Source organism: Durio zibethinus, chromosome 17 (assembly GCF_047325235.1).
Source record: "Durio zibethinus cultivar Kanyao isolate XHJ-2024 chromosome 17, ASM4732523v1, whole genome shotgun sequence".
Lineage (NCBI taxonomy): Eukaryota > Viridiplantae > Streptophyta > Magnoliopsida > Malvales > Malvaceae > Durio > Durio zibethinus.
This window is the reverse complement of record NC_143178.1, coordinates 19,692,330-19,836,508: the sequence shown is the minus strand read 5'-3', so window position 1 is coordinate 19,836,508 and position 144,179 is coordinate 19,692,330. Positions and strand designations below refer to the sequence as shown.

At 30.4% G+C, this 144,179-nt stretch overlaps 4 protein-coding genes, 1 long non-coding RNA gene and 2 other non-coding genes across 12 annotated transcripts; all 7 read left to right on the top strand.

Annotated features, from left to right (window-relative positions):
• The first annotated feature begins 4,067 nt into the window (after positions 1–4,067).
• LOC149514092 (small nucleolar RNA R71) lies at positions 4,068–4,174 on the top strand. Its single transcript, XR_016329449.1, has one exon. It is a non-coding gene; the product is annotated as a small nucleolar RNA R71 (small nucleolar RNA).
• Positions 4,175–32,716: 28,542 nt separating this feature from the next.
• LOC149514091 (small nucleolar RNA R71) lies at positions 32,717–32,822 on the top strand. Its single transcript, XR_016329454.1, has one exon. It is a non-coding gene; the product is annotated as a small nucleolar RNA R71 (small nucleolar RNA).
• Positions 32,823–44,920: 12,098 nt separating this feature from the next.
• Positions 44,921–47,890, top strand: LOC149514090 (uncharacterized). 4 transcript variants are annotated; one of them, XR_016329286.1, is made up of 5 exons: positions 44,921–45,305; positions 45,697–45,812; positions 45,896–46,828; positions 47,249–47,354; positions 47,597–47,890. It is a non-coding gene; the product is annotated as an uncharacterized LOC149514090 (long non-coding RNA). The 4 variants fall into 4 exon arrangements; XR_016329285.1 differs by having other exon boundaries at positions 44,934–45,596; XR_016329287.1 differs by having other exon boundaries at positions 44,941–45,812; positions 45,896–45,978; positions 46,552–46,828.
• A 1,403-nt stretch (positions 47,891–49,293) lies between these two features.
• On the top strand, positions 49,294–52,047 carry LOC111289082 (Phosphoglycerate mutase family protein). Its single transcript, XM_022879940.2, has 5 exons — positions 49,294–49,673; positions 50,554–50,799; positions 51,123–51,204; positions 51,433–51,647; positions 51,799–52,047. The coding sequence occupies exons 1-5, from the start codon at positions 49,429–49,431 to the stop codon at positions 51,917–51,919; spliced, it is 909 nt and encodes a 302-aa protein (XP_022735675.2). The 5' UTR covers positions 49,294–49,428; the 3' UTR covers positions 51,920–52,047.
• Positions 52,048–53,212: 1,165 nt separating this feature from the next.
• Positions 53,213–57,824, top strand: LOC111282858 (E3 ubiquitin-protein ligase SIS3-like). Of its 3 annotated transcripts, none has more exons than XM_022871150.2 (10): positions 53,213–53,590; positions 53,676–53,714; positions 53,964–54,030; positions 54,148–54,221; positions 54,577–54,715; positions 54,802–54,894; positions 55,119–55,184; positions 56,028–56,147; positions 56,705–56,818; positions 57,250–57,824. In XM_022871150.2, exons 1-10 carry the CDS (start codon positions 53,562–53,564, stop codon positions 57,649–57,651), a joined length of 1,143 nt encoding a protein of 380 aa, XP_022726885.1. In that variant the 5' UTR covers positions 53,213–53,561; the 3' UTR covers positions 57,652–57,824. The 3 variants fall into 3 exon arrangements, with proteins under 3 accessions (XP_022726885.1, XP_089602677.1, XP_089602676.1); XM_089746551.1 differs by having other exon boundaries at positions 53,285–53,590; positions 53,676–53,710; XM_089746550.1 differs by lacking the exon at positions 53,964–54,030 and having other exon boundaries at positions 53,452–53,590; positions 53,676–53,710.
• A 20,783-nt stretch (positions 57,825–78,607) lies between these two features.
• LOC111274825 (protein EXECUTER 2, chloroplastic-like) lies at positions 78,608–84,858 on the top strand. The gene is made up of 12 exons (XM_022859752.2): positions 78,608–79,027; position 79,064; positions 79,789–79,904; positions 79,994–80,059; positions 80,890–80,969; positions 81,051–81,132; positions 82,155–82,847; positions 83,287–83,413; positions 83,493–83,656; positions 83,794–83,868; positions 84,448–84,540; positions 84,638–84,858. Exons 1-12 carry the CDS (start codon positions 78,695–78,697, stop codon positions 84,737–84,739), a joined length of 1,932 nt encoding a protein of 643 aa, XP_022715487.2. The 5' UTR covers positions 78,608–78,694; the 3' UTR covers positions 84,740–84,858.
• Positions 84,859–112,085: 27,227 nt separating this feature from the next.
• Positions 112,086–115,391, top strand: LOC111289072 (CASP-like protein 4A3). The gene is made up of 3 exons (XM_089746549.1): positions 112,086–112,780; positions 112,927–113,062; positions 115,036–115,391. Exons 1-3 carry the CDS (start codon positions 112,200–112,202, stop codon positions 115,228–115,230), a joined length of 912 nt encoding a protein of 303 aa, XP_089602675.1. The 5' UTR covers positions 112,086–112,199; the 3' UTR covers positions 115,231–115,391.
• The last annotated feature ends 28,788 nt before the right edge of the window (positions 115,392–144,179 follow it).

Genomic DNA, 144,179 nt, shown 5'->3' with positions numbered 1-144,179 from the left:
ATCTTGGTTGCTAATCTTTATAGAATTCAATCTTGATTCAAATTCTTTCATGTGATTGGCTAAGGTTTGGGATTTCAAGACTAATTTGATTTTTCATCAGTTATCCTGATAATTATTTTACACATCCCTTGTTTTATCAAAACTCTTCATTGGATGAGGTAAAGAGTCCATCATGAGTACAAATCACTCTTGGCCAAATAAAGGATAGTTCTTAGTGTCTTGAAATTTTTCAATGCTAAGCAAAAGAGTCTTCTTTAGATAAAATCTTCTTTGGCCGACTGGATTGAGCTTATAGAGTTTATGGTCTTACAACTTCTCCTTCTTTCTTGTATGGCTGAATATGATAGAGTCCAAGTGCAAGTCATTCTCTTTATGGCTAAACAAAACAAAGCATGCTAGTATCAAAATTCTACCTTGGCCAAATAGATTAGGAGCCAAATGGGCTTGTGTATTGAATTTAGACCAATGGTGAGTGACATTATGCTTGCATGGTTGGATCGAATGTGAGCATTGTATGATTACATGTATGGCTTGCATGAAAATGAATCTTGTACTTAAAAAACCTAAAGCCATGAAAATAGCATGAAAAGAACCAAAAATCATCCAAAATTTTAAATTTAGCATCGTTTTAACATGTAAAAACTATATATTTTTTGGTACTATCACACCCCCACACTTGAATCTTGGCTTGCCCTTAAACAAAATCTTAACCATCCTTAGAGTAGAAAATTGTACAAAACTCTTTAAAATGTTCTATTGCATAACACAAAGTTAAGAATAATTATAGAGTCACAAGAAAGTTTTTCAAAAGCAAACTTTCAATGATTTATGCTAATCATACATACAAATCTATTCTATCTTTAAATCATGAATATAACTCAAGCAAATAGAATTTAAACATATTTCAATTTAAAAGTAGAATAGGCTTCATATGTCCACTTTCCCTATCCCTCTCCACTAATGTTGACTTATATATTCAACTTAAGATCAAAAAGTCTTTTAGGCTTGTAATGGAAGGCTTAGGTCAAGGTAGGAAAAATGGAATTTTTAGGTTTAAAACCCTAAGCTTACTTTTTTTTTTTAAACTTCTTGGATTTTAAATTAATTGGAGCTCTTTTTAAGACTTTGACTTGTCAAGGCATTCTTTATTGCTTTTTATTTTGGCATTTTTTATTTGAATGATTGTTATTTTTGGCTTTATTAGGCTTTGCCTTTACTTTTGTTGATTGTCATGCTTTCCTTGCACCTCTCTCTCTCCCAAATATAAGAATATGTCTATGATAAACAAGTAAGCACAGTTGGTTAGGACAAAAAAAAAAGATAATAATCAAAGAAAAGGCTTATTTAGCTTGTAATGTGTTTAACTAAACAAAGAAAATGATTAATATAGAGACTCAAAATAAGGGTACTAGGGATGCATGATCAAAATGGGGCTTGAAAAAGGCTCAAATAGTATCAAAAACTATGTATCTTATTTCTTGAGTTAAATGTAGTCTATGATTTCGCCTTAAGGGTTGAGTAGGTGAATTCTAGAGTACTTATTCAAATATTAAATTTCATGCAAATCCATATTTCACAAACCTTTACAAAAATTATAGCATTTCATATAAAAAAAATAAAGATGCGTGCATAAGAATCATATTCAAAGTAAATACATGCTTAAGAATTTTTTCAAGTTTCACTATATCTATTCTTAAACTCCATATCATACTTTAGTTATTCAAGAGAATATATATAATTTCCAACTAAGTAAATATCATAACAAAGTTTAGCAAGTCAATTTGGTTTTGAAAGAATAGATGAGTTGAAATCAAAAGTTTTCTTTTTCCCCCACACTTAAATGGAACCATATATCGAGAAACTCAAAGGAAAAAGAAATACTCCCAATAATTCTTCAAGGTTGAATATGCATGTTTCTTTCTTTTCTTCATCCTTAAAAAAACTCAAACAAAAACATTAAAACATACATATCCTAAAGAAAATAAAAGAAGTCAAGAAATCACAACCATTAAAGTAGAACTTGGGTTACCTTCCAAGCAACACTAGTTTTGGTCAAGCTTGACCATCCCTAAATTTATACAAAATCCTTTCATATGTTAGGAGGGAGTTTTCCTTGTTGCTTTATTTTTTATGGTATAACATAAACAGACTTAGTGTGAAGAGATAGGTTAACTCTTTTAGCTGGGATTACATAAACTAAGCTTGAGTTTTCGAAAGGGTTGACAATATTGGAGCTTGGGTTTGCGAAGTTTTTCAGAGGGTCAAAAGGCTTTATTAATAGGTTTTTAGGGTTTCTTTAAATTCCCTAATTGCGCTAACACTTTCTTTATTTCTTATCACACTATACCTTACAAATACAAATTACATTGTCAAAGTGTTTGAACCTAAAAGTAATGCTAGCCTCAATACATCTTTCAGGGCTTTTACAATGAATAAAAAAGGTCAATCAAAAAGTAAGGGAGCTTCATCATCCTCCATGTCTAAAATAGAAAAATCCATAGAGAAAACATATTTTTTAATTTTCACAAAGACATTTTTTAGCATTCTTTATGGTAACTTAGCATATTGATTTGCAAACTTAATGTTGAATATAGGAGGTTTTAGCTTTCCATAACCTAGTTGCATAAAAATATTCATAGGTATTAAATTCATGCTAGAACTAAGATCACAAAGAACGTAAAAAATTTTCAATATTTCAATCATGTAAGGTATAGTAAAACTCTCAGGATCTTTTAACATTTTGGGTAAAAGTTGTTGAAGCTCAGGGCTACACTAATCTAAGAATGGGCTTCTTTTAGTTCTTTGAGCAAATTTTTTGAAATAGGCCTTGAGGCAGGTAGGTTAACATTGAAACATTACTTATACATTTTGCCAGTCATCCTTAGCCTTTGTTGAACTTCCTTTTGAGGATTTTCTTTTTAGGGTTGCTTCTTATGCATTACCTTTGCTCCTTGGTTATTTTTGGTAGATGCACCTTGAGCTATCTCCTCAGGCGAAATACTTTTTACTAATATTCTCCCTACTTGTAACTGTATTTTCCATTCTTCATGAGACCATTTAATGTATTCTTCTAGATCTTTCTCTAAGTCCATATCACCATTTTCTTCCTTAGGGCCCTTCTCATAGGTTCAATAGCTTTAGGGGCCTTTAATGCTATGGGGCTAAAACCCTCTAAGCTCTACCAAGTCTTAAAAGCTCTTCATCCTCAAAAATATCCTCCCTTCTAATAAAATTCACTTCAAGTTGTCTTTCAAAGCTGGGTACGTTGACAACTATAGGTTTATCATCTTCTTCTTTAGAATCATCTATCCTAACATCCCCTATAGAATATATTGCATTGCATCCCTATTTACCTTATCTTTTTGGGTTGGTTTTAATGTTATTAGATAGGGTACCTACTAGACGATTTGTTACGGCTTGGGCAAGTTAACTTATTTAATTTTTTAGGTTTTTTATGTATGCAGCTAGGCTTTGAATGTTGCATTGTTAGCTTGCATCACCTAGTCAACATGTCCTTAAGGGTAGATTTTTTTTCTTAGGGTGGGTTATAGTTTGGTGGATTACGGTAGTTATTGGTTTGGTTATTGATGGCTTGGTGGTTTGGATGATTCCAAGAAATGTTATGGTGGTTTCACTAGCTAGAATTGTAGGTATTGCTATAGGGATTATGGTTTGATTTATTTTTTTGGATATAGTGGATAGGTTCTACCCTATATTAGCATTTTTTTTAAGAATGAGGACCTTCACATATGTCAAAAGATATAAAAGGACTTTGTATAGCATTAATAGGGTTGGCTTGTATTTGGTTTCCTAGGGCTTCAATCTTTTTTGTAAGGGCATAAAAGTTAATGGAAGTAATAGTATCAACTTTAAATAAAGCAACAGATTTTTTATTGTTATTTCTTTCCATGCCTCATTAGTAATTATTGGCAGCCATTTCTTTTGTTATCTTATTAGCCTCTTCAAGAGTCTTGCTCATTATAGCCCTTCCAACAATTAAATCTAAAATGGTTCTCATAGTTGGTGTGAGACCATTGTAAAATATCTAAATTTGGAGCCACTTGGATAAAGCATGATGTGGGCATTTTCTAAGTAATTCTTTAAATCTCTTTCATTCATCATATAAGGTTTCACCATTAGCCTATAGAAAAGTGGTAATCTCATTCCTTAACTTTGTAGTATTTGTTGGTGGAAAAACTTTGCTAAAAATTTATAAACTAGATCATCACATGTTGTAATTGAGCCTAGTAATAAAGAAGACAACTAACTTTTCACTATTCTTGAGAAAAAAAAAGGAAATAATCTTAGTTTAATAGCCTTATCAGAAACACCATTGTAACGAAAAATATCATAAAGTTTAACAAAATTAGAAAAATGTATATTTGGATCATTGTTTGGTAGTCATCCAAACTGACAGAAGTTTGGATTATTTGTATAATTGAAGGCTTTATCTCAAAGTTATTGGCTTGAATGGCTGGCCTTCAGATGGATGGCTGAAAACCATCTACATTAGGAACTAATAGTCCCTCAAAATTCTTTGCCCTTCATTATTTGCATTCGCCATAGGAGTAGGTGTTGGTGGTGTTGGTGGTGTTGATTGCTTTTTTCTTTTTCTTCTAAAAGTTTTATTTATCGCTTGATCAATTGGAGCTTAGTCAACACATTTAAATCTGTGAATGCAAACAAGAAAAAATTAAAGAAAGTAAAAAAAAAAACAAAAATAAAAATAAGAGTTTAGATTATAGAAGCTTAAGAATTCCTTATTGATATTGCAAACACTGCTATAATCCTCAGCAATGATGCCAAAAACTTGATTGTTGCTTTTTATATAGAGCCTAAGAATTCTTTATTGATGTTGTGCACAGTTCAAGTAATAAAGTGGAGTATTCCAAGTATTATCCTTTCAGCGATTATAGAATGTAGTGTTGGTAGTTCATAAGTACCAAAGTTGAAAGACTTAGATTCTGTATCTAAACAAATAAAAGTTTAAAGTTTTAGGGTTACAGGGTTTCAATAAAGATTAAAAGCGATATGTAAGCAGGGTTTTAAACTTTACTAATTATCACTTGGGAAGCAAAGATTAATGTCAACAACTAATCCTAAAGGCTAAACTCAAAAGATTGCAAAGTAAAGATTTAAAAGATTGTAGACAAGATGGCGAAATGCTTTAAAAGTAAATAAATGTTGCATGAAAGAAATTAAAGATAAAAAATGAACATGTAGCAGAATCTTGCAAAGAAAATAAGAAAATTTGAAGATGTAACGCACATAATACTTATTTATTCTTCTATTAGTAGTTTATAACCACTTTTAGCACTATTATGGTCATGTGCTCATTCTATTCATAAACATTTACAAGAGAGACCTCAATTCTTCTTGTTGAAGCAGCACCACTTCTATGTTTATATAGGTAGAGTTTCTATTATATTTCCATTGCTTTAGACATTTAAATCTCCATTACGAGTATAAAAACCCATCCTCCCCATGCAATGGATCACACTAGTTTCTAAAATTTGAATGGATTTTACTAATGTTTAATAGACACATAACAACAACTTATTTTTTACCATTAAACTTTGTAATTAAAGGTTACTAAATCAAAGTTGGCTTCCCATTATTGGTGTCTAATAGAAAAGGTTTAAATCCATTTTATTTACAGTACTACTAACCAAATATCTTGGAATTCAATTTTTTTATGGTAATTAGCCCCACTTGACATTATTGCCTTATTCTTATCATTTTAAAAAATAGTTGGTTTTGGTTGTGGGCACAACTCTATACTCTTAACTTTCAACCATTTTATTTTCATACTTTTATACATCTTTAATACAATTATACTTCAGTACAATTGGAAAAACTAAATGAATAAACCAAACCATTTTAGTCCTTTTAATATTTTTAAAGACCTTTTTATGATTTTACTTTAATAAGTGCCTAAACTTATTAGCTTGTATAATTTGCTCATAAAATTATAAAAAAATGTTACAACGTTATGGTGGTAATTTTTTTCTTTTTTTAATTCTATCACCCTTACCATTTGCAAGTATGCATTCTTTTATTAAAGAATGTCTCATTCAATTGTTAAGATATCATATATACTTAATCAAGTTGCCAATCTTTTATCTTTTCACTATTTGGTGGGTTTTTTTTTTTTTTTTAAGTATGAGGCCTCTAAATCCACCATTAGTGAAAGATAACTAGCAAATATCTTAATATTTTTATAAAAGTTCCAAAACTTTTATATTTTAACTTAATATAAGAGTTTACATCAATAAGCAGATTTCAAATATAATCATGCTTCTATAGTCTCCTTTTAAGACTTTTTATATCAATTCATAAATACTTATATAAATTTATTTCATCATAGATACTATTAATAATTTTTATTACCATGAACAAAACCATTTCCATTACCCAAATGGATTAAAATAACATTCTTTTTGCTATATAAAAATTTTCATATTCACAAGATATTTGAATCATTCATGGCTTCTAAAGTAAATATACTTTGGAATTTTTACTATATCATACCATAGATAATAAATCATTTGTACAATCTATGAATTACACCATATACATAACAAAAAATTACCACAATGTGATCATGATTATGGCATAAATTTTGGCCTATGGCTATTTTAAGCCAACCATAATAATTCACATCATACCTACACATCATGTCGATTTGCTATTGAAGTTATCTTACTTTTAGTGATGGCTTTTAGTGAAAACCAACTATCTCAAAGGTTATCATAAGCTTCCAACTCATATATTAATTACCAATGGCCAATTCCAAGTTCATGACTATTGGAATTTCTAAACTTGATTTCAAAATTTTATGAGAAATTTATATTTCACACAATAAAGATACAAGGAAAAGAAATTGGCATGATTTGGAGATTAATATTAAAAGAGGCTCAATGTGTCAAAGGATTAATATTTTCATGGACCAAAATGTTAATTTTCATAAAGATCTTTGTTAAAGGTATGTATTTTATTATTTTAATAAAAATTCCAAAACTTTTATATTTGAACTTAATATAAAAGTTTACATGAATAAGTAGATTTTAAATATAATCATGCTTTCACAGTCTTCTTTTAAGACTTTTATGTCAATTCATAAATATTTTTATAAATCTATTCCATCATAGACACTATTAATAATTTTTTATTACCATGAGCAAAACCATTTTCATCACCTAAATGGATCAAATAGCATTCTTTTTGTTATTATAAATGTTTTCAAATTCACAACATCTTTGAATCATTCTTGGCTTCCTAAGTAAATATACTTTGAAAATTTCACTATATAAAACAATAGATGATAAAATCATTTGTACGATCCATGAATTAGATCATATACATAACAAAAAATTATCACAACATGATCAAGATTGTGGCATCAATTTTGGCTTATGATTATTCTAAGCCAACTATAATAATCTACTTCATACCTACAAATCATATAGATTTGGCTACTAAAGTTATCTCATTTATAATGATGGCTTTTAGTGAAAACTAACTATCTTAAATGTTATTATGAGTTTTCAATGCATATAGTAATTGCTCAATGGCCAATTCCAAGTTCATGATTATTGAAACGTCTAAACTTGATTTCAAATTTTATAAGAACTTTATTTCTCCACCATTGTGTAGCCTATATATCTCTGTTATTTACCACTTGTAATTGGTCATAACATTTTCGAATATATAATAAATTCAAACTTTACTTATAGGACCAATATGCCTATATACAATAAGAGTCCATAGTATATTTACCTCCAACTTAAAATACTTTCACAATTATTTTGTGACCAATATGTTCATATATATATCACCATATCAATGCAAGTATGAAACATGAATCCAAATAATCATTTTCATAAAATAGTATAAACAATAATTATAATATGAGTTCTACTCATATTTCATGCAAAAATTCATGATTAATTTGCATTAGTTAAATCATTGATTGACTAACTTTAAGGCTTATGACTTTCACAAACCAATATTATTATCTAAGCTTATATGTTAATATGGTATATAACTAGCCACATCCTTGCCATTATCGTGAAACTATTGAAAACCTCAAAAACTTGTTCACTTTTCATTTTAACAGAGCCTACGAAAGACCATTTTTCTGGGTACAAGAAGCAAAAATACCTTCATTTCCTTTAAAAAAGTATTTTTTTCATGCCTTAAAACTAAAATTCTTTTCTATTATATTACTAGTGTTTAACATACACATAATAATAACTTGTTTTTACCCATTAAACTTTGTAATTAGAGGTTACTAATTTAAAATTGGGTTTCCATTATTGGTGTCTAATGGTAAGGGTTTAAATCCATTTTACTTGTAGTACTACTAACCAAATATCTTGGAATTCAATTTTCTTTTATGGTAATTACCCTCATTTGAGATTGAATCTCTAATATAATCACATCAGGCTAATATATCCAAACTTTTCATTTTGCATATCATTTATATGCTCTAGACATTATAGTTTTATTCTTATCATTTTAAGATATAGTTAGTTTTGGTTGTGGCCACAACTCTATACTCGTAATTTTCAACCATTCTATTTTCATACTTTTATACATCTTTAATACAATTATACTTCTAGTACAATTGAAAAAAGTCAATGAATAAACTAAACCATTTTAGTCCTTTTAATATTTTTAAGGACCTTTTTATGGCTTTACTTTAATAAGTGTCTAAAGATATTAGCTTGTATAATTTGCTCATAAAATTATACTAAATCTTACAACACTATGGTGGTAATTTTTTATTTCTTTTGATTCTTATCACCCCTACCATTTGCAAGTAGGCATTCTTTTATTAAAGAATGTCTCATTCAATTGTCAAGATATCATAAATACTTTTATAAATCTATTTTATCATAGACACTATTAATAACTTTTACTATCATGAACAAAACCATTTCCATCACCCAAATGGATCAAATAGAATTCTTTTTGCTGTCATAAAAGTTTTCATATTCACAAGATTTTTGAATCATTCATGGCTTTCAAAGTAAATATACTTTGAAATTTTTACCATATAAAACCATAGATGATAAATCATTTCTACAATCCATAAATTAGACCATATACATAACAAAAAATTACCAAAATGTGAACAAGATTGTGGAATCAATTTTGGCTTATGGCTTTTCTAAACCAACTATAATAATATGCATCACACATTGGATAGAAAGATTTAATTATTGACGAATAAATTAATTTTCATATTAGTTTTATTCATATTTTAAATAATTATGTTTGAATAGAAACAATTATCATATGACAAATGGTCATAACTATTTGAATATAAATATGTTATTATTCATAATCGTCATGATTATACAGAAGGTCATAACTATCTAAATAAAAATTTATGTATGTTCATTCATTATAAATAAATCTTTCAATATAACCATTTTCACTATTTCTGATTGAAGAGTTCAAGGCTTTGTTGTATTCTAAAGGCATAATTGCCTTTAAGAAAGCATTCTTCATGCCTCAAAACCAAAATTCTTTTATATTATTTTTCTTCTCTTAGTTATTTTTTCTAACAATTTAAAGGACATCATGTAGATTTGCTATTAAAGTTATCTCACTTATAGTGATGGCTTTTAGTGAAAACCAGTTATCTCCAATGTTATCATGAGCTTCCAATGCATATATTAATTTTCCAATAGCCAATTCCAAGTTCATGACTATTGAAATCTCTAAACTTGATTTCAAAATTTTATGAGAACTTTGTTTTTGCAACATTGTGCAGTCTATATATGTTTGTTATTTACCACTTTTAATTGGTCATAACATTTTCAGATATATAATAAATTCAAACTTTACTCATAGGATCAATATGCCTATATATAATAAGAGTCCATAGAATATTTAACTCTAATTTCAAATACTTTCATAATCATTTTGTGATCAATATTTTCATATCTAGATCATCATATCAACGTAAGTCTTGAAACATGAATCCAAAGAATCATTTTCATAAAATAGTATAAATAATAATTATAATATAAGTTCTATTCATATTTCATGCAAAAACTTATGATGAATTTGCATTGGTTAAATCATTAATTGGCTAACTCTAAGGCTTATAGCCTTCACAAACTAATATTATTATCTAAGCTCATATGTTAATATGGTATATAAGCAGCCACATCCTTGCCATTGTCATGAAACTATTGAAAACCTCGAAAACTTGTTCACTTTTCATTTTAATTGCCTATAAAAGGCCATTTTTCTAAGTATAAGAAGCAAAAATACCTTCATTTTCTTTAACCGATAATGTATTAATTGGATGATGTCATTATATTTCCATAGTCCATATCTTTTTTATATGTATAAGAAAGAAAATTCCATCCCGTTCAGTTCATTTTCATAATGTATGGCAAATTATACCAATGATCTCCATGCCATCACAAAATGGAATTAAACACATGCATGTGTTCGTGCCTTTGGAACATTGAATTTGCATGTTCTTTTCTACTTTATAAACATGCCTAATTATATATTGATGAGCATCTTTCAAAATGCTAATATCCGACAAATGCTTCGATAATTTTTAATGACATACTTTTTCTTTTAATCAATCATCTAATTAGCCTAAGTTGTTGGCTAAATTTTAGTTAGTGATACTAATATAAATTTTACAAAATATAGGGATGTCATAAATATACATACTTAATGTATTTTACATTACCACCAGCCACAATTCTTCATGAAATTATAAATTCATTGCATATAATAAACTTGTATTAACTCATTATATTATAAATTCAAACAATTTATAAATGCTATCATTAACAGGAATAATATTTCAAAACCTAGACCTTTATAAACATCATAGTTATAATAATTTGATATTTTCTTTTTAAACAAGCATATTTTTAATCTCTTACCTTTTGTAAGCTAGTTTCAGCAATCATAGTTATACAATAAGCTTATTTATATTCCAAATTCTTAAGTTTATTTGTCTTACTTGTTTTAACCATCAAACACAAATTGAATTGTACTTTAAACTTTTCCTTTGTGATTGCTCACAATAAAAGTTTATTTTGTAAAATTACTTCTAGTGTAATACATCCAAAGGTAAAATACAATCACATTGCCGATGTTTTTGATAATAACAATTATTTAGTTTATTATCCACTAATTAATCCATGAAACACCATATCTTAATAATAATTATTCACATGCATCAATTTAATTTTAATTGGTTTTCATGAAAATTGAACACGAGTTAAAATTTGAACCAATAATAAATTTTAAAATATATATATATCAACCTTTGATTTATAAATGACCAATAATGATAGACCTAAACAAATAGCTTGACTCAACTTATTATCTCAATTTTAGTGCCATTATTTAAAAAATAAAACTAATCTTGCAACCAAATCTTATTTTTTACATATATTCTCCACTTATATCAAATTTTTCATGGTAAATTCCTTTACCCATTTCCAATTATTTTTTATAGAAACTATGGGACAATTTGCCTATTCTATATATAACCAATACATGACAATTAAACAATTAATCGATATTTTCATGAAGAGTCTATGCCATCAAGGTAATCGACTAGAGTTCCTTCAAGTTTAAGGGCTCTTCAACACCAACATGATCCTATTAAATAAAATGACATGGAATGCATGTTGCAAGATGCTTTCAACATTCATATATATTTTGTCTCCCTAAAATGATGAATTTAATAAGTCAAATATTGAAATGAATGATTTTGGTGATCATGAGATAGGTGTAGGTGACCAACAACCTAGTGCAGAGCACCAAATCTTTATAGGCTATTTAAGAATATGAATGAAGAACTTATGAATGATCTAGGCATTCAATGTTGTTTTTCTATATGTGTTTTTTTCACTTAAAATGCTTATGTGGATGGATGAAAAATTCTTTGACTTTATTATTGGAGTTTATGGAAGAAATATTTTTTTTTGCAAAAATATTTAAATCTTGTAAGGATTTAAAGAAGATGATCAAAGAGTTCTTGGGTATGAAAAAATTCATAGTTGTCTCAATAATTGTCTGTAGTATTTGGGTGATAGAAAAAATCAATAATCTTATCATGTGTATGGTAATTCTTGTTGGTTGGACACAAATTTGAAGAAAGGTAAAATGAAAATGATGATGAAATTCATGTTTAAAAAAAGTTTGTAAAAGTTTTACAATATTTTTAATTAATAATAAGACTTCAATAACTCTTCATATCTTTTAAAACTGCAAATTCTATGAGGTGGCATCATGACAAATGGACGAAAAATGGACCATTAAGGCATCTTACTGATTCTTTGGCATAGAAATCATTTTATTTTAGGTTTTAAACTTTGTTTTAGATCCTCAAAATGTTATACTTGGACTAGCATCTGATGGATTCAATCCATTTAAAATGATAAGTGCTTCTTATAATATTTGGCTAGTTGTACTGATTTCTTACAATTTATCATCATGGATTGCCATGAAGTAATAGTTATTTATCTTGTCTATGATAATTCCTAGAGAGAAAGGTCTAAAAAAAGATATAGATATCTACTTGTGACCTCTGATTGAATAGCTAAAGTAATTATGAGAATGAGTTAAGACTTATGATGCTTTAAAAAAATAAAAAATTAATATACGTGCTACCCTATTATAGACTATTAATGATTTTTTTTGCTTATATAAATTTATCTAGTTGGAGCACCAAAGGTCATTATACTTGTCCATGTTATGCTGTGCAAACATGTTTAAGTGGTTACATAATGATAGAAAGTTTAGTTATATCGTACATTATCGATGGTTAGATGATAATCATCAATTTAGATTCCACAAACATCTCTTTAATGAAAATGAAGAGTTGAGGAGAACGTCCTTACTAATTATTGGGTTTGACATCTTGTCAAAATTAAAATATATCAATTTCACATATAAAAAAATAACTCAATCAAGAAAAAGAGTGATCGAGATCTTTGAAGGTGTTTGGCTTCCTATTCTTTAAGTTAGTGATGTTGATACTCAAGTTGGTGATGTTGATGTTCTAAATGATGAGGAGAAAGATAAAAAATATGACCTAATGAGTTTGAGTTATGAAAAAAAAATATCTTTTTTTAGTTTCCTTATTGGAAATATAATTTGTTACATCATAACCTTGATGTGATGCATATAAAGAAGAATGTTTTTAAAAATTTTATCGGAACAATTCTCAATATGAATAAAATATCAAAGGATGACTTAAAAAGTCAACTTGACCTAGTTGACATGGGGATTCATCTTGACCTTCATCCAAAGTTACTTTCCATTGGCAAATCTCAATTGCTTTATGCTTATTTTGGGATGTCTAAGGGTGAAAAATATGTATTTTGCAAGGTTTTGAAAAATGTGAAATTCTCAAATGGTTATACATCAAATATATCAAGATGTTTGAATCTAAAGGAACGAAAGCTTTCTTCATTGAAGTCACATGATTATCACATCTTAATGCAAGATTTACTTCCCCTTACTTTACATTCATCAATGTCAAAGCAAGTCACTTCAATGGTAATTGAATTGAGTAACATATTTAAGGCTCTCTATGGGAAAGTTATGAGTATAGAAGAACTTGACAAACTTTAAGATTGAGCCACGATTACTTTATGCTATTTAGAGAAGATTTTCCTCCAAACTTCTTTACTATTATGATGCATTTGGTTATCCACCTTCCATATGAAGCAAAAGTCGGTAAACTAGTTTATTACCAATGAATGTATCCTATCGAAAGGTATTATTTGTTAATAGCTTGATTAAGTTGTTAGTGTTGATCATGCCATTCTATTTAAAAAGGTATATACAAATATTTTATACCTTAGGTTTTTGAGGAGGTTAAAGTCTTATTGTCGCAACAAATGCTATCCGAAAAGTTCTATTGTTAAAAGATATTTAGTAAATAGGTGTATGACATTTTGTTTTCGTTATTTGGAAAATGTTGAATGAGATTTAATAGACCATTAAGAAATCTTAGTATGCAGCATACTAACTTTGCCTACACTTATCTTTTTGAATGTTTTGGACAACCAATAGGCAAAACTGAAGTGATAGAATAGATGATAAATCCTAGGCACAAGCATATTGACATGTTTTTTTCTATTATGACTCAATTGAATGGTTTCACACATAAGTTTTTGTGTGAGAAAATCATTCTATTAAGCATACTTTATTGCTAATACTTTATCTTGATGCATATGGTGAGTATAGAAACAATTTGAAAGCTCATGCACATTGTTATCAATCAAACCCTTAATAGCTTGATAAGTTGTTTACCAAAAATTTTCATGAATGGTTAGGAGAAACTGTAAGTAATGCCGTACTTTCCATTATGAAAATTGTACATAGAATGCTTGGGGCATAAATAAAATTAATAACATATATTTCATTCCACCTTTATAGGTTTGGAGTGGAAGGTTTGTTACTGAAGAGTTGAAGTGTCTTTCGCAAGGTTTGAAAAGGATTGTGAAAAGATTCAAAGGTTTCATCATTAATGGATTTAGATTTCACACTAAATCCCATGAGAAATTTAGAATAACTTAAAATTCAGAAGTTGTTATTTCATTAACTACTAGCTATGCTAGTGCTAGGGACACAAACCTTTTGGAGGTAAATGTTGACTATTATGGCATGATTAATGACATTATTGAGTTAGATTATTATGGAAAGTGGAAGGTTTTCTTATTTTGATGTGATTGGACTTATGTGAATAGTGCAATGAGTATTTAAAAATATCAATTTGGATTTACAATCATGAATTTTTTTTTTATTAATTTACATCGGATAATAACTCATGGATGAACCTTATGTCTTTTCCTCTCAAGTCAAATAGGTCTTTTATTTTGAAGACCCCAAAAAATTGGATTGGTTTATTTTTTTTTAAAACACATCTAGGGACTTATTTGATAGGGGGTCATATACCAAAGATAATGTTGAACATGAAACTCAATGCTTTCCTTTTGCTGAACAAAACTTGGATGGTAATATCTATAATACCTTTACTCAGTGGGCTTGCGAAGATGTTGATGAATACATTTATGAACCATGAAGAATCATCTATATATTTCAATTAGAATGTTCAAAACATTATGTAATAAATACTTTTATGTAATTTATATGGAATTTGCTTTTGTAAATTTATTGTGTTGTAAATTATACATTATCTTTTAATTTAATTAAATTGATATGTTCTTTATATATCATTGGTTATCATTTCTTAACTTTTCAATGTCTTTATATATGTTCTTTAGATATGTTTTTTTATATATCATGGTTATATTTACAATGTCTTAACTTCTCAACTTCTAATGATTCCCTTTTATGATACAACTAAGTTATAATGTCGAGGAGTAGATTGAAGGGAGTACATATCGAAGATATTCATTCAAAACCATTTACAACACTTGTTGATCTTGGCCATGGAATGAATCCTTTGAAAGGGAATTTGCCTACCTTCAGTTTCAACTTAGTCATTTCTAACCCTTCAATTGATACTAGATCTGGCAATATGGAAGGTCCAAGTTTAAATAATATCTCATCAATTGATTATGCTTTTAATTTGAATGTAGGTATCGTAAATCTCATATTTAGATTTTGATTATAATCATTAAAGTATTAGTAATTTACTAATTGATTTTTTATTTTTTGAAGTTGACAACAATAGTGAATGGAAGATCAGAGGCTAAACAACTTTGAAAGAGTTGTGAAGACTACCTCCAAACGAGCATATTATAGTGTCTGCAAACTCTAATAGGCAAGCCATTAGTGAAGAGTGTCAACTATTGGCTGGATTGTTAAGAATGATTGCCCATAATAGAATGAAATTGCCTATTCATTACGAAACATGGCATAAAGTTCTAGTAGAAGTTAAGACCAATGCTTTAAACTTTATTAAGATATTAGTATAATTAGTTATATATTAGAAATATTAATTATTTTAAAGTTGGTTTATCGATTGTAACTTTTCTTTTACAGTTAAGATCTTTATTTGAAATATCTACTTTATTTGTGCTTAAGTCATTGGGAAAGAAATGGAAAGACTATAAGCATAATTTAAAGACAAATTACTTTGATAGAAATAATACTATAAATGTCACAATTGAAAAGCCACCCCATGGTATAATTAAGTGGCAATATGAACAGTTGTTAGATTTTGGTTCTTAAGAAAATGAGAGGTACTAATTTATAACTTTTAATATTATTTTTAATAATAAAGATGTTTCTTATTTTTAGTTGGTAATATTTTTATTTCTGTTATATACAGTTGTTTTTTATGACAAGAAAAAGAAAAGATTGAGATTGCTAGTAGAAAACAATAGAAATATAGCCACACAAGTGGATCAAAAAACTTTGCAAGAAAGTAAAAAGAAAAAGTAGGTTAAGCATTAAATGAGAAACTTATAGTTTATGTTTGTTTAGGATTTTTTGGCCATTAAAAGGCAAAATGCAAATTTGCTGTTATTATTCTATTTTAATAGTTTAGATAGCTTCAATATATGACAATAAACTTGTTCAAATGATTGAATTTGGTTTCCAAGGTTGATATGTGTCAAAAAGTTGTGGTTTATATCTATTTATGACTTTTTGTGCCATTAAAAGATAGAAATGCAAGTTTACAATTACTGTTCTAATTTAAGAGTTTGGATAGCTTCAATACATGATGTTAAACTTGTCTAAATTATTGATGTTCTTTTTCGTAGTTGATATGTGTGGAAAGCTGCCATTTATGTTTAACTAGGACATTTTGTGCTGTTAAGGGTAAAAATGTAATTTTACAGTTATATTTTTGCTTTAATAGTTTAGATAGCTTAAATAGATGATATTAAACTTGTCTAAATGATTGATGTTCTTTTCCATATTAATAGGTGTGAAAAAGTTGTCATTTATGTTTGTTTTGGACATTTTATGCCATTAAAGGGCAAAAATATAATTTTGCAACTATATTTTTGTTTTAACAGTTTAGATAGTTTAAATACATGATATTAAATTTATCCAAATGATTGAGCTTGGTTTTCACGATTCATAAGTGTGAAAAAGTTATCATTTATTCCTATTTAGGACATTTTGTGCCATTAAAGGGAAAAAATGTAATTTTGTCATTATATTTATGTTTTAACAGTTTAGATAGCTTAAATACATGATATTAAACTTATTCGAATGATAAAATTGGCTTCCACAGTTGATGTGTGTGAAAAAGTTGTTGTTTATATTTGTTTATGACACTTTGTGCCATTAAAAGACAATAATATAATTTTACAGTTATATTTCTATTTTAATAGTTTACATAGCTTAAATACATGATATTAAACTTGTCCAAATAATGACCTTGGTTTCTACGATTGATATGTGTGAAAAAGTTGTCATTTATGTTTGTTAAGGATATTTTGCGTCACTAAAGGGTAAAAGTATAATCTTATAGTTATATTTTTGTTTTAATAGTTTAAATAGCTTATCAATATATGACATTAAACTTTTCCGAATGATGAACTTGGTATCCATGGTTGATATATGAGAAAAAGTTGTCGTTTATGTTTATTTAGGACATTTTTTGTTATTAAAGGCCAAAATGTAATTTTATAGTTATATTCTATTTTAATAGTTTAGATAACTTAAATTCATGACATTAAACTTGCCCGAGTTATTAAACTTGATTTTCGTGATTGATATGTGTGAAAAAGTTACCGTTTATGTTTGTTTATGACTCTTTGTGACGTCAAAAGTTAAAATACAAATTTATAGCTATTATTCTATTTTAACAATGTAGATAACTCCAATACATGATATTAAACTTATACTAATGTTTGAACTTGATTGCCATGCTTGATATGCATGAATAGGTTACAATTGATGTGTGCTTAACAATAATAGGTGTTTAATATAGGAGATTGAGTTTGGAGAAAAAAATTGGACATGTGGAACCTTTTCGATTAACCTACATGAAAAAAGACAAATCTTACTTGAATGTCGAAACACAAGATATTATGGTAATTTCTTAGATTTATTTTATACATAAAGTGAATATTTACTATTTCAAATATATTATGAATTAATTATTAAACTTGATAAATTTATTTGATTAATTTATAGGAAAAAGCAAAAAAGAAAATGGCCATTGAGATTAGAGCAACTTCCAATTGTTATGTCAATGTGCAAGAACTTGAAGATCGGATTTTCAAAAAAGTTACTAGAAAAGAAAGACATAGATGGGTCTAAGGTCTTGCATTAGGTCCAACACCATTTAGCTATTATGGACATAGCTCTCAATAATTTACATTCTCAATAAGTCAATCTTCGTAAGACATCTCTATATTAAGAGAAAGTTGTAAACTATGCAATAATGTATCAAGCAAATGGAAGTAGAAAGAGAAAATGAGCGTGTTAGAATTGAAAAACATGATAGAATGAATCAGGAGCATGTAAGATTTCATCAGTTGCATGATCGATTTGACACTTTTATTAATTGTGTGCAACAATTTCCAAGAACCTATCACAGAATGGTCATTTCTCAGTTTAAACATGAATACTCTCAATGAAGAACATTTATTGACTAAGAACAAACTTGTGAATAAACCATCACTAAAACCACATACTGCATTACTTTCATGAGTAAAACTTCTTACTAGATTTAATTCATTTCATAAAATCTGTCATCTTTTACTTTAGTAATTTGAACAAATTAAGATGCTTTCAAAATTGAATCTTGAATTATTGTTATGATTGTTTGAACATTCATTATTTAGAACATAGGATCGGGTGAAATATGAAAGGCATATATAATGGATGTGGAATAATTGAAAAAATGTAATGAAAATGCATGTCATTTTATTGAAATGATGAAAGATAAATAAAAGACTCTCAAATATTCATAAATATTTAAAGACTTGTATTAGTTCCTAAAGTGACAGGCATTCATAAAAACTTTATCAAAATCATGCCTCTATGTGGTTACTCGACTCTGCTTCTTGATCAAAATTCACCAATCCAACTTTGACCAAACTTTGAACTTTATACTTCAATGTTGTATAATTTCCTATAGAATGGCTAGTAATCCTAGGATGGTAGTCATAAGTAGCATTAGCATCATACCTTTTAGGGTAAGAAAGCTTTATAATATCTAAATAAATTGATGCAACCAAATGGCTCTTAATAAGTTAAGAGAGTAGCTCAATGTATGTTATAGGGATTAGATCTATGGGAGCTTTTCCTATTTTTACCTAGTTCTTAGATTGAGTAGTTGGCTTATTTGTAAATAAAGAGTTAGATGGCTGCATGATTGGTTAATAAGCATGAAAACTTGGGGAGATTTTGTTTATGGTTGGGTAATAAGGTTGGTCTATCAAATAAAGATAATATGGGTTGAAGCCTCCAACCTATTGCCTCTCATGAATTATTACTTAGGCATATTCTTTTTTCTTTTTCAGTATAGCCCATTTTTTTTTGCATTAGCTGTATCACCTCATTCAAGCTTGTCATTCTTGATCGCATTCTCTATTATTTTCCCAAGAATTAGCATATCAACAAAGTTTTTTGTGGCATTACCAATCATTCAATCATAATAGAGAGCTATGAAAGTGTTGACAAATAGAATTATAGTTTCCTTTTCAATCAACAGGAGGTTGAACTTGAGCAGTAACATTTCTCCACCTCTGGGCATATTCTTTAAAGCTTTCAATATCTTTCTTTTCCATGCTTTGTAAAGATATATGATCTAGTGCTAGATCTATAAGGAGCTTGTATTGTGTAATAATGACCCTTGCTAGTTCTTTCCAACCATGAATAAGATATTTATCCAATTGCTCATGCCATCTAGCCGCTAAACTAGTGATGGTACCTTAAAAGACATGGATGAGCAGTTTTTCATCATATGCATATGCAGCCATTTTGCAACAATACATTATCACATGTGTAATGGAGCACTTGGTCCTATCATACTTTTCGAACTCAAGCACCTTAAATTTTCATGGAATCATAAAATCAAGCACCAAGCAGAGTCTAGCAACATCTATTGACCTATAAAAATCTGTCCTCTCAATAGCTCAAAGCCTTTTTTCTATGAGGTCTATCTTTTGAGAACCAAAACTCTCTTTGGCCTCTACAAGGCCTACCTTAAGTTTTTCTTGTTCTTTTAGATCATTAAATTGGGAACTTGGGTTGGATCAATTGTCTTGACATCAAGAGCAGGGGTAATATGAGTAAAAGTACTAGTTGTAGGCATGTTGGCATACATATAAAGATAGCTTATAGTGAATGGCAATTGGTGTTGGACCATTTAAGACACTTATGCACTATATGGGCCAAAGCTAAGGGAATACAATGGATCATTTTTATTTTGTCTAGATGTGATTAGCCACCTATGTGAATCTATCATTTTTAAAGTTATTCTAAGCTTAAACTAAAGGTCCTTAAAAGAATATATTTTAGTCTACATCAATAGAACTAAGCTTAGGAGTCAATTACATGCAAAGAAGGTTTTAGCACACCATTACACCCAAAATTGGTACCAAGTTAATTATATGTTATCTTACCAAAGCCTCATCAAAAATGATTTTTATCATACAAATAAATTATTTCGAATTCTTTTATTCATTTACTCAGTATTGTCATACAAAAATTCTATCAAGAATATCATAATCAAATTATACAATCATATCATAATTAAACAATGCAATATTATCATGTAATAAAAAAAACAATAATGTAAAATCATGTAGTCATGCAATAATATTAATCATGCAACGAAAAGTATCAATCATATAAATAAATTATTAATCATGCAAACAAATAAATAATCATGCAACTAAACTATAAAATTTTATCAATTTTTCTTTTTTTCTTTTTCTTATCACTTTAATTCAATCATTGTTGTGATGTATGGGATCAAGGAACTTGATCGCTAAACAATGGGGAATTTAAAACAAAACAATGAGTCACTACCAACTTTTTTCAGGATGTAATTGGCCACCCAAAAATTTTATCCTTTTAATAAAACATTTAAAAGACTTAAAAGTTTTATAAAAAGAATAAATCAAGGTATGTGAAAATCAGATTTAGGGTTCAGGAGTCAATTACATATGGGGCATGATTAGTATCCCATAGTGCCCGCTGAAAATAATACCAATTAAGTACATGTTATCCTTAAAGTGTAGTAAAACAGGTCTTTTCTAATGTTTAAGATTAATTCCTCTTTCTTTTTTTATTAAAAAAAGTCTTTTTTTAAAGGAAAAACATTTTTAATTTTTTTCTTTGAAACGCAAAACAATTTATTTTTGGATCAAAATGAAAATTTTCTAAATATCGACATATCTTTTCCATTCATCTATATTTAGGTAGAGTTTCAAAAATGTTTTTAAGTTAGGGATTTTCAATTTGTCCTGCAAAACCGAGATAATATCCCACATAAATAGTAGTTATTGAAAGTCCCTCTATAGTTAGGTCAGATCTCAAAAGCCTTATTTATTTGAAATATCATCCTATTTTAAAAGGCTTTTCTTTAAAGAAACTTTATTTATAAAACCGATGTATGTATGCATGAACATACTAATAATATGGATGCATGATGACTGAATATGAATGACAAAGTACGAATGTATGGTAATTTAAAATGCATGTAACAATAAAGTAAAGTGAAATACAAAAGTATGAAAGGGATCAAGGGTTGATTTTAGGATTTGAAAGTTGGCTCAAAGTTTTAGGGTTTGGGGTAGCTTTAGGGTTTAGGTCAAGGTTTAGGGTTTGATTTGCAGTTGGGATTTGGGTTGGTTTAGGGTCTAGGTTAGGGCTTAGGGTTTTGTTTAGAGTTAAGGTTGGTTTGGGGTCAAGGTTAGGGTTTGGATGGTGGTTTAGGGTTTCATGGGTGGTTTAGGGTTTCATGGATGGTTTATGGTTTGTATGGTGGTTTAGGGTTTGGAATTTGAAATTTTAGGTTTCATGGGAAATGCATGTGATAAAAAGAAATAACAAAATGTCATTGGTAAAAATGTAAATATTGATACATGAAAAATGCATGATTAAGAAATAGATTAATTACAAATCTAGGTATTTAGAAAACTATATTGCAAACTAAATGTGCATGTCAAAATATGATGTAAATGGATCAAACACAACTTTCTTTTTTAACTTTCAAGACATGTTACACTCTCTTTTTTAAAAAAAAAATTCAAGCAAATAAACACAAAAATCATCAAACAACCTACTAAATTAACATTTTTATCCACATAAAATTTTATTAAACACTTTAAAACTTGAAGAATCAAGCAAGAACACAAGCAAACAAGGATGAATGAATGAATATTTTGCCATGAAGCAAAAGGGAGATTTGACACAAGCATGGAAGGCTTGGCCGAATGCACCCGTGGTCTTGCACAATATTATTTTCATTCCATTTAACCTAAACATGCATTAAACTTCAAGGCATTTATCATGTAAAGGTATTATAATCCCAATAGTAATTTCATCAAACATGTAACCAACTAAAATAGTGAAAAAGCCATAAAAAAAAGCACATTAACCAAACACCAAACATGCATCACAAACTAACCAAAATTCAAGCAAATAATAAATAAACTAACAAGCTAATCATCATAAACATTACTTGAAAGACATGGATGAGCAGTTTTTCATCATATGCATATACAACCATTTTGCAATAATACATTGTCACATGTGTAATGGGGCACTTAGTCCTATCATACTTTTCAAACTCAAACACCTTAAATTTTGGTGGAATCACAACATTGGGCACCAAGTAGAGTCTAGCAACATCTATTGACCCATAGACATCTATCCTTCAATAGCTCTAAGCCTTTCTTCTATGAGGTCTATATTTTGAGAACCAAAACTTTCTTTGGCTCCTATAATGCCTATCTTTAACTTTTCTTGTTCTTTTAGATCAATTAATTGGGAACTTGGGTTGGATCAGTTGTCTTGACATTAAAAGCAGGGGTAATATGAGTAGGAGTAGTAGTTGTAGACATGTCAGCATGCACATAGAGATAGCTTGTAGTGAATGGCAATCAGTGTTGGACCATTTAAAACACTTGTGCAGTATATGGGCCAAAGCTAGGGGTGATTAGCCACCTATGTGAATATATCATATTTAAAGTTATCCTAAGCTTAAACTAAGGGTCTCTAAAAAGAATATGCTTTAGTCTACATTAATATAACTAAGCTCGAGAGTCGGTTATGTACTAAGAAGGTTTTTTGCACATCATTTTGCCCAAAATTGGTACCAAGTTAATTCTAGGTTATCTTACCAAAACCTCATCAAAGATGGTCTTTGTAATACAAATAAATTAATTCCAATTCTTTTATTCATTTACTCAATATCGTCATACAAAAATTCTATCAAGAATATCATAATCAAATCATGCAATCATATCATAATTAAACCATGCAATATTATCATGCAATAGAAAAAAATAATAATGTTAAATCATTTAGTCATTCAATAATATTAATCATGCAACAAAAAGTATCAATCATACAAATAAATTATTAATCATGCAAACAAATAAATAATCATGCAACTAAACTATAAAATTTTATCAAATTTTCTTTTTTTTCTTTTTCTCAACACTTTAATTCAATCATTATTGTGATGTGCGAGATTGAGGAACCTGACTGCTAGACAATGGAGAATTTAAAACAAAACAAGGAGTCATTGCAAACCTTTTTTAGGATATGTGATTGCCCACCCAAAAATTTTACCCTTTTAATAGAGCATTTAAAAGATTTAAATGTTTTATGAAAAGAACAAATTAAGGTATGTGAAAATCAGATTTAGGGTTCAGGAGTCAATTACTTGTGGGAAAAGATTAGCACCCCCATAATGCCTGCTGAAAATGGTACCAATTAACTACATATTATCCTTAAACTTTAGTATAAATGGTCTTTTTCTAATGTTTAAGATTAATTCCTCTTTTTTTTATTATTAAAAAAAAAACAAGTCTTTTATTTTGAACACAACATTTTTAATTTTTTTTTGAAATGCAAAACAATTTATTTTTGGATCAAAGTGAAATTTTCTTAAATATCGACATATCTTTTCCACTCATCTACATTTAGGTAGAGTTTCAAAAATATTTCTAAGTTAGAGATTTTCAATTTGTCCTACAAAACCGAGATAATATCCCATATAAATAGTAGTCATTGAGAGTCACTCTATAATTAGGTCATATCTTAAAAGCCTTATTTAATTGAAATATCATCCTATTTTAAAAGGCTTTTCTTTAAAGAAACTCTATTTATAAAACCGATGCATGTATGCATGAACATAATAATAATATGGATGCATGATGATTGAATATGAATGACAAAGTATGAATGCATGGTAATTTAAAATGCATGTAACAATAAAGTAAAGTGAAATACAAAAGTATGAAAGGGATCAAGGGTTGATTTTAGGATTTGAAAGTTGGCTCGAAGTTTTAGGGTTTGGGGTAGCTTTAGGGTCTAGGTCAAGGTTTAGGGTTCAGTTTGTAGTTTGAGGTTTGGGTTGGTTTGGGGTTTAGGGTTAAGGTTGGTTTGGGATCAAGGTTAGGCTTTGGATAGTGATTTAAGGTTTGGATGGTGGTTTAGGGTTTGATAGATGGTTTATGGTTTGTAGGGTGGTTTAGGCTTTGGAATTTGGAATTTTAAGTTTCATGAGAAATGCATGTGATAAAAAGAAATAACAGAAATGCCATTAGTAAAAATGTAAATATTGATGTATGAAAAATACATGACTAAAAAACAGACTACCTACAAATCTAGGTATTTAGAAAACTATATTGCAAACTAAATGTGCATGCCAAAACATGATGTAAATGGATCAAACACATAAATTTTTTAAAAAAACATTAAAGATGTGTTCCACTTTTTTTTTTAATTCAAGCAAATAAACACAAAAATTATCAAACAACCTATTAAATTAATATTTTTATCCACATAAAATTTAATCAAACACATTAAAAACTTGAAGAATCATGTAAGAACACAAGCAAGCAAGGATGAATGGAAGAATATTTTGCCATGAAGCAAAAGGTTGATTCGACTCCAACATGGAAGGCTTGGCCAGATGCACCCATGGTCTCGCACAATCATATTTTCTTTCCATTTAACCTGAACATGCATTAAACTTCAAGGCATTCATCATGTGAAGGCATTTTAATCCCAATAGCAATTTAATCAAACATGTAACCAACTAAAATAGTGAGAAAGCCATAAAAAAAAGAACATTAACCAAACATCAAACATGCATCACAAACTAACAAAAATTCATGCCAATAATAAATAAACTAACCAGCGAATCATCATAAACATTATTTGGAAGCAAGAAAAACACTAGAAATGGACCAAAAGAGGTTAGCCATGAAAGAAGCAATATTGGCTGAACCTCCAAAAGCAAAAGGGTGGATTTTATGTTCATTGTTATTTAATCCTTTTGATTTCAATCCAAACTATTTTTTTAGTTGGATGAATTCTTGAACCAAGATTAGATTAAAAGAAATGAAAAACTATAAATTTTTTTAAGAAAATAAAAAAATAAATGGATAACCAGTATGAAAATCTTATGAAAAGGTGATAAAATGCAATGAAATGCTAGAAAGGAAACTAGAAATTATACCTTCTCCAAGCTTTCTTTAAGAAAAAATTCTTTAATTATTTTTGCATGTTTTCCCAGCTGCTTTATCATTCTGCAACCTCTCTCCCAACCTTCTAAATGGTGAAAAAAATACCTATGCAAATGAGTAATAGCCCTTAGATTAAAACTTCATCTAATGGTTAATATTTCTCTCTTGTTTTCTTTGCAATGAGTCATCTTTCACCATTGGATCTAGCCCCTTAAGATCATCCTATGGTTGAGAATACTCATTTCCAAAGATTGGAGTTTTAAAGCTATTGGAACCATGTGAAAAGTCTAATTTACTCCCTACTAGAAAGATTTCGATTTCTAGGCTATTTTCCTAAAAAATAATACTCCCTTCTTCATTTTTCCGATTTAAAGTACAAACAATCTTCAAATAATATGAAATTAAGATATGAAAGTTTCATGAAAAATTGACCTCTAAAAAGTTAAATTATAAAATTACCCCTATGGGTATTTTGGTTATTCCTACCTTATGAGGTGCGACCAAGGTTTTTAATGCACCAAAAATCATTAAATAATTTAAAAACATGATCTAAAACATTTCATGAAAAATCAAAGGAAGTTTAAATTATGAAATTACCTCTAAATGGTAGTTTGGTAATTTCACACCTCTGAGGTGTGATCAAGGTTTTCAATATTTCAAAAATCATCAACTAATATTAAATCATGATCTAGAACTTTTCACGAAATCGAACCTTAAGAAGGTTAAATTAAAAAAATACTCCTAAAGGGTATTTTGTAATTTCACACCTCCTAAAGTGCAATCAAAGTTTTAAAGGCGACAAAAATCATTAAATCATATTTTACTATGATCTGAAAAATTTCAGGAAAATCCTACTTTGAAAAGGTTAAATTAGGAAAATAGCCTTAAAGGGTATTTTGATAATTTTACGCTTCTCAAAGTACAATCAGGTTTTTTTCAATGCTTTAAAACCACAAATCTCAGTTCCAAGCCATATTGGTTCAATTTGGTTGTGAATTTGGAAAACTATCTCGAGTTTCACCTAATTTAACTTATTTTGACTGATTTTGATTTTGTTTGACCTTAGGGTGTATGAATCAAATTGGTCCAAATTTTGATTTTAGAGACATGAAAATTAAAAAAGTGTCGGATTTGAATCGAGTTAGGCTTTAAGAGCTTCACAAGTGGTCATATTTTTCCCAAACAAAATTAAGTATTTACAATCACACAATAATAAATAATAATCAAAAATAAAAAATCAAACCAAATCAAAATTAAAAAATAAAAGAAAAAAGAAAAAAGAAAAAAAGTACTACGATAGGGTTGGGTTTCCAAATGTGTCAACTCATGGGTCAATTGAGTCGAAGCGCTGATCCTAAGGCTTCTAAAATGGCATCATTAGGTTTAGGTATAAAAGAAAAAAAATCCTTCTTTTTGAATGCCTCTGTTTTTCTCTCTTTAGTTAAAAACTTATCCTCTTTTATAAATATTCAACTGGAAATTTCAAAGAAACCTAATTTTGACCTAATTTCTAGAATCTGGCATAAAAAAGTTTAAACTTTTTCCAGAAACAGCCTCAAATTTCCAGAATCCCACCACCTTAATCCCTCTGACCACTACGAAAATCATCGAAAAAACCAAACCTTCAAAGGAAAATTCAATCTATTCCTAGAAAACAACAAAATTCAACCAAAAATTCTTAAAAAATATTCTCAGAATTTCAAAAACCAAAATTCAATCAAACCCTTAATATTAAACCGAAAATCAAACAAAACCTAAAACCTAAACAAAAATTCCAAAAATAAATCAAACCAAACCCTCGAAATTAAAACTTCTAGAAAATTTCCTAATCCCAGAAACACCAAAGAATACCTAAAAATCAAAACTCAAAAATTGAACCTCTAAAACTCGAGACCAAGACTAAAAAATTTCTATGTGACTGATTGCTAGAAATTTGATATATTGTTGCTTGTATTGCTGATTGCTTCTTATGTATCTACTTCTATTGCTAGTTATTGCTTCTTTTCCATACTTGATTATGATTTCAAGGTTCTTTATATAAGGATTCAGCCTTTTTCAAATTGGAAACAATTTAATTCTATCAAATCTAGGAAAATTTCCCAAGACTTTTCCTTTGTGTAAGCTATCCCTTTTTTCAATAGATTGAGTGATTGTACTTTTTATATAAAGCTTGTAAGTGCATAGATCAAGTAATAAAGTGGAATATTCTAAGTATCATCTCCTCAGAGATTATTAAATGTAGTGTTGTGTAGTTCACAAGTAACAAAAGTGAAAGGTTGAGATCCTATATATAAACAAATGAATATTCAAGGTTTTAAGGTTACAAGATTTCAGTAAAGATTAAAAATGATTTGTAGATAGGTTCTAAATTTCACCAACTATCATTTGAAAAGCAAAGATTAATGCCAACAACTAATCCTACAACCTAAACTCAAAAGATTGCAAAATAAAGTTTTAAAATATTGTAGACAAGATGCTAAATTGCTTTGAAATTAAATAAATGTTGCATGAAAGAAATTAAAGATCAAGAAAGAACATGTAGTCGAATCTTGCAAAGAAATAAGGAAATTTGGATCTACCTTGGTAAAAAGAATGCTTTGCCAAAATTAAAGAAAACAAGAATAAAATTTTGAAAACAAGAAAACTAGAAAAGAAATCTTTGAATGAAAACACGTTTTGATTGAAAAGATTGAAAGAATAAGAACTTGGTAATTGGTAAATCTATCACCTTAGACAATACCTTAACTAAAAGGAAATAAAGAACTAAAAAGCTAAAAGAAAGAAGAGAAGGTAGGAAAAGGATGATGAAACAAGTGAATGGCCTTACCTATTTATAAGTATTGGTTTGGCCAAGGGGGATAGGTGTACAAAAAATTGAATTTGATTAAAATACTAAAGGTTGATCCTATCTTAATACTCAAAAAGTCCTAGCCAAACATGGTCTTTTCCTCTTTGGAGAGTTTGGCTGAATAGGGGATCTAAGAAAGCAATCTTGGTTGTTAATCTTTATATAATTCAATCTTGATTCAAATTCTTTCATGTGATTGGCTAAGGTTTGGGATTTCAAGACTAATTTGATTTTTCATCAGTTATCCTGATAATTATTTTACACATCCCTTGTTTTATCAAAACTCTTCATTGGATGAGCTAAAGAGTCCATCATGAGTACAAATCACTCTTGGCCAAATAAAGGATAGTTCTTGGTGTTTTGAAAATTTTCAATGCTAAGCAAAAGAGTCTTCTTTAGATAAAATCTTCATTGGCCGACTGGATTGAGCTCATAGAGTTTATGGTCTTGCAACTTCTCCTTCTACCTTGTATGGCTGAATATGATAGAGTCCAAGTGCAAGTCATTCTCTTCATGGCTAAACAAAAGAAAGCATGCTAGTCTCAAAATTCTACCTTGGCCAAATAGATTAGGAGCCAAATGGGCTTGTGTATTGAATTTAGACCAATGGTGAGTGACATTGTGCTTGCATGGTTGGATCGAATGTGAGCATTGCATGATTACATGTATGGCTTGCATGAAAATGAATCTTGTACTTAAAAAACCTAAAGCCATGAAAATAGCATGAAAAGAACCAAAAATCATCCAAAATTTTAAATTTAGCATCGTTTTAACATGTAAAAACTATATATTTTTTGGTACTATCACACCCCCACACTTGAATCTTGGCTTTCCCTTAAACAAAATCTCAGACATCCTTAGAGTAGAAAATTGTACAGAACTCTTTAACATGTTCTATTGCATAACACAAAGTTAAGAATAATTATAGAGTCACAAGAAAGTTTTTCAAAAGCAAACTTTCAATAATTTATGCTAATCATACATACAAATCTATTCTATCTTTAAATCATGAATATAACTCAAGTAAATAGAATTTAAACATATTTCAATTTAAAAGTAGAATAGGCTTCATATGTCCACTTTCCCTATCCCTCTCCACTAATGTTGACTTATATATTCAACTTAAGATCAAAAAGTCTTTTAGGCTTGTAATGGAAGGCTTAGGTCAAGGTAGGAAAAATTGAATTTTTAGGTTTAAAACCCTAAGCTTACTTTTTTTAAAAAAAAACTTCTTGGATTTTGAATTAATTGGGAGCTCTTTTTAAGACTTTGACTTGTAAAGGCATTCTTTATTGCTTTTTATTTTTGGCATTTTTTTATTTGAATGATTGCTATTTTTGGCTTTATTAGGCTTTACCTTTACTTTTGTTGATTGTCATGCTTTCCTTGCACATCTCTCTCTCCCAAATATAAGAATATGTCTATGATAAACAAGTAAGCACAGTTGGTTAGGATAAAAAAAAGGATAATAATCAAAGAAAAGGCTTATTTAGCTTGTAATGTATTTAACTAAACAAAGAAAATGATTAATATAGAGACTCAAAATAAGGGTACTAGGGATGCATGATCAAAATAGGGCTTGAAAAAGGCTCAAATAGTATCAAAAACTATGTATCTTATTTCTTGAGTTAAATGTAGTCTATGATTTTGCCTTAAGGGTTAAGTAGGTGAATTCTAGAGTACTTATTCAAATATTAAATTTCATACGAATCCATATTTCACAAACCTTTACAAAAATTATAGCATTTCATATAAAGAGAATAAAAAAGCGTGCATAAGAATCATATTCAAAGTAAATACATGCTTAAGAATTTTTTCAAGTTTCACTATATCTATACTTAAACTCCATATCATACTTTAGTCATTCAAGAGAATATTTATAATTTCCAACTAAGTAAATATCATAACAAAGTTTAGCAAGTCAATTTGGTTTTGAAAGAATAGATGAGTTGAAATCAAAAGTTTTCTTTTTCCCCCACACTTAAATGGAACCATATATCAAGAAACTCAAAGGAAAAAGAAATACTCCCCACAATTCTTCAAGGTTGAATATGCATCTTTCTTGCTTTTCTTCATCCTTAAAAAAAACTCAAACAAAAACATTAAAACATACATATCCTAAAGAAAATAAAAGAAATCAAGAAATCACAACCATTAAAGTAGAACTTGGGTTACCTTTCAAGCAGCGGTAGTTTTGGTCAAGCTTGACCATCCCTAAATTTATACAAAATCCTTTCATCTGTTAAGAGGGAGTTTCCCTTGTTGCTTTATTCTTTATGGTATAACATAAACAAACTTAGCGTGAAGAGATAGGCTAACTCTTTTAGCTGGGATTACATAAACTAAGCTTGAGTTTTTGGAAGGGTTAACAATATTGGAGCTTAGGTTTGCTAAGTTTTTCAGATGGTCAAAAGGCTTTATTAATAGGTTTTTAGGGTTTCTTTAAATTCCCTAATTGCACTAACACCTTCTTTATTTCTTATTACACTATACCTTGCAAACACAAATTACATTGTCAAAGTGTTTGAACCTAAAGGTAATGCTAGCCTTAATACATCTTTCAGGGCTTTTACAATGAATAAAAAAGGTCAATCGAAAAGTAAGGGAGCTTCATCATCCTCAATGTCTAAAATAGCAAAATCCATAGAGAAAACATATTTTCTAATTTTCACCAAGAAATATTTTAGCATTCTTTATGGTAACTTAGCATATTGATTTGCAAACTTAATGTTGAATGTAGGAGGTTTTAGCTTTCCATAACCTAGTTGCATAAAAATATTCATAGGTATTAAATTCATGCTAGAACTAAGATCACAAAGAGCGTCAAAAAATTTCAATATTTTAATCATGTAAGGTATAGTAAAACTCTCAGGATCTTTTAATATTTTGGGTAAGAGTTGTTGATGCTTAGGGTTACACTCATCTAAGAATGGGCTTCTTTTAGTTCTTTGAGCAAATTTTTTGGAATAGGCCTTGAGGCAGGTAGGTTAACATTGAAACACTACCTATACATTTTGACAGTCATCCTTAGCCTTTGTTGAACTTCCTTTTGAGGATTTTCTTTTTAGGGTTGCTTCTTATGCATTACCATTGCTCCTTGGTTATTTTTGGCAGACGCACCTTGAGCTATCTCCTCAAGCGAAATACTTTTTACTAATATTTTCCCTACTTGTAGTTGTATTTTCCTTTCTTCATGAGACCATTTAATGTATTCTTTTAGATCTTTCTCTTAGTCCATATCACCATTTTCTTCTTAGGGCCCTTCTCATAGGTTTCAATAGCTTTAGGGGCCATTAATGCTATGGGGCCAAAACCCTCTAAAGCTCTACCAAGTCTTAAAAGCTCTTCATCCTCAAAAATATCCTCCATTCTAATAAAATTCACTTCAAGTTGTCTTTCAAAGCTGGGTAGGTTGACAATATAGGTTTATCATCTTTCTCATTAGAATCATCTATCCTAACATCCCCCATGGAATATATTGCATTGCATCCCTATTTACCTTATCTTTTTAGGTTGGTTTTAATGTTATTAGATAGGGTACCTACTGAACGATTTGTTACGGCTTGGGCAAGTTGACTTATTTGATTTTCTAGGTTTTTTATGTATGCAGCTAGGCTTTGAATGCTGCACTGTTAGCTTGCATCACCTAGTCAACATGTCCTTAAGGGTAGATTTTTTTTCTTAGGGTTGGTTATTGTTTAGTGGATTACGGTAGTTATTGATTTGGTTATTGATGGCTTGGTGGTTTGGATGATTCCAAGAAAAGTTATAGTGGTTTCACTAGCTAGAATTGTAGGTATTGCTATAGGGATTATGGTTTGATTTATTTTTTTGAATATAGTGGATAGGTTCTACCCTATATTAGCATTTTTTTGAAGAATGAGGACCTTCACATATGTCACAAGATATAAAAGGACTTTGTATAGCATTAATAGGGTTGGCTTGTATTTGGTTTCCTAAGGCTTCAATCTTTTTTGTAAGGGCAACCAATTAAAAGTTAATGGAAGTAATAGTATCAACTTTAAATAAACCAACAAATTTTTTATTGTTATTTCTTTCCATGCCTCATTAGTAATTATTGGTAGCCATCTCTTTTGTTATCTTATTAGCCTCTTTAAGAGTCTTGATCATTATAGCCCTTCCAACAATTAAATCTAAAATGGTTCTCATAGTTGGTGTGAGACCATTGTAAAATATCTAAATTTGGAGCCATTTGGATAAACCATGATGTGGGCATTTTCTAAGTAATTCTTTAAATCTCTTTCATTCACATATAAGGTTTCACCATTAGCCTATAGAAAAGTGGTAATCTCATTCCTTAACTTTGTAGTATTTGTTGGTTGAAAAACTTTGCCAAAAATTTATGAACTAGATCATCCCATGTTGTAATTGAGCCTAGTAATAAAGAAGACAACCAACTTTTCACTATTCCTGAGAAAAAAAAAAGGAAATAATCTTAGTTTAATAGCCTTATCAGAAACACCATTGTAACGAAAAATATCATAAAGTTTAACAAAATTAGAAAAATTGTATATTTAGATCATTGTTTGGTAGTCATCAAAACTGACAGAAGTTTGGATTATTTGTATAATTGAAGGCTTTATCTCAAAGTTATTGGCTTGAATGGCTGGCCTTCAGATGGATGGCTGAAAACCATCTACATTAGGAACTAAATAGTCCCTCAAAATTCTTTGCCCTTTATTATTTGCATTCGCCATAGGAGTAGGTGTTGGTGGTGTTGATTGCTTTTTTTCTTTTTCTTCTAAAAGTTTTATTTATCGCTTGATCAATTGGAGCTTAGTCAACACATTTAAATCTGTGAATGCAAATAAGAAAAAAATCAAAGAAAGTAAAAGAAAAAAAAACAAAAATAAAAATAAGAGTTTATATTATAGAAGCTTAAGAATTCCTTATTGATATTGCAAACACTGCTATAATCCTCAACAATGATGCCAAAAACTTGATTGTTGCTTTTTATATAGAGCCTAAGAATTCTTTATTAATGTTGTGCACAGTTCAAGTAATAAAGTAGAGTATTCCAAGTATTGTCTTCTCAGGGATTATAGAATGTAGTGTTGGTAGTTCATAAATACCAAAGTTGAAAGACTTAGATTCTATATCTAAACAAATAAATGTTCAGAGTTTTAGGGTTACAGAGTTTCAATAAAGATTAAAAGCGATATGTAAGTAGGGTTTTAAACTTTACTAATTGTCACTTGGCAAGCAAAGACTAATGTCAACAACTAATCCTAAAGGCTAAACTCAAAAGATTGCAAAGTAAAGATTTAAAAGATTGTAGACAAGATGGTGAAATGCTTTAAAAGTAAATAAATGTTGCATGAAAGAAATTAAAGATAAAAAATGAACATGTAGTAGAATCTTGCAAAGAAAATAAAAAAATTTGGATGAATCTTGGTAAAATGAATGCTTTACCAAAATTAAAGAAAACAAAAACAAGATTTTGCAAACAAGAAAACAAGAAAAGAAATATTTAAATGAAAACACTTTTTGATTGAAAAAGATTTAAAGAACAAAAACTTTGTAATTAGCAAATTTGTCACCTATGCCAATACCTTAACTAAAAAGAAATAAAGAACTAAGAAGCTAAAAGAAAAAAGAGAAGTGAAGAGAGGGATGATGAAACAAGTGAATAGTTTTGCCTATTTATAGGCATATTTTCAACCAAAAGGGATAAGTGTACTAGAAATTGAATTTGATTCAAATATTAAAGGATAATCATATCTTAATTTTCAAAAAGTCCTAGCTGAAAATGGTTTCTTCCTCTTTGGAGAGTTTGGCTGAATAGGAGGTTTTAGGAAGCAATCTTGGCCTTTGATCTTTGTAGCATTCAATCTTGATTCAAACTCCTTCATGTGATCGACTAAGGCTTGAGATTTCAATACTAATTTGATTTTTCATCAATTATCTTGATAATTATCTTGCGTATTTTTTGCTTTATCAAAACTCTTCATTGGATGAGTTAAAGAGTCCATCATAAGCACAAATCACTATTGGCCAAATAAAAGAGAGTTTTTAGTGACTCGAAATTCTTCAATACTAAGCAAAGAGTCCTTTTTGGATGAAATCTTTTTTTGACGAATGGAATGAGCTTGTAGAGTTCATGGTCTTGTAACTTCTCTTTTTTCCTTGTATGGTCAAATATGATAGAGTCAAAGTGCAAGTCATTCTCTTCATGGCTAAGTAAAAAAAGCATGCTTGTCTCAAAATTCTACATTGGCCGAATGGATTTGGAGCCAAGTGGACTTGTGCATGCTTGAATTTTGACCAATGGTCGGGGCATTGTGCTTGCATGGTTAGGCTGAATGTAAGTTTTGCATGATTACATGTACGGCTTGCATGGAAACGAATCTTGTGCTTGAAAACTTAAAGCCTTGAAAATAGCATGAAAAGCATAAAAAATTATCCAAAATTTTAAATTTTAGCACTTTTTTAACATGTAAAAACTATACATATTTTATTACTATCATTAAGCCTCAAGAGTTTCCCATGCATCATTAGTTAATAAATTCTAGAATTTAAGGTAGAATCTAGGACTTGGATTCAAGATCGAATATGCCACTCCTTTTTGCCAAAGTCTACATGATTTTCTTCTTCTGATTTCTTTTTCTTTTGACTAATTTTAACCAAAACAAGATTAAACCACAATATTAAAACTAAAATTAAAATATCATAATCCAAATTAAAATTAAAAATAAAATTAAATAAAAATTAACATCTTTTTTTTGGGCTTTTAATCTTTTGGATCTAACATCTTATATTGAGGCCCAAAATTTGAAGCCCAATGAATTTCAAAGCAAAATGAGGTGTCTACAATGTAATGACAATTCAAGAATGTTAATGCATGTAACAACTTATTAAAATGAAAGACGAATGCATGAAAATGGGTCCAAGGTTGGCCTTTAGGGTTTAAGGTTTGGTTTAGGGGTTTGGGACTTAGGTTAGGGTTTAGCATTTGGTTAGGGTTTAGGGTTTGGTTTAGGGTTTGAAAGTTTGAAGGTTTGAATGAGTGATGTATGCAACAAAATTATTAAACATGGTATCAATGCCAAATGTAAATATTTGATGCATAAAATATGACTAAATAGAAAGCCAAAACTTAAAGCAAATTCATAGACATTTCATAAACTAACCATGCATGCAAAAACCTAACCAAAAGATAATCAAACACTCAGGGTCAAGGAAAAGACCAAAGTTTGGCCAAGCCATGGACAAGGTAAGAACCGAAACCTCCATGGCTATTTGAACATTTCTTGTATTAACCAAACATATGGGACTATTTGTCCACCATTTCACTCAACATAAACACATGAAAACAAAGTTAAATCCTACTATAAAAACTTACTCATTCAACAATTATTTCTTTGGAAAATTTTTGTTAAGCACATAGAAAATATAATATTTAACTAGTAACACAAACAAGCATTTGATTACATGTCAACTTCTTGGCCAAGGAACACATTAGAGGTCTTGGATAAACAATGGAAGTGTTTGGCCAAGAACCTATCATAGCCTATCCATAAGCATTTGATCATTTCTCCTATCTAAGACATGCATCAAACATTTGAAAAAGTAACTTGTGAAAGTATTTTATTATCAAATTATTTTCATCAAATATGTAAGAAACTACTAAGAAAAAACATATTAGAAACACACATACTTGCCAAACAAGCAACATAACCCATAAAATTAGTAAACTATCATGCAAATAATAATCAATACAACCATAATCACAACATGATACACCAATCCTAGCAAGCAAACCACATAAACAAACCCAAAGAAGGTTTGGCTATGGCATGGAAGAACTTGGCTGAACCTCTAATAATGGACTTATTGGTATTTTTTTATCTTCTTTACTTCAAACCATACTACTAATTTAGTTGGTTAAATTTATTGGATCAATCATGGGACTATAGAAGAAAACAACTATGGGGAGAGCTGTTCTCTCTTGGAAAATCACAAAAATCAAAGAAAACTAATATAAATGAACATGAAAATGTGCATGAAAAGCATGGAAATAAGGTGGAGGGATTATACCTTCAAAACTTGCTTCATTTTTTTTTTCGGCCCTATGTGATGAATTTAAAGATCAAACAATGATCCTTTAGCCTTTGATCAAATTTCATCTAATGGTTAAACCCTTCTACATGTTTTTTCATCAAACAAGCACCTTTCACCCTAGGATCTAAACTCTTGAAACATCAAAGGCTCAAAATGAATGTAGTATAAATTTTGACTTTTAATGTAGTTGACTTTATAGGAAAATATTAATTTGTCCCCATTACAAATTTGAACATTTCGCATGATTTTCTTAAAGACTTATGATCCCACTTTTTTTTTATGATTTTAATGCACTAAAAATAATAAAATAACACTTAATCATGATTTAAAGTTTTTCATGGAAAACCACCTTAGAAAAATCAAATTACAAAAATATCTTTAAGGGTATTTTGGTAATTGCAACATTTTTGAGGTGCAATCAAGGTTTTTAATACATCAAAAATCATAAAATAATGTTTAATCATGATTTGGAGCTTTTTGTAAAATTGACCTCAGAAAGTTAAATTACAAAAATACCTCTAAAGGGTATTTTAGTAATTTGAATCCCTTTGAGATGCAATCAGAGTTTTTAATGTATCAAAAGTCATGAAATTTTATCAATACATGATCTGAATGATTTCACAAAAAATCAACTTTGAAAAGATCAAATTACTAAAATACCCTTAAAGGGCATTTTGGTAATTTTAGCCCTCTCAAGGTACAATCATAGCTTTCAGTGCATAAAATCACAATATTATTAACCTTAAGCCTTTATAATCCTCTTTAGTGGTGAGTTCCAAGGGTTGGCCTAAGCCCAACTAGGTTTGATCGATTTTGACTAGATTTGACTTTATTTAACTAAGTTTGATTAAGTTTGACTAAGGAACATTCGAGTCAATTTGGTTCAAAATTCAATTTTGAAAATTTGTCAACGTTAAATAAACATTGTATTTGAAATGGGTTGGACTTTAAAAACTTCACAACTGGCTAGAATTTATCCAAAACAAAATTAAGTATCTACAGCTACCCGTTTTTATATATTTTTAAGAATAAAAAAAATGCAAAGACAAAGACATCAATTTTATCTCGAACTAAGGCTTGAGGGGTTTTTTTTTTTGGGGGGCCATAAGAGGTTTTAAAAACTTTAAAAGTTTTCCTTTTTGAAATATTCCTCATAAACAAGAGTTTTGAAACTTTAAAAATCTTCACTTTGAAAAGCTCTACTAAATAGAGGCTTTGAAACTTTAAAAATCTTATAATTGAAAAGCTCATCTAAATAGAGGCTTTAAAATTTTAAAAATCTCATTTTTGGAAAGTTTCTCTATATAGAGGTTTTGAAACTTTAAAAACATTTCATTTTTGGAAAACTCCTTTAAACAAAGGCTTCAGTCCAAAATACTTAACGATGTTGAATCTTTGCTTTCTTTAATTGACGTGGCTAAAGGCAACCTCCATCACTTAACTCTAACTGTCATTAACTAAATTATGCTATTGAATTGCAAGAAAGATTTTTTAATCTCATATTTATACAGTGTAAATAAATGGCAGTTCCATATATCATATCTAGAAATTATGGTTGTGTGAATTAACTTAATGTGAATGTTTATGTATGAAAATTTTTAAAATTATGTAACTTACATTCAAATTGAAAATCAAAATCATTTTTTAAAAAATAACTAAAATTGTGAACGTTATCATATTCAAATTCAATTTTAATTTAATATTTTATCACTTGCATTCTTAATTATTTAATTATAATACTATTTATGATATATTTGCAATTTTGTAAATTTTGTTTTCAAAAAGTTTGATTACCGTATGATATGAAGATTTAAACAAAACATTGCTCAATAAAATACTAATTTATGTGTGTTTACAAATATTTTAAATAGGTAAAACTATCATGTGAATTGCGAACTTAATATGCTAATTAGTCTATACTAGTTTTATATAATGATGGTAACGAAGCGGATATTTGCTATTTTGTAGGTATCCATATTCAAATCCATTTAATATTCATAATATTCGAATCCATTTAAATGTCAATTTAACTTTAATATCACTATCCAAATTCGAATTTATTTAAATAAAACACTATTCATTTTAATATTCAAATTCGTTAAAATATTTATTTATTTAAATTTTTTATCAAAATATAAAATAAAAAAAAATTAATTAAAAATTTAAATTTACTCTTAATTAATAATAAATAATTGTTACTTGTTAAAGTTCGAAACCTTCTATAATAGTAAAATTTTATATATTTTATATATATAAATAGGTAAATAATTTGAATGTAAATTTGAATATCGATTACTATTTATTAACACATAAATAAATTTAAATATTAGATATTTAGAGGATAATATTTATATTTTATCTAAATTTATCATAAATAATAAATTTTTTATTCAAATATATTAATTATCTTTTTATAACTATTCAAATATGCTATAAACAAATCAAATAATAATAAATATTCATTTATTTGCTATTTAGTACCGTCTCTAGTCTTATACACACGTTAAGTGTCATAAGCCAACCTTGTATAAGGTCATGACCGGGGCTTAGGTTGTCATGAGCCACCCATGTATAGGGCCATGACCGGGTAGATCTCTTATGCTAAGAAAAGTGTTCCCATTTCAAACATTGTAATGATTAGTGGTAGCATAGCTCTAAAATCTCTAAAGCTCTCTAGGGGGTGAGCGAGCAGCGTACTGTTGGGCTGTGTCACCGGTCGCAATATGGGCCTAGGTCATCCACCAAGGGCTGCCCCACTGGCCCTGGCGATGGTGGGAAGTCCCGATGTAATATCCTCGATTTTAATAAAATTCACCTCTGATTTGAATGTCTCGATTGTTGCCTTGATATGTTTTTCTTTTTATCGATGTGAATGTGCCTTTTTGTGTGTGCTCGAGATTGATCTCGATATGAATGTGTCTTATTGCGTATGCTAGGGACTAACTGTGGCTTATGGTTATTTATTCAGATATCAAAATATTGAGGGCTGACTTGGGTGGGAGCGTCCATTCAAGTGTCGCACGAGCTATTGCTTGTTAAGAGAAAGCCTAGTCCATGACACGTGGTATCAGAGCACGGTTGAGAAGTGCTAGAAAATTAATGAAATGGCCATAAGTGGTGGACCCAATTATCAACAGAGACTTGAAGAACTTAAGACCATGGTGGCCGTAGTGAAAACTCACATGGTGACTAAAGATCGATTAAAAGAGATCGAGATAACCTAGCGGGAGTTGTCCGATACTCTCCACAACGTGAGCGAGGAGGCTAGAGATGCCTTGAATGTTCTCCAAAAGGAGTTTGAGGAGCTCAGAGCATAAGTGAGCATAAAAAAAATAGCTATGGCCAGATCGAGTTCGAGTTCAACGAAAAGGGGAAAAAGGGCCAAGGTGCCGGAGCCTCGATGTTATGAGGGGGTAAGAGATGCCAAAGAGCTTGAAAACTTCTTGTTTGACATGGAGTAACACGGATTCAAAAGAAAACAAGGTAGCAATGGCATCGATGTACCAAACAGGGGGATGTCAAGCTATGGTGACGCTCCAAGTTTGTCAATGACGAGTGTCTGATTAAGACTTGGACAGACCTAAAATAAGAACTGAAAAATCAATTTTTTCTTGAGAATGTGGAGTATATGGCCCGAAGGAAACTTCGAGAATTGGTGCAAACAGGAACAATGCGAGAGTTTGTAAAGAGTTTTTCTACCCTGATGTTAGATAGTCGAGACATGTCCGAAAAGGACAAGATGTTTTATTTCCTTAAGGGCCTTAAGCCTTGGGCCAAGACAGAACTAAAAAGACAAAGAGTGTAAGAGGTGGCCACGACTGCAGCTGAACGTCTTCATAATTATAATGATGGCTCCTCAAAATGGAAAAATCTTCCATTAGCTAGCAGTAGCTTCAACTTTAGAAATGGAGAAAAATGACTAGGTTGGACCGGCCCTTCAGTAGGAGATCAGACAGGAGGTCCTTTGGTTGAGAGAGCACCCAACCCAAGACAAACAACGTAGTGATTTTCAAGCCTAGGCAACCACTAGCTTACTTCTTATGCAAGGGGCCACATCAGGTGGCCGAATGCCCACACAGAGGAGCTCTTAATGCCTTAAGAGCCTTGTCTCAAGAGTCCGTAAAAACGTTAGAAAGCATTGAAGAAGTTGAAGATGAACCAATCAGGATAGGTTTAATAAGGTTCCTCAATGCCCTCCACACCTAATTGAACACAATAAAGAAAGAGTAGGGTAGAGACCTAATGTGTGTGAACTTAATGATCAATGAGAAAGCCACTAGGGCCATGGTAGACATGGGTGCAATCGATACCTTCATCACACCAGAATAAGCAAAAAGGTGTGGTCTCTAGTTAGCAAGGATTGTAGGCGAATGAAAGAGGTCAATTCGCCAGCTTTTGCAACCAGTGGAAGTTCCAAGAGTGTGATGACCAAATTGAGGCCATGAGAAGGGAAGGTAGACTTTACAGTTTCCCCCATGGATGACTTTGATGTCGTCCTCGGATTGGACTTTATGATGTTGGCTCAAGTGATCCCTATCCTCGTCGCTAGCTACTTGTTGTTCTTAGGGGAACACCCATGTGTGGTGCCGACCACTATCTTGCCAAAGAATGAGAAAAAAATGATCTCAGCTTTACAGTTTAAGAAAGGGGGAAAGAGAGGGGAACCCTTTTTTTGTGGCCATGCTGATTTACAAAGAAGGGTTAAGAGTGGAATCGATACCCGATGGTGTGGAAAAAATGTTGGAAGAATTCGAAGAGGTAATGCTAAGGATGTTGCCTGAGGTTCTACCTCTTCCACGAGTCGTGGACCATGAAATTGAGCTCCTCATAGGAGTTAAACCCTCTGCTAGAGCCTCTTACCGTATGGCCCCACCAAAGTTGGTCGAACTAAGGAAACAATTAGATGAGCTTCTACAAGTCAAGTTCATTAGACCATCAAAGGCTCCTTTCGGAGCGTCAGTGTTATTTCAAAAGAAGCATGATGGAAGTTTGCTATTATGTGTTGACTATAAAGCCCTGAACAAAGTCACCGTGAGAAATAAATATCCCATCCCTCTTATAGCAGATTTGTTTGATCAACTAAGCCGGGATAAGTACTTTTCCAAATTGAACTTGAGATCTGGCTACTATCAAGTCAGAATCATTGAGGAAGATGAGCCAAAGACCACTTGTGTAACACGGTATAGTGCATTTGAATTTCTTGTTATGCCTTTTGGACTAACCAATGCTCCTGTCATATTTTGTACATTGATGAATCAAGTGTTCCATGACTATCTAGACAAATTTATAGTCATCTATTTAGACGACATAGTGGCATATAGCTGCACTCTGAAAGAACATTAAGAACACTTGCGCCAGGTGCTTCAAAGAATATAAGACCACCAGTTATATGTGAAAATGGAGAAATATGCATTTGCTCAGACCCAAATCCACTTTCTCGATCACATTGTCGAACGTGGCCACATTTGAATGGACATGGAAAAGGTTAGGGCCATCAATGAGTGGATAACACTGAAGAATGTTAGTGAACTTCGTTTGTTTTTGGGATTAGCCAACTATTATAGAAGGTTTGTAGAAGGGTACTTTCGTAAGACTACGACCCTCACAGAGTTATTGAAAAAGAGCATAAATGGTGTTGGACAAGTGAGTGCCAAAAGACCTTTGAAGGATTGAAGGATGCTATTATGAAGGATCCTATCTTAGCTCTCCCTGATATTGAAAAGCCTTTCAAAGTTCAGACGGATGCATCTGATTTCGCTATTGAGGGAGTGCCTTTACAACAACATCACCCAATAGCATTTGAAAGTAGGAAGCTAAGCGAAGCTGAGAGGAAATATACGACCTAGAAAAAAGAGCTCTTGGTGGTAGTTCACTACTTGAGGGCTTGGTGACATTATTTGTTGGGTTCACACTTTGTCGTGAGGACAGACAATGTGACCGTTAGCCATTTCTTCACCCAACCAAGGCTTACAATGAAACAAGCTAGATGGCAATAATTTTTAGCAGAGTTTAACTTTTGTTTTGAGCACACCGTTGGAAATACCAATCAAGTGGTCGATGCATTGAGCAGACGAACAGAGTTAGCAGCCCTTAGAAGAATTACCCCAATGGCGGCTAGCAAAGTCACGACAGACATTCGTAAGTTAGTTGAAGATCATTTAGGAAATGACCCATAGGCCAGTGCCATCCTGAAGCTAGTTGAAGAAGGGAAGTCCAAGTACTTCTGACAAGAAAATAGGGTCTTGTGGACCAAGGGGCCCCGATTGTTTGTACCAAAAGTAGAAGGTTTGAGACAGATGCTGATGAGGGAATGTCATGACACACCATGGGCCGGACATTCGGGCTGGCAACGCACTTTTAGCTTTATTGAAATAGGGATACTATTGGCCTCACATGCGACAAGATGTGATGGACTATACAAAGAATTATATCATTTGCCAACAAGACAAAGTTGAAAAGAAGAAACCTGCAGGCATGCTTGAACCACTATCGGTGCCCGCTAGATCATGAGAAAACATCTCTTTCGATTTTATTTCGAGCCTACCCAAGGTTGGTGATCTTGGAGCTATTTTGGTGGTGATTGACCGTTTTTTTAAGTATGCCACATTCATTCTCACTCATAAGTATTGTATTGCGAAACACACAGCTCGACTATTATTTAAACATATGGTCAAATACTGGGGCCTCCCTCAAAACATTGTAAGCGATAGAGATCCGAGATTCAAGGGATCTTTCTAGAGAGAACTTTTCAAGATATTGGGATCCCAACTTAACATCTCTTCAAGCTACCACCCTCAAACCGACGGTCAAATGGAACGGTTCAATAGATTATTAGAGGAATACTTAAGGCACTTTGTTCAAGCCAATCAGAAGAACTGGCCTTCGTTATTGGACGTTGCTTAGCTTTGCTTTAATTCTAACAAAAGCTCTTCCATTAACAAGAGCCCAATTGAGGTGGTCACCGGACAATTACTAAGGCTACCCTATACTTTCTTAGAGCAATATGGAGGGAAAAATTTGAGAGCCTTCAACCTCGGCAAGGACTGGAAATAAAACACTGAGATTACACAAGCCTACCTGGAGAAAGCATCAAAGCGAATGAAGAAATGGGTAGACAAAGGTCGCAGGGCGCAAAAATTCCAAGTTGGTGATTTGGTTCTTGTTCAACTAGTCCCTAAACAAACCAGGTTCTTGAGAAAGAGAGATTGTAGATTAGTGCGCAAATATGAGGGTCCAGCGAAGATCATTTCCAAGGTGGGGAATGCTTCTTACAAAATCGACCCACCAAAGTGGATGAAGGTGCACTCAGTATTTCATGTGAGCAACTTGAAACCTTTCCATGCAAATCCTACAGATGCTAGCCGAAGGGAGCCAACCAGAGCCGCTATCACCATAAAACCACCCTCAGAGCGTTGAGTCAAAAAGATATTAGCCGACAGGGAAACCAAGGTATCTCGAAGACTAGTTCGTGAATACTTAGTGAAGTGGGAGGGATTAGGACTAAAAGAAACCAGCTAGGAAAGGGAACATGACCTCCGGAGATTCAAGAAGAAGATTGAAGAATTTCAAGCCAGCAAGCCGACAAGGACGTCGATAGAATAGGTAGGGGAGGATGTCATGACCCAACCTTGTATAGGGCCATAACTAGGGCTTAGGTTGTCATGAGCCACCCATGTATAGGGCCATGACCGAGTAGATCTCTTATGCTAGGAAAAGTGTCCCCATTTCAAACATTGTAATGGTTAGTGGTAGCATAGCTCTAAAATCTCTAAGGCTCTTTAGAGGGTGAGTGGGCAGTGTACTGTTGGACTGTCTCACCGATCGTGATACGGGCCTAGGCCATTCACCAAGGGCTGCCCCCTGGCCCTAGCGATGGTGGGAAGTCCTGATGTAATATCCTCGATTTTAATAAAATTCACCTCCGATTCGAATATCTTGATTGTTACCTTGATGTGTTTTTCTTTTTGTCGATGTGAATGTACCTTCCTATGTGTGCTTGAGATTGATCTCGATATGAATGTATTTTATTGAGTATGCTAGGGACTAACTATGGCTTATGGTTATTTGTTCAAATATCGAATTATTAAGAGCTGATTTGGGTGGAAACGTTCATTCAAGTACCACACGAGCTATTGCTTGTTGAAAAAAAACTTAATCCGTGACACTAAGTGAGTGAGTAAACAAAATAATTGACTTTTATGATAAATTTTAAAAGAATTAAACAATCTATATAACTTACAATAAAAATATCCCCGGTTAAAGTTTAAACGTCCATCTCAACAATGTCTTAAAAAAAAGTGAGGGTTAAATTCGAAAAGAAAACATATTTTGAAGCTGTCAACACAACGCATGGCCATCATCTATTTAATAAAAACTGAAAACAAACACAAGGCTCAAGGATGACAAAAGACGGAGTGAGAGGAATTGGGACTCCCAAACATTGTTCACTGCTCTATTTTTCTCTATCTCTTATTAAATTGCAGAAAAATAGGTGCATTTGCTTCATTCTGGTGTTTTTCAGGAGCTTCATATCCAGATTTTCAAGAAACAGTTCCAGTTAACTCTCCTATAGGGGCCACAGATAGATTAGTAATATATAGGGGCAAGAGATAGATTAGCAATAGATGGGCTCGGAAAACCCACTTAAAATTTGGCAGAAGAAGATATATCCCTAGCATGAACAATCATCACCACCACAATCGTAATTTCTCTTGCTTCCGGTACTGGTAGGACTTCCTCTGTGTCTGTGGTTTTTTTTTTTTTTCGAATTATTAGTAATTTGTAGCCGTACTTTGAATTAAAATTTTCATAGTTTTCTTTCTGACCTTTAATCCTAATTTTATTTGTGCTTTGCTCCTCCTTTCATTCATGCTATATGTTTTAATCTTTTGTGCAAGATTGTAAAAAAAAAATTTGCTTCTCCTTGAGTTTGAAGCTTGCATGTTCTTTTTTTTAATTTCTCTTTAATTGTTTCAACAAAAGTTAGCAAACTCCGTTGTTGTCGTTGAAGAACACTGGTAAGTTTATAAAATCTTTGTCTTTGTCTTTTTTTTTTTTCCTTTTTACATTATTTAAAATTTTATATTTCCTTGGTGATAGTAATTATTATTTTTTCAGGTGGCTGGCTTTAGATTATGCAAGGCTTAATCACAGCACAAATTCATTTTTCAATTATTTGAAATCAAAAACTGCTGTTTGAAGGTGGAGTCGTATTTGCTTAAATGCATTCTAAGGTATTAAAAAAATATTTTTGTTATTATTTTTCAGTTTAAAAGTTGGGTTTTTTCATAAATAATCAAATTTGGAATTTTGTTAGATTGGGAAGGGATCTTCCAAAGACACCAAAGCACAAAAATTGGCTTTTCAACATTGGATTGAAGCTGTAATTTAACAATTATGGTATTCCAGTTTTTCTGATTTTCCATTTGAAATTGATTTTATTGGTGATAGTAAATTTTGTTGGTGATTCATATTTTTGTCTTTAAATGTTCGTTTTAGTTGGGTCATGAGATCCATTCTACTATTGTCCATGTGCAAACCCTTCAAAGAAATATTTCTTTGCAGTGAAGATTGTTCCAAAAGTCAAGGTATGCGTGTTATGTACTTTTCAAATGTGAAAAGGAAGGCCTCAAGGTTTGTAATATGTTGTCTTTCTTATCAACTCATAGACCGGGACTGAGTACAGTGAACATTCTTGGTTTTTAACTTTATTTATGGAATCACTGATGACCAACTGTCCAACTCTATGGTGCTCCTTTATTTTGAATGAAACATGTGTCAAACTCTTCTGTTCTTGATTCTATTTATAGGTTTGAAACTCAGATAAGATATTCTTCTAATTTTGATTGTAGTGAAATTATATCCCTCAGTGAAGTTTAAATTTTCACTCATCCGATGTAGATGGACAATACATACTAACATCCAAGTATTCAAATCTTCATTATGGACTAAAGCCCCTGGCTGTTACCGCAGAGAAGGCAACCAATGCTGTTAGCCCAAATAAGCTGGAGAACAAGACTCATGGTAGTCACCAAGTTAATGAGGTTGAAACAAGCAAAACAAATCCAGCAAAGGGGGAGAACTGTGGAAGTAGTACAGGGGTAGATGATTTAGATGATGAAATTATCAAGAAAGATTGTCTCCCACTTACAAGACTCCCTAATGGGAAGCTTAGTGACTGGGAGGCAAGAAGATACAGCTTCATGGCTGCCCGGTTTCTACAAGACATCACAGTAACTTAAATTTTCATGTATTATTACATGTTAAAATTTTCGTTATTTGTTTTGTCTATTGTTGTCATAGCAAAAGAAATGGCATTATGGGTTATTTGTCTATTTTGGGCGTGGAATGATCTTATAATACAGTTTCACTATCTTATTTTCACTTGGTCTCACCTCAAACTTCTTCCAAATGTATTACCTGTTCGATTTTGTCAATTTTGCTGTTGCCATTCATCTTCCTTTACATATATATATATATATATATATATATATATTAAAAAAAAAACCCTCAAAATAAATTTTCTTTTGGTATTTAAGTGCAAGAATGGCTGTTGTACAATTGATGTCAGTTTTATTGTGATCTTTTACCCCACTATAATTTTCTCAAAAGACTTGTGAAGTATCTTTTAACCTCTGGGACTGAAGTGAGTGAATCCTATGACTTCTAGGTGCAAAACCAGATACGAAACAAGGAAGGAGAAAAGAAGAGTGCTTTCTTTACGTTGGAGAAGCTAGGTCAGCTGTTTGATGATACAAATACGTACAAATCCATAGGTATGATATTTAAGCTGTGATTTTGCATTGGCATGAGAGATTAGTGTTCTGTTTACTTATTCAAAATGGTTTTAAATTCACACATCAGGATGCTAGGTTTAGGCTTCTCTTTAGTTTCAGAATTGGCATTATGTATAGGGCTGTTTCATATGTTGTGACCTATAAGCGGCTGTTGTTGCTGCATTATAGATTGATTGTGCCAAATCTGCAGAGCAATAACCTGTTTGTTTATTGTTTTGCAGGGAGAACGTGAGTATCCTATAACTTAATTAAATATTAATTATGGTTAATGGCCTGCAAGGAATAATACAAGACATGGGCTGATGGACATTTTTGTTTGGTTGTCTTTCATCATCTGTCCAAGTTTGTCTTAGGGCCTAGGTCAATTTTAATGAATGAACAAGAGGAAGTCCTCCCAGTACCTGCAGAAAACTACCATGTTCTTTCTGTATGGGATAGCAGGCAGGGATCAAATGAGTTGTTAAATAGTTACTAAATAAGTTTCATTCATAAGAAATACCAATAATTTGGATGAACTATTCTGTGTGACATTATCTATTATCTTTTGTTTTTTAAAACTGTTTTAAACATTTTCTATTATTCTTTGTTTTTTTGGAACTATTTTAAGTCTTTGACTTCAAATTATTATATTTCTTACCTTTCTTTTATGAAAAACAACTTTTTTTTCATTCCTAAAACAAATTTGCAACGGGCTTCACGCAAGTTATAAGGAATTATTTTCTGTCTTTAAAATGGAGAAAAAGTAAGTAGAACTGGATTTTAAAATATAAAATTCTCACAATAAGATATTATTATAACTTTATTTAATACCTACAATTTATTTTTTAGTGCTATTGACTTGTACACAAAATTTAACGAAAATATTGAAAGAGCCCTTAAATTTGATCATTTTATTTAGATAAATTTTATATTTTTATTGTATTTAAATAAATTTTTATTCACTAAATTTGTATTTAAATATATCTTATTTTAAATAAAAAGGTTTATTTAGATATAAATTAAAAAATAAAAATTTATTTAGATATAAATTAAAGTTTTCTAGTTTATTCAGATGTAAATTAAAATTAAAGGTTTATTTAAATCTAATTAAAATATAAAAATTTATTTAAATAGAATGATAAAGTTTAATGGCTTGTTTTTATTATTTTAGCTTTTTATAATAATATACATATTAATAAAACAGGCTAAAATGTTATTACGTGTCTAATTAATTATCATTAAAAAATTAATTTCATAAATATAACCTACTAAAACCCTATAACCCCTTTGTATATAATTATCCATTTGAATTTACTCTCTAAATAAATAAATGAATTGAAATATCGAATTATTAGTAGATTTGGTCAAATTGAAGTAGTGCCTTTAAATTGGCAAAAAAAAATAAATTAATAAAGAACATTTATGGTATCTATCAAGTTATATGAAGTTTTAAATTAAATTATATATTTTAAAAATTGATATGTGAAGCCACATATATCTATATCTCTATACTATTTATATTTCTATTCTAATTATAAAAAATTTGACAAAATTATGGTTACAAGTCAAGTGATGTAAATTCAATTATAAAAAAAATATAAAAATTAAACTATAAAATAAATAATATATTAATTCCATTGGAGAAAATATATAAAATCAAATTAAAAGATAAATAATATATTAATAAAATTATATTAGTAATTTAGTTTTTTAATGGAGTTATAACTCTCTTCCTACTTTTCTTTTATTTTAACAAATTATAGGTGCAATTATTTTACTTTTTCTTTTTTTAATTTTACAATAATAATAATTTATTTAGTTAATAATTTTTAAAACTTTTTAATTAATTATTTATTTCACTTAGCCAATGGAATGAGCATAAGAGTAGATTGAGATTAAAAAAAAAAAAAAAAGCAAGAAAAGAAAAATAGGTTCCGAGTGTACGGCCCATAACCGATGAAAGCTAATTACAGAATTTCCGGTTCCGGTTAAGAGTCTAAACTCTAAAGATCCCTTTAGTTGAAGGGATGTTGGGTAGTTATTAGTTAATCTGGAAGGTGGAAACCCCGCCAAAATGCTGACAATAACGACCGCCTCCATATCTCATTCTCTTCCACCATCTCCAACACCAGCACCAGCACCAGCACCAACAGCAACTCCTCAAACGCCTAACCTCCACAATTCTTGCCAACCAATCAACCGCCGCCACTTGCTTCTTACTTCCCTCACTACCCTCTCCTTAGCTTCATTCTCTGTCTCAGTTTCGGTTGCCACTGCACGTGGCCTTCTCCAGATGCCCCCACCTCGCCTCGGTAACAGGTAACCCCCCTTCCAAAATACTTCTTCTTTTTCTTTTTTCTTTTACGTTTTCTTCTCTGGGTTTTTCATTTAGTTTATATTTTGTTGGTTGCTGACAGAATTGTTGGAAATTGAAGAGAAATTGGAAATCATTAAGTGGATAAATGAATTGGGTATAGCCTAAACTTTTTTTAGTCGAATCCTGCTCTTTAACAAAGGAATCGTGCACCTCTTACATGATAAGAATACACGAATTTTACGCAACATGAATACACTAATTGCGAGATTTTGTGTAATTATAACTATTTTACTTTCATATACTATGTATTTTAAGACTGTATAAACCCTTTCCATCTTACATATAGTGTTCAATTTAACTTGAAATACAAAATTCTTTCTTTCAGTCAGTTTTATACATTAACTTGGTATCAGGGCAGAGGTTCCATGTCCTAATTCTGGAAGCCTCATCTCCATTTTATAGTTATTCACGCAGTGTCTTCCACACTGGGTTTTATGAGCAATTCTTTTGTTCCTGCTTGTGCCACTCTTCTACGCTTGAATCTATCTATAAAATTCATTAATCGTTTAATGAAGGGGTCATGTTCACTTAAATGTAAAAGTTGGGTCTTTTCCTGTTAACTTAATGAGTAAGTTCTTAGTAATTAGAAAATTGATAATTCAGCTATATGTTTAACATATTTTCACTATTTTCTATGTTCAATTTTAGCTAATTGAAGGTTTTAACTCTATGTGGGTAGAAATGATGTGAATAAAGGATTATGTGGATGTTCAAATTTAATGTAATTTTCTTACTTCTTTGCAATCAAAAGGTGTGAAATGTGGTTGTTGTGGCCAATTTCTTCTTTGAAATTAGGTTTTAATTGTTTGAGTTTGTGCGAAGGTACTTCTTGGTGAGGGCTGGTGAGTCTGAATATGACAGCTTAGGTATAATCAACACCAACCCTGTAACAAAAACATCAGTCGATAGTGGATTATCAGAGAAAGGGAAGAAGCAGGCAGTAAGGGCTGCTTTGGAGTTGAAGGCAATGGGGGCCTGTGAAAGGAGCTGCTGGATTTGGCCTTCAATTACTCAAAGAGCTTACCAGGCTGCTGAGATCATTGCTGCTGTTAATGGAGTCAGTCGTAGGTATGCAATTTTTTTTTTTGGCCACAATAGGTATGCAAATTAATGTACATATTTTAATGAACTCAATTAACTAGGAAACAAATGCAGCTTTTCTTGAAAGAAGCAAATTTTTTGTTTGCTGTTATTGAACTTGAATCCATGAAAATAAACATAGATGTCTATAGATGGTTTAGTTGAAACATTGAATGATGAGGAATGAACTTACTTTGTTTCTCTTCCACTTTCTTGCAAGACAATACATATTTATGTCGGTTGGAAATAGGATAAGATCAATGAATATTGACTTGCTATTTGTTGTTCCAAACAATTTGAATTTGTTGCAGTTATATAGTTCCAGAGTATAGCTTCCTCGATGCTCGTGGACTGGGAGCATATGAAGGCAAGAAACTGGAAGCCGTTTCAGAAGTAAGATCTCTTTGCTTATATATGATCCTTATTTGGTATATATATAACATGTTTTGTTAGTGTAATTTCTGTCTGTCTGCTGTGCATATGCTTTCCATTTAAGAAATCATAAACTAAATTAAGGATGGTACTTTTTTATCCCTTGGATGCCTGAGCTATTGTGAGTATAGTTGATAGTTGAGAAAGTAACAGCTTAGAAATGTTATTGGCTGCTTTAAAATGGTTCAGGTTTATGAATCGGATAGCATTTCTTCTACAATCAAGCCACCTCCTATAGATGATGGAACTCCAAATGAAAGTGTGGCCGATGTATTTGTTCGTGTGACACAACTCATGTCTATCCTTGAGACTCAATACTCTGAAGACACTGTAGTTATAGTCTCTCCTGATTCTGATAATTTGACGGTATTGCAAGCTGGTTTAGTTGGACTTGACCTTCGAAGGTAATCTAATGGTCTTTAATGCATCAAATTTATAAAAGTGTCGATAACTGACAGAACTGATCCTGTTCCAGAAAGAAACAAACAGAAAAATGAAGGAAAGAAAAAAAAAACTAATTATCACCAAAATTTTGATTGTTTTGCTTCTTTTCAGGCACAGAGATCTTTCCTTTGCCCCCGGCGAAGTAAGATATGTTGATCCAAGTAGCATTCCTACCTACAAGCAACCTGCATCCGCTGTGTATAAATGTTTAAACCCACCCAACTGTAACTGATAGCATTATTTCTTTACAAAGTCTAATGTATACAAAAGAAAAAAAAATCTGCTGCTTATTATTTGCTCCTTCTGTATTCATTTCGGTGTATCTCCATCAATATCATACTCCACCGCTTGTTTTTGTCAGGATCTGCTTTTTTTGGTAGATTTCGTTTTCAAAATCTTTCAGGGCACAATAAACAAATAATGTAAAAACATTGAGCCTTTCCACTTGTTCTTGCCACCTAAACTACAAAAATAGACAAGATAATGAAACTTAATTTGATCCTGGTGAGTGGGTGTGTCGTATCATGAGTGCTCCGAGGATATTTATTCTCAAAGTGATATACCATGTTTCCCTCTAGTTTCTTATATTCAGAAAACAAACGTCGTACAAACCAGCTACCTGGAGCTGAGGCAGCTACTCATATTCATATTTATTCTTGATCTGCCAAGTGCATACATCTGGAGTTCTCACTCGTTATTTTAGGAACATTGCCAGTTCCCGAAGGGGGCTCAATCTTATTTGTTGTGCCACTGACCACTGTAATTACTGTGGTGTGTGCTGCCAAAATCACAAAGATTGGATATGACCAGGACTCCAACTTTTATGTCTTAAAATGGGTTGTTGGATAGGCCGTAATCACATTGTAGCATGAAAATTTTGTCCATTTGGAACGGAATGCATGGGCGGTGAGTTTGGACTTCCCGTGAGATAAACCTGCCATCAAAGACGTTGAAAACTGATTCACTTCTTTACTTGTCGAAGGTTTTTTTTGGAATTTAGACGTATTGTCAATTTGTCATCAACACTTTTCTGTAATTAGCATTAGTTTTTGCGTTGGGACCATTACCCGCAAACTGTTTAATTAAATTTATATAAAATTTATTTATTTCGTTTGACATTTTAACATTTCTTTTTTAATAATTTGCTTATGTTCATTTACATTATTTTCTTTATATATATATTTTTGTAATTGAAAATAAATTTTAAGTAGTTTTAGCACAAACTCGATTTAAAAAAAAAATAATTGTATTATTAAAGTTTTTTATTAAAGTAGTACATTTAAACATGGATAAATTGCAAATATAACAAAGAACTGTTAGTGAAAATAAATAAATACACATCTGTTGGGGGACAGTGGGGATTCCATTCTATAAAAAAATCCAACCTAATTCAAGCGGACCTAATTCAAACACGTCAGTAAAATTCACAGGTGTCATCAGTTCCACCGTCTATATTTAAAAAAAAACCCAACACTTTGTAAAAATAATTTATTATTTATTACGTCTAATTAATTAATAAAAAAAAGTTCCACCTCGGATTGATTAATGTCTCCGCTCCGTTTACTTACAAGGACTGCTTTCAGTTCACCAGCTTACCAAATTACTTCTTCCTTTTTTTTTTTTTTTCTATTTTTTTCTTGGTTATGTCTGTAATTAGTTTCTCTTTAATCTGAGACTGAATTGTTTTGTTACATTTGATTAATCAACATCTAAAACAAGATAATCACCGAACGGATATATTCTTGTTCGATTCCATCCATCACTGTTTCTTTTTTGTCTTCCAAATGAAGATTCGATCTTTGTAGTTATGCTGTTTTTACTCTTTCTAAGGCCCGTTTCGTTCATCTCCTACACTTCTTTAAACTCTTTCCTTTATGGCTATTAGAGGAGTCGATTTCAAGTGGTTTGTTTTCCTTTTCTTTAATTTCTCTTTCATTTATTTATGGAGTTAAAAATTGGGGGTTATTATTTTCTTTTTCTTGTTGCAGGTATGATGGGTTCTTCTTGTCTATGCTGGCTACAAGTGTGTATCTTTTTTTTTTTTTTTTAAATTTTCTCAGTTTGGAATGTCGTTTTTCTTTTGAATCTTTTTCTTGCTAGTTATGTGCATTTATGTGAAAAAAATTTAGTACTGTTTGGTTGCTGGGAAAATTGGAGGAAAGGGGGGAAGAAAGTGAATCTTTGTTGTTTTCTTTTGAGATTAGAAACTTTAAAAGTGAGGACTGAGGATTATGTGTAAAATGTTTGTTTGTTCTTTGACAATTGTTTTCCATTAGAATCATTGTTGCAATCAATTGGAAGCGCTATCATCTTTGTACATACCCGTTGCATATATGGATTGTGGTGAGTGTTTTTTGGTTTTGAGAATTTTTGTATGGATTGAAAAGTTATTTCCTTTTGGATTTTGCTGATGTAGGAAAATTTTCTTCTAAATTTGGAACTTAATGACTGTTGTTTCAGGTCGATTACACTACTGTGTTCGTTTTTCGTCTTTTGATGTTTGTAGATAATGGACTTGCCGCTGGAATGGGTTTGTAAGGACTTCGTTTCTTTTACTATTGAGTAGTTTAAGTGAAGATTTGATGAGGGGCTTATGAATTAAACCTCTTGAAGTAGAAATTGTTGCTTTTTAATTGCATAGTTTTGCTGTCATGCCACTCAATTTAGATACTAGAATGCCAATTGGCCAGGAAAAGTATGGTTAAAATTCTATTTCTCCTTATTGTACTGTTGGTTTTGCATTGCAATTACCCACAATTCTTTCTTCTATAATAGTTGCTTGAGTTTTTTCTCTACTTAGGAGCTTTGCCTATAAAAAATATTATTCTTTTGGTAACTGACTTTAATTTGACGGGTAATTCTCTTTTGTTTGACTTCTTTGGTTTCTAGGGATTTTGGATGGCAGCAGAGGTATGCTCGTTTTTGTGGAAGAATAGTGGTTCTTTCAATTCTATCTCTGCTACTTTATCCATTTCTTTGGGCTTGGACTATAATTGGCACTCTATGGTTCACCAGCGCAAGGAACTGTGTAAGTGTTTTATGATTTCACAGTTGTCAGGATCATTGTCTTGTTCAAGCTATCTTATGACTGGAGTTAATGTTGTAAACATGCAGCTGCCAGAAGAAGGTCAGAAATATGGTTTCCTGATTTGGCTTCTTTTTAGTTACTGTGGACTGCTCTGCATTGCTTTTATGTCTATGGGAAAGGTTCGTCATGCCTATACTACCAGTAGAGTGTCATTCAATTAATCAATGACCTTGATGTGTGTTACAGATTCATGCTGAGGGCTCTCTTTTGTTTCTGTTTCTTTACTTTTTATGTCACGTGTTCTCATTGGCATGGATGTGTACCTAGAGCATCTAAAATGTTGGTTATGTTGCTTTTTGACTGCTATGTTCTTATCATTGTTCATGAAATTCCTCTTCTGCAGTGGATGGCACGGAGACAAGCACACCTATTACTTGCTCAGCAGGGGATTCCTATTTCAGAATATGGGGTGAGTTCTTGAATCTGTTGCTGCATATATCTTGAGTTGTGTATCCTGGAAACTTTGTCTTAGATGATGATTTCCTTGAAATTCAGCTATTAATAGCGTATTACTTGTTTGAAAGTTTCATGGAAATAGAAGATGCATAAAGCATGTTGTTTATATTGAAATATGGATAAAATATACTTTTGTTATGTAAGAAATGTACAAAGAAAGATTAATGCGCTTAGAGAAACAAAAGAGATTTAACTTTGTGTGGATTTGAGTGTAGTCATTATGGGGTTTATGATGTAAATAATTGCACATTTTTGTGCTAAAGGTTTATTTTTCATCTTTCTTTCTGTCCAATCTTCATGGAGTTTGTTGTGAGAAGCTTGAATGAAATTCCTAATTTGTTGTTTGAAATTACAATACTATAACTATCTTTGAGTAGAAATCTATTTCTAATTATGTAAATAGACAAGAACATTGACTATATCCTAGAAAGGTAATGCAGCCTAGTGCTGCTGAGTCACTTCAATTTTCTCAGTGCTTGGCATCCTTTTATAGCTTCTTCATTATTGTATTGATGTAAGACATGTTTGTCTTGATCACCTCCTATTGAATTCAGAGAAGTATCTAAAGTGGTTTCAATTATTGCATATCTCTAAGATTATGAGATGCAGTTTGCCTTTTGTTTGAATTATTCATCTTCTCTCCTACATTTTTGTCTAGTTTATAATTGTAATACAATTCCTTGACCATGTAAAACATGTCTGAACAAGTGTTAGTAGTTTTCAGATAAAATTTATTTCCATATTAGGTTCCATGTCAGTTTGATGGCTCCTTAACTGGACACTTAATTTAATCCAGGTTGTGGTGGACATGATTCGAGTACCAGATTGGGCATTTGAAGCTGCAGGCCAAGAGATGAGAGGCATGGGCCAAGATACAGCATCATACCATCCTGGACTTTATTTGACTCCAGCTCAGGTTGATGCTTAGTTATTATGAACCAAATTGATGGTTTCCATTATCTTAAAATTTTGTTGATAATTACCTAGAAAAGATGAGCTTGAAGTCCCTCTTATAGATTTTCTACATTTTGACTGTACAAACTTACACTGTAGAAGCAGTTTAAAAGAACTTTGGGGCTTAGTCTATCTATGTAAATAAGATCGTTTGGAATTGGAAATGGGCAGCATCACTGATTAGTCAAATGTAGGAACCTTCAACTTCCCTCTATCCCCTCCCACTAAAAAAATACGCACATTGACATCATGTATATTCCTGTAGATTCATTTTGGATGGCAAATCAAAAAGTTTCTTGCTAATCTTTGAATAAGTTGACTGAGTGTCTTACTTTATCTGGAGGATGTACACTCATCATGCTTAATTATTATATTCCTGTACTTCTTAATATATTTTCTGTGGTTGGAGTGGATGCTATCCTTTCCAACCACACTGCAGTGATGCAACTTTCACTGTATATCTAGTTTTACAAGCATAAAATCCTGATTTTCTATCCATTCTCTGTGGTCTTTGCTCAGAGAGAAGCAGTGGAGGCACTTATTCAAGAACTTCCAAAATTCAGGTTAAAGGCTGTTCCTACTGATTGCAGTGAATGTCCAATCTGCTTGGAAGAGTTCCATATAGGGAATGAGGTAAAACCTTTTAGGACAACTCTTGCAATTATCTAACATTCTCCATTTATGCTGTACTACTAATTTTCATGGTTTAGATTAAATGAATTATTCTCCATCAATTAGAAGTGAGTTGGATTTATACTTTGTACTTTTGGCTCTGTACAGGTTATTTATATTGATGTTAGAGCCACTATGTTCACAGCTTTGGAAATTTATACTCTGTCCCCAGTTTGTAAATCCTGGCTTGGCATATAACATTTTTTTTTTAAATCAGTGCAATTCACACAGATCATATAGAAAAAAAAAAAATGCATATAATACTATGATGAGAAACCTTTCATTTTCACATCTGAAGATGCTTACAAATAGTTTTATTCATAGTCTAAAACATATTAAATCTTACATTTTGGTTGTGGCTTATGAGCCTGAGTTTCTAACAAGTACTGCAGGTTCGTGGCTTGCCTTGTGCACACAATTTTCATGTAGAATGCATTGACGAGTGGCTTAGATTGAATGTGAAGTGTCCTCGATGCCGATGTTCTGTGTTCCCAAATCTTGACCTCAGTGCCTTGTCCAACCTCCGAAGTGCTGACTCTGAACGACCATCAGCCAGTGTAGTAACAACAACCCAATATGTGAGAACCCAGCCTCCCAGCCAGAGCTATTTATTGAGATTGCAAGGTTTGCTCCGTCCCGTCCGAACAGGCAATGCCGGTGCACTTAATGATGCAGATGTTGCTTTAGAAACTGCTGAGAATGGAGGCTTGAATGTGGCATCTCAGGATTCTACAGGCACAGAAACTGTACCAGGACACGGTCTTGGTGGTCACTCCACTGCACCACAACAGTGAACTTTTTCTTGAATTTTCCCTGACGATTTTTTCTAACATCTAGCCCAAAGAGGCTAGACGATGATGTTTGTCCATGGCCATTGCTAAACACTTGCACTGGTTGCTCACTGTAACGAATGATTTGTAAGTTGACCTACCAGTATATCAAGTTCTCTGATTCAAGAGTTTGTTAATTGTAATCACATTGGAAAATGACGTTCCATATTCGTAGTTATGTACATGCATAAAGTTACGGAGCAATGTTCTAAATTAAAATAATTTAGAATTTAGATTGAGGATGTTGAGGAAGTTAATTAAACGATATTTAAGAAAACCAAATCAATCTGTGGTGTAAAATTTCAACGGTGATGCTAGGGATGGAAGTTGGGAGGCCACCAGGGAAATAGTTTGAGGTAGCTAAAATAGATGTTGCCAGGCCCACCTCCAATTGAATCTAGTTGGTTAGTAGGTACTCATCCATTTTTTTGTCCCAGTAATAAAATTGAGTAAAATACATAATTAGTTATTCAATTATAATTGTATTTTTAAAATAATTTTTTAATTATTAAATTTTTAAATTTAATCATTAAAATTTGAATAAATATTTTTTTGTCACTAAAACATAAGCATCTAATGATTTATTATGGTAATCTTTTATCAACTGTCAAGTGACATTTGGCATTATTACATCATCTGATATGTCATATAGCATTACAAACATGATAATATAAATTTTGTAAAAAATAAATTTTACTGATATAGTAAAATCACAGGACACCTGACAACTGATGTATCTTTATTATATTAGTATGTCGGTAGAAAATAGTCATTAAAAATTAAGAATTTGATGATAAAGAAGTCATTTAAATTTTAGTGATTACATTAAAAATTTTATTAATTTAATAATTATTTTAAAATTATGATCATAATTAAATTACCTACTTTACCCTAAAATTTCCAATCCACATGTTTCGGTAGTATCGTTTGTGGACGAGGGCTTCTATATCTTTTGGCAAATTAGTATACACAAATCCAGTTAGTAAATCTCAATTCTCAACCATGGACCCATATACTATCACAGATTCATTGTGACTTGATAATGTAAATATTAAAATGAGAATAAGAATAGAGAAAAGAAGAAGAACAGTAGAATAAGAAAGAGAATTGATATTTTCATTCATAAAATCCCATCATAAAATGTCATCCATGGCTACATTTCTAGAAAAAAAGTAAATCCAACAGAATTACCAAATTATTTAGTAATGTTTACTGGACAACTGCTATAACCAACTTTGACAGCTCTCATTACAAAATTCTATGCATAATTGTCTAATGATTGGCTGCCAAGTCATCCCAGTTGGTTACATCGATTCTTTTACTAACTTTTGCCAGTCAACTATTGTTTCCTCTTTCAGCTTGATTCTTTTCTGTTTCAGCTCCAGCTCAGCTTCTTTCCTACCGTTACTTCCCAATATGAATTTCGTTGTCCTACTAGCTCTACTCTCCATCGATTCCATCATATTACCTTCCCATTTCGGAGATCTTTGTCCCCAAGGATCAAAGGATGAAAATTGTGATTTTAACACTGCATAATACTCCCATGTAGCATTCTCCAATCCCATATTGAACCATACCATTAAGAGCTGAGACACTATTTGATTCTTACTTTTTACTATTCTTTTATCAAGCATAGCAGTAGGGTACACCCATGGTTGTCTTCCTTTATTAACATCGAGTGGATTTAAACTTGGATTTAAACTAGGGACCACCTTACTTCCAATCTTCTTCTTTAATAAACTGACATGAAACATTGGGTATAGTTTAGATGAACGAGGCAATTGTAGTTTATATGCATCTGCACTAATCTTAGCTACAACCAATAACCATACCAACTGTAAATATCTCATTTTGTTTGAGATTTTTTTAGGATAAAAAATAGAACTTCAACTATTAATGGGGCCGATTGGGAAGCTTCGGGCGGGATAAGATATTTTATTTTATTAATATTATTTAATATTATTTTGCTTTATTTTTATTCGATTTATTTTTTAAAAAAAAGTCAAAAAGTAAAAAATAAAAATATAAAAATATAAAAAAGGAAAGAAGAATCATGTTTTAGGAAATCATCAAATCTACATATTAGTGGAACAATTTTGGAAATCAAATCTCCAGGAATCAAATCCCAAAAATCAATGAAATTAACTAGGTAAATTTTTTCAAAATTAAAAGATATTTGATTTATATAAAACCAACAACAATTGATCACACAAGAGGAGGATCTGGACATAAAAACAAGAGAGGATTTTTTAGGGTTTTTTATTCTATGGTTTGTGGAAATCTTAGAGGGAGTTTTTAGGGTTTGAATCTTTTTGTTTTCTAGGTTTTGACCTTTGAAATTTTTGAAGGGATACATTTCAATTCTGAGATTCTTGGTTGAATTTTGGGACAATTTTTGAGATTTTTTGAAAGATCTAGGCAATTTTAAGGCATTAAAGGTTTTATGTTTCTTGATACATTTCTGGAATCTATTAGGTTTGGCAAGGTTTCTGGGTGGATTTCAAGGTGGTTTTGAACTTCTAGGAATTGGGGTCTTTTGGATATCTTGGGAACATTTTTTTTTCTTTTCTAGAAAATCGCATAAATTTTCAAGTGATTTTCTAACAAAGTTTGAAGTTCATGGCCATCGGAATCTGGGATTCTCATCATTTTCTTGGTTTTCACTGTCTTCTAAAAATTAGATTGAATTTTCTGACATCCTAGAAAGATTGGAGAGAAAACATTTTAGAGAAAGAAGGGATTGGTTATTTCTAACAAAAAATAAAAGATTTTGAGTTTTTATATCAAATTCAAATGATGTTGTTTGGGGAAAAACCCTTGACCCACGTGAATCTGAATAGGATCTGTGCATCATCCGTGAAGTAACCCGACTCGATTGTAAGGTTTGGCTTTTCTTTGTTCATTCTATATTTTATTTTGATTTTATTTTTTAGTTTATTTTAGATTCTTTTTATTTTATCCTTAATTATTTTTTACTTATCATTTTAAATTGAGTAACACATTATTTATTTTAAATGCCTTTATGAATTTTATTTTATTTTTTTATTTAAAAAAATAAAAAAATATTTCTAAAATAAATTCATTAATCCTACCAAACTATTGGAAGATTTTTCATGAATTTAAATTTATGAAGTCTACCAAACTATTGGAGAATTTTATAAATTAATTTTTATAAAAAAAATTTATTATTAATAAAATATTTTGTATTTTATTTTACCAAACTATTGGAAGATTTGCATCTTAAATTAAATCTTACCAAACTATTAAAAGATTTTAATTTAGTTTCTAAAAATAAATTTACCTCACCAAACTATTAGGAGATCTACATCAAAGTAAATTTTACTAAACTATTAAAGGATTTTAATATTTATTTTCTATGAATGAAATATATTAATGAATTCAATGATGAAGCCTCATAAGAGTAAAATACTAGTTTCATGAATACTCCTAAGGTGAGAAAATTATTTTAAATTGTTTCCAAACTATTGGAGTAATTTTAAGATCAATTTTCAATATTAAATATTTTTGGTAAATCATAAATGGGATTAAAGCTTAAATAATTTGAAATTAAACTGGTACCATCCTTTGGATAGGCATTGTGAGGGCACTATAACTTTTCTCAGTCGTAATTGTACTCCAAAACCTAAAATTTAGTTTCATGAATTTTAGAATATATTATTTAAATATACCTAAATTTATCTTGGGATTCATCTTTAAATCAGACTATTCAGTTAGGTGGCCAATCGTACCTAGACAAAAAAGATTAGTAGTGACTCTTTAAGTTTATGTCTAGTGATAGGTCCACAGATCTATATGTAATGACAATTTGGCGACTCCACTGGGAACATGGAGAGTCAGGCCAGTAAATGATTTCTTGTTATCCAAGGTTAACCTAATAAGTTTAAGATTTTTTTTTCTTTCTTGTTCGTTTTATTTATTTATTTATTCATTTTTATATCTGCCATTCATTGGCATATGCATAACATAAGCTCTACACTCGAGTTTTGTCTTTTATGATAGAGTAAAACACCTACGCCTTTGTAAGATTTTATGTCTCTGCATGGCCTAACTGAAAAAACTCTCACTCAAATTGAACCTTTTTTATTTGAAGCCTATAATGGGTGAGAATTATTATGCTTTATTAGTCTATAATGGACAAGGATATAAGGAACAATTTAAGAACCCTTAGATTGTCAAACCTTTGAACCTAGCATATAAATAAACCTTAAAGGTTCGAACCTACGTTAGAGCCATGCCTTTCTTTGTGTTAGAAAATCCTAAATAGGGCATATGATGTGACATTTATTCTGCTAGTAAATTTCTTTTGTATTTGCATACTAATACCGTATGTTATATATATATTATTCTTTGTATATATAATTATTAACCCTTTTCTTTTTATTGTATATGCATGCCTTTACATAATTAAATCTTCCTTGTTGCATTCATGGATCTCTTTATTCAATCTCATGCATAATTTGGTGGTTATATAAACATCACTCTAAATTTGCACCCTAATTATGAAAAATTAAGATTCAAGTATAGTTCGATCAACTCAGCACAAATACAATACCTGAGCCTAAGCCAAAATAATGGAGCTAGACAATACAAGCCATATTGAGAAATTGGAAAGGGCCCAAGAAAAGCTTAAAAGGGAGTTGAGCAAAATTTTGAAAGAACTAAGCAAGCAAAACAAAGGGAAGACTATAGAAGAAGAGGCTAGACCTAAAGACCATTTATTGCAGGATATTGTTGACCCTTTGTATTTTTGTGGCTATAGCCCATATTAGGCCCAATCCATTCAAGGCACATCACCACAGCAATTCACATTCCTTATAGGGTACACTTACATAGAAATGTCATTTGTACTAACTCCAAGGCAATTTCAAAGTTTTGCTAATCTTGTCTTTACTGAAAAAATAGTAAAGTTGGCCTTAGACCCCAACTTAAATGACCTCAAAGAGAATAAAAAGCTGAAATTGAAGGCAATTAAAATTTTAGAGGACTTAAAGTCCCATCATAAGATGAACTTATTGGAAGAGAGACTACGAGCCATCAAAGGTATAGATTTTTATTGTTCCATGGATGCAGCTAACCTCTATTTGGTCCCAGATGTTGTAATTCTACCAAAGTTCAAGGTCTTTGAGTTTGAAAAGTACAATGGCACTAACTATCCAATAACTCAGGTCACTGTATATTATCAAAAAATAGCAAACTACACCAGTAGTGAAAAGCTATTAATGCATGTGTTCCAAGACAACCTTACTGGCTCAGCTACAAAGTGGTATGTTTAGTTAGATCGAACTCACATCCGTTCTTAGAATGAGCTTGCTTGGGCATTTATCAACCAATATCGCCACATCATTTATATCACCCTTAATTGTCTTTTTTTATAGAGCATGAAGAAAAAGGCAATAGAATTCTTCAAAGAATATGCCCCAACAATTGAGGGATATAGCTACTTAAGTTCAACCTCTGATTGAGAAAGAAATGATAATATTGCTCGTTAGCACCTTATTATGAGAAGATGATAGGAAAAACAACAAAAACTTTGTTGACATGGTGATCTCAAGGGAGATTATTGAAAATGCCATCAAGAGTGTCAAGCTTGAGGAATGAGAAGCCAATAGTGCCAAGCAAGATGGGATGCCTAAGAAAGAAAAAGTTAAAGCCCAAGTGATAAGTTTTGAGAGGTAACAATTCAGAAGTTATGTTTCATATTCACCATATGCTTATCCTGCTTACTACCTAACAGCCAATAATATTACACAAGCCTCTTACTAACCTCATTGCCCAACCATGAATAACATTTATCTAAGCTCTTATTAACCAACTTTTCAAGCACTAACATATGGGCCTAATCCTGTCACTACATTAGTTCTAAGGCCTAACAATCAAGTGGGTGGTTTGAGAAGATTTAGGGGTAATCAAGAAAGAGCTCGCATTGATCCTATCCCCATAACCTACACTAAGTTATTTCTAAAATTGATCAAGAAAAACCTGGTATTCCTAATCTTTTTAAAACTATTGAAGCCATCCTATCTCAAATGGTACAATGTTAATGCCACATGTGACTACCATAATGAGAATGTGAGTCACTCTATAAAAACCTATCTCGCTTTCAAACATAAGGTGCAAAGTTTGATCCAAGTAGGTTTGGTGAGTTTCAATGAATCAGGAGAGCTAAATGTCAACAAAAGCTCTCTGCTTGATCACCTGAGGCATAATTTTAAGAAAGATTTGAAAAGACTAATTGAAACTAGTTATCATCTTAAGACTTTTTTGGAATGATGGACTTCTCTTTTATGTAATTTAATTTTAGCTTATTTTTCATTATTTTAATATAAATGGCAGATGTGATGTATTTTCATGATATTTCCTTTTTCGTGTAAATTACCATTATATACTTTTACCTTCTTATATCTTTTCTCCATATCCATTCTTTGATTCCTAATAATGAATGTTTAGACAGTTGCGATAGTAATTCAGGGATTGATTTTGAAAATATCATTCATGATGATGCGATTGATAAATTTAGAATATTGATTTACTAGAACTACTAAATAAAAGAAGATAAATTGGGTGAAGAATTTCATTTATTGAAAGGTGAATGTGATGAATACATGATATTTGCAATGGTTCATTAACAAGTCTGTTCTTGGTCAATCAATATTTCCCATTGAGAGTATTCATGTTAAAAATGATAAATGGCCATGTTTCTTCTATCCTTCATGAAAAGAGTAAAATTATCCCTTATCATACCATTTGAGCTTGTTAAAATTTTCTTTTAAGAAACCCTAGCCAAGGATCACCTCATACTAGGACAAAGTTTGAAATGCTTCTTGAAAAATGGTGAAAAGAAAAAAAAATGAAAGAGAAATTGACGAGGCAAAATATCAAGGTACTTTATATGAAATGAAATGATCTTTGGTTTGATAATCCTTCAAATATAATTTGGGCCTGCTTTGTCCATTTTTTTCATAACCCCTCACCCTAGCTTATGTTACATCCCTTAAAAGTCCATTTTGATATAATATGAATACTCGAATCGAAGAATCATGAATTGAACTAAGACGAGTTTGTCATTGGATTGTTTGGGGTTTTGATCCAAGTGTTATTGATGGATTGAGGGTAAAGAGAAATTAAAAAGATAAAGATGAGATGTACGAAAAAAATAAAAAAAAATGGAAGATTTAAACTAAAAACCCAAAAACGTGATTTAAATGAATATGAAAACTTGAAAAAATAACTTCATGTGAGGATCTCAGGAATAAGGATGATTATTGGCTCAAAGATCATGGATACTGATGGAATGTGTTTTTAAAAGAGAATTTTGAGTTAGAGTTTAAAATTATCTAAATAGTCATTATCCTGGATGTCAATACCCCATTTCCAAAGTATTTTACTTTTGATCACCTTTAATTTGTTATTGGCCAGACTTCTTTTTTATAATGAATACCCATTTTTCTTGTTTGCATCCCCCAAATGAATTGAGAAAATGTATCATATGTGTCATAAATTGGAATGACGATAAATAAATGAATAACAATGTTCGTAAAAGATTTTTCTATTCTTTTAAAAGAAATCCAAGATAAGAAAAGTGAAAAAAGCCTAAGAAATGATTTAAAAATGGGTAAATAAGGTGACATAGGTGTGAATACAATGATGGATTGATCAACATAACCTGTGACTTATGACCAGATGAGGAAAACAACATGGATCAAATGATGGAATTTGTTCTAAGATTATTAATGCTAAGAAGTTGAGAAGGAATATGTGAGATAGTGGAGTACTAAGAACTTTGTTACCACAATTAGAATTTCACGGCATTGATTTAGTAATATCTGCATTACATACATTATGTTTACATTGTATTTAATTCCTTGATAATTACATTTGCATCATGGTTGGGGCATGCATTTGCATCATATAAAAAATTTTTGAATCTTAGTATGATATTTACATTATTGTTTAAAACATGCATTTATATCATTTAGTGAGAATCTGGAATGTTACATTTGCAACATGTAGAAGACATTTGCATCATGACATTTGCCACACACAAGAATTTGACTTTGGTTGGAGGAAATTTTTGACTTTTGAGTTCTTGAATAAGGAAGATCTTCCGTGATGAGATTTTTTTTTTACAAGGAAAACATTCCAAACTTTTAAAGCTATAGAGCCTTTGTTTAAAGGAGCTTCTCAAATGTGAACCTTTGAAACTTTGAATGTGAATCTCTAATTTTTTTGAACGTGAGTCTTTGATACTTTGGATGTGAATCTCTAAAAGTTTTCAAATGAGAATCTTTGAAATTTTAGATGTGAACCCCAAATTTTTTTGATAAGAATCTTTGAAATTTTGGATGTGAATCTCTAAAATATTTTGAATGAGAATCTTTGAAATTTGGGATTTGAATCCCAAATTTTTTCAAATGAGAATCTTTGAAGTTTAGATGTGAATCCTAAAATTTTTTGAGTGAGAATATTTGAAATTTTAGGTGAAGCTCTAAAATATTCAAATGAAAACTTTTGAATTTTGGGAGGTGAGCTTTAAAATCTTTGATCTATGAATTTTTTTATGAAATTTTAAATCTGTTGAATGTGAATCTTTAAATATTGTTTGTGAAGTACAATTTGTGAATATTTACAAAATTGAAATTCTTGTGAATCTTTGACTTTTTACGAACTTGAATTTCTTATGAACCTAAATCTTTTACAAATATTTGAAATTTTGGCAAACTTGAACTTTTGGAGAATCTAAAACTCTTGCAAAATTGAATTCTTGTGAATCTTTAAAGTTCTTGTGAATTTTAAAATTTCTTGCGAATCTTTAGATTTTTGTGAAACTAAAAGTCTTGCGAATCTTTAAAACCTTGTGAATCTGAATTCTTTCGAATTTGCTATTCTTACGAATTTGAAACCCTTACGAATTTGGAACTTCTGTGAAACTTGGAATCTTTGCAAATCTGTAAACTGTTACGAATCTTGACTTTTTATGAATTTTGAAATCTTTGTGATTTTTTGTGAAGTCTTAGAATATTTCAATTTCTATTTTGGAGCTTTACAAATCTTTGACACAAACCCTTGAATTTTCAAATTGTGAATCTTTGGATTTCAAGCTAAAAATTTTAAATTTTTTCGACTTACGGTTTAATGCCAGTTACTCTTTTTTACCTCAGCTCGATCCAAATCATTTTATTTTTTTGCCCTACAATTTAACCCTGGTCATTCATCTTCGACCTTAATTTAGTCTAGGTCATTTTATTTTTTTTAACCTGAGTTCAATCTCCGTCATTCATCTTCAACCTCTACTCAGTCTAGGTCACTTTATTTTTTTGACTTATGGTTGAATCTCGATCATTCATTGTTTACCTTAGCTCGATCTAGGTCGCTTTATTTTTCTAACCTGTGGTTTAATCATGGTCACTCATTTTTTACCTTGGCTTGGTCTAAGTCATTTTAGTTTTTTGACCTACGGTTCAATCCCAGTCACTCGTTTTTTATCTTGGCTCGAATCAAATTATTTTAATTTTTTGACTTGCAGTTCAATTTTGATCATTCTCTCAGTCTTGTTCAATCCAAACCATTTAATTTTCTAACTCGCAGCTCAGTCCCAATCATTTTCATTCTGGCACACCTTGTCACTTTTAACTTTGATTCAGTTAGTCATTTTCACATTTTAATTTGACTTTGTCCAAATCATTTTAACTTTGAACTTTGATTTGATTTTTCAAACCCAAACAAATGGATATCTTTTATCTTTGTGCAATTCTTGTTTTACAAAAACTATGCAAAGAATGGCAACTGTAGCCATCCCATTTTGTTCAAAATTTTTTTGGGATAAAAAACGGACCTTCAACCATTAATTAGGCCCAATTGGGAAGCTTTGAGCCAGATAGAAAATTTTATTTTATTTTATTATATTAATATTATTTAATATTATTTATTTTATTTTATTTTTATTCTATTTATTTTTTTAAGTCAAAAAGTAAAAAAAAGGGAAAATAAAAAAATATAAGAAAAAAGGAAAGAAAAATCATGTTTTGGGAAATCATCAAATCTACAAATTAATGGAACAATTTTGGAAATCAAGTGTCCAAGAATTAAACCCTAAAAATCAATGAAATTAACTAGGTAAATTTTTCCAAAATTAAAAGATGTTTGATTTCTATAAAACCAACAACAATTGACCACACACGAGAAAGATCTGGACACAAAAATGGGAGAAGGTTTTTTAGGGTTTTTTATTCAATGGCTTCTAGAAATCTTAGGGGGAGTTTTTAGGGTTTGGACCTTTTTGTTTTTTAGGTTTTGACTTTTGAAATTTTTGAAAGGATGCATTTTAGTTTTAGGATTTTTGGATAAATTTTGGGATAATTTTTTGGGTTTTTTAAAGGATCTGGACAATTTTAAGGCGTTAAAGGCTTTTTGCTTTTTAGTACATTTCTGGAATCTTTTAGACTTGGTGAGGTTTATGGGTGGATTTCAAGGTAGTTTGAACTTCTGGGAACTAGGGTCTTTTAGATTTTTTAGGAAATGTTTTTAAACTTTTTTTTTCTATTTTCTAGAAAATCGCTTGAATTTTTCGACTAAGTTTGAAGTTCAAAGTTATCGAAATTTGGGATTCTGGCCATTTTTGGGTTTTTCACCGTCTTCTAGAAATTAGCTTGAATTTCTAGATGTCATAGAGAGAGATTGGAGAGAAAACAGTTTAGAGAGATAAAAGATTGGTTATTTTTGACAAAAAATAAAGTATTTTGAGCTTTTATATAAAACTGAAATGACATCATGTAGGGAAAGACCCCTGAGTCCCATAAACCCAACTAGGATCCGTACGTCACCCGTGGAGCAATCCGACCCAATCGCAATGTTTGGCTTTTCTTTTTTATTTTATTTTCTATTTTGATTTTAGTTTGATTTTAGTTTGATTTGATTTGATTTTTATTTTATTTTATCCTAAATTATTATTTTACTTATCATTTTAAACTGAGTAACACATTATTTATTCTAAATGCCTTTATGAATTTCATTTTATTTATTTATTTAAAAAACAAAAAATATTTTAAAATAAATTCATGAATCTTGCCAAACTATTAGAAAGCTTTTCATGAATTTAAATTTATGAATTCTACCAAACTATTAAAGAATTTTATAAATTAATTTCTATAAGAAATTAATTATTAATAAAATATTTTGAATTTTATTCTACCAAACTTTTATAGGATTTGCATCTTAAATTAAATCTTACCAAACTATTGGAAGATTTAATTCAGTTTCTAATAATAAATTTATCTCACCAAACTATTGAGAGATCTGCAATAAAATAAATCTTGCCTAACTATTGAAGGATTTTACTATTTATTTTATGTGAATGAAATATTTTAATGAATCTGACGATAGAGTCCTTTTAAAATGAGACACTAGTCTCTATAAATACTCCTAAGGTGAAAAAATATCTTAAATTGCTACCAAACTATTTGAGTAATTTTAAGATCAATTTTCAATATTAAATATTTTTGATAAATCATAAATGTGGTTAAGGCTTCGATAATTTGAAATCAAACTGGTACCGTTCTTTGGATGGATGCTATGAGGGTGCTATAACCGTCCTCATACGTAATTACACTTCCAAACCTAAAATATGATTTCATGGATTTTAGAATCTACTATTTAAAGATACCTAAGTCTATTTTGGGACTCATCTTTAAATGGGACAGATTCAGTTAGGTGGCCAATCGCACCTAGATAAAAAAGATTTGTGGTAACTCCTTAAGTCTATGTTTAGTAGTACATCCATAGATCCATACGTTATGACAATACCTTGAAGAGAGCTTTAAACTTTTTTTGAAAGTAAGTGATGTTTGTTAATAGGTTGTAGCTTTAAATAAACTTCATTCATCCTTTTATTAGTATAATACTTCATTCTTTATTAAGCCTTCACCAGTTGATCAACCATTAGCCTATTGATTTGTTCTCTATCTTTTAATAACTTCTCCAGAGTAGATACTCTTACAAAATTGATGGCATCCCAAGCTATGTCAGGAGGCTTATATCCATACAACACCTGAAATGGTGTTATTCCTTGTGTAGTGTGGTAGCTAGTGTTGTGCCACCACTCAGTTAGGGATAAGCATTGGGGCCCAGGTTTTTAGTTTCATAAAACACATGCACCTCAAGTAGTGTTCCATACACTAGTTTACTTTTTTTATTTGTCCATAAATTTTAAGATGGTAAGCTATTTTAAGACTGACTGTTTTACCCAATAACTTCATAATGGAGTGCTATCCTTGGAATGTCATGTAACTTATAAACCTGGCTTAAATGTAAACTTGCTACCTTAAGTGTCATATAAGGATAAGAAAGTGATACGAAATGAGCATCCTTAGTGAACTTATCAACGATGACTAATATGTAATTATGCTTTTGAGATTGAGGAAGACCATTAATAAAATCCATGGTGATTACTTCCTACACTTGTTTAGGATTAGGTATAGGTTATAAAAAACCTAGGTAGGGGACATGTTCATCTTTGTTTCTTTGACAAATATCACACTATCACATATACTCTTGAACTTGCTTCTTCATTTTGGGCCAATAAAAATGAAGTTTCGCTCAATAGTAAGTAGCATATACATTTTAGTGTCCTCTTTAAAACGATTGCCAATATAGACCTTTCTTTTATACTATAGTACCCTATTGATGAATGAATATTAGGATGGTGTGGATGGTTGTATGATCACTGCCTTAATTTATTCTTAGATCGAGAAATCACCAGTATAACTTTGTTTCACCTCTTTCACATGGTTTGGAACAATAAGCGTAGAATGCATACCATAAATTGTGCTTCTTCTTCATTTCTCCTAAAAAGAGCACTAACCAAAATATTCATCTTATCTTATCTATATTGTATTAAGTAGTCCAACCCTAACAATTTGGTCAGGCCTTCATTTTAAATAGCAGTGGTCATCTTCTGCGCTAACAAATACTTTAAGGCTTTATGGTCTATTTTGATAACAAAAGGGCCACCTTTCAAATAATGCATCCATTTAAAGATTGCTATTTAGAATGGTAAGATACTTTTTATAGATAAACAGATCAACATGCTTTGGCCTTAATGTTTTACTTAAATAAGCTAGATCTCCCTTTTTGTGATAAGGTACCTCCAATTCTTATGCTACAAACATTTGTCTCCAAACAAAAAAGTTTGTTAAAGTCTGGTAAAACTAAAACCGGTGCACTACCCATGGCTTGTTTGAGTTGATGAAAGCCATTTACAACTTGAAGAGTCCATTCAAACCCATCCTTTTTCAACAAATCTATCAAAGATTTGCTTATCACCCTATAGCCTTTAATAAACTTCCTGTAATACTCAGTTAATCTTAAAAACCCTCTCAAAGATTTCAAATTTCTAGGTTGTGGCTAGTCTCGCTCTGCCTTTGCAAGATCAGTTGCTACTCTTTTGGCTATTATTATATGTCCAAAGCATTCTACTTGTTTTTAATTAAAAAAACATTACGTCTTTTAGCACACAATTGGTTCAACCTCAATATATCTAAGATAATTTGTAAATGATTTGCATGATCCTTCAAGTTGGGACTATATACAAGAATGTCATAAAAAAAATTGATACGAACTTCCTTAAATAATTGAAAAATATAAAATTCATTAAGGACTGAAAAGTAGTAAGTGCATTTATGAGACTGAATGACATTACCTTAAATTCATAATGGCCATGATGTATTCTAAATGCTATCTTAGCTATATCTTCTAGGGGTGAATAAAAATCGATTCAAATCGATTTAACAAATCGAAACCAATGAAATATAGTCAATTCAATTTCTTCTTATTGATTTTAATTATAGTCTATTTTTTTGATAGGTTAAATTGATTTAGTCGATTCTTTATTTTCAAACCTAATAATTGAATAGACCATATTAATTAACTTTCTATTAAGTAAAGGTAAATATGTATATTCCCAACTAAAAAAACCCTAAACTTAACTCATTAACTTCTAACCCTTATCAAGACCCACCTATACCCCTTTTTGCCTGATTGCCTCTCACTCTTAAAGACTTAGACTTAGTTTGCTTTCTTACCTTTCTCCCTCTTGCCTTTTTGGCTTTTTCATTTTTCTACTTTTCTGCCTCTAATTTGCTATTAATAGAAACTCCCTAAAATGGCACAAGATTGAAGTTTGCAAAGATCAACAAGTCACAAAATAAGATATTCCTTTAATGAGGTCAACAACTACTATAGCCACCATAAGTCCCTAAGCCACCTTGACCTTCCATTTTTCCTCTATCATTGAATTATCAAAAATTTCAATTTATGTAATGAAAATGATCTTTAGATTTGAATTTTTAGTTTTTAATAATAGGCTATTACAAAAATGGAAAACATTGTTGGCTACAAAAAACTTATTTGAATAAATCATTTTCATTCAATCATGGGTTTGCAATTGCTAGTTATATACACCAACTAACTAAAATACGATCACTTTATATCAACATGTATAGTATAACTAATAAGGGACCAAATCACGACATCATCCGAGTTTATTACTCATTTATAGTACATCTATTGGCTAAAATGGTATATTAGAGCACTATCCACCACATCACTGCAAAACACAAACCCGTTATAAGATTATTAGTAAAAATGTAATATATAGAATATTTTTTATGAAAAAAAGGAATACAAGTATTGACCAAAGACTTCTTATATTGATGGTAAGCAATCTACAACCAATCCTAGCAAGGTATAGAAGAACAAATGGGTTGAAGAGGCCTTGTTACTTCATAGTATACTAGATTCAATTCACATCGAGCATAAAAAACCAAAGAACAATGCATAAAAGAATAAACAACCATCTTCCCTACCTTTTTTCCTCTTTTTACAAAACAAAAAAGAATTATTTCAAAAATGAATAATTGCTTCACAAAATAAGGGATAAAATACAAGTGTAATGTTACTAGTAGATTTACAAAGTGTCAAAATAGTTTTGTTGTTCTTATTTTAAGAATATTCGATTATCCTTTTTGAACTTGGAATACCAATACTCTATGTCTCTCTATTTGTGCTATTGTTGTTCAAAAATTGATTAGGTGAATTGTTGTTCTAAAACGCCACCGTGAACTCTTTTTTACAGTTTACTTTTTTACTTCTTAGGTAGACTCTTTTAGCTAGTGTTTGCTCAAATGTTATACATGTAAGTTTCTAGTTTAGTGTATTTGTTTACTCAATTCATGTAAGTTCCTAGTTTAGTGTATTTGTTTATCAAGATAATATGGCCTCTTTGAACAATAGTATGTATCCTAATTTCTATATGTGCTTTAATTTTACCATCATTTAATTTGTAAAGTATGCTTCAAATGCAATTCTCTTTAAACAACCCACTTTCAATTAATACAAATGCTTGCATTTTTTTATATAATTATACTTTTATTCATTGTTTGGATATAATTTAATTATTTTTTTTATTATTTGGATATAATTTAATTATTTATTTTTTATTGTTTGGACATAATTTGATTATTTTTTTGAAGATGTCAAATGAAATGGATGATATGACTTTAGATTCTACATTTAATCAAACACAACCAACCTTTCAACCTTTTTACATGAAATGAAGTAACAAGAAATGAAATTACAAATTCCCAAGTAATGAGATGACCATCTAAACTATGGTCAGAGTTATGGGTTTACTTCACCAAATTTATCAACGCGAAAGGTAATCGTAAAGCTAAGTGTAATTATTGTGATAGAGAATTTTTTTCTAATCCTAAAAAAAATGGAATCACTATATTAAAGAATCACATGACTTCTTGTAAAAAATTTTCTCGTGCTAGTAGGGGTGCCACTTAAACAGAATTAGTGTTGCTATTGGAAGGGACAAGGTCTGTAGGCGCATGAAAATTTAATCAAGATGCTTTTAGGAAAAGTGTAACTAATATGATCATTCTAGATGAGTTGCATTTTAAATTTGTAAAAGGGAAAGGATTTAGGCATTGCATGTCATTTGCATGTTCTAGATTTTATGTACCATCATGATGAATAGTTGCTAGGGATCGTTATCAACTTTTATATTGGTGAAATGAATCATTAGAGGCCATTCACAAAATTATCTTTCATAAGAATATCTCTTACCACCAACACATAGACCTCACTACAAAGAGTCGATTATATGTGTCTTACGGCTCACTTTATGGACAAAAATTGGAAAGTAAACAAAATGATGTTAAATTTTTATCTCATTCCTAATCACAAAGGTAAAGCCATTGGCAAGGGGATTAAGAAATGTTTGCTTGATTGGGGGATTGATAAGATTTTTATTATTAAAGTGGATAATATTAGTTCCAATGATGTTGCAATTTCATATTTGAGGAAGAAATTTAACTATGCCGAAACTAGTATTTTAAGAGGTAAATATCTTCTTTTAAGATATATTACTCATATTGTTAGTCTTATTGTCTATGATGGATTGAAGAAAATGAATTAATCATTTGCTAGTGTTAGAGGGGTAGTAAAATATTTAAAACAATCATCTTTTCGGTTAGTCAAGTTTAAAGAGTGTGTTGTGAATGAACATATTCAAAGTAAGAGTTTATTATGTTTGAAAGTTTGCGATTAATGGAATTTCACTTACTTGATGTTGGCTGTAGCGCAAAATTTTGAAAAGGGCATTTAATGCATTTGATGATCTTGATCTTTATTATAGAAGTTAGCTTTTAATTGGAAATGGGGTGTTGGAGACATATGTTAGGAAGTTTTGTTTTTTCTTGCAATAATTTTATGATTTCACCATAAAAGTTTTAAATACTTCTTATGTCACATCTAATACTTTTCTTGATGATATATGTGATGTTTATTCCACTTTGCGAGATTGGTAATTAAATCTTGATGTTGAGTTGAATGCAATAGCAAAGAGAATGAAGGATAAATATAATAAGTATTGGGGTAATATAAAGAAAATGAAAATGTTGGTTTATATTACTTCTTCTTTTGATTCTTCAAAAAAGCTTCTGTTTGTGGAATATTGCTTTATGAAAATGTATTCTTCTGATGAAACTTCGTTGATGATTAAGAAAGTGCAACAAGCAATAAATAACTTATTTAATGAATACAAAAAAAAGTTAGACCTCAGTATGAGCAAGTTGGTGAAAGTAGTCAAGTGAGCCAAATGTCACAACCTACCAATGATGAAAGTGAAAATGAAATGACAAAAAAGAAACAAAGCTTTAAGTCTAAGTATAAGAGGTATAAGGTTAAACATGGCAAAGATGAACATAAATCATAATTGGCTAAATATTTGAGTGAAGAGCTTGATGATGATGCTAGTGATGACTTTGATGTTTAAATTTAGTGGAAACTCAATAGCCATAGGTTTCTTAACTTTTCCCATCTAGCTCATGATGTATTGGTAATCTTCATATCCATAGTTGCTTTTAAATCTACTTTTAGTATCAGTGGTCACGTACTTAATGTATATAGGAATTCTTTAACTCTTAAGATTGTGCAAGCTTTTATTTGTGCTCCAAATTGGTTACATGCATCTTATAATCTTGATTCATTTCAACTTGAAGATGATCTGACAAAGTTTGACAAAATAGATTTGGGTAGTATTTTATTTATACCACCATTTATTTTTAAGTATTATTATTTTATTATTTTAATTGTTTAAAGTTTACTTTTATTTTTTTATATATTTTTAGATTTACCAAAGATTACCTTGCATCGGGTAATTGATTAAGAAAAAGGTTTATGGACCATTTGAGGCAATTTCATTGTTAATTTCAAAGAATATTTGCATTTAGAAAAATACTTAGTTATTCTTTTACAACTAATTAAGGTTTTGATCTCTTTAACATCTTAGTAAAAAATAAAGAATGTGCACCAAAGCTATGGGGTTCATGTATGAAAAATGCTATTGGAACTTAGAATGTCCTTTAGTTAGTTTGTTTTATGTTTTTTATAAACTTTTATATCCATTTGCCAACTTGGAATGTCCTCGACTTGTTTATGTTTTGTATGAACTTTTATGTTAATTTACCAACTTGAAATGCCAAACTCTTGCCATGATAGCCTAGGTTTAAGCATCATATACCTTTCAAACTACACTTCTGACTTTCCTATTAAATATATAGCTACTATTTCTAGCTTTCGGGTGCTTAACTACCCCAAAAATAGTAAAGTACCTTTGACATTTCTTTAATATCCCTCATAAATTCTCACCATTAAATATTAGTAACTTTATTTATGGCCTAGAACCAAATGCATTCACATTCATCAGTGAGTTAGATCCTAAGGCTAAGTCTTAATTCTTAATAGTAAGCATACTACTTTAAGAATTCTAAAGGCTAGCTTCCTAGTACATAGGTAGTATCTTAAGGTCATTTTGTTTATAGCTATACTTAGCATGCTCATTAATCACAATGATTTCAACAGGGTTTTTACCTTACCTTTTGGCTAGCATTATAGATGTAACTTATGAGCTCTTTGCTTGATAGATCCCTTTAAATTTTGATTGATCTAGATTCACTCCTTTCTAAAACAATGAGTCAAGCATCTTGTTGAAATAATTTTGACTTTCTAACACTATGGCTTCAATTTCTTTCCTTCTTTCCTTTGATCCTTCCACCATTTGGGAATAGTATTTTTAGCATCTTTCATGCTTTCTAGTTGATTTTGTATCCCTTGGACAGTCAATGTTGTAGCCTTCATACTTTTTATCTGTTATTATAATGTTTGCATATACCCATGCAATGTGTTCAACTTGGTACCTCCTATAATAACCAGATGCTTTTTATATTTTTTTCAATTTAATATTTGGATCTTAACTATTCTAATGTCAATCTATCATAGATTTAGACTTGGTAATACTAATATTAAAATGAGAATAAGAATAGAGAATAAAAGAAGATGAAGGATATACTTAAAGAATAAAAGTAGAATAAGAAAGAGAATTGATATTTTCATTCATAAAAATCCTATTGTTTACAACCTTTTTCTATGTATATGCCATCATGGCTACATTTCTACAAAAATGTAAATCCAACAAAATTACTGAATTATTTCATAATATTAATTGGACAGCTACTATAATCGACTTTGGCAGCTCTCTTACCAAATCCTATGTATAACTTTTTAACGATTGACTATCAAATCATCTCAATTGGTTACACCAATTCTTCTACCAACTTTTACCAATTAGCACTTGTTTCCTCCGCTCTCAATTTGATTATTTTCTGTTTCAGCTCCATCTCAACTTTTTTCCTATCATTACTTCCCATGCAATTTAAATTTCTTTGTCCAACTAGCTTTGTTCTCCATCTATTCTATCACATATGCAAACTTGTGATTTGAAATATTAGGATCATTTTATATAGAGTGGGCTTTTTATTTTTGATTAGAGGCAAACGAGAGCTATGTTTTCTTTGAAGAATTTTATAACACTTGGTACGTAGACCACTTTCTTAACCCAAGCATTTTGCTTTTGCCATTAATTTATACCTTCATGTGCTTTACCCACTTTTATAATAGATAATAAATGGATCGTGTCGAGATCAACTTGGATCGTGCATCGACTCACGAACCCTTCTAAGTGCTTGTGAAAAGCCAATAAGACAAAGGACAACATAGTAAAACCCTAAAGCTCCTGTTAGAATTTTATTTGGGATAAAAAAAAAGGAATTATAAATGCACCCCATTTAATACTATATATACCCCAATTCAAAACTCATTTTCTTATTTCTACTAAATACACCTCAACCCTAACCTTTTTATTTTTCATTCCTACCCTTTCTCTGTTATTCTCTTTTCACTTCCTAAAACTAAGCTTCTCAAAAATAAATATTTGAAAAACTTTGAAGTTTATAAAAAATGGATATTTGAAAAACTTTAAGAATTCTCGGATATCCATTTTAGAGAAGCCTTATGAGGCTTCTTGGATCTCTATATTCGAGAAGCTCGATTTCACTTTTAATAAAAAATCTTAATCATATGCTTATGAACCTATTTACTTGATTATGTGTGTGAATAGAATTGAAATCAATGTTTTCAATATGCATGGAATAAACTGAAATCGTTTTCATGGTTTTCTGGGCTCAAGACAAAAATATTTTTATTCCATGCCTACTTAAGAACTTAGTCTCTTTTATTCGCACATATAATCAACTAAAAATGGGTACATCGATGACTCTTGTGTGTATATGTATGCTAGTTCGAGCTTGAACACTATACAGAACATTTTCATTGACAATGTCACTGGTAAACTAGTAAATTTGATAATATCTAATTTTTCGGTCATTAGTCCTTATTGTCAAATTTGTCAGTCTATTGATAATAATTTTCAGTGACAAAAAAATTAAAGATCCTTATTTTTTCATTATCTAAAGTTTATAATTAAATATATATTTTTAAAAAATATTATGCATTTTTGAAAATGAATTTTTGAAAATATATTATGACTTTTAGAATTCTATTTCCGAAAAAACAATATAAAATTTTAGAAATGAATTTTTGAGAGATTTTTTTATTCTCAATAATTTATTTTCGAGAATTATATTACATTTTCAACAATTGATTTTTGAGAGCACATTATAACACTTGAAAATTTATTTTTAAGAAATAAAAAATGATTTTTGAGTATATAAGCTATTAAAGATATTTTTATCATTTATTAAAAGTTAAAATTGACATTTAATATGTGGGTGTTTTTAAAACAATTTTTTTAAATGTATGAAAAAATTTTTGGTGGTATATTTGGAAAGCCCCTAAAAGGAAATCCAGATTGTAAAGCCATGAAAATTCACTTGTATCCCCACCTATCCAATGGGTCCGATATATCCGAATGAGATCCCCTCCCTCCAAAGTTTGATCTTTTAATATCATAGCTACACAGTCCACAGTTGAAACACAAAACTCTTAAAAAAAAAAAAAAAAGAAACAGGAAAACTCCAGAGTCAGATTCAGAGAAAGTGAGAGATACCCTTGTACTGAGAATAGAAAGATGATAGTGAGCAACCATGTATGTGGTGTAGGGCAACCAATCTCAATGCCTCAGCTAAAACCCTTTTGTTATATTGATTTCTCAGCCAAGAAATCATCCAATTTAAGCTTTGTTCTTGGTTGCAATTGGAGTTTTTCTACCGCTCAAAACAGGCCTTTCTTTAGGCAGCAACCCGAGAATTCTTCTATGCGTTGCTGCTGCAACAACAGCTATAAAAGCAACAACCCCAACAAGAATAATAACATCAGTTCTTCTTCTGAATGGGATTGGAATCGATGGAGCCGCCATTTCTCTGAAATTGAACAGGCTGAGAGCTATGCTTCTGTTCTCAATGTAACTCCTTTTGTTTTCGTTCCCTTTTTTTCTAAGTGTCCTATATGTCGGTTTTTATTTTGTTGAAGATTCGTAGTTATTTGTTATTTAAAACTTCCATCTTTGGCTACCCATTTCTTGTTTCTCTCTAGTCTCGATTTGGTTGTTTCTTGTTCAATTTGTGTCCCCATGTACGTATTGCCCCCATTAAGTACTTCTAAACATCAGAAAATGAGAAATAGATAGCTTGCCCCCGGAGTAATAACTTGACAGCATATAGAGCTGCATGTAGCTTGTGCACTTTTTTACCTTTTTTTTTTTCTCTTTTTTCACACGTGGGAGAAGAGGGTAGGAGGAATTGCATTGGTCTTCGTATGGGAAGAAATAAAAAAAAGAGAGATGATTCTTTTGTTATTCTTTTCATAAACATGAAAAGTTTTTTGGTTATTTGGGGGGGAGGGAATTGAAATCCCGCTCTTTGAGACAGGAATACATGCACCTATCACTGAGCCAAATGCATGGGTGCATAAACATGAATGCTTTTTGCAGTGAATTTTAGACTACTTTATATTGCTGTGAGGTTTTACATCCTATGGCTACAACTGCATAAGTCGAAATGAGGCTCTCAGGTGGCTTCACTTTCATTTTGTATTTTACAATTCAATTGCACTAGTTATGCCATGTATGTTTATATGTAACTATACAAGTATATGCGTATTGCATATATATATTTTAATTCTTTTTTTTTTTTTTTTTGTCTGATTGAATGCTGCACCTTGTAGTCCAACTTGAAGATGCAATCGATAAGGAAGACTTTCAAGAAGCTGCAAAGATAAAGCTTGCTATTACAGAGGTTATTTCAAAGGACAGTGTAGATGAAGTCATGTCTCAATTGAAGGTTAGAGCTTGTATGAGCCACTAAAATAAACCATGTGCATTGCATGTGGTATGCTTTGGCTGCTAATGTAATCTATTGTTTATCTGCAGAATGCCATAGATGAAGAGCGGTACCGTGATGCATCATGGTTGTCTAGAAATACAGGAAGTGGACTGGTAATTTCTTTGGTTGCTACTAACTCTTATCCTGGACAGTGTTCTTTCTAGTGAATAACCTCCAGTGAAAATGGTCAAGTAACACATCAGCACCATAGCTGGCCTGGTTATCAAGTATTGGGTAACTCAGGATTTAGGTTCTACCATTGTTCTTTTTTATTAATAATCCTTCCTTCTGGTCACTAGTGCACTGTTTTAAACATAAGACTAACAATAGACTGTGAACCCAAAGCTTGGAGATTTTTAGATTTTTGAGAAAAATTTTATGAATGAACATAATGGTAACCTGCAAGCGTCATATAACTGTTTGAATGGTGTTTCACTTTATTAATATTTAAATTAAGCAATCACTGAAATGAAAATTTTACATCTGTAAGGGTGGATGACCATAAAGCTAATTTACATGGTAATATTTTAAATGAATAGCAGGGAATAATGAGTTTCTGTTTATCCAGGGGTCTTGTATAATTAAAAAAAGTTTCAGTGCTTCCACTTTTAGGTAACCATTACCTGAAAGAATAGGAAACTTGAAGAAAACGAAAGTAAATTTGAAGGTTAGGTCATATAAATCTGTAATGATGAATTATATGGTTTGCATTGTCTGTTGATTGCTAAAATGTTTGTCAAGGTCAAATAGATTCCATAAGAACACAAATCTTAAGATATGTTTTTCATTATGGACTCGATGCTTTGCATTGTCTGTTGATTTCTAAAATATTTGAAACTCAGCACAACCACATAGGACTGCTACCAGCCCAGGAAACCAGGCCTTTAGAAGATATCTCTCTCTCTTTGGTGTTAATTAAAGTTTTGTTATTTCCATTGGTCAGGTGGGGTGGTGGGTAGGCTACTCAAAGGACTATGATGATCCTGGTACAGGTAGATTTGTTGCTAGGAGTTACAGTCCAAGGTGAGAGAAATCTTTCTGTCAATGATTAAGGTTTGTTGTACTGTAAATTATTGATAACTATTAACTACTATTTGCATGCAGGCAGTTGGTCAGTACATCACCTGGAACTCTTCTATTTGAGATTTTTGTGCTTAAACAAGATGAAGAAACGTATCTTATGCAGGTGAAGTAGTAATGTACCTTAAAGTTTCTAGCTTAAATTGAAATGAACCATAAATGTTTATATTCTGGAATTTCAAAGACCTTATATAGTTCTTATATTGGGTTTAGTTAACCTCTACTTAGTGAGTGTGACCACATCTACTCTATTTGGATGGAGATGAGACTTTGAGATGTTCTTGTCTTTGGTAATTTTCGCATTTGTTATCCCTGATTGAAAAGTTACGCAAGCATGTGTCCTAACAACGAGCTCAGAGGTATTTTTCGAAGATTTTAAAGTTAAATTTGGTTTTTAATTTTTTTTGGCCAAAAATTGATTCTAATTATGACATATTCAAAATTTGGTGAACTCAGAGTACTCATTGATACCATGAGCATAATTAAATGATGTATATGGTGTGTTTACTTTGTATGGGTCTGTGCTGCTTGATATGAGTTAAAATCATTCAGTAAGACAGTGACTGGAGGACCTTTGGAGTTTCAATCCATGAGATATGTTTGGGCAACTGATTTACTGCCGAGGCTGAGCATCCTTTAAACTTGTTTTATTCCAGTGCAAGCAAGAGAATGTTCAACATTTTCAGTTCCTTAGTCATGACCATATATTCTGTTCATAAGTATCTATCTAATGCTGTATGCACCTGTTTTGGGCTTCCTCGGTGTATTGCTTGTTATCCATTTCACAAACACCACATTTGGATTGCTTTTGAATTAGTGCAGTGCTGTATGTCACTTCCTCTGCTTCACATCATGAAACAGCTTCTGATGTGTTTGTTCAGTAACTGAGCCTGGCTGCAGTCGGATTAATTTTTATGTGGGCTATTCTTAGACATATAATGTTGTTCCCGTGTAAAATTGGCACTTAATATTTTTATTTTATAGATCTATAAGCTTGTTTCTGCATGCATATATATGCCAGTCTTACAGCATCTCTTAACCATCGTGTGACGAATATCTAAACCAAGTGCTCTAAAGCTTTCTAATACAATTTATGGAAAATTGCTTCTGACTGTGTATCTATTGCAGGTAGTTTATTTGCAGCATGCAAAAGGAAGTTCTATGAATAGTACCAGCCCACATTCCAAGCCTACAAAAATCCCATCCACTTCTGAAGTTGAGAATCCATCTGTTTTAGATGTTCAGGGGAGTGAAACTAAGGCAGAAAGAAGTGATGAGAAGGGAAAAAATACTAAGGAAGCAACTGAGGAAGGAATAAAAAGTGTGATAAATTTTCTTAAAACTAAAATTCCAGGGCCGAAAGTCAAAGACATGAATGTTGATATTTCTGAGGAAGTAATAGCTAATGATTCTATGGAGCAGTTGATGCAAGAAGATGATGAGAAAACATCATCCACTGAGAATTCTGAAGATGAAACTAATGAGTTGAAAGAGATTCAACCCGATGAAGTTGCTTTGGGAGAGGGTAGCACTCCTGAAGAAGAAAGCAAGGATTTGGATATGAAACTTATTATTGGTGGGCTTGTACCTAATAATGACACTCCTACTAAGGATGTGTATGTTCATCTTCCAGCTGATATTAAGGACTTGGAGAGAGATTCTTTTCTGTTACATGTTCCGAAAAGGAGTTTAGATAATGACACCGGAGAAAGTATAGTGTCCAAGGTGAAAATAGCAGCTATTGCAGCTCAAGGTGTTTCTGAGCTTATGCCTCCAGATGTTGCCAATGCATTTTGGAGTTCAGATAAGGCTTCTTCTAAGGTGAGATTTAAATTTAAAATACTGGATTCAAATAATTAAGATTGGGATACCAATAATATACCAACATTCTTCTCATTGGTGTTATATCAAAGTCTTTTTTAGTGAGATAAGCATAACGTAAGTGAAGCACTGCAGATGTTTGATTCTAATAACGCATTCAACTTATAAAAACTAGTAATACTATTCCTGCTGTTGGCCATTAATACTTATCGAATTATATTGTAATCACTATGCCCCCTCTTGAGTATAATTAAAGTGTTTAGTAGCTGCTTTATCATTACTTTGTCCCAAATCAGAAATAGGAAATGCTGATTTTGATTTCTAATTTATTTTCCTTAAAATAATGGACATTGTGTTTGGAAGCTCCAAATTTAATTATAGGTTGACATTTAATAACTGAGTTTGATAATTAGATGACTAACTGTTAACTTTATTTTAGGTTTCTAGAGATGTGCGCAAAATTGTCAAGCTTGCTGTTAGTCAGGCTTGGAGGCGGAGCGGATTATCTGAGTATACAAATTTTAATCGAATTAGCAGTGATAATGGCAATTTAGACCCATTTGAGGGTGGGTATTCTTATTGTATCTTTTTTCTTTTTCTCCACATACAAGCATCTTTGATTGATACCAGCTTATTGAAGTTTAGGCCTCTATGTTGGTTCATTTGGTCCTTATGGAGCTGAAATAGTTCAACTGAGGCGTAAATATGGCCGGTGGAATGATGCAGATGATGAATCTTCAGCTGTTGAGTTCTTTGAATATGTTGAAGCTGTTAAGCTTACTGGCGATCTCAATGTTCCTGCTGGCCAGGTCTTTTTTCATTTTATTGTTTTAAATAAATCTATTGATAATTGTCCTGCATCTTTCTAGCATGTGAGCACATGTTAATATTATGTTCAGTTAATGGAACGTGCATTTGGTAATCAATATGCCTTTTACATCTTTAGGTTACTTTTCATGCCAAAATTGGTAGGGAGAGTCGCCTCCACAACAGTGGGTTGTATCCAGATGAGTTAGGAGTGGTAATTACTCTCTCTCTTGTTTTGTATGTTTCAAAAATGGTGTTATTTAAACCACACTTTGCCTGTGATTGTCACTATGGAAACAAGCTGATCTGTGTAACCTTCAAATCTCATTCGTTATGATAAGAATGCAGAAAATCTGGAGCATTCATAATTCACTAATGGGAGCCTTGCAGCTGTATGAAATGAAATAAATTGTCATCCTATATCGACAAAAAGCAACTTTCCAGGAAATTATTTTATTATTCACATCTATCTATTGGACTTTTTGGTAACGCCTTAAACATGCTCCAATGCTCATTCTGACAAAGGTGGGTGCTCAGTTATTGAATTCATCAAGAAAAAAAAAAAAAGGAAATCCCTTTGGTTGCATTGTGAGAAGCAATGTCTAACTAATATATTGTGTTCAACATGAATGATATATGTCAATATATTGACTTTGGTGCAAATTTTGCCCAAAACATCTCCACCATCTCATTCAACTAAATGGCCTTGGAAGGGACTCTAGGACCCTTTTATTGGTTACATTAATTTGGACCTTTGAGACATCTAATTGATGGGGAAAACTCTAAAATCCAGGTTGCATGTTACAAAGGTCGGGGAAGAATAGCTGAATTTGGTTTCCATAATCCACGATGGTTTGATGGTGAGCTTCTCCAACTCAATGGCAAGGTAACAAAATTGTTCAGGACTTTGTACTAATATGATGTGACTTGCAACTGAAATTATTTTGTTGATTTTCAAAATCCCTGTAAATGGTCATATGAAGGGCATTGGACCGTATGCCAAAGGAGCTGATCTAGGTTTCCTTTACATTGTCCCTGAGCAAAGTTTCCTAGTGCTATTCAACCGTTTAAGATTACCAGATTGAGCCTAATTTATTACCGATTTTAATCACCTTTGACACAACAAGAGATCAAGAATCTGATGCTGAGGAGATATTTTGTGTACCATATTTGAGAGGACAATGCTGTCTTATACGATGTAAGCCTCGTATTTTTTTTTTTTTTTTGGGGGGGGGGGGGGGGGGTGTGGTGGTGTGAGTTGAAGGGGCTGAATCTGTGCTTAGCCCTATTTCCATCTCCACTCGTTTGATGGTGTATATCAATTTTGCTGATTGATAAAATAGAATAAGGAAATCTGTTGATTATCTTCCTTCAGAAGTTATGCAATTCTTCGGAATATTGCTTTGTATGATTCCCTATGCATCCTGCAATTCTTGCAAGTTTCAAGAACACGAAAATGCACTGAACACCTGAACACTGGCGTGATTATCCGATCAATGATGATAAATGACAAATGCGGCCGTCATGCACATTTCTCTCTATGGTTTGAATCACATATAACTGTCTTTCTCCTAGATGAAGTGGGAGCCAGACTGCATCATGCATCAGCAGGTTGCTTATTAAAAATCATTGATACATGATGGATATTGGTGTCAAGTGTCAACTATCACTGCTCATCCCATGCTTAAACCAATCAATTTTCACCAGAAGGTGGATACAAAAATCTTTTGGTTCTATAAAGTTAACTAAAAAAAGAGCAGAAACTGATGGGATTCTCATTTTGTTGTTTAAGCAATGAAGAGCAGAATTTGGTTGGAGATTTCATTATGTTGTTTAAGCAGTAAAGACATTGGATTACATGAAAGTCTAGAGATATCTGAGGAGAAAGAAAGCGGGAAGAATGCTTTACTGGTTTCTTTTTCATTTTTTGGTATATTCTTTTGGGTAAAATACACTATTGGTCATTAAATTATAAGAGTGTATTTAAAATGATCACTTAACTATTAATTTTTTAAATTTAATTACTTAAATTTGAGTAAGTGTTTTTTTTATCCCTCAACCGTTACTCTTTAATGATATGTTGATGTGATAGTGTCGGATTAGTTATCAAGCATCACATTGCATTATCACATTATTTTTCTTATAAGCTATTTGTATGTTATGCAGCATGATTGTTGGCACATGCTCACTAATGTGATGTAACTATCACATCAATGCACCATTAGAGATTAATGATTAAATTATAAAAAAAATATTTGCTCAAATTTAAGTAACTAAATTAAAAAATTAACAGATAAATGATCGTATTAAAAACACCTATATAATGAGATGACTAATTATATAATTTATCTTATTCTTTTTTAGACCTTGAGGGCTACTTGTGCAAGATAGGTATTGTTCATTTGCATGTCTTTTCTTTTTTTCATTATTTTATGGATTAGGCAAGGGTGTTATTGATACCTAATGTTGGAGGAATTTGTTGAGACAAGAAAAATGATGTGAATGAAGAAAGACTTTATATATGTTACGCTTAAGTCAATTGGGCAATGGTCAACTTGGTAAGGCTTAGTCAATATAACCGTGCCCTTACGTCGACTAGACAAGGCATGCTCGTATAACTACATCACCTACTCCTAAGGAAATGGCTCACCTTTCACCAAATAAAGGACTTCCCCAAGATCCCACAAACATCCAATCAAGGTGGTCACTTCAAAATCGATAACTTGGCATCCAAATTGCTTAGGATCATTAAATACGACCCATATTTTCCTAGGATCATTAAATGTGACTGGCAACTACTCACGTGAACCCTTCTCGAGCTCTACACAAATATTCTATCAACTATCAATTATCTCAGTCAAGTTACCTTTTGGCCTCACACATAAGGTAATCGAAAGATTAGGTACGTAGGAGATAACCACTACACTCTGGGCTTTTCTTTCCATGGAAAACTTCCTTCATGCACTTCACTATGTCCAACATTTTTCCTTCCTTTCTTCCATACCTCAGGAGTTTAATTGACTTGAGCGTCAGAACGTGCCCTAGAGAACAACTTAAATATTCCTTGATCGTGTTTTCTAATTTCAGCTCACAATCATTTTCTACTTCACCTCCTTTCTTCTAGCTAAAACAACTTAAAAATACAAACAACAATTGCTGCCATTTGTGGAAACGATAGCCATGTTGCATCTACCATATTTTTCTAAAACTTTAACACCCACCATTAATGCTTTTACTCAATCTACAGTCATTACAGGTGCAACAATCTTTCTACCAACTCTTCAAATCCCATCACTAAACATTCCTTCTTTAAACTTTCTGTTCCCCAACAACACTAAATGCATGGACTTCATAACCCTTAGGATTTTACCAAAACTTGATAGTGGTTTTATCTCTAAATGTAACATTAACACTACCATTGGTCCACACCATTGTAATGAACCTTCAAACCCTGTTGCCCAACTACCCATAGCGTAAATCCTCTCATTACAATCCATTAATGCCAGCCAATGGCCAAACATTCCTCTTATGACTTTTACTAGACAAGTTTCACTTCCAATGCCACAAATCCCTATGTACCAACCTATCATGCAACAACTTTCTTTAAATTTTTACCAAGTCCTCATGGCTCATATACAATTCCTAAATGCTTAGGTTGCCACTCAACAAAAATTGTTCCAATAGTATTAATAGGCCACACAATACCCCCCCAAGAACAACACCACCCCAAAGAAAGCCCAGCATTTTTTTTTCAGGGAACCACCACAACCACCTCAAAACTTAATCCACCTTGAAAATACCTACCCCAAAACCATACGTGACAATAACACAATCATGATCGTAACACACAAAATCCAATGTCAAACTAACATATGTAAATTACTGCCCTATGCAAAGAACTAGTTGATATAAAAAAAAAAAAAGAGAAAAATAAAGATCTTCAGTGGCTTGAGGATGATCACAACCCTTTTACCCCCATTACCAGACAAGCTAACATTCTTACCTTTTTCAAACCACCAAAAGACATCTACAATTAGACTACCGGACCAAAGGACCATCTAGACCACTTTAGAATATTTATGGACCTACATAACGCTTTTGATAAGTGAAGTATAGGGTTTTCTCCACTATCTTACTTGAAAGAGCTAGGACATGGTTATATTCAATGGTCCCTACCACCATAGATAATTTTAATGCCTTCAATAGGCAATATTTGGCACATTTTTTGAGTAGTAGGGTTGATGCATGCTTTTTGTGAATTTATTAGCCATAAAGCAAAAACCTGAAGAGACTTTATGAAAATACTTAAAAAGGTTTAATGCAACCATTAAACGTTGAGTTGGCGATCCAGGCCTTTACTTTTGGAGTAAGGCATGCTCATTTAAGGTACTTATTGATAAAGAACAAACTAGAACAATTATACCAACCGTATGAAAAGGCTAGAAATTTGTTGAAATTGAAGAGATTAAGGCCGCAGATAGGGTAGAATGGTGTGACCAATGCCAAAGGCGTTCACAAGGAAAGAATAGGTAGATTGATACATCGAGCCAATGATTTCATAACAATCGTCAAACCCAAGCCTAGTAAAGAAGAAAAAACTAGCACAACAACAGCAACAACAGAAGCTCCTAAACATAGTCTAACCAATAAAGCCAAAATAGAACCTCGAATGCTATTAGTCAAGGTCTTGCTTAAAAGCTAACCAAAGAACTAATCAGGCAAGACCTCCAAGTAGATGCTCATTAAACCAACCCCAATAAAAAAGACATTATAACTACCATCAATTAGGGGGCATTCTACTGATAAGTATATTATTTTCTAGAAAGAGATTGAAAGATTGGAAAGCCTTATTAATACCTAACCTACCCTATAAGCTAATAAGCCCACACTTTTCCAAAACCATGAGAAAAATACTCGCTAGCAAGTTGAGGGCTAGACCTACCAGATAGAAGAGGCTCGCCAAAAGAAAGCTACAGACAAATTCTCAATCAACAACATCATTCATGTTATTGTAATGGCCATTGAGGATTGGGTGAATAGTAAATCAAAACGTAAGTCCTATTTACGTAATGTCATTATCATTGATGTTGCACTTAAAAAGCAGAAGGTTGAAGATTGGTAGGTGAAATTTTTAGAGAATGATACTGACATCCTTATAAATAATGGCAACAACCCTATAGTGGTGTCATAGTAATGATAGCCAACTATCAAGTATAACCAATATTAATTGATAGTGGTGGCAAAATTAATTTTATTTAATAATTGGCCTTTAAACAAATGGGGTTCATAGATGAAAATTTGAGGCCATTAAAGCTTATTTTTGGGTTTACTAATCAACTTATTGCAGTGAAAGGGTCTATCATTTTGCTAGTTACAATGGGGGTGGCAAACACGCATTGATGACATTGATAGAGTTTCTGGTGGTTAATCAACCTTCCACTTATAGTCTAAATTTTAGTAGGCCATAGATTAAAAAAACTAATATGGTGACTATCATTTACTACTTAAAGGTTAAATTTCCCATGCCTATTGGGGTAAGGTACATGATCTTTATTATATGCTAAGGTAAGAGATATGTTATACAATATTTTGCAAAAAAAATGTCAATGTATTTACATGGCCTATGGCAAACTTAGCGATATTGATGAATATGTTATTGCTCATCACTTGAATGTTGATCCAAATGCCAAACTAGTTAAATAGAAGAAAAAAAAGTTTACCCTTACAAATTAAGGTAGTACGAGAAGAAGTGGATAAGTTGCTAGCAGCTGGATACATCAAGTATCCTGACTGGCTCATCAATGTAGTTTTAGTGAAAAAGATGAATGGTAAATGGATAATGTGTTTAGACTTTATAGATCTAAATAAGGTGTACCTTAACGATAACTTTATTCTGCCTTTAGTGGATAGATTGGTGGACTCCTCTACAGGTCAGAAATACTTGAGTTTCATGGATACTTTTTTGGAGTATAATCAAATCAAATTGGTAAGGGCAGATTAATAAAAGACATCTTTCATGACTAGGGACAGTATATTTTGTTACACAGTGATGCCTTTTGGGCTGAAAAATGAAAAGATCACTTACCAGAGATTGGTGAATAAAATTTTTAAGAAGCAAATTGGATGATCTTTAGAGATGTATGTAGATGATATGCTAGTGAAAATCCTCTCATTAGAACAGTACGTACAAGACCTATCAAAGGCCTTTACCATTTTAAAAAAGTACAACATGAAGTTAAACCCTACCAAGTGTATATTTAGCGTAAAGGTAGGAAAGTTAGTGGGTTTCATGGTTTATAACAAAGGCAAATCTCGAGAAAGTGACAGTAATCTTGAACATGAATCTCTTACATACTACTAAGGAAATGCAAAGATTAATAGGGTAAGTGACAACCCTTGATAAGTTTATGTCCAAGCTGGCAGATAAGTGTTTGCCATTTTTCAAGTTCTTTGAAGTGTTACCAAATTCAAATAGGATAAGCAATGTCAAAAAGCCTTTAAAGAACTCAAACAATATCTTCATTCACCACTTTTACTTGCTAGCCCTATCATTGGCGAACATTTGTATGTATATCTATATTTTCTAGTGAAATGGTGGTAATAATATTAGTAAATGAGGCCAATGGGAACCAAGTGCAAGTATATTACGCTAGTTGAGCCTTACAAAATGGAGAGGTTAATTACACAAGGTTAGAGAAGATAGATACAACAATTTGTTAACTGAGATAATATTTTCAAGCACATACCATAGTTGTGCTAATAGACCAGCCACTAAAAGAACCCTGCACAACATAGACATTTCAAGAAGAATGATGAAATGGAACGTCTAACTTAGCAAATTTCATATTGAATATAAGCCAAAGAAAGCCATCAAGACTTAGGCTAGAGCAAACTTACTCACCAAATGTTCTTTCATGTTTGAGTTAGAAACCTAAAATCAGCCTCCTTTTATACCTCTAAATCCCTAAACATAATAGCTCTAACTAGAACCATAACAGACACAAAAGATAGATAAACCGAACCCTTACACCACCCCCTAAATTATTCAATGCCTTTAATAGCAGGTCCTTTACTAAAGCACACATGGTTGTTATACATGGATGGTTTGTTGAGAAAAGATGGCCTTGGTGCAAGGGATTTTGTTATTAAGCCCAAAAAGACAGAAGTGACAGGATGGATTATCTTTTGATTTTTTTATCTCCAAAAATACAGCTGAGTATGAAATCCTTATTGCAAGACTTGAATCAGCTACAAGTTTAAACATAAAAAAACTTAATAGTTTATATAGCTTCCTAGTTGGTCACTTGTCAAGTGAATGGTGGATATGAATTCGAGAATCCCATGCTTACCAAGTAACAAGCAATCATATGCCAGCTGAGTCAATCTTTCACTTTAGTGACCTTGCAACAAGTTTCTTATTCTAACAATACTGAGGTTGACTCTTTATCCAAGTTGGTAACATTTATTGAGATAAGATAATGTGGAAAAATTTTATTAGGGTATATACCCACACCCAAGTACTTGCAAGTCGTACCTACCTATGTATAGAAGAAGAGGATAGCTGGATAATCCTTATTAAAACGTGCCTTATAATAGAGTACCATTTGACTCTACAGAATGTAAGAATGTGTAAAAAAAAGTAGCATGATTTGCATTAGTGGGAGACATCCTATACAAGAAAGCCTTTTCAACCCCATTCTCAAATGTGTCTTTTTATCTAAAGTAGAGTATGTTTTAAGAGAAATCCATGAAGAGGTGTGTGGCTATTATGTAGCTAGGCGAGCACTAGCATTAAAAACAATAAGACAAGGTTATTATTAGCCCACAAAGAAATATGCAACGAAGTTGGTTAAAAGGTGTGATGCTAGAAATTCACCATCTTTAGGTAACCAACAGAAGCCCTTAATAAGATTTTCAATCCATGGCTTTTTGCACAATGGGGGATTGACATTCTGGGACCATTTCCTATAGCGATTGCCCAAAATAAGTTCATGATAGTGGTCTATGACTATTTTAAAAAATGGGTAAAGGTAGAACCAGTGGTCACTATCATGGTTTAAGCAATGAAACACTTTGTCTGAAAGCATATTGTGTGTAGGTTTGTTCTCCCTCACACAATTATGGTATATAATATAACACAATTTCAAGCTGACAAGTTGAAAGGTCCTATCAAAATTTCAAAGTAACTCTGGTGCATAGTTCAATAACCCATCTTTAAACAAATGGGCAAGTAGAATCCATGAACTAAAAGATTCTAATTGCCCTCAAGAAGAAGTTGGATAAGGCAAAAGGGGCATTGGTAGAGGAAACACCTAGTATACTTTGGGCCGTTATGACTATAGACCATTTGGAAACTAATGAAATGCCTTTTACTTTGACATATGGGATAAAGCTAGTAATACTTGCTAAATGGGCATAAATACACTTAAAATAATATATTATGACCCTGCCCAGAATGAAGAAACTTTATGGGCTAACTTGGATTTATTGTAAGAAACTAGGGACTTGGCTAAAGTCAAAATTGCTATTAGGGCCTAACAAGTCACCAAGTAATATAACTCTAAAGTCAAGCATAGGCATTTCTAGGTCAATGACTTGGTATTGAAAAACTACAAAACCAGTAAATCGACAGATGAAAGGAAAAAGGTATATCCTAACTGAGAAGGGACATATAGAATTTCAACTGTCATTAGTTTTGAAGTTTAAAGGATGGAGGACATGAACGTAATCCTAACTTAAGGACTTGGAACACTGTTCACCTAAAAGAGTACTATATATAGCCAAGTCTTTTACATTTTTATAGCATCTTTGATTACTTATATTTACTTGTCAATATCAATACATTTTCAAATCATATATTTGAATTACACTATCCTTTCTTACAAGTAACTTGGTACAGGAAGTATCATAATGAAGATGGATGTAGTTTTATCACATTTTTTCAAACTCTAGATCACAATTCACATTTTATCACGTTAAGGCATATGGGTTAACATAGATCCTACTTTCTATTGACATGCTTAGCGCACCTCAATACGCCACATCTTATTGTGTTAAGGCATATAGGCTAACATAGATCTCACTTTTTGTTGACATATTCAACACTTTCCAGTACATCATTATAGACACCTAATTTTCTCCAAAGTAATTTGATCATGTTCAATTGTAATTTAGATTCGGATGTATTAGCTTTGATCGATTTGATTATTTTAATTTTGTAATTAGATTTTCAAGCTTATTGTACGTAAAATTTACCTTAATTTAATTTATTTTTAGGGTCAATTGATGTTGGGGGCCTAGCATGAGCCAAGGCCATTTTTGGGCCCATCACTTGCCCCATTTAAAAGCCTAAATATAGCTTATTACATAGCCTATAGTGAGGCCTAACTAAGTGCCCAATTATAAGCCAAAACATGAGCCCAACTTGGCTTTAAGAAATGGCCCATAATAGGAAAAAAAGATATAGAAGAATAGCCCAAGTTGGCCATAAAAGTTAGCCCAAAATGAAAAAAAGAAAGCCTAAACAACCAAAGAAAAGGAAAAAGGGAAAAAGGAAAAGCCCACAATGAACAAAAAAATGAAAATTTAAGCTTACTCGTGTTGTTTGAAGGCTTTCTGTATGAGGCTTTGTATGGCATAAAAGAAAGGGGCTTTTATTAACAAAACTAGAAAGAAACAAAGAAAGAAAAGGCTAAGAATGCAATTTTGGTCTTTCATATGAAAATGCATATAAGAGACAATGAGACACTTGGCTAGAAATGAAATAAGGATCTAAGGCACCAGCATAAGAGCAACCTCCAACAAAAAACAAGAAGTTAGTGGTCAACAAAGACAGTTTGTAAAGGTAATAGAGAATGGAGGATGATAACAAAAGAAAAAATGATGTTTGGGAATGTTGAGGAGCTATAAAAGACAAGAACTAAGAGCCCTAGAGGGAAGTGATTTTTTTTTTAAAGAAGAAATATAAAAGAATAAAATATAAGAAAAAAAGATCGAGAGCTAGCTAAGGGAAAAGAGAGAAAGGAAAGAAAAACTTTTGGGAACCAAAAATAGAAAAAACACACAAAAGGTTGGGGGAAGCTAAGAAAAAAAGTAGAAAAGAGAAACGTTTTTGGGCAATCAAAAAAGAAAGAGTTAGAAAGCTAGAAATAAAATAGAATAAGGTTTTTTGGGAGGAGCAACCATAAACAAAAAGAGATAAGAAAAAAAGGTAGCTTATTTTCTCATATCCAGTATTATTTTCATGCATGATAATGCTTTTCATGTAAGGTTTAGATAAAAATTGATCTTCTAGCATGCCATATAGCTCTCGGTTGCTATTTTCCTTTTAGTTTCCATACATATAATTTAAGAGCTTCCATTTTCTTGTTTCTCACGGTTTCATGATGTGAAAGGTTTGAAAAACATGAAGTAGTTTTTTTTTTTAAAAAAAAAAAAACTATTAGATTACTGCTTTTCTAAGGATGCCTACTTCTTGTCTTTTTAGCCATTGTTACAACAAGAGTTTTAAGCTTTATCTCAATTAATTTTTGTAGGTCGTGATAAATAAAAATGAGCTCTTTTTTTTTTTTAAAACATAGCTTTTTTTTCCACTTTTTGCATGTTTACTAATTTGTGGCATAATGTTTGTTTATGGGAAAGGAAAGCTCTAAGCTTTATGTTATTCACTAGTTTGCTGCATGATTATGATAGGGAAAAAAAAGCTTTAAGCTGTAAACATTTATTATCTTTTTCTTTGAAGATGATGGCTTGTAGGAAGACTAAGGCTTTTCTATTTTGTTTTTTGTGTGCTTGTGTTGATATGTTCAATTCCCTATCCCTTTTTTTCATTCACGTTTTTGGTATTACCATGATTGTAAGGTAGTCCCTTTAAAAACAATGTATGTAATAGCAATTTGGAAATCCATGAAAGTCGAAAGCCCAAGAGTTTAGAAACTTTAGGAAATTTGCTAAAAGCAAAGATCGAATCTGTAGCTTGGTTGTTGCACTATTGTGTTTTTTTTTTCTCATATTTTCTAGCCTAAAATGAAAAGAGTTGGTAGCATAAAAAGAAAGAAGCAAAAGTGTTGTATAAAAAAGAAAGCTTGGGGCTTTTGTGGTAAAATCCATAAAATTAGATGAATGGCTTCTATACCAAAAACCAAAAATAAAAGAAAAGTGAAAATTAAAAAAATGTTTTTTTTTTAAAAAAGCCTTAGGTCTTACGAATATTTAAATAGCCTTTTACATTATTATTATTATTATTATTATTATTATTATTATTATTATTATTATTCTTGTTGTTGTTGTTATTATTGTTGTTATTATTGTTGTTGTTGTTGTTGTTGTTGTTGTTGTTGTTGTTAGGGTTAAATACATATTTAGCCCCTGAACTTTCAAATTTTGGTCACATTGGTACCTAAAAAATATTTTGTCACATTGGTACTTGAACTTTAATTTCATAAGTTAGTTTACCTTAAAAGTTAACTTCGTTAGAAAAAAAGCTATCGTGTTGTAAATGGCCAATCAAATAACGTTGACTATCAATAAAATTCGATGTTTTCAACCTAATTGTTTTTCCATATCATGACATATTGGCGACATCAAATATCAAACTAAAACAAAAAAAAACTAAAAACTTTATTTTTGAACTGAGATAAAAAAAAATTCGAAAAGCTAGCTTCTTTGAAAGTTGAAGAAGAAGAAAAAGAAAAAATAGTTGATAGAAACAAAGATGGATTATAGTGTGGATTTGAAATCATGTGACTTCTTTTGGATATTTAGTAAAGTTGCTTCAATCTTTCTATTTCTTTCTTTGATCCTTTTCAAATCATAGAGACTACCTTAAGTTTAAAATCAACAAACCACTCAAGAAATACAAACATCACAGAACCCAACCCAATATAAACTGTATTAAAATACAATATTCAGTAGACCAAAAACCATTAAAATCCAATATAAAACCAAACACAAATACATATTAGGTTATATGGACAAACTTGAAATCTGCCTTTTCTAAAATCTGTAGCCAAATGTCCTACCTTCTAAATCAATTTCTTATTTTATGAGTCGATTCTAATATCCTACTTTCAAAACTCTAACCCATACTGTCACTAATCTAAACCCTTAATTTTAAATCCTAAATTGATTGCCCTAAACACAAAATCCCTAATTGATTGCCCTAAACACAAAACCTTTAATTGATTGCACTTTTTGAATCGATTGCCCTAAACCTCCAATTCTAAACCCTAAATCAATTGCCCTAAACATAAAACCCCTAATCAATTGAACTTTCTAAATCGATTGCCCTAAATACCACACTCTAGTAACTTAGTTTGGAACAATTACAAAGACTCAATCTCAAAACCTAATCCTTCAAAAATCATTAAGTGTTTTTTTCTTAAAACAATATTTTTTTTTCTTCTTTCAGAAAAGCTATCTTTTTAAAAAATTTTTATCTTAGTTAAAAAATGAAACTTTTTTTTGAGGTTGATATTTAATATGGCCAATATGTCATGACCTGAAAAAAAAAATTGGACTGAAAAGGTGAAATTTTATGACAATCGGTGTTATTTGACTGGCCATTTAAAACATGTCATCTGTTTTTTCTAACAAAGTTAACTTTTGGAGTTAATTGACTTATGGAATTAAAGTTTAGGTACTAATGTGAAAAAAAATTTCTTTAGATAACAACGTGACCAAAATTTGAAAGTTTAAAGGCTAAATATGTATTTAACCCTTGTTATTATTACCATGATACCTATTATATGATCGTTTTTGCTTACATTTACTTTTGATTGTTTAATAACTTGATACATGCATTAGCATTCTAATTAGCATGCATATGTCATTTTTAACCATACTTCATCATCTGCATTTCACACAATAATCTTAATAGTAACGTGAATATCTGATGATAGACCTTTAGGAAGTCCAAAATAGTGATTCTAATGGACTCTTTAAGTGAGAAAAGTCTTTTAAAATTTACCAAAGTATTGAAATATTTAAAAGCTCTTTTCAATAGAAAGATTCTCATTTTTCTTAATTCGAATAGTTTTCTTAAAAGAAATAAATATATAAAATTTTTATAAAAATACGCATTTTGTAATAAATAAATTTATTGAAAATTGTATTAGTGTAATTTGGAAGTGAAATAGTGTCATTAAAAATGAAAATCTTCAAGGATGACATATTAAAGAAATCTAAATAGCGATTCCTTAAAATCTTTAGATGAGAATATTTTTCTAAAATACTACTATATTAATGGAGTATTTAGAAAAATATTCAATACGTAAGATTTTCGTTTACTTATTTCCCTAAAAGTATAAAAAATAAAATAATAAATAATAATAATAATGAAAGAGAAAAATGAATCCTTTTACTAATAAAATTATCTATAATAATGCATAGATACTATTATTTGTGATAATTAATTATTATTTGAAAAAAAAAAAGAAGCAAAATGGAATTTTTTGAAGATGAGATCTTAAAGAAGTTTGAGTAGTGATTATTTGAGAATCTATAGGTAAAAAAAATTTATCTAAAATGCCACCAAAGTACTAGGCCATTTAGAACAATTTTTAATAAAGATTTTCATTTACTTTTTATTTAATAAAAAAAGAAAAAATGAATTTTTATAAGAAAAAATAAAAAAAAATTACTTGGGCTAAATTATAATTATTATTTTATACATTTTAAATATTAATTTTTAAAGATAAATATAAACCGTTGAGGATTGGATTATTGAGAAATCTAAGCAGTGATTCTTAAGAAATTTTTAGGTGAGAAAGTTTCTCTTAATATTATCAAAGTATTAAAAAATTTTTAAAAATTTTTCAATATGCAAGGTTCTTATTTATTTTTCAAGCAAACAAGTAAAAAAATAAAAAGATGTTTTTATGCTACATGAAGAGAAATTATGAAAATTGTTTTTAAATATCAAAATTAAAACCTTTTCATCAAAATTAAAGGATAACACATGGTTAATTGGTACTATTTTTAAAATAGGCATTGTGGAAGTATTAATCATTCCTCTTATGTAATCGCACTCTCGAACCCATATATGATTTTAAAGACTAAAATTATTTTTTTGATAAATTTTAAACTAGTTTTTGGGTTTTATTAAAAAGATAAACTTTTTAGATGGCTAATCACACCTAACAAAAAATGATTGATGGCCACTCTCCTTATTTTTAAGATTTTTAAAATTTATGTCTGGCAATCTCCAAAACTATTATGATAGTCATATTTTTTTTGCATTAAGGCAAATAGACTAACATAAATTCCACTTCCTACTAACATGCTCAACACACCCCCAGTGCATCACATCTTATTTTATTAAAGTATATGGGTTAACATAGATCCCACTTTCTGTTGACACATTCAACATGCCCTAATGTGCCATATTATATTACGTTAAGACATATGGGCTAATGCAGATCCCATTTCTTGCCAACACACTCAATGCACTCAAATGTGCCACATTTTATTGCATTAAGGCATATGGCCTAACATAGATCCCAATTTCTACCAACATGTCCAATGTGCCCCTGTGCATTATTCTTTTATTACGTTAAGGCATATTAGCTAACATAGATCCCACTTTTTGCCAACACACACAACATGCCTCTGTGCATCATTTTCTTATTGCATAAAGGCATATGGGCTAACATAGACCCTACTTTCTACAAACAAGCCCAACATACCCGTGTGCATCATTCTCTTCTTGTACTAAGGTTTTGCACCAATATATCCAACGTGCCCTATACACCATTCTCTTATTGCATTAAATATATGTGCCAACATACCCAACGTGTCTCTGTACACCATTCTTTTATTATGTTAAATCTCTATGCCAATGAGCCTAACGTGTTTCTGTGCATCACTTTTTATTACGTTAAGGCTTTTCAACCAACACACCCAATGCGCCCAATGTGTCATTCTTCATCTTGCTAATACAATCATCATGCCAACAAGACTAACATGGCTGATATGCAAAAGAAAAGACAACATGAAATACCTTACACCAAGGTACTTATGTCATTTTTAACAAGTTATTTTAGCTCCATTATTGCATTTAACCATTTTGAGACAATGCTCATCTTTGGTGAATAACTCCTCTACAAGTCTTAAAATCGGCAAATAGACTACACTGTTGAATATGATAGGTTATGTTTTTATTAAAGAAAAGTTTAGTTCACAATTTTAAAATTATAACTGTTTTGTTATACTTTGAGTAATCACTTGGCTTATTGCATGTGAACTTTATAATGATGACTACATCATTTGGCTAGACATGCATAAATTTTCGAAGACTAATCTTAATACCAAGTGTTACTTTACAACTTAGTCTTTGATGAGAACCTGTATATTACTAGACTAGTATGCTTGAACAAAGTTTCAAGCTTAGTTGATTATTATGTTAAGTAATGGTTAAATTCCTCACTTTATCTAATACCAAGTGTTACTTTACAACATAGTCTTTGATGAGAACCTATAAATTACTAGACCAGTATGCTTGAACAAAGTTTCAAGCTTAGTTGATTACTATATTAAGTAATGGTTGAATTCCTCACTTTATCAACTTTACATAAGGTTTGATTATTGCCTGCTCATAACTTAGTCATTGTTTATACAAGTGAACAAATGACCAAGTCATGAAAACAACTACTAGCAGATTATGTTGTTAGTGTTAGCTTTTTAGGTGAGATGGTGATCCAAGAGGGGGTGAATTGGATCTCCTCAAATCCTTTCCCAAACAATTATTTTAGAGCAATTAAATGTGAAATTAAAACCAATATCAAAATATGATATGAATAACAATAAATTGATAATCTTAAAGCAAATATAAGCAATAACAATGAATGCAAAGTAAAGAGATAAGGATAGAGAAATTAAATACAAGGATTTACAAAGGTTAGGTCCTTTTTCTTTTTTTTTTTAAAGCACTTACGTCCTCTCTTTTAATTGTCTACACCAAGGATTCAATCCATTAAACTTGAATCGAGAATACAACCCTATCTTTTTTTTTTCATAAATCTTAAGATAGAAACCTCTACCCTTACATAATTAAGAGGATACCTTACCTCTTACTTACAAGATAACCCAAATGATTTTTACAAACTTAAATACCTCTCAAAGTTAAGTGTTTGCCTAATGAAGTATAAAAAAATGGTGAATGAAATACAATAATATTTTGAACATAAGAAATACAAAAGATATTGAATTTAAGCTAAAAACTCTTGATTTCTTTGAGAGAATGAAAATATAACTTGTTTGATCTTGCTATCTTGATTCATCAACCTTCTTGGTATGTTAGAATGCCTAATTTATAGAGAAATTGAGGACTAGCCATTGAAAAAGCTTGAGAAATGAAAACACATGATTTTTTCATTTGAAACTAGCCATTGGAACATTTTTAGGCATATAGGATCAATTAGTTTTGATAGGGGATTGATCCAATCCATTAGGGGATCAATTGATTCTTGAATTCACTCAATTTTTTATCATTATAGCTGACAAGATTGATTTGATATGCTAGGGGATCGATCAGGTCAAGTTGGGTTTTGGATTCTACGCGAACAGTGCCGCTGGTTGTCTTCTATTGTACACTCTATTCACTAATTTGATCATATATTGAGTTATACAACATCAAATCAAAAACCATTTGAAAATTTAGAAACTAGGTTTAAAAAGTTTTCTAACCATTTAAAATTCGTCACCTAATTCATTGTATACGAATTATAGTGAATTTATAAAATTACCTTTTATGCAATTTTTAGATAACTGCATAGTGTCTAGTTAAAATTCAAAATCTTTTTTTGAAAAATTTGAATTTTGATTTTGTTTGATCCATTAGAAAGTCGACTTAAAGAGTTTTCCAACAATATAAATTTAAATATTAAAACTTTGTAAATTAATACAAAAAAATAAAACAGGTTCAATGTTGAAAAACTTTGTTCTTATAAAACAACTTTCTTAAGTTAATCTATTTCTTAAAACTAATAATATCAAAATTGTATTGAGTCCAAAATGAATAAGTTCACTTTAAAAACAACAATTGAATTTTCATTTAAGTTAAATAAATAATATTTAAAAAAACTTTCTTAATTTAATCTATTACTCAAAACCAATATTATCAAAATTATATTAAGTCCAAGATGAATAAATTTACTTTAAAAATAACAATTGGACTTTCATTTAAGCTCAAATAAATAATCTTTAAAGGTATATTTAGTTTGAGAAGTATGAAAACAAAGAAAGGTTTGTTTACACTTTGAAAAATCATTTTAATTCAAGCAAATTTGTATTCTAAGATTTCTCTTCTTTTTCAAAATAAAAATTAATCAATTTAAGTCACACATAATTTTGCATGAAAAGTATAAGCTATATCAAGGATAGGTACATAAATAAGCATCTATGAAAGTTCAAAAATTCTTGAGCAATTTTGTTCAACAACTTTAATAAAAGCAAGCATACTTCATGTATATGAAAGATTCAATTAATAAATCTAAAATAACAAAAAGCAATCTTTCATAAGCAATCATATCCAAACAAGAACCATAAGCTCGTACATATTTAATAAAGCATAAATACTAATGAACAATAAGGTTCAAATCATCATGTTATAGCAAAAAATTATGCAAATATTTTTTTTTTTAACATGATGAATACATATGCTATAGCAAAGAAATAATAAAAGCATAATTGTTTAAATATAATCCAAATTATTTCAATGCAAAACAGTGTACTTAATCTAAATATATGCAAGTATCTAAATACAATTCCAACATATATTTCAATTATACAAGCATATGCACTTCACAAGTAATGTACCTAATTCAAAAAATATATAATCATTTAGGCACAATTTGGTATAGGCTATCTCAATATTTTCAATGTATGAACATATTCAAAGAAATCAATCTATTTAACTCATATCCATGTCTAAAGATTCATGCATTAAAAACTATTAATCAAATCAATCAAGAACTAGGCATTAATAATAACCAAGATACAATGTGTTCACAAATTCAATCACAATATCTCATTTTTGCACACACCAAGCATTCAAAACAAATAAGTCTTTTAAGCACATATCAAAGCAAGCATGTATTCAAACTCATTCATCATAAGCATATAGCAAAGAGTCAATATGTTTACCTTCATCCATATCAAGCTATGTTGTTTTGCTCATTTGGCTTTAAGTTTTTTATTCCAAATGTTTTGACCAAATCTTTAAGGTATTTGAGTTTGATTGATAAAAATGCTTTACTTGCTTGCTAAACTTGAAATCCTAAAGTATAAGCTCATTCATGTTCATTTCAAGTTCTTTTAGCACAGACTTGGAAAATATTCTTGAAAAAGAAATGTTCATTAATAGCATAAAGAATATCAATTAATAAAAATTATACCAATTGTTAGAAAATGAATTTTATATTCTAAGTCATTATAGGCAAAAGAAATTTTTTTCACTAAGCTCAAATTTCCAATTGCAAAGGAGATATATATAACTTAAGCTAAAGGTCATGTATCAGGTTAAGCATCAAATATCACAATATGGGAACTAAAGTTAAAGTTCTCATGTAATGTGCAAAAATCAAACCTTTTAAATCATTCATGAACACAAAATAGACATATTCAATATTCATATATATATATATATTCAATAAATCACCAAGGAATATGTCGAAACCAATTTGAAACCCTATAAAATTCAAAAACTTAAGAAAGACATAATTATCATAAAAAACAAAATCAAGAAAATTTCATCACAAAAAGCATAAATATGTCTACATAAATTATAGGCCATAATCAATAATGACTTAAGGCAAAAATAAGCATTATAAGAAAATCATTTACTTAAACCATGTTGCAAGCATGTCAAATAAAGCTCAATCATATTCATATAAGCACACATACTTGACAAGAACAATAGATGAACCAATAATATATTTCATTTAAGATCAATTAACTCATCATGCATCAAATTAAAATCACAAATCAAGAAATCAGTCAATTAAGCACAAGATAAAGCATATTTCAAAAATATTTCATCACAATCCAAAATCATAGACAATCAAATAAATTGTGACATAACAATCAAGCATAAAAATATATTTCAAAATTTTCACAAGAAATCAAATAATAATCAATTTAGCATTTTTCAATAATCAAGTATTTTGGCCATAAAAACGTTGCATCAAGGATAATTTTCATCCATATGTGCATATGAGATTTATAAAAGTAATGAAATTGAATGAGAAATAATACTTCAAGCATTAAAAACAAATTCTTAATTTTGGCATAAATACTTCTTCCAAGATTAAAAAAATATGATCAAATAAATATTCATAATGCATACCCTTTTTAATTAAAAAAATATAATAATAATTATTTTTTAAAAGAATTTATTAAAAGATCAAAGTCAAAAGTCAAAAGTTAAAGAGTCGAAAGGGTGTAACATAAGCTTAGCATATGTTATTCCAACCTATTTGAATAGCCAAAATGAATTTGATGGCATTTTACATGAATGGATTGATTGCCTCCATGAGAGGATCAATCCTGTCAATTGGGTGATTGATCCACCATGTAAGGTGATCGATCCTTTTTTACTTTTTGAAACCAAATTTGCTTTTTGACCAAAAAATCAATTGATCATTTTAAGAAGGGATCAATCACTTTTTCCTGTTGGAGCAATAAAACAATGAAACATTACAGGTTTTTTATTCCAAATTCGAGATTTTGATGTTTTTAGTCAAAAATAAAAGTTTAAACATGTTAAAAATATCATTTTAGAGTTGTAGAAATAAGGCATTTGGATCAAAAACATTTTGAAGCAAATTTTGGTATGTTTTTGAATATGTTCTAACTTTATCCTTTTTGAAACTTATGTTATGGAAACATGTTTGGACAAGGTTTATGCATTGAAACCACTTCAATCAAGTTTGAAATGATCAAATAAATATGATAAAAGCACAAATATTCAACAAATGCATGTATTTCAAATTGTCAATGGTCCAAACCCCATTTATGCATGAATAATACCCAAAACACCCTTGAAACATTTAAACCTTTATGACTTCCATTAAAAAAACTTTGGAACAAGTTTGTAAACATTTTTCATAAATAAGAAAACTTATGTGAGTCATAAAACATGTACAATATGAACAAATTTCTCAAGCAAGCTGTTTAGGCCTTATATTCAAGGATCAATATATACCATACAAATTGTACTAAAACCATAAAAATCATATTTGTATCACCAAACTCATGTAAGAAAATTCATTTATGCCAAACAAAATAGATTGAACCATTCAAAGCTTAATATGTTCAAGATTTTAACTTGAAAATTTTGTAGCTCATTTTTGCTTGGAAAAAACCTTGAAAAATTTCATAACTAGTCAAGCTCATTTTTAATCAACTTGAACAATTCAAAAAAATTTCAAATGGCAAAACAAAGTTGCTCAAGTGGTCATTTGGTCTTAGAAACAAGGAAATCAAAAGGTAAATTCTTAAACATCATATTTCCTTGAAAAAAGCTACTAAGATGGGCAAAAATGTTAAAAATATATTTTAAACTCTTTAAACTATTTAGAGAAGTTTTATATCACAATTTAAAAATTATCCAAATGGTTTTTATGCCCATAATTATTCAAAATAAATTTTGACCTTTTAAGCTTCAAAATCATTTAAAACTTGCATGTAACATTATGAAAAATAAAAACCAATGCAAATTATCAAGTTTTATTTATTTAAGCAAGTTTAAAATATAGAATATAAGATATTCAAATTCATTTTGCACTTAAAAACTTATTAAAACAAATTTTCATATTTTAAAAGCTCCTTATTACAAATATGCATATATGGGTACGCTGTAAACATTCACACAACATATGGCATTCAATAATTAGTTATGAAAAAAAAATGCAAACATAGCTATACAAATAAGAACAATATTTTAAAAAACTAAAATTAAACAAAAAGAATTTAAGCTCATAGGAGGAGGCTGTTCATGATGGGGATGACCCTTTAATAGGTTATAAATCATTAAAATAGTGCAGGTAGCAATGCCTAAATATGTAAGAAAATTGATTCAAACTGGATAGAAAGATTTAAAATTTGTAAAAAGAAAAAAAATAAAAAAAAAGGTTGTATACAAGCATCATCATGATGAGAAAAAGAACCAAAGCCTCTTATGGGAAGAGTAGAAAGATGAGATCTATCATGAAATACAATTCAAAGGTGACCATATCATACCCTTGCCATTGCCATTTTTATTTGATTTTTCTATGTTGAAAGGCAATAAGAAAACCATTACTTAACTCTTCAACATAACTCTAAAAGGCATTTGGTTCGTGAAATCGTAAATTTTGGGGAAAAATGTGATCTTTGGGAAAATGTGATATCCGAGGTTTTCTTTCATTTTTAGAGCATCCCATTTTCAGATTTACTCATTTGGTTAGCGGGAATCCATGTATATTAAATCCTGAATAATTACTATAATCTCCTTGGAATAATAACTATACTCTTTGATTTTTATGAGAGGATTATTGAAGATATTTTTTATAAAAAAAACACCTTCAATAATCCCCAATTTATGAATGGATTATTCAAGGCAGTTTTTGGCATTTTTTGGCCAAAATCACCTTGAATTCTCTCCAATTTTATAGAGGGGATTATTCAAGGTGTTTTTGGTAAAAAAAATGCTTTCAATATTCCTCTCTAATTTTTATTAGAGGATTATTGAAAGTATTTTTGGTCAAAAATGCCTTGAGTAATCCCTTCCAATTTTATGAGGGGATTATTGAAGGCGTTTTTGGATTATCAATGCATTTTTAGCCAAAAACGCATTCAATAATCTTCTCTCAATAATTTCCTCTCATTTTTTTGGGACTATTCAAGGCATTTTGGCTAGAAAATACCTTGAATATTCCTTTACAAAAAATTGAATGGGGTTATTTAAGGTGTTTCTGGTAAAAATGCCTTGAATAATTCCCTTCCAATTATTTTATGGATTATTCGAAACATTTTGGCCAGAAAAGTAAATTGAATATTCCTTTACAAAAAATTGAATTAGGTTATTCAAGACATTTTTGGTCAAAAACACTTTTAATAATCTTTTTAATTTTTTTACTAAGGGATTATTTAAGGTGTTTTTTTTCGAAAAACATCTTGAATAATCTCTTCTAATTTTTTTGGAGGGATTATTCAAGTTGTTTTTCCCTAGAAAACGCTTTAAATAATCCTACCCCTATTTTTTTGGATTATTCAAGGTGTTTTTGACTAAAAATACCTTGAATAATCCATAAAAAATTATACAATGGTGGGATTACTCAAGGTATTTTTTGGGCAAAAATGCATTGAATAATCCTTAAAAAAATTGGAAGGGATTATTGAATTATTGAAGGCATTTTTGGCTAAAAATGTCTTGAATAATCCTCTTCAAAATTTTTTATGGGATTATTCAAGCCGTTTTTGCCTAGCAAATGCCTTGAATAATCCCTTACGGCTAATTTAATGGGATTACTCAATCCATTTTTTTTTTGGTAAAATGCCTTGAGTGATCATTTTTAAAATTCATTCCCCTTTCTTGAACTTTGAAAACCCAAACAGCTAATACAGTGAACGATAAACCCAAAGCTACATTGCATCCAACCCCTAAACCATCAACTCATTTAGTTTGCATTTTGGTTTCTTCATTTCTCTCATTGTCCTCGACCATCAACAACTCAATACTGCACACCTCTCTTTTTACCAGTATGTGCGTATTTGTTTGTGTGTTTTATTATTTATATTGTTTAATATAGGTACATTTTTATTCGTTTTATGAAGGAGATAGTTTTATATGATTTTATGATCACACTGTTATATGATTTTATGACCACACTATTCAAGGTTAGTATTAATTCCATACAATACTAATATCTTCCAATAAAAAAGGCTAAATTATGTTATCGTTTATTAACATTTACTTCTTATTTTTTTATAGTGAGAGAGTAAAAGAAGCTTTATGAAAAATGAGCTTGATAAAGTTTGTTAAGAGTGATCTGATTATGTATTATCATTCGCTACACCTTGAGGTTGGAGAATGTTGGTTGGGTGTAAATATAAGCATTACATTATTTATAATGTTTTTAACATGCCATGTTGAATGGATAATTTTTAATTTTCGATTGGGGTATTGGTTTAATATTATTATTATATATTTGTTTTATATCAATTGGCAACTTATATGAATACACATATATTAAGTACAATTATTTGAAAAAAGTATTTTTATATGATAACGTTATCAGTTATAAATTCGGATGTATGGTGTAATATTGAAGTACTATAATGTCTATAATTTAAATTCCAAAATGTAATTCGTAGTTTCATAAATATGTATTTGATTCACATAAATGTGAATACGATAAAAATAAACCCATGTTTAACAACAAAGCAGTGATTTGCATATTCACAACCTTCCATATCCTACCTTAATTAAATAAAAAAAAGGTTTTTAAAATTATACAACGAATCTGTAAACAACATGTAGTGCAATCTACATATGTTTAGGAGGAGGAAAGTCAAACGATGGGTGATATGCATTACATTCGTTTAATTGTTACCTAATGTAATTACTTCTAAATACAGTTGGTATCGTAAAAAAAAAACTCAACTTTGTGATTTTTTTCATCATATACTCACCAACGGTAAATATTTCATCAAGCGTGAATTTGTTAAGTTGTATTATTTCATTGAAAAGTTACTCTTTTCTATCTGTATGCTCCACTTCTATCTTAGAGTAAATTGAAATGTCTTCCATAACATTCATAGCTCGATCATATGAAGCACCAATATTGCAAATTTGATGCATCAACCCAATAATTGCCTATCATCGCTCCTAGCACACTTTTTACCTAACAACATCATCCTAGTGTTGCTTAGAGCAATAAATACAATGTTGTCTTCATCATCTCCTCTCTCCTCATTTCTTTCGACATTGATATCAAATTCATGAGAGAAATAAACATCCTCATTAGCATTTACTGATTTAACTACATCGACTAATGTTTTAGCTTGTTGATCGATTGCTCTATCAGATTCAAATATCACTTTAAAATATCAAAAAATAAGAAAGGTTTGTTTCGTAACCTTCTAGCATGCGGGTGTGACTGGCAAAGTTTAAACAAAGACTAATCTAATAAAAGCCATTGTAAAAAAACATAAAAAAGATAGATAAGCCATAATATCATCTAAAAAAACTTACTCGAACCCACTTATCAAATACTTTTTTCTTAGTTGTGATACATTTTTCTTGATCATTCCATCCAAATCCACTAAAATTTTTCATATCTCAAATTGCATGATATTATCTCTTAAATAACTTAACTCTGGATTCGATGTGGGGGTGGCTTTAAGTTGTGAAGTAGGAATGTCTTGCTCCAGCATTTGTTCAATATAATCTAGACATCTGATGCAGAATGTCCTATTATTCATTTTCTATCTAGGATCATCAGTCAAAGAATGTAGGCATTAAACCAAATGTGAATCCTCATCTCTAGTCCGTGAATGGTTACCAAAGCCAAAACTATCCAATCATCTTCTGGATGCGCATCGAATGGATTGCGATGGATTGTCACGCATTCAAGACATGTTAATTCTTAATCACATGGTTAGACATTTTGAAACAATATCAATATAGTAAATAAAAAAAATCAAGGGAACAAAATAAATGAATACACATGAAAAAAAAGCAATGTGTTCTCTAAATTGTAATATTCATTGGACAATATCAACCATATGGTACATAAAATAAAAATCATTTGGGCAAGCAAATAATAAAATATAAAATATATCTATAATGTTATTATCCCCTAGATTGCAACCAATGGGTGAACATGTTATTAGCCGTATTATTTCTAAATTGAGTCCAATAATCATGTGGCTCAACATGCGTAATCAAATGTTGATGATCAGATTCATCTGGTTAGAAAATTCTTCCTTTGGCAACATCCCTTTCAATAGGATCAAAAACTATCTCAGACCTAATAAAATTATGAAGAAGGTAATAAGTAGAAATGATTCTACACTGCCTCTTAATTGAATAAAATGACTTTTCCCTTAAAATTACCCATTTAGCTTTCAATATACCAAAACATCTCTTGATATAATTTCTTGTTTGAGAGTGTTTCATGTTGAAGTATTCCTATAGGGTCATCGGTTAGAGTCCTGCCCTTCAATCAATAAAATGGTATTGTTGACCTTTATAAGGTGCCAAGAATCATTCTCTATTTGTATATCTGTCATCACACAAATAGTAATTACTTGTTAGAACAATCAACAACATTACTAATATAGAAATAAGCTTTGTCGTTATTAACATTACATGAACATAATACAAATAATACTTTGTAGGATCCTTAACCTATTCTTACGTATAATGGCATCCCTTAACATCTACCATCTGCTGTAGAACCTTTACATCCCGGTAGAACATATATAAATTGCATATCTAGTGTGCAAACACCTAGGACATTGGAAACAATTTCATTTTTCCTTGTCTCGTATCTAGGTCGATCAACTGCATCAACATTGACTTTAATGTATGTCCCATCTAAGGCACCCGAACAACCCTTGAACCATTTTTATCTATTATCTGTTGAATTTTTCGATATGGGTTTGGGTTTTTTAAAAAATAGCTTATGCAATCTTAATATAGAATTCAATATAAAATGGAATTGTTTACTAATTGTCTCTCTAGATCTGGCTACTTGACACTTCACAATCCTATTTTTTGTATAATGGGCAATAATGTAGAGGAAGCTAATTACTAGCTTTTCTATTGACATATATCTAGATGACTTTAATCCCTTTTCTATTTTAAGCAAATAACATAATTTTGTAAAAGCTCTCCAATCTATTCTAATATGATCTACACACTGTATATCGCTTTCAAAGACCATTGCGTTTAAATTTAACTCTCTAATATGTAGGTTATCATAAGATGTTCCACCATAAAATAGTCTACATCATTTTCTTACGTTAATATTTAATAAAATTATAGCAACAAAACATAACAAATGCAACAAAGTCTCTATTTGGTTCAATTGCATCATAAGCAATGTAATCAATCGCATCTTCTTTAGTGAAAAATTAGCCATAACTATATAGAAGAAAGAATTTTGTTAAAGTTGAAAACATAATGGAAAGCAAATCTTGGCATATGGTGGATGGAATCCCCCCACATCATCAAATAAAATATAAATCACAAACAAAACATTAAAAGATTGGAAGCAGCTAAAATAATTTAACCACAAAACATATAATATATATCGAAAATGCCTTTAATCCAGAGCTAAACAACATCTAAGAAAGGAAAAATAAATTTACTGGAAGGCAACATGGATTGCATACTATCAATCAGCAAGTACACGCACTGTTTTGTGTAAAAACCAACAATGAACTGAACAGGATGAAGATTAAATATGGATGAGGAAGCTGAAAATTTTTCAAAGGGAAAAGTAAATATTATAAGCTGAGATCTGTTGAAATATAAATTTCAATTGTATTTGTAATTGAAACATGAAGAAGACATATTTGATAGTTATATTCTCTTTTGTTTCACGATTAGATGTTAAAACGTTCATATTGTCAAAACATAATTATCGAGAGAGAAAATAAAATTTTAATATGAGAATATTAAAGGCGGTTGTAAGAAAAAATGCCTCAATTGATAACCAATGAAGGCATTTTTCCACACAAACACCTTAAATCATTTATTTATAAGTGTATTTGAAGAAAGTTCATGTCATAACATTCTGATCTATGAAACATTAAAAAGAATAGTTTATAAATAATGATCATTTAAGGTATTTTCTAGGCAAAAATGCATTGAATAATCACTAATAAAAAATTAGAAGGGATTATTCAAGGCATTTTTGATCAAAAATCCCTTGAGTAATCTCCTAATAAAAATTGAAGAGGATTATTAAAGGCCTTTTTAGCCAAAAATGCTTTGAATAACCTTATTCAATTTTATGAGTGAATTATTCAAGGCATTTTCTAGGAAAAAACACCTCGAATAATCTCCAATATAAAATTAAAGGGAATTATTCAAGGCGTTTTTGACAAAAATACCTTGAATAATCATCTCATAAAAATTTAAAGAGATTATTGAAGGTGTTTATGGCCAGAAACTCATTCAATAACCCCATTAAATTTTATCATGGGAATATTCAAAGTATTTTATGGGCAAAAACATATTGAATAATTATCAAATTCTAAATTTTTTTTAGATTATTCAAGGTGTTTTTGTCAAAAAATGCCTTGAATAATCATCTCATAAAAATTGAAGTGGATTATTGAAGGTGTTTTTGGTTAGAAACACCTTAAATAACCTCCATTAAATTTTTTTATTGTAAGAGTTATTCAAGGTATTTCTAAGCAAAAAAGTCTTGAATAATTCAATAAAAAAGGTAAAGAATTATTGAATGTATTTTTAGCCAAAAACACTTTGAATAATCCCTTATAAAAAAATTTAATGGAGGTTATTCAATATGTTTTTAGCTAAAAATGTTTTCAATAATCCTTTACAAAAAATTTTTAGAGATTATTCAAAGCATTTTTTATCAGAAAACATCTTGCATAACCTCATTCAAATTTTTTGTAAGCGATTATTGAAAATTTTTTTCATACCAAATGCTATATATAAACTGAATTTTTTACCAACATAAATCTACAATTAACTTACATTCATTTTTAAACATACTTTTCAAAATGATAACGACTATTTCATAATTTTTATATCAGGTCAAATTTAAAAATAACGTTACTTTCTTTTTTAAAATTCTAAAATACTATAAGAAAATATGAGTTTTTTATTTCAAAACTTTAAGTATCGATAAAAATATGTCAAATTTTTTCAAAATTAAATTATTTTAAATTAAATATTAAAATTAAATATCTAACAATAAAATTTAAAAAAAATATATGTGCATTCTTTCGAATCAAATATCCCCGAAATAAACTTTAAAAGACGTGTGTAAGTTCAAACATGTGTAATATCTTACATAAAAAAAAAAAAATGATAGAAGCTACGTATGAACTTTCAAAGCATAAAGCAGCCACCTATGAACATATAAAGCAAAATATTAAAAGAAAAATACATGTGTCGTCATCAGAATTCTCAAGGAAACCTTTTTATGCGATGTGTGTAGGTTATCCGCTTCACCGTCAAACACAGTCAACAAATAGTATGTTGCCACGTCATATCTTAGGAACTTCCTTAACGAAACATGTCGGGTTTTTACCGGTAGAAACCCCGGACTTTTCCTTATAAATTACCAAACATGAATGCAATCTTTTCCTGACAAATGCCACGTGGCACGTTCCCTGGGAAAGCATAGACCAGTTATGTTCCTCATTTCAATGGACTTGCCCTTTTTATCCACTTTTTTTTTGTTTTCTCGCTCCACAAACTCTTAAACCCCCTCCCCTCCCTTCCCTCCCCTTCTTCTAATTTTAATTTAATTTTTACTTTTTTTTTCTCTTTTACTTAGCTCATTTGATTCCGAGAAAGCAATGGAAACAAAAGCCCCGATGAAGAAGAATAAAAATCTCAACGACATCATGAAACGATCCTCTTTTCCAAACTCCGAGTCACTGACTCACCTCGACTCGCCCCACTCACCTCTCCGATACGACCAGGGCGACCCCGATACGCCCAAACCCCACAGTGCCTCCCCTCCATATGCTTCCCCGGCAGCCTCCCCCCGTAAACCCCCGGTCAACAACTCCGACGCACTCGTCGCCGTCGATAAGTCCACCCGCTCCAACGCCAATTCTTCTCCTTTTCCTTCGCCTCCGCCAACTAAGACAGGGCAACAGTCGTTGCATTTGACTGTGAACCTTGCGGTGAGGGAGGAGGGACCAGGGGTGACGACAAGGACGAAAGTGACTGGTAGAGGAGGAGGAGAAGGAGGAGGAGCGAGGGCAGTGGCGGCGGTGCTGAAGAGATCGAAAGTAAAGGAGACGGTGAAGATGGGGGCGTTAGGGTTTCGTTTAAGCGAAATAGCTATGTGCTTGATTTCTTTCTCTGTTATGGCTGCTGATAAAACTCAAGGCTGGAGCGGTGACTCTTATGATCGCTATAAAGAATACAGGTTTTTCTTTTTATTGTTATTGATAAAGCTAACTTAATTTGGTGAAAATAAACAGTAATAAACGTTTTTTGCATTGAATTCATCATTTATCGCATAGCCCGCCGTCCATTTCATGCCAATTCGATGTTTCATTATATGTGTTACAGGTACTGTTTATCAGTAAATGTAATTGGATTTGCATATGCGGGGTTTCAAGCCTATGATCTAGCTTACTATCTCATCACAGAAAAACATGTATTCCACCATTACCTTCGTCAGCCTTTCGATTTCTTCATGGATCAGGCAAGTTTTCGTATTTAAATCCTTACTGCAAATTACCCAGCTTAGCATGATTGTTAGTTGTTGTTCCCTCCCGCTTCTTTGAGGTATCATATATAATAAATGCTAGTTACAAAGTTGTTGTCTTAATTACTATATAAGCTAATTTGCTGTGGTTTTTTTAGAACCGACTTTTGTGATCGACTACAATTAGTCTTTCCGAGTAATTGGTAATAATTGGAAGTTTGGAACTCTATTTTGGGCATAGGTTGCATTGTTCTATCTATATCGCTTGGGCTTAGGGAGGTAAACAAACTAAACATAAATAAATTTTGTTATGCTCGTGATATATTTGATTAAATAATGGACTTTAAAGTATTAGTCGTATAATTTTTTAAGGTTAATAAACTAACATAATTGAACAGAAATTGAGTTGGTTCATGAATTGTTCGTCAAACATTCTGTTACACTCTCAAATATAAACGAATTGAAAATGAATTAATTTTATTATGTTTTATATCTATTCGTTTAATTAATGAATCTTGAAATGTTGTTTTTGTTGTTTATTAAGCTTAATAAATACACAGAAATTGAGTCTATTTAAGAATTATTCATTAAACGTTTTATTTGTTTACATATCTACTTGGGCTCTTACTGTTCTATGTTGTCAATATTATCAGACTATCACCATAACTTCAGATCTATCAACTAGGTTTCCTTTGTTTGTGAGAGGTTGAGTTCATTTAAATTTCGCCTGCCCTTACATCCAGATTTCTAGTGAAATTGCCTCTTCTTGTCTAGTTGCACAAGCTATATGCATGAATTTTGGTCATTTTTCATGTATAGGATGATGGAAAGGATAGAATGATTATCATTCTATCCCCTGTTTGGTTTGCATTTAAAGGAAGGAATTGGATTGTAAGGAGTGTTAATGTATAGCATGATTCAATCCTTTTAAAATGAAGAGGATTATTTTTTCTCCATGTGATTAAACATATATGCCCTACTATACCTTTAAAAATTATATCAATAAATTTATAAATTATATAAATCTTGAGGAAAGATAATTTTGATCAATAAATTAAATTATGTTATCCTAATCCTTGTGTCACGGGTCGAGACTCAAGCTTCGAACCCGTGCGGCTCCCGGATCTGGGCATTCACCATTCCGGCATCCCATATTAGCCTTCCTGCCACGGTTCACACCCTTGTGAGGTATTGTCCGCTCTGGCCCCCTGACCTCACGGCCCTGACCTCACGGTTTTGTCCTACAAAAGGCGCCTCATAAGGCGGAGATGGTGTGAACCCTTTTATACCCCAGTGACCTTCCTATTATGTTCGATGTGGGATTCAGGACTCTCCCTTAGGTCCGTGACATTCTCCCGCACCTAATCTCGTGACGCCCTCGTCACGGAGGCTGGCCACCCTGCCTACCTCACTCGAGGCTCTCGGCGTGGATCGAACGGTTTAGGGCTGACTTTGATACCACTTGTCACGGGTCGAGACTTAAGCTCCGAACCCGTGCAGCTTCGAGACCCGGGCATTCACCCTTCCGGCATCCCAGATCAGCCTTCCTGCCACAGTTCACACCCTTGTGAGGTATTGTCCGCTCTGGCCCCCTGCCCTCACGGTTTTGTCCTACAAAAGGCGTCTCACAAGGCGGAGATGATGTGAACCCTTTTATACCCCAGTGAGCCTCCTATTATGTTCGATGTGGGATTCATGACTCTTCCTTAGGTCCGTGACACTTGCATATATCAAATATACAATAGGATGATACTATTTAAAATAATAATATTCATAATATTATCTTATCTTATCTTATTATAATCTTTTTCACCAAACATGCCATTAATGCATAAGATAAGATATTTGTGGGTCGTTCCTCTGTATCACTAGGTACAAGTGAAAATGCATACAGGTGCATTAATGTGTGCAAATGCAGAGAGAGGAATACGCTGAAAGAGAATTGTTAGATTATTTGGTTTATCTTGCAGGTACTAGCATATCTTTTGATTTCAGCATCATCTGCGGCGGCCACCCGAGTTGATGATTGGCAAACTAGTTGGGGCAAAGATGAGTTTACTGAGATGGCTAGTGCCTCAGTTGCAATGGCCTTCCTGGCTTTTATTGCTTTTGTGTTTAGCTCGCTTATATCTGGTTATAATCTGTGTACCCATGAATCTCCTTGATCTCTTAGAGGCAGTTATAGGAGGTATTAAAATTACAATACAATTGGATTAAAACAACTCGAGATGCAAATTTGATTTTTACTATTGTACAGAGAGGAACATATTATAGCATGTAAACCTTCAGATTTGGAATTTCTTATGGCATATACCATTTTATTGTACCTGACTGGCCTTATCTGCAAAGACTTTGGATTCCATCACCCTGCACTTCAACTCATATCAGTGGAAATACTATTCTTGTAAGCAGGCTGTTGCATAGACCTGGCATAGAGTTTTTTATTCATATTGAAAGAAAATGTTAATAATGCTTGTGAAGAATACATAATTTGAAAATGTTTGTCTATCGTGACAGATATAAGTTGACATAGTTAATGGGATTAGAATTTGAGTTAATATAATATATGTTTTAGAAGTTCAAGATGCAAATTGTATACTTTATTGGTTTAAATATTAATTTATGCATTTGCTTTAATTTCAAATAAAAAATGTAATTAACTCTTTTTTTCCACTTTTTCATCTTTATGAGTTAGGACAAAGCAAATCATTAAGTTAAAAGCTCATCTCATCTTTGCTAGTAACGCGTCTCTTTTACCCTATTTTCTTTGAGCTCACCGATTGGTTTACACAAAGGAAATGATCATCTTCGATTGCGTTTTAGTTTTTCCTTTTGCAACCTTCACTTGTGCTAGAACAATGATTCAAACCATCCGTCGATCGAAAGCGCATGTAATTTTTTTTATTATAATATTATAATTATTCAAATATAATTAAGCATTAAATACATGTCCACTATTTCTAAGTATAAATTTTACATAATTTTATATTTTGATCAATTAATTATGATATAATTATTGTATGTGATATATTCGTGAAAGCATATCAATTACAATAATTGTAATACAATTAATCAATCATAATTTATAATTATACGAAAATAACTAAAATTTTATATAAAATTTACATTTATAAATGATGATTTTTTATTTTTTTATTATAATTGAATAATTATAATATTGTAATATATATATATATATATAAGTGAAATTCTCCATATGCTTGTTTGACCTTTTCCTCATATATGTCAAGTTTAAAGGAGCAAAGCCAGTTTTTTGGAGTTGGTCGCTACTTGACGATTGAATAGGCCCAGCACAACTATCGTTCCAGGAAAGAATTGCGTGTGCAGGGGATGCATTTTGCAGGCAGCTCCACAGTAGTATGCGTATGAAGCTTTGTCTAGGGATATTCGCAAAACTAAAACTTGCAAAAATGCAACGCTGTTGATGCAATTCGTGTAATTGCAAAAATATTCTTGCGATTGAATATATGTTCATCGATAAATTTTAGGGTAAATACAAAAAAAAAAAAAAGTTTTTGAATTATTTCATTTTTTAAAATAAATTTTTATGTTTTTATTGTATTCAAATAAATTTTTATTTTTTATTTGTATTCAAACAAATATTTATTTTAAACAAAATTAATTTATGTTAAGAGCTAATTTATGTAAAAAATAAAAAGTTAGGCGTTTATTTAGATATAAATTAAAAATTAAAAATTTATTTGAATGTAAATTAAAATTTAAGAGTTTATTTAAGTGTAATAAAAATATAGATTTTATATACATAAAAAATAAAATTTAAGATTTTTTTATTAATTTAGTCTAAATTTTAGTTTAATTCAAATTGAACAAAACTTATTGTGATAATTTGAATCTGATACTTTCATATTTTTTAGAAATTGCGAGAAGAGATCCAGCCAATTTTATTTAGTAATCTTATCCATGTGGATAAAGAGAAAAATGTTTTGAGTTTTAGCTTTTCTTTCTCCCTTCATAGTTCCTATCAAAAGAAAAGAAAAAACAAAAGAAACGCAGGGGTGGAAGAAAGGAATAATGGAAATAGAAAACATAATTTGTAAAGAGGTAAGGGCTTGGAAACCCTGAAATCAAAGTCGTTAATTTGTATGAAAATCATCATTCATCATCCTATAAAAAAATTTGATTGTTGTAGTGAGACTGAGAGAGACACCCTGATGTGCCACGTGTATAGCCACCAATCAAAGATCCTAAGTCATGTTCACTTGAAAAGGATCCTAGAAATTTTCTCCTCTTATACAGTCACGAAAAACAAACTTAAAGAGCTACACGTGGTTTCCTGCATCACCCATGTTCATTCATGGCAGCTCATGCAATTCACAAATCTCAGCTCTACATAACAAATATTCTCCGTCATATCACCCTATTAACCCATAATGCTATATTACTTCGATAGGTAGATTTATTTATTTATTGTTTTATAGAAGAAAGGTCTGACCCTAAGAAAAAAAATGGCCAAGGAGATTGTGATTGGGAATTCAACTCCAAATTTTCACGGATCTAATTCTTAAAGTTTCAAAATGAAAATTTGAAGCATAACTTCATCATCTTCAATTTGAAGCATAATATATTATGTTATATATATATATATATTATATGATTTATTAATATAAATAATATATAATATTATAGTATAAAATTAGAAAATAAGTTAAATTATTCATATTTAAATATTTAATAAAAAATACTAAAGATTAAAAATGCATATTTTTATTTCTTTAAAAAAATCTAAATAAGTTTGGTTTATACAATTTATTAATCTGAGTAAATTTAAGTAAAATTTGAGACTTAAATTATCGGATGGTATCAGAATTGAACAAATATGTAAGATGTTTATATCATATTTAGACTGGTCCAATTAAGCTAATGAACGCTTTTATCTTTGATCCAAAAATCATCAAAATTAAAAATATAATGATAAAATTTAATAAAATCATGTATAGTGATAAAACTTAAACACTCACTTATAGATTTATCTTTATCCCTTGAAAATTGATGACCTCCAATTTCATATATTAGATATATATATTTATTTATATATCTTTTTAACCCCCAATTGATTATCTTTTTTTTCCATGAGTTTTGGTTTCTCATAAGATATATGTCATGCCAAGTTACCCTCCAACTTTTAGGTTAATATTTCATTTTCACAAATACATAGATGATTTGTTCAACTTTAATTCATAACAACCATTATCTCTTCTCGTCTCGCTATCGTGCATGTCTCACAATAATTCTTTTATTTTCAATATTCTTCAAATTAATTATAAATAAGGTATTCAGATATAAAATCTATGTTCTCATTACAAATTTTAAAAGTAGAAAAAAATCCATATATAATATCCTTTTCTTTTAATTATACCTTATAATATGATTTACCACATGGGACAAAATTTAGATGATATTTTTAAAGTAAAATTTGTGAATTGTTTTCTTAAAAATAATTAAATAAAAATTTTAATTAAAAAATTAAACAAATAAATTGATAGAGTTCAACGTAAAGATCAATAATATGTAAAAAAATATATATATTAAAAATATTGTATATAATTTAAATTTAATAGGTATTTTTTTAACAGTAAAAATTTTATTAAAGTTTTTATTAAAAATGACCTTTTAATTTTTAACTTATTAAATATTTTTAAAATTTTACACATTTAATTTATATAATATGACCTTTTAATCTTTCAATTTTAATATTTAATTTTAGTTTTTATTTAATTTTTTAATAAAAATTTTCATAAATTTCATCTAAAATATTGTCTAAAATATTTTCCCACCACATGAGCATACTATACTATAAATAAAATCATTAATTATATATATGGGTATGAACCTTACACCTAAAGGCAGCTGTCTTTATAAAAAAATAATAATAATAAAGCAGATGTCAGAATTATAATTTTAAATTATGCTTTAAGTATCTTCCAACTACCAAGATTAAGTCCGCATTAAGGGATAATTTGTACTATAATAACAATAGTTTAAATTAAATATATTATCTTTCTAACATTGTATCACAGAATTATTTTATGATTTGTTTGTGATAATGACTTGCCACCTACGACACACCAAACCAAAAATATCATTGTTTTAGTGGAATTGGCTTGATTCAAATCACTTTCCTTTATTCAAATTAAGATTTTATAGATTAGATTAATAATAGTTTAAATTAAATATATTATCTTTCTAACATTATATGACGGAATTAGTTTATGATTTGTTTGTGATAATGACTTGTCACCTACGACACACCAAATAAAAATTATCATTGCTTTAGTGAAATTGGCTTGATTCAAATCACTTTCCTTTGCTCAAATTAAAATTTTATAGATTAGATTAGTGACATTTTGTATCTACTAGGGTGGGAGCCCTACTTCGTTTGGTTTATTAGAATAATTGTTAATATTTTTATTGTGTATAGTTAAAATTACTGTTTTATAGAATTAGAATTAATAAAATTAAAAATTTTAATCGGAAAGTTGAGCAAGTAAACAATAAAATGTTTCTAAGTAAACATAAAGAGTTGAGATAATCTGGTAATTTAAGAGAAATTTAACATTAAGAATTGCTAATAGAAGAGAAATTTCATATAGAAGTTGAGGAAGTAAACACAAAACTTCCCGGAGTAAGCATTAGCAATTCAGGTAAATTGGTAATTTTAAAAGAAGTTAAACATTAGGAGTTTCTAATAAAAGTAGAACTACCATAAAAAAAATTAAAGAAGTAAGCACAAAAACCTTCTCAGATTAGCAATTTAGGCAAATTGTTGTATGTAATTGAGAGAAACTATTGATCACCGGTTGCTATAATATGCGATAACTTGAAACTTTTTTAGACTGACTTTCATGAAGATGCAATGGTCACACGAATTCATGTTGCTGTCATTTGCAAATTGGCTCCAACCTCCAAAGAAACCTTTACTTTTGCCTTCACAAATATACTAAACTTCTCATTCTTAGGCACTGCCTGAAAAGGAGAGGGTGATGATTGATGGTTTTTTGGGCAAATGTTTTTTGGCAAATGAATTGAGAATGTGCTATTGTTCGTAAGTCTTATTTAAGTCAATTAAGAAAAGCAAATTTAGTATAATAATGTGCAAAACATGAGGTTATTGTTCATTGCCAAGATGTAGGAGGTTTGCACATTTATCTTAGTCAACATGCAATCAAACGTAGGTACGTCATTTTCATAGTTAAGATTCTCTTTAGAGTTATACTCTTTTTCATTAAGATTTTCAGTATTGTAAAGAATAAAATTCTCAAAACATGAACCTGAATCTTCAAGGTTAATAACTTTGACCTCGTTGTTTGTTAGTTGATGTGCATTATATGAGCTAGTTTAGTTCCAAGCGTCACCAAGTGCTAGAGAAAAGAAAAAAAAAAAGTTAGATTAAGATATTGTTTGGAAATGAAAGGCAAGGAAAGAAGGAATTATGAACCTTTTCTCGTCTAGATAGTGTTCGTGGTCAGCAAAATTCTATCATAGGTGAAAAAGGAAACAGTAAATAGCTGTTGACTGAATTGTATTTAAAGAAAGCAATGTCTCCCACCTACAGGCAGTGGGTAGTAGCAAAGTTTCTCCAACTGCTGCACAAATGCATTGTAGCATGAATGATAGTTAAATCAACTTTGATTGTTTTCAGGTCTAATCCTTTTAGGTAAATTGTCTTTGGAGTATCTAAACCTTATATGAATAGGTGAACAAATGCTGATGAAAATGATTGAAATTTAGCATAGAATCAAGAATTTGTTAGTTTTTTGTATGAATACAATTAGCAAGACTATTTAAATCATAGTTGTTGTAGATTTTAGTTTATCTAATTAAACATTGTACTATTGACAAAAAGAACAAATATTTTTTTCAAAAAAATAGAAAACTGAACTCTAATCCAAAATAAATGAATTAATAAGCAAATTACATCTACTACCATGGAGAGGATGGGGAAGTTAAAGGAAGAGTCTAAAATCATCTAAAAAAATAGAAGGTTTAAGGTAAGACAAAAGAACTTGCACTAAAATAATAGTGAAAAATGCTCTGAAATGCCCCTCAAAAAGCCATTCTGGATTGTGCTAAGAAACCATAACATGGCATAAAAAATAAAAAAAAAACAAACACAAATTTGAAAAAACAAAAAGAGAGGGCCACTAAATTTATCTCATAATCAACAAAGCAAAAACCAATTTCATTAGTTATGTCATTCATGGCAAACATTGAAAAATAACCATAAAAATCAATAATTGGGAGCATCAAAATTCGTGAAATATATATATGTAGTCATTTTTTCTAGAAAAAATACATAAACTGCTTGATGTCAAGATCAACATAGTGGTGGTAAAAAAAAATAAAAACTTTGAGAAATCACATACCCATTTCAGATCTCACATCAAAATAAAACATCGTACAAAAAAAAAGTGTTTAAAATTGAAAATAAGTACAAAAAGATCTAAATGTATATGGAGTATAACGTTTGTAACATATTTATATAGCAGTTCATCGAGAAAAAATATAAGGAAAACTATTTTGTCAGGATTACAATATGCAAACAAAGGAATAGAAAAACCAAAACAAATGAAAGCACTAAATGAATAAGTGTAATCGTAACTCTTCAGAAGCAAATAATTTCCATTCATTCCAAAAAATTTCACAACTTAATCTTTCCTCCCAAATTACAACGTATGGATTAAGTGTAGATACACCATTTTCTTTGGGTGTTCTGATTAATTTGTTCTAGGGTCGATTATTGGATCTTCAAATTTGATTTTTACTTATTGGGCTTTGAATTGATCAATTCAATAATTAATTGGGCTTTGAGTCCAAGTATTCTTATTTTATTTAAAAAAATATTGAATTCAATTTGAAATTTGGAAAATTTTAGCATTAAATCCCAAAATTGAAATCAAGGGCAAAAAAGAAATAAATCATGGGATTTTACAAGTCAATGGCAGATTATGGGATTGGCTTTGATTCTGATTATCATAAAAAAAGGGGGGAAAATCCTAGAAATCAAATCACATTCATTCAGTTGAATTTTTTTCCTAAATTAAGGGGATTAAATCCCTATAAAAAAAAGAACATGTTAACTTTATAGGTGAGATGGTGATTCAAGAAGAGGGTGAATTAGATCTCTTCAAATTTTTTTCAAATAAATGATTTCAATATAATTGAATAAAAATTAAAACAATAAGTACTTTTGATGAAAATATAATGCAAAAAATAATAATTAATGAACTTAAAATCAAATATAAACAACAATAAATTATAAGGAGATAAGGATAGAGAAATCAAACACAATGATTTATAGAGGTTCGATCATTCTCCACAAGGCACATACGTCCTCTCTCTTGGTTGTCTACACCAAAGCTTCAATTGATTAATTGAAGAAAAATTCTTACAAGATACAAACCTATCTTGTACTAAATCTATATGTTTTTCTTAAGGCGTAGATAGTAACCTTTACCCTTACAATATCAAAAGGATACCTCACCTCTTGTTTACAAGATAACCTAAATAATTTTTGCAAACTAAAATACCTCTCAAGGTTGACTGTTTGCCTAATGAAGTACAAAGAAAATGATGAATGAAAACTCAACAATATTTTGGATACAAGAAATACAAAGGATATTGAATTTAAGCTCCAAAAACTCTTGATTCTAAGAGAAAATGAAAATACAACTTGTTAGCACTTGCTCTTTTGCTTCATCCACCTTCTTGGTGTATCGGAATGCCCAATTTATAGAGAAAATGAAGAAATAGTTGTTGGAAACGCTTGGGAAATGAAAAACTATGTTTTCTTCTTTTGAAACTAGCTGTTAGAGCTTATTTGGGACGAAAGGATCGATTGGTATTGATAGGGGATCAATTGGTTCTTGAATCTCAATTTTTGACCATTACAGTAGAGGGGATCAATTGGTTTTGGTACCCGATCGATTGGTTCAGCTAGGGGATCGATCATGTACCCTAAGGGATCAATTCGGTCAACCTACTTTGTTGTATCCTATTTTGCACTCTACTCACTAATTTGATCATATCTTGAGTTAAATAAATTCAAATATAAACTGTTTAAGATTTAGAAACTAGACTTAAAGGGCTGTGTATCCATATAAAGTTCATCACCTAATTCACTGTGTAAGAATTATAGCAAATTTTCAAATTTACCCATTGTGCAGTTTTTAGACAACTGCAGAGTATCTAGTAAAAATTCAAAATCTTTTCTTAAAAAATTTGAATTTTGATTTGTTTAATCCATTAGAAAGTAGACTCAAAGAACTTTCCAACCATATAAAATTCAAATATTAAAACTTTATGAATTAATACAGAAAAATAAAATAAGTTCAATGTTGAAAAACTTTATTATTGTAAAACAACTTTCTTAAGTTAATCTATTTCTCAAAACCAATATTATTAAAATTGTATCAAGTCCAAAATGAATAAATTCACTAGGTTTGTTTAAACTTTGAAAATCATATTATTTATTTAGTGCCAAAATATAAAATTTAAAAACATGTACTAAATAAATCTTTTTCAAAATCTTGATGAAGCTTATTTAACTTAATGTTTTGTCATTTCAAAATAAGGGTCAATTCAAGGCTAACAATCTCCCCCTTTATGATATGACAAACTTAAAGATAAATTTGCTTGATGAAAAACTTTTTTTGAAACATTTAAGATTTTGAAAAGCATTTTGAAAAACTCCCTTTTAAGCAATGTATGGCAAAACTCCCTCTCAATTTATGCATATTAATCCAACACAACTCAACAAACATATGTTAGTCAAATATATCAAATAAGCACAATCAAACATATGCATGTCAAGCACAAGCAAAATTGTCCATATGATATTTCTCCCCATTTTTGTCATAACAAAAAGGCATGAGCATATTAATGAGCAAATAAAAACTAAAAGGCATAATTAACAAATACATTCATGAAACATTTCTCTTCCTTTTTGTTTATGCTCTTTATACCAAATATTTAAGCTCCTATATTAATTGCTATAAGCAAACAAGAAGAAATATCTCTAAACTCTCTCCCCCTTTTTGTCATTTCAAAAGAAAGAGAGATCAATTCAAGGCATAGGATAAAATGCTTGATATAGATAATATCAAGAGTATTTTGCTTACATTTAATCAAGTATAATTTGCACAATGAAGTTCACATTCATGTATTCAAGCACAAAAGTATAAGTGTATCCAAATTTAGCATTTTAGCACAAGTCATCAAATGTACTACATGAAATTTATGAGCAAAGGATATGAATGATATGCAGCCTACATGATATACTAATTGTTAAAGATATATCATCAGAAAGCATACCAATTGTTATGCAAAATTGTATTATAAGATTTCTCCTCATTTTGAAAATAATGATTAATCAATATAAGGCATACACAATTTTGCATAAAAGGTACAAGCTATATCAAGGATAGGCACATAAACAAGTGTCCATGAAAGTTAAAAAAAAATTTAGTAATTTTGATATCAATTGTTACCAATTGTTAGCAATTTTATTCAACAACTTTCATAGAGCACACACACTCCCAGCATATGAAAGATTCATTCAATACATGCATAAATGATAGTAGTAATCTTTCATAAACTATCCTATCCAAACAAGAACCAAAAGCTCATATGTATATAATAAATCATGAGAACTAATGAGCAATGAGGTTCAATTATCATCATGTCATAACAAAGATTATATAAGCATGATTTTTCAAACATGATGAGTACATATGCTATAGCAAAGAAATAATGAAAGCATAATTATTCAATTATAATCCAAATTATTTCAATGCAAAGCAATATTCTTAATCCAAACATATGTAAGTACATAAATACAATTCAAACATATTGTTCAATCAAAACCATACAAGCATATGCAAAAGCATTTCAAATCACATATAGCAATATACCAATAAAGATACAAACATTTAGACATAATTTGGTACATGCTATCTCAATGATCTCAATCAATGAACATATATATAAAGTTTCAAAATTGTAAGTTCATAATCAATGAGTCGAAGCAATTAAAAGATAAAAAAAATCAATATATTCAACTCATATCTATGTCCAAAGATTCAAACAAATATTCATGCAATAAAATTAATCAAAGCAATCAAAGAACTAGGCATGAATATTAATCGAAGTGAATTAATCAATTAAAGCTTTTAACAAAGTTAAGACAAATTCTATCAAGTAGCTTGGTGATTAATTTGTACAATGTGTTCATATGTTCTAACACAAAATCATATATTTGCACATATCAAAGTAAGCATGTATATGTATTTAAACTCATACATCATATCATAAAGTTGATACATTTACCTCTATCCATGTCAAGCTTTGTTGTTGTGCTCATTTGGCTTTCAATTCTCCAATCCACTTCATTTGAGAAAAACTAGGCTTGATTGATGAGGATGACATGCTTTGCTTATTATACTTGAAATTCCAAAAATATAAGCTCATTCATACTCACTTCAAGTTCTCATGGCATAGACTTAAAAAATATTTTTGACAAAGAAATGTTCATTAATAGCATCAAGAATATCAATTGATAAAAATTATATCACTTGTTAGAAAACAATTCCATATTCTAAAACAATTCCATATTCTAAGTCATCATAGGCAAAAGAAAATTTATTCACTAAGCACAAATTGCCAATTGCAAGGGAGATATATACTTAAGCTAGATGCCATATATCAATTTAAACATCAAATAGCACAAGAATGGCACTAAAGCAAAAGTTCTCATATAATATACAAAAATTAATTATTTTTTTTTATCATTCATGAACACAAAATAGACACATTCAATATTCATGTATGTTTAAGAAATCACCAAAGAATATGTCAAAATAAATTTTAGGCCATATAAAAACTAAAAACTCAAAGAAGACATATTTATCATAAAAAAACATATTCAAGAAAATTTTAGAACAAAAGCATAAATATGTCTACACAAATTATAAGTTATAAACAATAATGACTTAGGATAAAAATAAGCATCATAAGAAAATAACTCACTTAAGTAATGTTGTAAGCATGTTAAGTCAAGATAAATAGCATTTATCACAGAAGCATACACTTGATAAAGGCAATAGATGAACCAATAACACATATCATTTACAAGCAAGTAGTTCATCATATTCAAAATCACAAATCAAGAGATATATCAATTGAACACAAAGATAAAAAAATATTTCACAAAATTAATAAACATTTAAGCACAAAAATAAGCATATTTCACAAAATATCTTTCATAATCAAGAGATAAACAATTCAAGCATTTTAAACCACAAGTATTAAAGTTAAATTGAATCAATCATCATATGAGCACATATCTTGACCAAAAACATAGATGAACAAAGAATCAATATATATCTTTTAAGCACATAAAGTTCATCAATTCATCAACACAAGAAAACAAATAAATCTTGAATTAATAAGGATAAAGAATTAAATCATATTTCAAGATTATTTCATAAGAAGTCAAGAGATGAACAATCAAACATCAATATATATGATTTAAACACAAAATGATCATCAATTTCTAGAATCACAAATCAAGAGTTAAAACACTTATGTATAACACAATCAAGTTTAAAGAATTCATAAGATCTAAGCATTATAAATAAATTTGAGCAATTTTAGACATCATGTCATATAGGCATGTTTAACAATCACAAATCAATAAAAAATTCATCAACAAAAGTATGCTTAACCAATTTAACACCATAAATAATTTCAACAAGCATCTCAAACATACTTAAGAGCAAAATAAATGCATATTCAATTCATGCTCACATATATCAAATAAAATTGGTATATTCAAGATATATTAACAAAACATATACCAATATCCATTAAGCATTTTATGTCTAACAAGAATAGGCAACCAAATTTTGTATAAGCAATCAAGCATTCAAATTTCATCAAGAATAGGTAACCAAATTCAAATCTTCTTCAAATAAAAGTTCAAAGGTTACCCATCTCCATTGTGCGTCTAGAGTATTCAATCTTCAATCTCACATTGTAGCTCCTTACTCTAGTACACCTATAAGAGACAATCTCATTTGATTTTTGGTACCCAAATTGCATTGGGTCCTTAAGAGTTAGTTACCAAGTCTCATGTTCTTTTAGGAACCTATACTTGCCTAATTCTAAATGAAACTTTTCTTCTAATAGGACAAGTATTTATAGTATGACTATGAAAATTACAAAAATTACATTTAATCATTTTACTACTTAAACTCTTATTTAAAAGCTCTTGTTTTTCATTTATCAGAACTCTAAATTTTTTTCTCAATTCTAAATTCTCTTTTTCTAGCATTTCATTTCTCTTTTGACAAGCTTCAAAATTCATTTTCAATTTATCAATTTTTTTTCCAAATCATTCTTTGAATTCATTAAAAATTCATTTTCAACTTTTACTTTTGAAATCATTTTCTTATGTTTCAAATGTATATTTTCAAACTCAATTACTAAATCATCATAAGCATCTTGTTACTCATCAAAAGTGTAAGAGTTTGAATCACAAGAGTTAGAGGTTACCTTTGGTTCCTCAATAGCCATGAAACATGATGGATGTTGGTTGGAAATTTATCTTTCATGTACCTAATCCAACTTTCTCCATATCTCATTTGAGGTTAAGCATTTCGAGACCAAGTTGAAGTTATAATCATCTAAAGCTCCATAGAGAATGCACTTGGCCTTTGCATCATCTATTATTTGCTTCATATCTTTTGTATCTTTAGAATGAGTATTAAGCCCTTTTTCCATCACATTCCACACTCCAAAATCTTGAGCCACAATTAACACCTTTATCATCATTTTTCATCTACAAAATTCAAAGTTATCAACCATAAGAGCTTTGAGGACTTCTTCACCATCTTTGAATCAAAATTGAGCCATAAGATCTTTACTCAAGGTGGCTAAACTTACAAAAAGAGACCAAAGCTCTAATATCAATTGTTAGCTTTATAGGTGAGATGGTGATCCAAGAGGGCGGTGAATTGGATCTCTCCAAATTCTTCCCAAATAAATTATTTCAATATAATTAAATAGAAATTAAAACAAATAAGCACTTTTGATGAAAATATAATGTAAACAATAACAATTAATGAACTTAAAATCAAATATAAACAACAATAAATTGTAACGAGATAGTGATAGAAAAATCAAATACAATGATTTATAAAGGTTCGGTCCTTTTCCATAAGGCACCTACATCCTCTCTCTTAGTTGTCCACACCAAGGCTTTAATCCACTAAGTGAAGAAAAATTCTTACAAGATACAAACCTATCTTGTACTAGATCTCTATCTTTTTTTCAAGGCTTAAATAGTAACCTCTACCCTTACAATATCAAGAGGATACCTCACATCTTGCTTATAAGATAACCTAAATAATTTTTGTAAACTAAAATACCTCTCAAAGTTGAATGTTTGCCTAATGAAGTACAAAGAAAATGATGAATGAAAACACAACAATATTTTGGATACAAGAAATACAAAGGATATTTGAATTTAAGCTCTAAAAACTCTTGATTTTAAGAGAAAATGAAAATACAACTTGTTAGCACTTGCTCTCTTGCGTCATCCACCTTCTTGGTGTGTTGTAATGCTCGATTTATAGAGAAAATAAAGAAATAGCTGTTGGAAATGCTTGGGAAATAAAAAACCATGTTTTCTTCCTTTGAAACTAGCCATTTGAGTTTATTTGGGATAAAGGGATAGATAGGTATTGATAAAAGATCGATTGGTTCTTGAATTTCACTCAAATTTTGATTGTTACAGTAGAAGGGATCGATTGGTTTGGTACCTAATCGATTGGTTTAGCTAGGGGATCAATCCTGTACCCTAGGAGATCAATCTGATCAAGCTACTTTGTTCTATCCTATTTTGCACTCTACTCACTAATTTAATCATATTTTGAGTTATATAAATCTAAATTATAAATCGTTTCAATATTTAGAAACTAAACTTAAAGGACTTTCTAGTCATATAAAGTTCATCACCTAATTCATTATGTATGAATTATAGTGAATTTTTAAATTTACCCATCTTGCAGTTTTTAGACAACTGTAGAGTATCTAGTAAAAATTTAAAATCTTTTCTTAAAAAATTTGGATTTTGATTTTTTTTGATCCATTAGAAAGTAGACTCAAAGAGCTTTCCTACCATATAAAATTCAACTATTAAAACTTTGTGAATTAATACAAAAAAATAAAATAAATTCAATGTTGAAAAACTTTATTCTTGTAAAACAACTTTCTTAAGTTAATTTATTTCTCAAAACCAATATTATTAAAATTGTATCAAGTCCAAAATGAATAAATTGATTTTAAAAACAACAATTGGACTTTCATTTAAGCTCAAATAAATAATCTTTAAAGATAGATTTTGTTGGAAAAATATGAAACTAAGAAAGGTTTGTTTAAACTTTGAAAATCATATTATTTATTTAGTACCAAAATATAAAATTTAAAAGCATGTACTAAATAAATTTTTTTCAAAATTTTGATCAAGCTTATTTAGCTTAATATTTTGTTTTTTCAAAATAAGGGCCAATTCAAGGCCTAATAGAATAGATAGAGACTACACGAGGATGATAGCAAAATCATATAGGGCTAGAAATCAAGAATACATAGATCATCAAAAGCAATTAGCAATTGACAGATTGAAGATTTTTTTGGGTTTTCTTTAGGTTCTTGAATTATGAGTTTTTAAGGAAATTCGATTATGGGCTTTGAAAGTTTTTTGGGTTTTTTAGTATGGTTTTTGGGTTGTAATTTAATTCTGGGATGGTGTTCGAATTTTAGGTTTTTTGGATTTCTAGAATTGGGTGTAAGTGCTGGGTTAGGGTTTTGTTCTTTGTTTCTAGAAACTTGATTTAGATTCTTAGGAATTTGATTTATGAAGTTTGTGGGAATTTTTGGATTATGTAAAATTTTTGAAGTTTTGGGCTTTTTCTAGATTATTTTGGAATTTCTAGAATTAGGTTTAAAATTTTGGAATTTTTTGTTTGAATAAGAATTTCTTGGGTTTTTTAATTGAACTTTCCGATGGGATTTTGAATTTTTTGGTGGAATCCATGGTGGTCAACGGTGGCCAAAATCTGGGTTGGTGAATTTTCTGAAAAAGATTGAATTTTTTGATAATCGGTTGAATTTTTCAATTCCAAATTTTGGGTTCTTGCTGATATCTCAGTTTGTTCAAAGATGTGGTTAAAGCTTTAAAAAGAAGCCAGAGCTTCTCTTTCTAAAGAGATAGGGGAAGTCTAAAAACTAAAGGAAAAAAAGAAATTTTTGCTTTTAAGGTGAACCAAAATGCACCATTTCATTAACAAAGGATCTACATGTTTCTTTAAACCTGACTTGATACCTACACTTGTGACCCAATTCTCAATGCATGACCTAGTTCCTAGTAGCCCTTTTTAAGCAAAGTTGAGTAGTTCTCCAACCATTTAAGCTGCCTTTTTGTGTCCACAACCATGTGTCTAAGCCATCAAGTTAACCCAAATTTTGTTTTTTTTATTATTTATTTATTTTTGTTAAATTATTTATAGATTTATATATTTATTTATTTTTACTTATTTGTTAATTGTTTATTTATAAAATACATATATATTTTTTATGAAAATATTTTTAAAAAATAACAAAAGCCTTATCAACATATTGGATTGCTTGTATTTTTATTTTCAAAAATAAGGTTTTACCAACATATTAAAAAATCTTATAAGTTTTAAAAACTTTAAATCTTAAGGAAAATAACAAAAAATAAAAAGACTTACCAATATATTGGAGGGCTAGTACTTTTTTTAAAAAATGTTTTACCAACATATTAGGGAACCTTATGATTTTTTTTTTTATAAAAATCAAGTTTGAAAAAAAATAGTTTTTTTTTCATATAATCCTACCAATATATTAGAGGATAATCTTTTATAAAAAATTGTACCAATATATTGGAAGATATTTCTGACAACAAACTATATTTATAGAAATTTATTATTATAAGGAATATTAAATGAATATGACGACAGAGTCTCTTCAAAGTATGATAAATAATTTTATTGAATACTCTTAAGGTGAGAAAATATTCTTAAATTATTATCAATATATAGGAGTAATTTAAGAAAAATTTTTAATATTAAATTATTTGGTAAATTATATATATATATTTTAAGGTTTGGATAACTTGAAATCAAACTGATACTATCATTTGGATGGGGACGATGAAGGTGCTATAACTTTCCCCATGCTAACCCATTCCTAAACCTAAATATGGTTTTATAGACTAAAATATACCATTTAAAGATATATAAGCCAAGCTTAGGACTTCTCTTTCAAAGGGACATATTCAATTAGATAACCAATCGCACTTAAACAAAAAAAAAATGGGATTGGTGGTGACTCCTGAAATCTCTGTTTAGCAATAGGTCTATGAATCTATACATTATAACATTGAAAAAAAGGAACTAAATTGAAATATTTAAGTTTGCTTGTTTGATTACCATTAAGTCACATGAAACCATGAATTTGACCATGATTCAAGAATTGAGGTGAATAATCAAATGATGCCATGTTAAGGAAAAAAAAAAGAAGATGACATGAGTGATGCAATTGGTTGTTAAGATTTGATTTAGGGTTTTTTGGATGGAAAGAGGGGAAAAGATGTACGGGTGTAGAATTTGTATCCTAAGAAGATGAATAGATTAGGTTTTGAATTTATGTACATGCATAAATGGCTTGGGTTTCTAGATATGGGCATTGATAGGTTGATAACAACAATTTTTTATGGGCTTAGTTATTGATTATATGAATTTTTCATAAATAGTTTAGGCATGCATTTGTGATGTAGATATGATAACAAAGGCACTGTTTGTTTCTTTGGTACCTTAGCAATTCAAGCTTGAATTTTACTAAATAATGAATTATTTGTGGTACCTTACATTGTTTCAATTTTACCGAATAATGAATTATTTGTAGTATCATACATTGCTAAAACTTGGATTAAAAATCATGTGCAAAAGTTTAAGCAACAGATAACACTTAATAAAAATGGATGTAATGTATTTGATTTAACAAAAAATGATGAGGTTTGATTAAGTTTTTGAGTTTTTATTAACATATTTAAAAAGTAAAGTGAAACATTTGTTTCTTAAATAGTAGTTATCTTATAAAAAGCATTTTGTTAATGTAGATTGATAGCTTGCTAAAATTATTCCAAATTTTTTACAAATTAATTTATGTAATGAAAGACAATTCAAAATAGATTATAATCTTTTTCCTTTTTTTTTTTTTTGCATGAAGATCAGAAGAAGGAAATGAAAGCTGTTAGTTAAGAAAAGTTACCACCTTTAATATGTTAATAGAATTAGAATTGTTTGAACATGCTTGTAAGTATTTACAAAAAGCTAAAAAGAAAAAGAATAAAATAGAGAAAACCATACAAACAAAAAACAAACAAAAACCCCAAAATAGAACATGATTATGATGCTAGTAGCAAACATCACTGAATGATAATGTTTGATGCCCTTCATAAGGTCGCTGGCTAAAGATGTTTTCTTACATGTGCTTAACATGAAGGTGGCTGTTTTCTTTAAGTGCTTCATCAACAGGCTTTTGATCTGAGCTGTATTAGTAATAGAATAAGAGAAAAGTTATAAGGTTTATTGTAATAACATGATTAATGTGTCAAAGTAGTAATTGAAGGTAATTTTTCTAATAGTATATGAAATTCTATCATGGAGTAAAAGTGTAATATTAAAACAAATGAATGGAACTATATGAAAAAGTTACATGATATTTCTATTTTACTTAAAACAACAATGAAGTTCATAATAAAGGCTAAATTCTATCCATAGAGATATAATATTAGTATGTACCTTACTTGGAAGAAGGCATACAAACTTTTTTAGATTATTATTTTGAAGTACTCTGTGGAGTGCTTTGGGCAATTTAGGCATCATCTTCAAGAGTTAAATACTTTTCAAGATCGGTTGTTATGTCCTTGACATTAGACATGAGAGGTTCATTCTATGCTATTACATTAGGCTTTGTAATCTTTGATTAACTATTTAACTGGAAATAAGAGATAATAAGTCATATTTGTATGAAGTAATTAATTGCAAATAGAGAACATAACAAATTAAACTAAGGATATAAAAAATAAATGTAACAGATAATAGAATTTGTAAAAGAATAAAGTATAGTGATAAAAAAGATGAAATGTTGATAGTTATATCAACTATTGCAAGCCTGGTCACAGTTTTGCCAAAATGGTATTAAATCTTTTCATTATAAATTCATCTGTAAAAAGTTGTCTCGCTGTTAGTCTGGTAGTCATTAACATTGTTTGTGGTTCGAGTTGGTAAGGAGTTGTTAGTGGTGTGGGTGCAAAAAAGGTGGTGGTTATGTAAGGTTGGAGATTGGAGAGGGCATTTCATGGCTTTGGTTTAGCAAATTATCAATCTTTTGTAGAGTAGCTTTTATTGATATGTCTAGAATTTTTGTTGAGGTTGTTACTAAAGACATTTTAGTTGTATCATTGAATAACCGAGGGTGTTTGTTACAAAAGCTCATCGATTTGTTGCCCATCAATGTTCATGGAAAGTGCTAGAATTTGGTTGATCCTAAAAAACTCAAGTTCCAATTTTATTTTTTTCTTCATCTTTAAATCATCGTAGTCAAATAACTTATATGCAGTAACCATTGTCTTGATTGCTTTAGAAGTCAAAAGAACATCGAACATTCTGATTTAATCTTTCAATGATTTGATTGGTTTTGGAAGAATCATCTTATTCAACTAGTTGAGCTGTAAACAATTGTGTGAATGTGGTGTCATAACGTATAGATCTTTAGACCTATCGCTAGATATGGATTAAAACAGTCACCACCAAACTTTTTGTTTAGATGCGATTGGCTACCTAAATAAACCTGTTCCATTTTAAAGAGAAGTCCTAAGCTTGGCTTAGGTATATTTAAATGATAGATTTTAGTCTACAAAATTAGATTTTAGGTTTGAGAGTACAGTTACGTGTGAGAAAGGTTATAGAACCCTTACAACGTCCATCCAAAAAATGGTACTAGTTTAATTTCAAATTATCTAAGCTTTAACCATATTTATGATTTACCAAAAGTATTTAATATTGAAATTTGATCTTAAAATTACTCCAGTAGTTTGATAGCAATTTAAGATAATTCTTTCACCTCAAGAGTATTTATGGAAACTAGTATCCCACTCTGAAAACACTCCATCGTCGGATTCATTAATATATTTTTATTTGAAGAAAATAATTAGTAAAATTTTTTAATAGTTTGGTAAGATTTACTTTGATGCAGATCTCCCAATAATTTGGTGAGAATTCCTTATAAATTTATTTTTAAAAAATTATTAAATCTTCTAATAGTTTGACAATATTTAATTTAAGATGCAAATCCTTCAATAATTTAGTAGGATCAAAACAAAATATTTTATTAATAATAAATTTTTATACAAAATCATTTTATGAAATTCTCCAAAAGTTTGGTAAGATTTATGAATTTATTTAAAAATATTTTTTTGGTTATTACTTTTTTTAAAATAAATAAATAAAATAAAATTCATAAAGGTATTTAAAAAATAATAAATCGTTTAATTTAAAATAAGTAAAATAATAATTAAAGATAAAACGACAACAATAACAACAACAACAATAATAATAATAAAAGAAAATCTAAAAATAAAATAAATAAAAATATAAACAAAAATAAAATGAAAAAAGAAAAAATCAAATCTGCGATCGGATCAGTTTTAGAGCATGGGTTATCACGTGGGTCAATAGGTCAGCATGCGAGTCTAAGGTCTTTAAAACGGTGTCAATTTGGCTTGGTATAAATGGCAAAGTCACTTGTTTTTCCTTAGACTTGCCTCAGCCCTTTCTTTTTCTAGCTCTTTTCCTCTCTCATTTTTCTCTAGAATCCTAAGATCCAATTGCAAAAAAACTAGGATTAATCATTAGTTTATACAAAACTCATTAGAACTTGGCTGAAAAATTCAAGTCTGGCCAAAAAATTTGACCAACAAATTCAAACATTTAACCAAAAACCTAGTTTTTTTTTTTCAAAATTTTCAAAAATCCAAACTTCCAAACAAAAACTGATGAAACAAGCTAATGCTCTTTTGAAAGCATACTTCTAAAAACAAATTTTTTTCACACAAACCAACCTAAATTCAAAAAATTCCATAAAGAAATAAAGATCCTTTCACTCCCAAAAAAAAAAACCTAAAAATTTCATCCTCTTCCATCATGAATTTGAGTTCAATTTATAGCCTATTTTAGCAGTAACTTTTAGGGTTTACAATTTCAGTTAAGGCTCGAATCATGAGATTTCATTTTTGTTCAATTTGGTTAAATGTTTTCCTTTTGATTGTAGTTTCCAAATTTTAAGCAAATAGATTCCAAAACCTTTTTGCTCGATTCATAAACAGGATTCCAAAATTTTATTTGATTCACTTTCCTTTTTTCTTTCAATTTTTTTTTTTTTTGTTAAAAACAACACGCGAATAAAAGAATGAAAGACAAGAAACATTAGGAGTAAAATAAAATTTAAAAATAAAATTAAGGAATAAAATTAAATAATAATAATAATAATAATAATAAATATATATATATTGATTGGACCCAAAGCCCGCATTTAATTAACAATTATTGGGCTCAAAGCCTAAGCATGAACACTTTTAACACCTGACAATCCCAAAGAGATCTGAATGTAAAATTCAATCATATCCCAAGTGAAAACGGTGTCTACAACTGTCCATTTTTGCATATCCATGTGAAAATAAGAATGATTTAAAGATCTAGACAACCATTCTATCAAGGCCTTAAAACTGAAGTCAAATCAGGATATGAGAATAGCTTAACTATGTCAAAGTCAAAAGTAATCAACGTGTGTCAAAATATAGAAATAAATATAATTGGGATTGAGCCGTGAGTTAGAAAATTAAGTGGTTCAGATTGAATAAGAGAGGAAGTGGTTGACCAGGATTGATCTACAAGTGGAAAAAAATAAAATAACCTAAATCGAGTCAAAGTCAAAAAATGAGTGAATAGGAACGAACCTCTAGTCAAAAAAATAAAATGATCTGAACTAAGTCGAGATCAAAATAAATGATAAAAAATGAACTATGAGTCAAAAAAATAAAATGATATGGACCGAGTCGAGATCGAAAATGAGTGACCGGGAGCAAATTGCTAGTAGAAAAAATGATCTAGATCAAGCCAAGATCGAAACTAAGTGATCGGGAATGAACTACAAGTAAAAAATATAAAATGATTGGGACTAAGCTAAGATCAAAACTAAGTGACCAAGGATGAATTATAAGTCAAAAAAATAAATGATTTAGACCACGTTGAGATGAAAACTGAATGACCAAGAATGAGTTATAGGTCAAAAAATAAAATGATTTTGACTGAGCCGAGATTGAAACTTTGTATGAATAAGTGATAATGCGAACGTTGCAAATGCATTCCCTATCTAAGATGCAAATGCATACCAAATGAAATTTTGATTGTGGTACTAAAGTTCTCAAGACTCTTTCTTTTGTATTCCAAACTCTGCATATTTCTCGTAAGGAGAATTAAATCTACATTCTGTCACTCAAAATGGTTTTAGGGAAATTTTCAAAACCAATATCATTGAAGATTTCATCTTTTGCCTTTATCTCTTTCAACTCTCACAAAGTAATACACAATCTCTTATGACATTATTCAATTATTAACCATGATCAAAAATTTCAAAATATAAGATACAAATTATACATTTTTTCTATTCATGGCAAAGCATAGAAAGGAAAGGACAAGAATTGAAGGTGAGATATAGATAAAATGAAATGAATATCATTTATTGGAAAAAGAAGCAAGTTATAAATGGCGAGAATAGGGTAAGATAAAGGCATATAAAGATGGCTATTTGGGATAACAATGCCTCAAGATAAACAATCAGATAATCATGACAATATATCTTAGATTTCTTCAAAAACTCAACCATATAATGCCTTCAACATTTCAGAGCTTTTCAAAATTTACCAATTTTGGTTTTGGTGAGCCTTACAAATGATGTTGTATCCTCTTTATCCAAATTACTTTTACAAGTTTTTAACTTAAATAAACCTCAATTTAGTTCAAACTATCCTTTTGGGTTTTCAACTTAAGCTTTTTTTTTTCTTTTTTTTAAGCAAAGTATTTCCTCAAAGCATCGAAAGTTATGGGATTAGGAAGGTCATCTCCATCTATTTTCGCTAAAATTATAGCTCTTCTCAAAAAAGCCCTTTTAACAGCATATAGCTCTTCCAATTTGGAGTCCACTTTCTTCTGTTATCATGTTGATTTAGGAGAATTCTTTTCAATACCAATTATCTTTCTCAAAATTGATGAGGTCAAACCTTTTTGTTGTGAGCTCTCATCATCCTTTTATGGTATAGTTGACCATGATAAATCGTTGCCAATCTCTTATCTCCAATGAAGTTTAATTGATCATAGCACTATTGAATCCATTCAGCTTCTTCTAATCTCACTTCTCTTAAGACTCTCAAGTACAAGATTTCTACTTCTACTGGCAATACAGCCTCCATCTCATAAATAAAAGAAAATAAAGTTATCATGGTAGAAGTTTGTACTGAAATTCAATAGACATGCAAAGCAAAAGGTAATTTCTCATGTCAATCTTTATATGTCTCATTCATCTTTTTTAGAATCCTTTTGACATTCTTATTTGCAACTTCTATTGCCCCATTCATTTTTGGGCGATATGAAGTTGAATTATGGTGCTTAATCTTGAACTGAGCACATACTTCTTGCATCATCTTGCTATTTAAGTTTTTTACATTATTTAAGATAATTCTCTTCAGAAGTTTATATTTGCAGATTATTTCTCTCTTGATAAACTTACAAATTACTGATCAAGTTACATTTGTGAAAAAGTTATTTCGACCCATTTAGTGAAGTAATCAATCATTAAAAAAATGAATATATTTTTGTTTGATGCTTTTGGGGTAATGGGACCAATGACATCCATCCCCCATATAAAAAATGGCCAAGGTGGTGCCAAAACATGTAAAACAGTGGGCGGAGCATGAATCGTGTTGGCATAAATTTGGCATTTATGTTTTTTTTAGCATAATAAATGCAATCTCTTTCCATTGTTAACCAGTAGTATCCAACCTTTATAACTTGTCTTGTCATCATGTGTCCATTTGCATGTGCTTTATATATGTCATCATATACCTCCTCAATAATCTTCGTTGCCTCAGAGGCATTTACACAGTGTAATAACACATAATCTCTACTTCTCTTATACAAAACCTCTCTATCTAAGAAGAATCCCATAGCCAATCTCCTCATGACTTTCTTATCATTCTCTATTGCCTGATCTGGGTACTATTGATTCCTTAAGTATCACAAAATATCATAATACCAAGGATTTCCATCTCTTTCCTCCTTCACATTAGCATAATGTACTAGTATATCCTTGACGTCTAACTTGATAGGCTGAATCTCAGCATTATTACCAATTCGTATTATTACAACCAAAGTGGCTAATGCATCCATAATCTAATTTTCTTCATGGAGCAAATTTTCAAATTGGATTATTTCAAACTACTCGCATAACTCTGAAATGTATTTATGGTATGGGATAAGTTTTAAGTTTTTTGTTTTCTATTCTCTCTTCAATTAATAGATAACAAAGGTTGAATCCCTAACACCTTTAATACTTTAACTTTTTTGTCTAAAGCAACTTGTAATCCCATAACATAGACCTCATATTCAGTCACATTGTTGGTGCAATTGAAATTCAATCTTGCTATAATGAAATAATAGCATCCTTTTAGAGATATTAGAATTGCTCCAATTCATTTCCCCATGGCATTAGCAACCCTATCAAAATACATTCTCCTTGACTTTCCATCATCATTTTCTTCCTCTAATCCTGAGATGGCCAATAATTCTTCATTCAATAAATCGAGTTTCATGGACTCATAACTTTCAGCAGCATGGTCCACAAGAAATTCGATAATGGCATTTCTTTTAATCAACTTTGGGCTTACGTATACTATATCATACTCTGAAAACATTACCATCTTGTGATTCTCCCTAATGATGATGGCTTCTCAAAGATGTGCTTAATTAGGTCGAGTTTAAGCATAAGCAAAGTGATGTAGTAAAGCATATACTGCCTGAGTCTTTTAGCCATCCAAGCCAAAGCGCAACATATTTTCTCTAATAACGAATACTTAGACTCATACTCTGTAAATTTCTTGCTTAAGTATTAAATGACTTTTTTCATTTTGCCAGATTCATCATGCTATCCCAACACACATCCCATCGACTTCTTATGCACCACCACATATAGAATTAATGGTCTTCTCGAAACGAGTGGTACTAATAATGGAGGATTTGACAAGTATTACTTAACCTTATCACAAGCTTATTGACATTCTCCATTCCATTCACCAAGGTTGTTCTTTCAAAAGAGTTTAAAGATGGGATCGCATTTGGAGGTAAGTTGAGAAATGAATTGAGAAATATAGTTTAATGTACCTAAAAAACCTCAAACTTCTCTTGCTGTACTTGGCAAAGATAAGTTCTGAATGACTCGTATCTTGTCTAGGTCAACTTTAATTTCCCTTTCACTAACCATAAAACCTAGCAATTTCCCTAACTTGGCTCTGAATGTGCATTTGGATGGATTTAGCTTAAGCTAAAATTTCCTTAATCTTTTAAACAATTTTTTGAGGTTAGCTACATGGTCCTCTTTTTTTTTTACATTTTATGATCATGTCATTTATGTACACCTCAATATCTTTATGCATCATATCATAAAAAAGTGTCACCATAGCCCTTTGAGAAGTTGCACCAGTATTTTTCAATCCAAAGGGCATAACCTTATAACAAAAGGTTCCCTACATAGTTACAAAGGTAGTTTTTTTCCAAATCATCTTAACCCATATTTATCTTATTATAACTAGAGAATCCATGCATAAAAGAGAAAATCGCATGTCGGGCTATATTATCCACCAATATATCAATATAAGGTAAAGAAAAGTTATCATTCTAGCTAACCTTGTTCAGATTGTGATAGTCCATGCAAATTCATTCCTTTTCGTCTTTCTTGGGGATAAGTACTATATTGGCCACCCATTCGAGATATTTGGCCACTTGCAAAAAGCTCACATCAAACTATTTTCTTACCTCTTTTTTAATCTTCAACAGCATTTCAAGTTTCATTCTTCTCAACTTTTGTTGAATTGGCCTACATTTATGCTTCAAAGGTAGCCTATGTTCCACTATCTTAATGTTGAGCATCAGCATATCTTGATAAGATGCTAACACATCTACAAATTCTTAAAGTAGATCCTCTAACCTTTATTCGTTTAATAAATGGAAGCGATGTGCCAATCTTAACCTCTTTCTTCTTCTTTTCATCCCAAATATTGATCAACTTAGTAACTTCCTGATAAAGCTTAATAAATTTTTTCTCTTATTCCATCAATCTAATTGCATTTAGGGGCAAAGTATATTCTTCATAGTCCTTTTCAGTGTCGACTTCATTAGCAATAATTGAATTTTCAAAATTAAATCCTTGATTGATATCATGATTATTTTCATATTCATTTGAGGACCTAAAATTAAATGAAATAAAAAGTATTGACGAAATGCTTTAATGGAAAAATAGATTGAATAAAATGCATGCTCTTATTTTTTATTAAAATAATGGATAATAAGAGACCCATACATAAAAAAATCATCTTAATGCTTTTGGGCAAAAGTGATTAAGAGTTGTAATTATATTGAGAAAGTATTAAGAATAGTAGGCATCTGGATGACACTATGATTTTTTAATTCAAAATTTGGTGGGAATGGATAAACCAACACTTTTTCCTTTCGAATATCTTCACCTATCATTTGGATGGATAGTTCAATGAAAGCTTCTTTCATTTTTAATTCCTTTTCAACGTCTTTATTAGCTCTTGGGTATATGTAGCCTCCAAGACTAAATGTTTCATGCAAGTCGAGGACAACTATTGGCATATTTCTTGTCATCTTTTTTCCTCTCCTGTCATCTTGCATTCTTTTTACTTCACATCCTAGGCCCAATTTTCTATTGTTGTTTACAATTATTGATGGTTTTTTTATCCCTTACAGACTTTTACCCTTCCTAACTCTAATATTTCAACTTTTATTAATCTTCTGACTTATCACGATTTTATTGAACTTTAGTTGGTACAACTTAGGTCCTCCACCTATAGCATTAACAAGTTGAAAAGATCAATAAAAGCACTTTAATGATTCTTCTGTAGCTTTTACGTATGGAGTATTCACAGGCTGAGTCACCAAGAGTCTTCTTCTCCAACCCTAATCACCAATTGATATTTCATATTAAATTTGACCTTTTTCTGTAGAAAGGAAGAAACAACACCTGTCATATGAATCCATGGTCTTCCCAAGAAACAACTGTACGATGAAGAAATATCCATAACCTGGAACTTTATGTTGAAGACACAAGGTCCAATTTGTATAGGCATTTCAATGTCTCTCAACACTTCACACCTGGTTCCATCAAATGCTCAGACCACCATATGACTACTTTTTATGTGGGACGTATTAATGGACAATCTTGCCATAGCAAACATAGGCATAACATTAATAGCCGAACCATTGTCAATAAGGATTTTGGCGATAATGTGACTCTTGCATTTAGTGATATGCAGAGTTTTTGTACTTCCCTTTTTCCTTCCGATGAAATCTCATCATCACTGAAGGCTATATAGTGTGGTACCAGCAAAATCCCTGCTTGATGGCTCACATACTCTATAGATACATTATGTGCCACATAAGCCTAGTTTAACACTTTCAACAAGGTGTTACGGTGTTATTAAATAAATCATTTCCTCCTTTTATTTTGTTAGGATTCAAAATTTATCTTTCAAATGAATAGGAGCTCGTCTTTCGTAAAAATCTAAGTTTGAATTTTTTATTTTATTTGTTGGATGGAATGATCATTTCATTCATGATTGATTCCAGATTCATTACAAATGCAACTCTATTCAATAATTTTATTTATTATAAATTTTGTTATATGATATATTTTTACTATTTAAAATAATATTATTAATATGATAATAATATTAAATGATATTAAATTATTAATATTATAATTTATTAATATAAATGATAATAATATTATTATTAATACGATATTATTAATAATTACTTATATATAATAAAAACTAATATATTAATGGAACTAAAATATTTTTAAAAGACAAAAAACATTCAAAATATTTTTTTTATTAAAGGGACTAAATTTAAAATTTCATGCAAATATAGAGATTAAATTTTAAATTTCATACGAATACAAAAACCATTTGTATAATTTAATAATTAATTTTATCAATTCTAATCACCACGTCAACAAGTTAATACCACATCATTAAAGTCAATACCATGCCAGCATAGTCAACAATCATGTCAGCTAATTTAACAAAGATCAAGTAATACTATTATCAATTCGACTAACATTGTTAAATTAAACTAGTATAAGAATATAATTTCTACAAATTATAGTATAGGGACTAAAGTTCAAATTTTATATAAGTACATGAACTAATTGCATAATTTGACTGATAATCATTAATGAGTTTATTGAAATAGATATTTGTCATTTAATTATAATATTTGATGTGAAATAAATAGTTGATTTTTTTCAAGAATGTAATTACGTGGTATGATTTAAATAGAAGTGACATGCTAACATGGAGTAATCGGTTCATATAGTCCTTTCTAAATAGGTTAATGTCAAAGATGGTCCTTAAAGTATAGTAAAATATTTAACGTGGTATCTAAATTTTAAAAAATTTTAATATGATATCTAAATTATAAATCTATTAACTAATTTGGTACTTATCCCTAGTCAAGGATAGATCTAAAATTTATATTCAGCTAGGCAAATTAATATATACAATGTTAAATATAAATTAACAAAAACGTATCAAAAACTAGTTTGATAATACATAAAGTACATAAAGATAACACATTATAATTGTTATCTATGGTTTTTCATTATATATAATTAATGATAAAGTGTATTTGTAATCCCAAACTTTTCATTTAGGTTTCATTTTAATCTCTAAACTTTAAATTGTTTCATAATAGTCTTAATCATTTTCAAAAAGTGTCCACATAGTCCTCTAGTCAAATTTTGCAAGAAGATTAATTGGGTCTGTTGTGTAATCTTACTTTTAAGGTGTTTGTTAGTTTGTTGGTTCTATACATGGCTTGTTTTGAAAAACAAGTTCTACACGTTCACATTGGTCATGGTTAGAAGTTAGTTGCAATTTTTTTTTTGGCTAGTTTATTGTTTAGTTTCTGTGTTGTAGTGCTTATTTAAAAGTTATCTTTTAAATGAATAAATGTGTAAAACAAAAGTGTAATTCCTCTTTCAAGTTTATTGTCCAACAAAATTACTTTTTGTGTTTTTCATTTTTGTTTTACTTGTTCATAATGGTATTTGAGCCACACACATGCTGTTCACAATGGTATTAGAGCCACACACATGTATGAAATAACAACAAAAGTAAAGAATGACATCTGAAACGTTTGTCTAACTAGTGATCCTATGCTTTGATTATCATTATGATTATTGGAGCATGTAGATGGAGAATTTCTTGAGGTCCAAGGACTATTGGCATGTGGTTGAATTTGGAGTAACAAAACCTTCCAAGAAAGTCTTGTTAACAGATATGCAGAAAGTAGAATTGAAAGCTTTAAAACTAACGAATTAAGGCCAAGAATTATCTTTTTCAAACAATTTATAGAACAGTCTTGGAAACCATTCATTGCAAAGATACTTCTAAGCATATTTTGGATTATATGAAGAAAAAGTACCAGAGATCGACACAAGCAAAGAGGTAATAGCTTTAAGCACTTCGCTCAGGGTTTGAAACACTTTGAACAAAAGTAAGAGAGTCAGTTTCAAATTATCTTTCACGGACAATGGCTATTGTTAACAAAATGCTTATTTATAAAGATAAGGC

Excerpts from the sequence above, each read along its gene's own strand:
- LOC111289082 (XM_022879940.2), top strand. The coding sequence starts at position 49,429 with ATGCTGACAATAACGACCGCCTCCATATCTCATTCTCTTCCACCATCT. Across the intron at positions 51,205-51,432 it reads AACTGGAAGCCGTTTCAGAA|GTTTATGAATCGGATAGCAT; the intron begins GTAAGATCTCTT and ends AAAATGGTTCAG. Across the intron at positions 51,648-51,798 it reads GTTGGACTTGACCTTCGAAG|GCACAGAGATCTTTCCTTTG; the intron begins GTAATCTAATGG and ends GCTTCTTTTCAG.
- LOC111282858 (XM_022871150.2), top strand. The coding sequence starts at position 53,562 with ATGGCTATTAGAGGAGTCGATTTCAAGTG. Across the intron at positions 54,222-54,576 it reads CTTGCCGCTGGAATGGGTTT|GGATTTTGGATGGCAGCAGA; the intron begins GTAAGGACTTCG and ends TTTGGTTTCTAG. Across the intron at positions 55,185-56,027 it reads TTCCTATTTCAGAATATGGG|GTTGTGGTGGACATGATTCG; the intron begins GTGAGTTCTTGA and ends AATTTAATCCAG.
- LOC111274825 (XM_022859752.2), top strand. The coding sequence starts at position 78,695 with ATGATAGTGAGCAACCATGTATGTGGTGTAGGGCAACCAATCTCAATG. Across the intron at positions 79,905-79,993 it reads AAGTCATGTCTCAATTGAAG|AATGCCATAGATGAAGAGCG; the intron begins GTTAGAGCTTGT and ends GTTTATCTGCAG. Across the intron at positions 84,541-84,637 it reads TTCTCCAACTCAATGGCAAG|GGCATTGGACCGTATGCCAA; the intron begins GTAACAAAATTG and ends GGTCATATGAAG.
- LOC111289072 (XM_089746549.1), top strand. The coding sequence starts at position 112,200 with ATGGAAACAAAAGCCCCGATGAAGAAGAATAAAAATCTCAACGACATC. Across the intron at positions 112,781-112,926 it reads GATCGCTATAAAGAATACAG|GTACTGTTTATCAGTAAATG; the intron begins GTTTTTCTTTTT and ends TATGTGTTACAG. Across the intron at positions 113,063-115,035 it reads TCGATTTCTTCATGGATCAG|GTACTAGCATATCTTTTGAT; the intron begins GCAAGTTTTCGT and ends TTTATCTTGCAG.